Source organism: Dreissena polymorpha, chromosome 2 (assembly GCF_020536995.1).
Source record: "Dreissena polymorpha isolate Duluth1 chromosome 2, UMN_Dpol_1.0, whole genome shotgun sequence".
Taxonomy (NCBI): Eukaryota; Metazoa; Mollusca; class Bivalvia; order Myida; family Dreissenidae; genus Dreissena; species Dreissena polymorpha.
Window position 1 is genome coordinate 94,987,317 of NC_068356.1, and position 144,179 is coordinate 95,131,495.

General features: G+C 36.7%; 2 protein-coding genes and 1 long non-coding RNA gene across 7 annotated transcripts; 1 reads left to right on the forward strand and 2 right to left on the reverse strand.

The window, feature by feature from the left end:
- Positions 1-1,132: 1,132 nt before the first annotated feature.
- LOC127870367 (uncharacterized) lies at positions 1,133-15,556 on the reverse strand. The gene is made up of 2 exons (XR_008044779.1): positions 15,503-15,556; positions 1,133-1,987 (listed from the first exon to the last, which is right to left on the reverse strand). It is a non-coding gene; the product is annotated as an uncharacterized LOC127870367 (long non-coding RNA).
- A 2,403-nt stretch (positions 15,557-17,959) lies between these two features.
- Positions 17,960-114,759, forward strand: LOC127868123 (4-aminobutyrate aminotransferase, mitochondrial-like). 5 transcript variants are annotated; one of them, XM_052409741.1, is made up of 14 exons: positions 17,966-18,339; positions 22,865-22,995; positions 37,708-37,825; positions 39,559-39,608; positions 41,912-41,992; positions 46,446-46,538; positions 47,560-47,686; positions 48,128-48,276; positions 50,206-50,343; positions 50,802-50,969; positions 53,221-53,367; positions 54,642-54,753; positions 55,747-55,902; positions 62,308-62,324. In XM_052409741.1, exons 1-13 carry the CDS (start codon positions 18,279-18,281, stop codon positions 55,869-55,871), a joined length of 1,500 nt encoding a protein of 499 aa, XP_052265701.1. In that variant the 5' UTR covers positions 17,966-18,278; the 3' UTR covers positions 55,872-55,902; positions 62,308-62,324. The 5 variants fall into 5 exon arrangements, with proteins under 5 accessions (XP_052265703.1, XP_052265702.1, XP_052265701.1 ...); XM_052409740.1 differs by lacking the exon at positions 62,308-62,324 and adding an exon at positions 56,184-56,633; XM_052409743.1 differs by lacking the exons at positions 55,747-55,902; positions 62,308-62,324 and adding an exon at positions 114,620-114,759 and having other exon boundaries at positions 17,960-18,339.
- LOC127868125 (transcription intermediary factor 1-beta-like) lies at positions 93,564-107,789 on the reverse strand. The gene is made up of 5 exons (XM_052409744.1): positions 107,647-107,789; positions 107,413-107,473; positions 100,230-100,861; positions 98,562-99,551; positions 93,564-93,636 (listed from the first exon to the last, which is right to left on the reverse strand). Exons 3-4 carry the CDS (start codon positions 100,559-100,561, stop codon positions 98,585-98,587), a joined length of 1,299 nt encoding a protein of 432 aa, XP_052265704.1. The 5' UTR covers positions 100,562-100,861; positions 107,413-107,473; positions 107,647-107,789; the 3' UTR covers positions 93,564-93,636; positions 98,562-98,584.
- Positions 114,760-144,179: the final 29,420 nt, after the last annotated feature.

Sequence of the window (144,179 nt, forward strand, 5' to 3'; positions counted from 1 at the left end):
AGGTAGAGCCTGTTTAAATAGCTCTCATAAGAAAAAAGAAGGGGATTTGCATGTAAACATGCAATTATATAGCATTATAACAAACAATTGAAATTGGTAATGCAATATAGTTCTAAATTATATTTAGTATTAAAATTAGCATGTATTTGTAAGTGTGACACAATGTTGAACACTTGCAGACAGGGAATATAGCCATGATGCTCCGACCTAAGACCCTGTCTGCATGGAACTTATAGAGGATTGGGCTATGAAGGAAGGACGTCCCCCCAGAGTGGCGTTAAGACAATATTTAAAAGAAATTTAATGATAATATTTATATATTTAAAGGTAATAACTTGCGTGTCTCCAAACGGTTACCTCTTTAGGGCCACATAAAAATCAAAGGTAAAACAATGTACTTTACAGTTAAAAAATAGACAAAACAAACAATGTTTATACATAAAAGCAGATTATGTACAGAATGTACAATATTATATGCACTTATTGATAGGTAAAAAACAAGTTGCCACCCTGGGGGGTCAAAAGAAGGAGTTTGGAAGTGTAGGCAAGGGTGGTGGGGTGGGGGGTTTCCAGCAGGGGCAAATCAACTTGGGTTTGTGTAGGGGAGATCTATTGTCTACACAAGGTTTTTCTATTATTTGACCTAGTGACCTAGTTTTTGACCCCAGATGACCCAAATACAATTCCAACCCAGATTTCATCAAGATAAACATTCTGACAAAATTTCATAAAGATTGGATGAAAACTGTGACCTCTATTGTCTATACAAGGTTTTTTCTATTATTTGACCTAGTGACCTAGTTTTTGACCTAGTGACCTAGTTTTTGACCTAGTGAACTAGTTTTTGACACCAGATGACCCAAATACAATCCCAACCCAGATTTTATCAAGATAAACATTCTGACCAAATTTCATAAAGATTGGATGAAAACTGTGACCTCTACTGTCTTCACAAACAAATTGTTGACGGTTGTTCTATTATTTGACCTAGTTACCTAGTTTTTGACCTCAGATGACCCAAATACAATCCCAACCCAGATTTCATCAAGATAAACATTCTTACCAAATTTCATAAAGATTGGATGAAAACTGCGACCTCTATTGTCTACACAAGGTTTTTCTATTATTTGACCTATTATGTGACCTAGTTTTTGACCTAGTTTTTTACCCCGGATGACCAAAATACAATCCCAAGCCAGATTTTATCAAGATAAACATTTTGACCAAATTTCATAAAGATTGGATGAAAACTGTGACCTCTACTGTCTACACAAACAAATTGTTGACGGACGCACGCACACACGCACATACGGACGCCGGACATCACACGGTCACATAAGCTCACCATGTCACTTCGTCACAGGTGAGCTAAAAACATATAGCAATTTCAATACTGACATAGGAAGAGAACTTATTCCTTTATTACATTTAGCAAACATATTTCCTAAAAAGTACTAATCTAAAGGGAACCACATAAGAATCTTACTGCAAATACTAAAGTGTTAAAGCACTTGTAGGCTATTCTGGTAGGATAAATTCAGTTTGATAATTCTATAAACTTGTATACAAGACATATGATTGGATTTCCTGGTGCTAATTAAATGGCACTTGTATCAATTTACACATATTCTAAACCAAAAACAATAGGATGGTATAGCTTATTTATAAAATCTTTAAAAGGCCATAGCTTCACCAAAAATCACTGAACCGTAAAATCCTGACAATATGCACAACTAGGTCTGGTACTGATCATTCCTGTGGTTTTGAAGAAATCTGAGGAGTTGTCTGGACAAGTTTGTGAGGAATGGACGGACGGACAGATGGATCTGTAGAAGGCGAAACTAAAATCAATCATCACTATCATCTTGTATATCCTCCTGTTGTTTCTTTTTGCCACCATCTCTGTCTTTCGCATACCTTAACCACTCCTTCACCACAATTTCAGTTTCATTATTGGATTGTTGCGGAAAATTGCGCCGCACAGCTCCTGTATTAACAAAAAGAAGTATAGCTCTTTCAAGAGCAGATGGAACTGGATGTATAGAAATTCCATAACAATCAAATTAATTTACAGGCCAACAAGAGCTATCAGTAAAACAGCCCGCTGGACTGTTATTAGTGCTTGATAGTATAAGAAGTATTTAGTCCAAAAAGGGGCATAATTTCTACAAATGACTGACAGAGTTATCTTCTCTTGTCTGGTGGTTGAGGTCATGATGATAAACAAGTGGGCTTAGTTTCAAGGCAATAGGTCAATGGACTTCTGAAATATTTGAGGTGGTTTGCAAACTAAAAAAAATTCAAGCATACAAGTAAAACAATTACAAATATGGTGTTATAAAAAATGAATGGAACAAGAAATGCATGTAGCAAATGATGTTAAAGAATAAGGAATTGAACAAGAAATACATGTTGAAACTGACGTTAAAGAACAAGGAATGGTTGCAAATGCGAAACCTATTCACAATAGTTCATGTTAAAACATTAACCGTTAGATTGCGTTTACAAACGTTTACAGTACGTTGCAAGAAAAGCATGCATAGGTTCAAGCTTAAATTAACATAAAACTGACGTCAACAAAAATATGCATGCATGTTTTCAGTACATTGACAAACAATAAAAACAGATAATTACCCGATTCTTCTTCCAAGGTGCTTAGAGAAGCGTTAATTTGAATTAAAAAATGAAATTTAGCTTTGTTTGGAACACGCTTGTCTTCCTGGTTTTGTCTTGTCTTGTCGTGGATTTTCCTCCCTTTGGCATGGGAGCACTCCCCTGTAGAGAATGGGTTTTTCCATTCATTCACACATAATTTTCAGCTTTTTCAACGTTAACTTTTGTGTGTAACCAGACTAATATTTACAAAATACAACGAAACGCGGTCGGCCATCAATGTAGTTAACCAGGTCTAGTACATAGTATCGAAAAACGAAACGCGAGAGGAACATTATAATTATGTTATATTATTCAAAGGGATATTATTTACCGTTTGGATACCCATTATTTGCTACTTATTATTTGAGCTCTGTGCGTGACGAGTCTTTCGCAGTAGGCTTGGGACCATCTTTCTATGTCTGTCTCTTGCTCTCGTGACAATATGACGTGATCCTTTAGCGATGAGTGGGTACAGTCAAGAATAATCTGAATAAGCATACCAGAATCTTGTGTGATAGTTGTGAATATGTTGTCATCGGATAGGATTTCTTTCAATCGTGTTAAGTTTTCTTCTCTGATTTGGCTAAGAGCCGAGCAGCTCCCCAGTAGGTGTTCCCTTGTTTCATCATCTGATCCACACAGTTTGCAGGTTGCTGACACTTCGCTCTTGTTGTACTTCATAGCATTAGTTTGAAGGATGAAGGTACCAGTGATTAGCCGAGCTTTAATTTCAGAACGTTGTACTTCATGTTGCTTTGGGCGAGTGGACTTCCACAGGTTGTGTGGATTGTCAACCACTGGGTGTTGAACCTGTAAGTACTTCATAGTGGATTGGGTGGCCAGTTCTTGTCGCCAAGTGTTTTACCAGTAGTCATTTGAAGCTTTTTTGAACATTTTCTTCCATTTATCTTTTGTTGGAACCTCCTCTAAAAGCTATTCGGGAGTTGGTAAGTTGTATTTTTCCAATATTTTTCTAGCGTTTGATGCGAGTGTTTTACTATCTTGTTCTGCCATGAGCAGCTGTCGTCTGAGGATTTTATATTCAACAGATTCCGGTAGACGTGCAATATTCATAAACAGAGCAAAATAATTCTTGACTAGTAGGAGTTCAATTGGTTTTCAACCTATGAGTGTGTATAAAGCTGATGTTGATGTTCGTTCTGGTAGACCTTGTATTTGTTTTTAGACTTTCTTCTGATAACGCTCTAGCTTTAGGAGGTTTGTGTGAGTAAAGTTTTGGCCTTCAATCCCATATAGGAATTTTGGAGTTACGAAGGTATTCCAAATCTTGTGTGCAACAATAGGTGAAAACCCCCTTCTTGCATGCAGACCCGGACCTAATAGAGAATAGATAGTTCTCTGTGCAGTTCTTAAACTTTCTTCTATGTTTACAGTATTTTTTCCATTTCTATCAATACCAAGATGTTTAACATTTGACACATTAGGGATTTCCTGGCCATTCAAAGTTGCTTTTACAGTATTTTTATATTTGACAGTAAGAATTTCTGATTTGTCCGGGTTGATTTTGACTAGGTCACGAGATGTATTGAATTCAACGAGGTCCAACATAGCTTGCAGTTCATGTGGTGAGTTTGCGAGCAGAGCAGTATCATCTGCACAAGTTGGAGTCGAGACGTTAATATTTCCAATGGAGGCTCCAACACCACTTTGACTAACAGACTTCAAAAGATCGTTGTGATAGATTTTATATAGCGTCGTTGACAGTTGTGCTCCTTGTTTTGTTCCTTGTTTAAGTTCAAATTCATTGGATAATTGACCTTCCCATTTGACTTTAACCGTAGATTGTCGATATAAGTTTCGAAGAAGTAACCAGAATGGACCCTGTACACCAATGTGGTAGAGTTTGTTAAAAAGTATTTCATGATTTACGCGATCAAACGCTTTCTGAGCGTCCAGCGTTTCAGGAATAGAGGCTTGTTTAATTTTATATGGTGCTCCATAGCCTCGGAGATAATGAAGGTTGCATTCATAGACGATGTCTTTTCTGTAAACCCTCTCTGTAACTGGTGTTGAGTAGTGTAAAATATCTTGTCAAGTCTGTTTTTGAGGATTATTTCTAAAATTTTAGCAAATGTATCTGATATGACGATTCCTGGGTAGTTATCTGTGAGAAATGTATCCTTTCCTTTTTATGTATTGGGTTTAGAATACCACATTCATGGGGTTTGGTACATCAAGATTTTTGAAAATGTCATTCACAATGTCAACAAGTATGGGCGTTAATTCACCTTTGGCGTATCTAAGTGTTCACTGGAAATTCCATTCTCATCTGCTGCCTTTCCAATATTCAATGATTCGATTGCTTTCTGTACCTCAGATTTGTCGGTGTGTTCTAAAGTTTCTTGACCATTCTTGATTCTATTCTCAATAATATTGTTCTGTTCAAGTGCTAGTGTTACTTTGTCATTTCCTGAAATTCTCTATCTTTTGGGGTTGCTAGTATCTGAAAGTGATATTTCCAAGCTTCTAATAAGTTTTCTGTTCCATTTACTTCTGTTCCATTTACTTTTAAGGTTTGGATGTTCTCATTTACAGTTTACCTCTGTTTATTAATGAGAGTATACAATAGTTTGTCATTTGAGTCAGCTGATTCCATTATATCATTAACATGCTTATATTTTGTCTAGCATATGCCTGTCGTTGGTGTTGGCGCAATAGCTTCTTTTTCTGTTTTAGTTCTAGTTTGGTAGCACTACGTGTTCTATTAGAATTTTTACATTTATTAAACGTAATCTTTGCTTCTTTGGAGGATCTCCCTATTTGCGGATTCCATATTCCCCGTCCTGTCCTTTTCAGTCTTTTAAGTTTCATATAATTTGGTATCGAATGTTTGGCAGCTGTGTGTAGGGCGTCTATGACATATTTCACTTTGTCTCTGACCGTAGACTGTTTTCCTAAGTTGTAGAAATCATTCGTTTTACGCTTTATCTCCTTCCTGTACGTGCTAACATCACATTTCTCCCATTTTGTTTTTGCAGTATAGTGGCTCTTTTTAGTTTTCCTATGATTTCTTGTAATATTAGTTTTCAGAGTAATAGTAATTAGCGTATGATCAGAACAATTCAAACAATTCATTTCGTGTACATGGATGTTTCAATATTTAAGCCGTTTGTGTCTTGGACAAAGAAATAATCAATTTTTGAGGTGAATTTCCAATTATGATGAAAGCAGGTATTAGCTTCACATTGTTTTTCGGTCATTTTTAGTTGTGTTTCCTTGATAAAGTTCTGTAGCAAATGGTCTCTCCGTGTAGCTCGTTGCATTAAAGCATTCATATCTCCACAGAGGATTACTTCATGAGAGTCTTTGTAAATTTCAAGAAATTCTTCAAGCTCGATCAGTATCTCTTTGTATTCTTCGTCCGAGTTTTTTTTAGGTTGAGGGCATGTAAACGTTTATCAAGCATATTGGTTAATTTTCCGTCGCAATTTCAGCTATGATTGTCCTGTCATTACCTTGACTGCTTATCTTTACACTAAAGTTAAGACTTTTCCTCCAGAATATACAGACTCCACCATAACCACGAATCAATTTGTAATCTAATCTAGGATTTTTGTCGTCAACACATTTTGCTAACACTTCAAATTCTGGATCAATGTCATTCAATTATTCTTTTTCATAGTTCATTAGCCAATGCTCTTAGCAGCACAGAATATCATGATCTTTTAAGACTTCTTTAAGATACACCTGGTTACTTTTCACATTTTGAATGTTAATAGAACCCAATTTTAATGCTGTGTCCGTTCCATACGAGTTGAGGCGCGGCCTCTCTCTAAAAAAGAAAATATTGCGTCTTGATTATTGAGATTGCTTTCTTGATCGTCTAAGTAATTTACAGATTGATTCTGTTAAGTTCTGAGGATGTAATCTTCTCGAGGTGTTGGTGTTATTTCAATAATACTTGGATCATCCATCGGAGGCTGTTGATATGTGTGAGATGCTGCTTCATGAGGCGATGCTACTTCGTCATTTCGGTCCATTACATCTGGGCTCAGGTTTGTATGATCAGGCGTGTGTTGTATGGTCTTCTCATTAACTGCTATCTGGGGATTTGGCTGGTTTGTTGCGGGGTTGTGATTGTTGACTGTTCCCACTGTTTGGTTACAAGACGCAGTATGCATGTTTCGATTCAGCTGTGATGACTGAGATGTTTGAGTTTGTGTCTGTACAGGATTCACATGATGACCTGGTGAAAAGAATGATGTGGTGAGCGTGTTTGGACCATGCACAATATGTAGACGGTGGGGTATATTATGTATACCTCTTGGCATCCATGGAGGATTCGTAGCTCTCATCATTGGTGTGTGGGTCCCTTGAAAATGTGATCCAAGTTGTGCTGTTGTTCCTGTTATTACTGGACCAAAGTGCGTCTGAGAAACATAGTGTGCTAAAGGTCTTGTAGTCACATAAGGTGAAGGTGGCATAACACAAGCATTCTGTATTGTTGGGGGTACAAGCGTCATTGGTGGTACCTGATTGTTTGCCGATCCATACTGCATGGTTGGTCTGTATAGCTCATACGGTGTTTGATATGCCGGTGGTAGAAAAGCCTCTGTCGTTGTATAGGGTACTCCGTATTGCTGAGGTACCTGTTGTCCATATGGTGCACTTGGTATCTGGATTCCTGCTTGGGTGGGCCGTGGATCCTGATGCATTCTGTTTCTAAATTTGGAATCTTCCAATTCTTTCTGTAATTCTAATATTTTAATTTAAAATTTCAGGTTTTGACATTCAAATTCATGTTTCATTTTTATCTCTTGTATGTCAAGCCTATGAATTATGTTCAAGTAAATGTTAGACATTTTTTCTGAATTTTTCTCTTCGAATACAGAGTTACTCATTTTTAATTCGGCGTTTTCTAAATTCTCAATTGGGTTCTGTTGCGTAGCGGCTTTTTCATTTTTCTGATTGTATCTTAGTAATGTCACTGTGTTTTGAAAATCACGATTTTCGGCTTCCAACATTTCTATCGTGGCCTTACAGTCAGCAAGTTGTTGTTCAAGAGCTGATTTTGGGTTTTGCTTTTTAGTTTTCTGATTTTTTGGTATCGCATTTTCTTCTCGAGTATTCACATTGGAGGTAGAATTTAACATCTTGTTATTCTTATTTGCAGTTTTTGATATCTTGACGGATTCTATTTGTTCAGTTTCTGGTCTTATAGAAATGACGTTCATTTGTTCATGTGTATGTGGAGACTTACTTGCTACGGTTTGTTCACCTGCATCACCTATGTTACGTTGATCTTTACTGTCTGGAATTTGACTGTGTGATCTGGTCTCTGATCGTCTAAGGATTAGAGGAAGTGCAGTTTTCTGACCATCTACTACATGGATAGAAAATTGAGCGTTCAGACATTCCTTTTCATCATTTGAATTGTCATGGTTATGGGGAGTTATTGACCTAAGAGAGTCATGATTTATAGCACTAGTATTCAGATTGATATTATCAACTATCTTCACTTCAGTGTGTGGGCTAACAGATCTAGCTTCTGTTTCATCAGATATGTCTTCAGTGATTAGAACTTGCTGAAGTTTGTTATGTATTTCATGTTCATTTTCATCGAACAGCACATGTAAGCTACAATCAGCATTGTCATATGTAGGTGAATGGTTGTTTCTTATTTCAGGCTCTTCATCATCAAGGCATTTACACAATATGCATGTATAGTCATTTTCACAATGTTCATAGTTAAAGCTTTTTTCATGGCACACTCTATGGATCCATTTTCAACATAACATACACTCTATGCTGGTCTTTCCTTCTGTACCTTCACTACAGACCGTGCAAGGGAAATCTTTATCGTCTTCCTCTGTACAACGCCCAGTTGAGTCATCCAAATTCATCATACCAGTAACATCCTCCTCCGGTGCCTCATGATATTTCAGCTGAGGTATGTGTAATGTTCTTGACCTATGTTTGTAAAAGCAAGCAATCCTGATCTGGCTATCATCTGCTATTTGTTGTTTCTCTTTAATCTGTAATGACACTTTCGAGGCACATGTTTCATTTTGCTGGTCAAAAAAATGCAGAGCAAACATCATAGATCATACAATTAAGTTGTTCTATAAAGTCATATTTTTCCAATATTTGCTGATCTTTGGAAAGTCATCTGTGATAAAAATCTTGTACATATGTCCATTTACATCTATTTTATTTGTAGTGTTGAAGAAATTAACACGGAAAAGTTGCCTGCCACATGATTTCAATTTTATACAAACAGCCTCTTCTACAATTATTTCAGACTCAATCCATTTAGCAGTTGAGGCCCTTCTCTTTATTTCACATTGTTTGTCCTCGCAATTTGCATAATATTCAAATGTTTGTGATTTTAGCACCTCATATGCAGCAGACGATAGGTTTTCTATGACAAAGGTACCATGCTTGTCACTTACATCCGTCTTCTTCTGCGGTATAGTTGCACCAAGTACCTTTTTCTGTATGGCCTTTTTGGGGTTAACCTTGTAGTTTAGTTTCTCAGTTTTAGTGTCTTGAGTAGGAGTGTAGATGTTCCTGGGGACTCGCAGCCTTTGGGTCCTCTCGGAGCCTGTGTTTTTCACCAGTTACATCGTGACTGTCTGGATCTTGAGTGTCTTTAAAGTGCTATGTACCAAAGAACGGATAAGTAGCAAATAAATGGGTAGAGCCAAAAGTGACCTAGTTAAAGTTTTATAATTACTAGTATGTTAACTGTACTTTGACACTGATTAATAATTTATAGAACTTTTTCATATAGCAGTGTTATTATGAAAGGTTCGCAAACACAGCCTGCAAAGAATCACAAGTATATAAACAATATAATGCCAGCTCGTTCAAAATAATGTGATCCGGCCTCGCGATTTGAGAATTGATAATTGTTTATGTCACAGAACTGACAGTACACTGGTACGCACACAAGCAACGGTACACTGCAAAGAACCACAAGTATATAAACAAAAGACAATATGGTAACAGTTTGTTCAGAATGATGTATTCTGGCCACGCGATTTCAATATTGATAATTGTCTAAGTCACAGGATATACAGTACACTGGCAGGCGTTCTTCTATTTCAACTTGTCTCTATGAAGGGAAGTACACATACCATCATGCAACATTCCTATGGTTTTTCTTCAAAACGTTAAAAGCCGTTACGATCATGTCTTAAAAATAAGGGATGCAAGGTTAAATGTTCAAGGTTCAGACCGCTGTATTGGACTACGAACCACTCTCTTCCACCGTCCTTCAATGCCACGTTACCGAAGTACAGCTACTCATGCATAATTATTTTATCTGTTAAAAAATAAAACCTAAAACCTTTTCGCACGACATCAATGTTCATAAAAACGGGATAAAAACAAGTTAAAACATTATTGGTCCTCTTAAAACTCTGACTATTTAAATAAAAAACAAGATGGCCGACATTGGGAGCGCGTGTTTTTCAACACTCAACCCATGAAAAGACAGTCTTTTCTCCTTTCAGACGCTTCAAACCGGACAGCAACGTGAAAATATACAGTTCCTCAACACAATATGTTAGTTAAAAACTATTTCAAACAACGTTAAAACACTAAAACTTGTTAAAAATGTGTGCACAAAATTTTGCGTCCGCTCTCTTCAAATCCTCATCGTCCACCTTGTTATCAACTGGTCGTTAGACGTTTGTATCAAGCGTTTTTGATATCAGGCAAGACAACACTGAATTTCCCGCGTGCATTTGGTTTGACTTGTGCTTTCAAAATTCAGATTTGTTTGAATCGAATTTGTTTTTAGCAATCATATAGATACGCAAATAATGTATGGTGTTTTATAATGGGTAAAAATAAACTTTTTTTGCTGATAAGATAACCATAGTAATGATTAATATATTCACTGCATTTTAGAGACATCGGTCCGATATGGGACCGATGTTAATTCTGATTTTGTTTAAAATACATACAAAACTGATTATATCCAAGTGTTTGGGAAATTTCAATAAAAGACTCAATTGGTGGGGTAATGATTTTTCATCGGACAGACGTCGGCCCTTCGTCGGACCTATCTGCCGATATTCCGACCATTTTCCGATATCTATCCGATATGGGCTTGCTCACTGGGTACTTATGCACTTCATTGATTGTAAACAATGACGGTTGAAATCTGTGCGTGGGAATTTTTCTGGTAACCAAGAGCGAAATCAACGTTCATGACAGACCTGTTTATATGACATTTTTCATTTATTTTTTCCAACTTGATTGAAAATTATGTTTTATGATATTTTAATACATGTAGTAGAAGTAGTTGTTTTCTCAACAAGGAGTACAATAGTTGTACTCAATGCCCCAGATAATTATTTGGGAAATAGGGTTTTCACCCATCGATTTTGAAAAATAGGGTGATTTCATTCTTGAAATAGGGTGAAATGATTTATAAAAATGCATACCTTAAAATCACAGCTGCTTTACTTTTGTTGAAGCTGCACACCTGTATTGATTCAATAAAACTGTAAACTATCATAATTAACTGAAGTTTCATAACATCTTTAATCCTTGAAACTCTCCTTAATATAAACTTTAAACTTAAAAAAATCGATAACACGAATTATTCTGCACTTATTGGCTCTTGCTTTCTTGGTTCGAAAAAGTTTGCAATCGACTGATATTTTGGCGCAACAATCGCGGACGTCTTTCAACCTCTCTTAAACATTTTGATTTCACATCCTAACAGAAACTGAAAGTACATACGCTTTATAAATACATGCACAATGAGCGACGCATTATGTCAGATTGAAAACGCATGTATGCCTTCGTCAATTATTTGGTCAGACGCTTTATTTAACTGTGAAATCTAGTCCGCAGAGCGTTTTAATAATTTTGACTGCTCCGTTATCCGTGCGCCTGTTGAATGAAAGCGTCGCCGTGTTACGATAATAATTCCAAAGTTAAGAGAAAATTCCGACTAGGGATGGGCCACACTTCCAACACATCAGCCCCGTTATGTCCTGAATAAAATACATGTATAATTTCTTGAGTGCCAATTGCATCTTACAAATATCAAAAACATTCACGGCAGTAAATTCATTGTGTAGGCCTACTGGTCTTCGTGGCAATTATAAACGTATTTAGTTAAATGGAGATTATATAACAAAGGGAACTAATTCAGCTTATTTTACTAGTCAAAATGATTCGGATGTTTTCGCTTTTTTCACGAAAAGTAATTTATTCAACATACGGAAAATAAACGCGCGCCACCTGTTGTCATAATTTAGTAACTTGCATTCTGCTTAGTTGCATTCTGCTTACTGCCTGTTGCTAACTGCCGTTGTTAATGACGCTTAGTGGCAAAACCGATTATGACTGGTTTCAGGAATAATGAACACACAAACATTGGATAGTCACCAAGCATCAAGTATAACCGATAAAGAACACGCATGTTGGAACTGTCATGAAGCATGTTAGAATAAACATTACGCATAATGTAAATATTCATCATGAATGATGTAATGTTGCAGCAATCATCAAGTATAAACGAATAGACAACAAGCATGTTGGAATTGTCATAAAGCATATTAGAATATGCATCAGTCATAATTTAAATATTCATCACGAATGATGTAATTTTTACCTAAATACCCTTCCATATTAAACAATTGGACAATTTGTCAATTGGACCATTTGTGTGATCAAACCCTCTGTCTCATCCGCTACTAACCACAGAGCAAGAATTTCACTTTGCCCATGTCCATTTTCAACATGCATAATGTATAGGGGCATGCTGAGAAAATTAACCTTATATGTCGCGTCAATACATACAAATTCGGGATATGCTTCGAATGTTTTTCTCGTCCTTGCGTCCTGATAAAACAAACGGCGCAGTTCATTATCTTCATTTAAAATCACCATGACAAACGCACCGGGATTTGCATTCATGTGCTCTACTGCGCGTTGTAACACTGTTAACTCTGAATCATTGTTTTTTGACGCAGTCTTTATGTTGTGGATAAATTGCAATTTCATTAAATAATGTATTATCTCATTTTTATTTTTAACTTATTTAATAATTTAATTAATCCCCACTAACATAGTTTTAATTAATTTTAATAAACAAAATTTAAATAGTTATTGTATTATTTTATAAACGCTTAATTTTATGTAAGTAATTGTGCAGTTTATTTCTGATAACAATCTATATCAAATTGATAGCAGTTTTACGCACTTGCGTTAAGCCCCGTTTTCCCATAGCACCGCTCATTTTTGTAAGCACATTTTCCATTTTGAAGTTCACACCATGCATTTATTTGTTTATGTTATATAAATATTTAATACATAAACAGATAATAAATATTTATGTTGTTTTGATTTATTAAACAGTTGTTCTGATATTATTTCAGAGAATAAAATGGGCTGTTTTACGTCGACTAAGTTATTTAGGTCTATCATGCGTCAGAGAGTAATAGCGCTTAGCGCTCACTGAACTAGAACAATTGTAGAAATAATATTCGTAAATTAAGGAATATGATATTAAGACAGATAATCGAAGGACGGATAGAGCTATTAATTAATAAGAATTTAATAATTTGTCATACGACAATTTATGAAGATCCCGTTACACACAACATAAAATGGATCAAACGGAAAATCCAATTGCGCACGAAAATATAGGAAAATAACTCTGGGAGTTTAATACTATAAGCTGGTATGTACTCATATTGCACTCAATTTAAAGACATTATCGGTCCTAATGAAGACAATTACAATGTTCACACTTAGCTTAAATTGTTTGAAAAAGTAACTTCCATAAACTAACACGTGGAAAACAGACATTGTTTCAGTTCGGTAGATTTTCACAGTTTGACACGCTAAGAGCATGCACGTGCACACGACCGAAGTTTTAAGGTCTTACCTTGTAATGTTTGCCTTTGTAATTTTTAATATCTTGAAGTTCTAAAGAATCAGAAATTAATACAAACAAGAAATATCTTTAAAAAGATATACGGCGTTGATTGTGGTTGGATTTGGTGAAAGGTAAAGAGTTCAATGAATGAAATCAAAGATAGCGAATGTCTTTTTCTGTGCAGTTCTTAGCTGCATCACACGCAGTACGGGATGTTACGCTGAGTTTTCGCGGCTTATTTTACATTATTACATAATGCTGGTCATAAACCTATAGATACAAAACAGAAAACCAAAAGGAGAATGGAAGTGAAATTAAAACATTAAGTCAACCGGCCACACGCTAAGTATCCGTACATATTTTAAATATTCATACGCGCGTTCTTCGAACAAACCTGTTTTAGTGGTTTGTCGATTATTAACATTATCGAGAACCATCGCGCTCATGCTTAATACATTAGTCAATATGGTGGAATAATTCTTGTTAAATTAATCAAAAATATTATATATCATGATATTGTTGAAAACACATTAAGAATCTAGTATTGACATACCATAATTATATCGCTGAATATTTTCATTTAACATATTTCTGGTCTAAAGAAAATTCCACAGTCCAGGGTATATGCCAGATTCTTGAGTCAGATAGACTTCAGCCCTTATCAGCAATACAATAATGGTCTGTAGCTGTTAATGAGATAACATGCTGAGATTGACCCTTTGAGAAGGTTAACCCGAGAAAGTGATTTATTGCTGCTGACCACAAGTCTTCCAGATAACCCAAACACTTCACCTAGTTCACGCGATAGCGTCTATATTATATAACGATTATTTCACTGGCCGCGATTTGACCCTGATACTGGCGCTGGCAATCCTCTGAAAATAAAAGGTGCACGCGCAAACTGCGTTGATGTCGAGTGTTGAGTGTAAAACTGTTCTATCTATCAAGCCTTTTCATTAGAGATACAACTGTTTCATGCAGTAAGACAGTGTTACAAAGACACGTCCATGTTTCCGATGTTCTGGTTGTATGTTAAAATCAGCCAATTGAATAAATGAAGTGTATTCATTCGTATCTAGCCGCGGGAAATTTTATTTGAATTTTATTGGACACTTACAAAGGTCAGGTAAGGTGAAAAGCTGGCTTATACAGCTACGCCGAAAAACTAAAGTTTCTCCCATCCGTGAGACGACAACGCTTTCACTACAGTAGCAGTAATAGATTATACTATACTATATACGATAACCGGTGTTCCTCGTTTATTATCGCTGATCTGAACCATGTAAACACATGAGTCCCGCCAAGCGGATAAATTGCATTTGATTTAAAATTAAGGTAAATACTTTGTTGTTATTGATCTTACATAAGTGTGGAACAATTTAACTATGTAAAAAGGCAAATGTGACAAGAGATTGCTAAGCAATATTGTCCCTACCGTTGAAACTCCACCATTGTCAGTAAAAAAAAAAAAAAATATTTGTTACCAAAGCAACCATAATTCTTGACGTAGGAACGAAATGAAATGACCTGCATACTCGCCATATTGCCATCTATCCATGTTTCAAGTTTCATGAAAAAATATGAAGAACTTTTAAAGTTATCGCAGGCTCCAGAAAAGTTTGACGGACTGACTGACTGACAGACTGACAGACACGGAGCGCAAACCATAAGTACCCTCCGGTTTCACCGGCAGGGGACAAAAACGGGAGGTCCTTACCTGTAGCAGAACCCTAGTGATTTGGCTTGAGGTACGGATCCGTACCTCTAGAACCAAATTATAGAGGAACGGATCCATACCTGTAGCAAAGTTTTTCCGTCTTCCCACAGCTTTGGGATAAAAGCTTGTCACTGTCTTCTACGTTTTCGCTCGTTTTGCGGGTCTTGCATTTTTTACGGCGCCTAGCGTAAAATTCACAAGTCCCGATCCGGAACTTACAGATTTTACGGGTTTTGCATATTTTATTTATTTATTTACCGTACCAGTGGATTAATGTTTCCCGCCATCTGTCAAAGTCTCATGTAGTCTCTAACCTTCAAGCAAAAGAGTGAATTTCTGTTAAACATCAATGTTTTTCCTACCACATGCACAAAGAAACATTCTAAAATAAAGTCATGGCAAGTGCCCATACAGAGAATTGTGTCTTCTTATAAATGATGTTCATGTTTTTAGAGAGTATAGCATGCACTTCAAAAAGATTTAGTATATTTAGTATATTATAACCTAAAATGCAGCGAAAAGAGAATCAATGTGCAAAAAGAGGGATACATCAGAATCGCATAGTTCGACTTAAAAAACGGGCGACAGTGAGTCTAAAGTAAAAACATTTAGATATTGTCTGTGATTAGTGGGAAATGTTGTGTACGAAAAGAAGAAACATGAGTTTCAATAGGTGATTTAGATCTTAAGTATGAAACATCAAATGAGTTAACTTTACTTTGGCGATTTTAGGGGGGGGGGGGGGGGGGGGGTACGCCGCGTCCGCCCCCTTTTGGATCCGCCTATGACGACCGATGACCTCCCGACCTTTTGGTGACCTCCCAGTCATTCATCAAACATAAAAAAATCTCATTCATCGGCGTCGGTCCGCTTCATGTTTTACGGGTGACTGGTCGGTAAAACGTCGTTTACTTAATTTTAATTTGGTGCACGTAAATGGACAGGCATTCAATTACAACGTTACAGTTTAAGTTTATCTTGTATCACCTAAAATATTTTGGTGTTTTCATATGTTGCGCGTTTCTGTTTTTGGCAAAGCTGGCTAAGATGGGATTGGACCTAAATATCTTGCTATAATTATATGCATCAGCAACACTGTAAGACATACCCTGCCGAAATATACCAGGCTTCGTTAGATCACAATTTTTAGCTCACATTGACATATGGCATCGTTCTGTGCTGTTACTTTTATCCCACTTTAATATATAAACGTATAACATTCTTAGTTCTGTTAGCGACATTTCAGAATGTACCTACTTTTTCATCAAGCTGTTCATATATAGTCTTCCTAAAAAGATTGTCAATCGTTATTGTCAAGCCATCCTGAGTCTTATCTTTATTATCTTTATTAGCATTCCGACCAATTTCCACAATAACAGAGCAGCGCATAGCCATGGGCGATCATTTAAATCCAAACTGTTTCAACTTGCACTGCACACAACACTAGAAACCCAACACTTTGCTCGACCGACACTCATAATTATCTTTCAAGTGAGCCATATGATAATTATTATATTATACCGGATTAATGACTGTTGGAGTTCAAGGATAGAACAACATTCTGCAAATTTGCGACGGTTTATATACGCAAAATATAACTTAAAAGTATTATAAATACAGTGTCGGTCAATTTCATGATCAATGATATAATTAATCTTTCCTTACTTTGCTATTCCACAAAACTAGTCGGCATTTTTTTTTAAGTCAGAATTTATATAAATACAATCGACAACTTTAATGTGTGAATGTATACGCGTCTAGTGGTCCCAACACTCAATCAAAAGATTTAATAAAACGTATATGAATAATAGATATCAGGGGCGTAGCTAGCATTTTTTTAGCTGTAGGCCTTGATATGATACATAAAAACAGGGGGTCCGGGAATCCTCTCCCTGAAAATGTTAAAATCCCGTAACGCCTGTGATGAGATTTAAAGCATATCTAGACAAATAATAAGATAAGAAAATATAAGACTGGAATGTGTTGTTTTTTTTTATTTTACTGTTTATCTCAATGTCAGAGAACTAATTTTTGTTTTTCATCATCATCATCATCATCATCCAGTGTAAGGGTTGAAATCCATATTGGAGGGTCGGAAACCCTGTGTAAAACTCTGTGCTTGCATGATAAAAAAGTTGTATCGATACAAGTTGTTCGGCATCAAGGGACCGAACCGACCCCAATTCAGTCAATGGATCGGGATACGGTGACAAGTGCTCCATTGTAAATGTCCGCGGTAATAAACATCATTCGGAATGTTTCTTAACGATAATCGATTACAACTTACTGTAGTGTTGAAAGGGAGACAAATATATCTACATGTAGATCAATGTAAACTTGTAACAGCAAGTTACATGAAAAGAAGCGAGATAGAATCTATGCACATAGAAAGAAGTTGAGTTGATAATTGGAAGATATGTCCTTTGGTCACGACCAGAATCCATGGTCTGAGGATTACGTCAATATGAAATGCAGATTTCTTACACCTCACTCTCCTCAGGGCCAACATTTTAATGCGTTTTCGAAGTTGAACTTGAAGCATTTTTTTTTTCATGTTTCAAAAAAAATGTAGGCCCGGGCCAGCTGTGCCTTATAGCAGCTACGCCCCTGGATATAATTCGTTGTTATGAAATGGGTAGATTTCATAATCGAAGGTTTTTGGTTGAATTCATAATTTATATGAACACTTCATCGCTAGATTTAATTATCTTATCCGATACACAACCGGTGTGACGTTGTTGACTTGGCTAACTTGTTATCATAGTATTTATCCGTTATGTTACACCAGAAATTTAACGCGGATCAAAATCAACGGCGCCATCAGTGTCTAATCAATACTAGCGATGGGCATTTTCATGCAATACAATTTTCATTGCCGTGTAAGTCAGATAGCACTCGCTGTACATGCCACTGTATTATGCTGTATACGAGATAAACTATCAGTGAACACTGCCAGCTCGATCCGGTGTGTTACGTGCTATTTATTTTGTTGTGTACTCGATTAGTACAGTATAAACAATACCATTAACCAAATTAAGAATGACATCGCGAGGATTATTGTTAAAATCCTTTAGGAAAGTGAACACACAACACAAGACATGTGAGTAGTTGAATGTTTTGTACAAGGTTGATGGTGACATTATTGCTTTAAACTTGTAATCCACATACACACAGTGGTTACATTGGTTAACTTTCACAATCAACTGATGGTATTTACTAACAGCTGATGATACGCTGTGTAAACACCGGTCTTTACTGTAATACAGCGGTGACGTTACCTTCTATTTATAGCATAGCTCGTCTTATAAACATGCATGTTATTGTATTTTTCAAACACTGAATAGGTCGGAACGTCGTCGATTGGAGTCTAAGTTATCGATTTTGTGCAGCACAATAAGCGCTTGTTTCAATTTAAAGGCGAGTTAATTTATACAATAAAAATGTATGCTCAAATTACACTACCCAGCAAACAAAAGACGTCTTTAAAAAGACGAAGAACAACGTCTTAACAACCATAAAAAGACGTCTTTTGTTTGCTGGTAACTGCATCGTACATAATTATTAATCAAAGCGCTGAAGTCACTGAAGATGTTCGCTATTGCATAATTTAACACGCAATTCATTTTTCAAAATCAATCGCAAGTTTGAAATGAACACACGCCATTCAACTTAAAAAAGTGTGTGTCATAGCGCACGGGTCGAGTTTTGTGTGCACTTTTTATCATCCTTATTATTTCATAGAAATAACTAAGACAAAATAAAAACAGCATGCTTTTTTGGAAGTTCTGAAAGCAAAGAAAGTATGATGAAAATGGTAATGAGAACTTAATATAAAGAAAATTTGCAGTCACCATCATATTAAAGGAATATTTTTTCTAATATCAAATGACTATCTCACCAAGAATATAAATTCATAATGAAAGTTCCGTGTACAAAACTTTTGATTTTTGACACCATATACAAATTCAAAATATACAATAATCTTCGTATCTTGTATATGGAGGAATAAAAGTATATAAACATTGCTGTTTATGCTTTACTTGTTACCCGAGCAGTTCACACGGTGTCAACAACGCTAACATAAACATAGGTATAGAGCACTAATGCGCTTTTAGGCGAAGCTGTTTCAGTTTTCATCTTAGTGACTTTAACATAACGCCAACAGACACGCATGAATATTTTCGAATATTTAATAAGCTGATTCGAGATACAACCTCTGAATTTTTGCTACATCACTGCGTATGTGCTCAATTCAAAGGATGTAGCACTGTTCAGTGTAAGAAATTCCGGACTACTCTCTGTATGCTCAAACGACACAAATTGTGGCCCTGTTACAATTACGCGTTACAATCCATCTCGCAGAATTTCAATTTCGCCTCCAAGATGAGAAAACAATCATTAGCGAAATAGTATAGTGTCACGATAAGAGAAAATCGTTTAATTATCATACCACAATGTTTGCCGTACTTGGTCAGCACGTCTGGAAATCATTCCTTAATGCGTCGATAGGCTGCCATTATTAACAAGTTTGCTATTTTGAATTCAATTTTGTATCAAAAAGCATTGTTTTTAAATGTGGGATTTTCAATTCGCAATGAGATTTGTAATGACCCTCGTCATGCGAAAATGGGTCTTATTCCATATGCGCCCTTCATATAAATAGCCCACTCAGCTATCCCTCCTTCTGGTAAGGAGAAACATAACATATTGAGTGATTTTAAAGCGAACAGCGTCGCCTATGGCCTGACTGCGCAAGAGCACATGTTGGGTTTAACAAACGCTTGCCGAAACGCATAAGACCCATTTTCGCATGACGGCGCTATTGACGTGTGATTTAAATGTGACGAAAGAAAACTGCGTTTAAATCAAATATAAACATACGATATATTTCGATAATGAAGAAAGATACTCATAACAAGGCATATGAGGACACATATGAAGTGCTCTCCCCTAGTATATTTTTTATTTACTCACACTTATGTGTGGTTTGACAATGCTAACACACATTTCATGCGGTGAATATGCAGCTTACACGTGAAAAACACAACACAATAGTTTAACTTTTGTTTAATTGTATTCAATTATTTAGAAAAGTAAATTGCTAACTTTATTTCAAAGTCGGCGTATACGCCGACTACATTTTTAAAAGACATGTATTGTTATAAATATATTTAATATAATATATTTAGTTGTTTTCGGTTTTAGCGATTATAAAGCATTTTCGAGGTTGCCTATAGTATGCCTGAGTAATTGATGAACTCATATCCAACTGTCAATGTATTGAGAACTGTGAATATAAACAAGCTTACCCTTCTACTAAGCTTCTACTATTGCGTTGCTAGCACCCGTAAATACAAAATATCGCCGCTATGTGTTGAGAACCAAGAACGCTTTCCAGAAATACCCGATGTAGTAGCTTCAACGAGGTTATGAAACAGGTCATTCGTATTATTATTATAAATTATTTGTTATATTCGGGTTAAGCGATTATGATTTTTTTAGTCTATCGTATCGCTGAAGTTATTGTTGAACTTATGTTCAACGTTTTATAAATTGAGAATATAAATAAGCGTCAACTTTTTCCCAAATCTCTCAATTTACGACCTGTACTACGTCATTGAGTTGTATGTGAGAGCGTAACCTATTGCGTTGTTATCGCCCGTAAACTTTCCTTTGTTTATCGACAGGCGCATCTATTAATAGCCTCATATCATGAATGCCAAAACACCCGCGTAAAAGAACCACGTGACCAAATAGGACGCTAAACGCAAATACCATGCGACTACGACTTTAATTATGTAAGAACGCTCCGCAATTCCTCTGAAGCCGGGGCCTTGTGATTGCTTTTACGTAAAGAATTGACCTCTAACTGAAGTAAGCAAAGGAAACGCAGCACCTAATTGACCCATTCCTTCTTTGTGCGAAGGCAGATTGAATTTTACTAATGTATGGTTTGCCTATCATAACACACATTATAATGCGGTAAATATGCGACTAAAAGTAAAAAACACTATAATTAAACTTTTGTTTTTAATTAAGTTATTTAGAAACCAAAATTCCAAACCTTTTTTCAAAACAGCAAGACTACATTTTTTAGAGAATATTCTTGTTATATTTAAATGTTTTTTAACAGTTTCAGCGATAATGAATCATTTTTATGTTGTCTATCGTATCCCGGTAATAATTGTTGAACTCGTGGTCAACGTGTTATTAATTGAGACCTGTGAATATAAACAAGCGTAACCTTATACTAGTGCGTAATTCTCACCCGAACTCCCCTTTGTTTATCGCCAGCCTCAGATTTATGAATGAGATGAGCGAAAATACTACGTCACGCAGACGCAGCAGAAAGTGGACTATTTTAATCATTCATAAACAATCTCCTCCGCGACACGTGCAATACGATCATTGTTTTTTTTATTCTTTTCTATAAAACACCATTCGAAACTATTGCATTTAACACGATATTAATATAATGTTTCCATTTGTGAATAAACATAATTGGAGAACTCAAACCTCTTGCATAAATTATACAACTCTTTCTTCGCGCGTAGTGTAAGCGGGAATTGGGCTAATCATACCCAGGCCGTATCGACCTGAATTTTACATCAAGCACATTAGACGGTCGCTAAAGCGACCATCTAAAAAGCATATCAGTCAAATAAATTAGAAGTTTAACGCGAAGTTAGACTTGCAGTATCCCTCGTACGTAACCAATAAAACAAGTGGCTGATTATTCCCCAGGGGTCAAACTTGTTTCCCTAAGAGCAAAAATACAATGCGCTTATATGAATAAGTAATTAAATAGTAAATGTTCATAATAAGAAGTATATGCCCATATCAATAAATTATTGTTTATAATTGTACATTAAGTGCACTGGAAATGCATGCAGAAGTATATGATAAATTTAAGGAAATTAAACCCTTATCAATTTGTATTAAACCCTTAATCAATGCATATTAAACCCTTAACAGGTGTGTATTAAATCCTTAATCGACGTGTATGAAGCCCCTAATAAATATTTATCAAACCCCTTATCAACGCGCATGTAACCCCTTATACATGTGCAATTACCAGTAATGTGCGGACTGCACAGGCTAATCCACACAGAAAGACACTACACACATGCATTAAGCCCCGTTTTCCCATAGCTTGGCTCATATTTTGATTGCGAGATGCAAGGCCTTTCTTGGGTAAATCCCTTGATACTAAGACCTTGTTACGAGTAAATAACTCTGGAAACACGTAAGTTCATAAGTCACAATGCACATCCCCTCGTTACTCGACAATATGGTCACATGAGGATTACGTGTCTTAATTTGGTATCTGCGAATAATGACTAAATGTCTCATAATTATTACTTGAAAAGAAAATGGCATTATCTTGTTCCTATGAGAAAAAAAATCCAATAGACAACTTTTGTATCTCTGACTTTAGCCAGTTTAGGGATAAGGCAAAATAGACTGTTGAACTTGGAGTTGCACGCATCTTTATAATTTACAGTGGACTGCAGTTGTTTGGAGAGTTCATGTAAACTTTGTAGGTAAGAAGGTATATCCATTTACACATTTTCTCTTCTTACCTCTCAACAGTTCATTTATCTCGAACGGCGGTTATTTTTCAGGTATTGGTTGCTTAGCGACCACGCCTTCAAGGCATGTCCAGACGGGACCCGAACCCGCGACCCCTAGGATCGTGACCGAAATACCCGGCCCCAAATCCAGGCAGCTTATTAAGGAACTCGGTAAAATACAGGTCAGCTGATATAGTATCTAGAAATTGTTACATATTTGTTGTTTTTCAGAGATGTGAGACACAACCGTAAAATGTACCCTTGCATTATTTTTTCTTTTGTACAATTCCCTTTTTAATAAATGCGAGACGGTTCTTGAACGTGGAAATATCGACATTGCCCAATCAAAATAGCTTACATTCCAATGCGAAAGAGTCTAAATACTAAGACTTTTTTTTATATAGCGACTGTCACGTAATCGGATGTACTTTAGTGAAGATAAAACAAGTCTCTGATGTCTAAAATATTTCTTTTATTTTACTCTATTCCCTAACACCAAAATTGTACTATAATAATTTCAAAGTCAAAGTAAATAACATAACGTGAATAATTCCTAAGAGAAAGCGAGGTCCCGTCTGCCTATTTTGAGGGTTATTTATACTGGTCCCGTTGTGTATTCGCTTAATTCGTGACCCACGCCTGTCAACAAGTAATGGACGTCAACGTGTGTATCTTGACGTATATAGACAGATGATGTATGATCCCTACAGATTTTACACCGCCTGTAATCGCGGGCCCCTATGTAATTTGACAAGCCAATTTGTGTTCACAGGTGTATTCACACCTGGAACACGCATCGGAACGTCAGTCCTCCCGCTTAACGTATTTACCAACCATTTATATGCATTTTACGAGTCACGAATCTTGCTTAATGTATTTACTAATTGCTTATATGCATTTTGCGAGTCACGACCCCCATGTTTTCTGTTAGTTACATCTCGCTGAAATATTTCTATTGACTTTTCATAAAGTAATATATTCATTACAACCCATTACATTACACATCTACATAATCAATTTTCAAATTTCATTACAACCTACCCGAAGGTTCTATTTCCTAAATTAGTTTGTTTATACAACAATAACACGACAATAACAACACAATAATGTACAATGAGATAAATTCTATTATTATATATATTATATGTATACCCTACCCGAAAGTTCTATGACGTTACACAACTCACTCTTCCAAATGATTTTTCTATTATTATATATATTATATGTACATTACGTTACACAACTCACTCTTGTACTTTATTAGCTAATTCTTGAAATATCGATCCCGCCCCAGACGCACCGAATGGCATAACGTTAAAGTGAAATAGACCCCTAAACCCTGAAGCAAAAGCCGTTTTTTCTCTGTCTTCTTCTTTTATAGGTATTTGCCAATAACCCGATATTAAATCTAAACTGGTGAAATATTTACTTTTCCCTAATAACGCCAATATATCATCAATTAATGGTAATGGATATGCAATTGGTTTTGTAATTTTGTTAAGCTGTCTGAAATCGACGCAAAATCTTTTCTCTTCTTTATGATCTTTATTTGAATCAAGGTTATTTTTCTTTTTGTCTACTAAAACAATAGGGAAACTCCACGGACTTCTCGATGGGCTTATTATGTTTGCCGTTAACATTTCGTCAATAGCTTTATCTATGAATACCTTATTGTTTAATGGTGTTCGATACGGTCTTAATTTAATGGGAGGATGGTCCCCTGTATCGATGTTAAATTCCACTGCTGTAGTTTGTGTTAGTTCTAAATTATTTCTTGCGAAGAGAGTTCTGTGTTTTAAGAGTATTGGAAGAATATTTTCTTTTTGATCTCCAGCGACATGTAAATCTGATAGAATCTCATCTTTAGACAAACCTGATTTGGGTGTATTGTTTTTGATAACGCTTTCGATAGAACATATTTCATTATCTTGGATAGATTGAAGTTGGCCTATGGGACAATTACGTCTTAGTCTAATCGTTTTATGGGTATTGTTTATAATTAGAATAGGGAATTTACGATCACGCGTTGTCTTGACTACTGAGTTAACGATTGTTAAACCGGGTTCGTTATCAAAGAAAGAATTACTTATTCCAGTAAAGTCATAATTTTGATTTGAGCGTAAGCTGTTTCTTTTCGTCCTGGCAAGGAGTCTATATGCGGTTTGTGGTTTAAGAACGGTATGCCTAGTTAGCCTCGCTATTACCGAAAGGTGTACATCTTCTTCCAGAGGTACATAACAATCTTTTATTCTTAAACATCCTAGGTCAAAGTATACACGGACACCGTTGTCTTGTAAGAAATCTCTCCCTAGTATTACGTTCCTATTAATGTTTTCAACGACAAAAAATGTATGTTCAATATATATACTCCCTATTTTAAATTTTAATTTTACATTCCCGCGAATGTATAGCGAGTTACCATCGACCGCTTTTAGATTAATTTTTGTCATTTTAAGTGGTGGTTTGTGTTTTAATAGATCATAAGCTCTTTTACTAATTACAGAAAGTTCTGCACCAGAATCTATCAAGCTCCTAAATTTACAATTTCCTATTGAAATGAGGCAAGAATTTGGGTTTCCACACAAAGCAATATTATACGTCTTTACGTTTCCGTCGTTACCATAGACCCCTTTTTGGTACGACGTTCCTAGTTTTTTTGATTAAGGTATGGTTTTCTTTGAGTACATTCTCTACTGAAGTGTCCCAATTTTCCACAATTCCGACAGTCTATTTTGTCTTTCCAATTTTTGTCATATTCGTTCTTACGTGCGTAATTGTTTTGACCTACCGCGTATGCATTTATTTCGTTTTTCCTACGTCTACAGTCTTGTATAACATGACCCTGTCTCTTGCAATACCTGCAAGTGTTTGATGGTCTCAAATGATCGATTTCCATGGGAACAGGTCTATTAAGTGGTGTTTGAACTTGATTATGACTCAAATGTGACCTTAATTCGAATCTTGCTCTTACATTTTGTTCGGCTAATGCGGAATTGACTGCTAACGCTAAAGTAGTTGGATTTTCTCGCATTAATTTAAGGCGTAAATAATCATGTCTCAGGCCGTCAATGAAAGTTCCAATTAACTGACTTTCGATCATCTCGAGGTTATCCTCAACATTTTCATACGCTTCACTAGATAAAGACAGAAGTCGTTCCGCGAATAATTGGACATTTTCGTCGGGTTTTTGTTTGAGTGTTTTTAAGAGAGCGAGAGCATAATGAGGGTCCTGGATTTCTGCGAATCTTATCTTAAGTTCATTTTTTAAGGTTGCCCATGACTCATCAGGAAAATCAGTCAAATACCTCTGAATGTAATCGCTAACAAGTCCCCTACTAGATTGGTAAGCTACTAACTTCAATTGATCCCCCGCCAAACGTGAAAGTACCCCATATTTCTCTATGTTTTTGATCCAATTTTTGTATTCTTTAGGATTTCCGTCATAAGTTTGAATTACTTGTGAGACGCTTTGAGTTCCGATAGCATTTGTTACTCCTCTAATTTGTTCGCTTAAATTTTGAAAGAATTGTGGAATCGCTTGATCTGCCATCTTAGATAATTAACCATAGGAAAATAAGTCAGTCACTCACCGAATATTTGCCCGTTCGTTGTGGAGGTCCGGCACGTCTTCTTCCCTCTGGCCCGTGAAAGAAGTGGTACTTCTGGTTGATCCTGTCACCGCGCACCAGTTAAACACGTGTCACGTAATCGGATGTACTTTAGTGAAGATAAAACAAGTCTCTGATGTCTAAAATATTTCTTTTATTTTACTCTATTCCCTAACACCAAAATTGTACTATAATAATTTCAAAGTCAAAGTAAATAACATAACGTGAATAATTCCTAAGAGAAAGCGAGGTCCCGTCTGCCTATTTTGAGGGTTATTTATACTGATCCCGTTGTGTATTCGCTTAATTCGTGACCCACGCCTGTCAACAAGTAATGGACGTCAACGTGTGTATCTTGACGTATATAGACAGATGATGTATGATCCCTACAGATTTTACACCGCCTGTAATCGCGGGCCCCTATGTAATTTGACAAGCCAATTTGTGTTCACAGGTGTATTCACACCTGGAACACGCATCGGAACGTCAGTCCTCCCGCTTAACGTATTTACCAACCATTTATATGCATTTTACGAGTCACGAATCTTGCTTAATGTATTTACTAATTGCTTATATGCATTTTGCGAGTCACGACCCCCATGTTTTCTGTTAGTTACATCTCGCTGAAATATTTCTATTGACTTTTCATAAAGTAACATATTCATTACAACCCATTACATTACACATCTACATAATCAATTTTCAAATTTCATTACACCCTACCCGAAGGTTCTATTTCCTAAATTAGTTTGTTTATACAACAATAACACGACAATAACAACACAATAATGTACAATGAGATAAATTCTATTATTATATATATTATATGTATACCCTACCCGAAAGTTCTATGACGTTACACAACTCACTCTTCCAAATGATTTTTCTATTATTATATATATTATATGTACATTACGTTACACGACAAATCTTTCATGACTTGTAATATAAATAAATTAAGGAAAGTAGATATGGAAATGGCATCTGTTTTAGGGCGACTTCGATGATAATCAAGAAACTTTCTACAGTTTAAGTGAAAATGGCCGTATGTCAACAATGTACATTGTTTATTGTTCCATTTATGCCTAGTGGACTCTCCCATCCTTCTAAATTGGATCAATTTATTTCCAAAATTAGGGATGTCTAGTATATTTATTTCTATATTTAGAAAATTTCTTACAGATATTTCTTTAAGCAAACAGCGCAGATCCTGATGAGACGCCGCATCATGCGGCGTCTCATCTGGGTTTACACTGTTTGCCAAGGCCTTTTTCTAGACGCTAGGCATAAATGGGTTAAACGGACCTTTTCACAGATTTTGGCATGTATTGAAGTTTGTCATTAAATGCTAAATATATTGATAAATGTAAACATTGGATCTAAAAAGCTCCAGTAAAAAATAAGAATAAAGTTAAAAACAGAAAATAAGTAACCCTCACCTGGGCTCGAACTACTGACCCCTGGAGTAAAAGTCCATCGCTTAGACCACTCGACCATCCATGCTCATACAATGACAACAACTGAACTCTCCAAATTATCAAATCGTTTCCCGTTGCAACGCTTTATAATTTTCAGGGTTTTAAATCGTCAAAAGATGCATATAATGGATATTTTAGAGCATTGTAAATGTTCATTATTACTGTTTCTTCACAAATATCATAACTACAACGAAAATTTGCGATTCTGAAACATTTTTTTTTTATGTCCCCCACTATAGTAGTGGGGGACATATTGTTTTTGCCCTGTCTGTTGGTCTGTTGGTCTGTTGGTCTGTCTGTTTGCGCCAACTTTAACATTTTGCAATAACTTTTGCTATATTGAAGATAGCAACTTCATATTTGGCAAGCATGTGTATCTCATGAAGCTGCACATTTTGAGTGGTGAAAGGTCAAGGTCAAGGTCATCCTTCAAGGTCAGAGGTCAAATATATGTGGCCAAAATCGCCCATTTTATGAATACTTTTGCAATATTGATGAAAGCAACTTGATATTTGGCATGCATGTGTATCTCATGGAGCTGCACATTTTGAGTGGTGAAAGGTCAAGGTCATCCTTCAAGGTCAGAGGTCAAATAAATGTGGCCCTAATCGCTTATTTTATAAATACTTTTGCAATATTGAAGATAGCAACTTGATGTTTGGCATGCATGTGCATGTCATGGAGCTGCACATTTTGAGTGGTGAAAGGTCAAGGTCAAGGTCATCCTTCAAGGTCAGAGATCAAATATATGTGGCCCAAATCGCTTATTTTATGAAAAGTTGCAATATTGAAGATAGCAACTTGATATTTGGCATGCATGTGTATCTCATGGAGCTGCACATTTTGAGTGGTGAAAGGTCAAGGTCAAGGTCATCCTTCACAATGTCAAGGTCATCCTACAAGGTCAAACATCATATAGGGGGACATTGTGTTTCACAAACACATCTTGTTTTAATTTTGTCAATTTAACAAAACGTGAAAAGGCCCCTTTAAGACCGAGGTTTTTCAAGTGCATCTTTCATAACTGCCTATCAAACATAAGAAATAGTAAACACGACCGATGACCTCTCGACCCTTTGGTGACCTTCCAGCCATTCATCAAACGTATAAAAAAAATCTCATTCATCGGCGTCGGCTCGCTTCACGTTTTATGGGTGACTGGTCGGTAAATCTTTGGTTCGGTCGTTAACTTTTTAAGTTGGTGCACTTGAATGGACAGACATTCGTTTATAAAATACAACAATTTATATATACAGAAATTTATTTAAGCAAACAGCGCAGACCCTGATGAGAAGCCGCATCATGCGGCGTCTCATTTGGGTCTACGCTGTTTGTCAAGGCCTTTTTCTAGACGCTAGGCATGAATGGGTTAAGGAAAAGTTATCATCATATTGAAATTATTGTGAACGTTATAAGGCCGGTCATTCACACAGCTTAAGTTCATGGACATGTTATCTTTCGAGAGGTTTGGAGTTTACGAAATTGATACAACAGAGTGGATAACCTTCAAAACTGATAAATGGTCTGTCCTAATTTTCTACCGCAGGCAGTTTGCAAAGTGAAACAGCTGTTATCGCCAAACCGCTGTGGGAAAATGCTTAAAGAAATATTTTCTATGGAAACTGTTACTCCAGAATGTCGTCAGTATCTTGGATTGAAATGAAACTTATCTATTATTTAGTTAAAGAAGAATAGCACGGAAGAGGGTCCCCTTCCATTTTATTTCACACCCAGTTAAAAAGTGGCCCCTTCGATCCATTGTATTCCCCACCCCGTTCAAAAATGGCTCATTCCATTTCATTCCCCACCCCGTTAAAAAGTGCCCCCTTCCATTGTGTTCCCCATCCAGTTAAAAAGTAGCCCATTCCATTTATGCCGGATCCTATTGTTTGCATTTTTGTTTGTCCATTTGCTGTTACATACAGATACACCGGTACTTTTATTGACTTTTACAATTTTATAGAATAACACTACCTTTTTCAACCCTTTCTCTTCTATGGACTTTCAATTGCTCTAACAGCTATTGATCCCTTTAACCTTCTTCAATTGTATTATCTTCACTCCGTTCTGAATTGTATTTTTGATAATTGTCGCTAGTTATTAAATTTACTCTTATTAACACACTTCCGATATGTCAAAACGCTTATCCAACCATAATTTCATTTAATTTGTCTAGTTGAGTCTTGAATGAAATTACGGTATCACGTGTCACAATGGCTTGAGGTAAATTGTTCCAAACTGAGATTGCGCTTTGTCCAAAAGAATGGAGGCGAACTGACATATGTGCTTTCGGTTTTGCAAGTTTTAAACAATGGCCTCTTGTCCCACTATTTTCAGCATTATTGAAAAAAGTTCCAGCATCAATATCATCAATTCAGGTACTAATCTCCTGGCCATACGCTGTGCGTTTTCAATCATTTGTTTACATTTCTAAGTGTTAGGATAAAAGACCCAAGTTTCCATATTCCACATAGTGTCAATGAATATCAGTGTTTTTTTTCACCTATAGGGGAATGGTGGCGGGGCCCGTCCAAAGGGGAAAAACGCGTCGTTTTTTAGATAAAGGGGAAAATAAAAAATTCACTATTTTATATGTAATGATATTTATTATATGAATACACATAAATGTATGAATGTAATATTCACAGCTGAATGTCTCTGTCCTTTTCCTTAAATATATATCAATGAACATTAGTTTCAGACAGTCTCAGTTTTCCAAGCCAATTTGAGTCTAATTGAGATTTTTTTAAATTGATAAAATGGCAAATTTGAGCATTTTTTATCAATAAAATGGACCAAATTGGAATGTTTTTATCAACAAATATTGACACAATAAACATACATCAGACAGTTCCCTGGCCATTTTGGGAAAAAAGCAATTCATGTGAAAAGTCCACTGATTTGGGAAAACTAATTGAATATTTTATAACTCTTTATAATAATAAAAATCATATTAATTATAGTTATATACTTTGTTAGTTGTTTATGAAATAAATTTGAGATATATTTATAATTAGACAGTTGTTTCTAAAAATAAAAAAATATTATTTTTTTTTTTTACTTTTGGAGGGGATTTTTTCTACAAAATTGGGGAAAAATATATACTATTTTTTTAGGGGAATGGGGCCGAATATCGGCCCCGAAATTGCCAAAAAAAAACACTGAATATAAACATCAAATTCTACTTGACAAACAACATACCTCATGGATTTATGCTGCTTACAATTCAAACAGTTTACCATCCAACACATTTTCACAAAGGAGGTCACCCAGGCTCCTCTGCCACTTCTTAAATCTGGCTAAACTCCCTCATACCCATTACTGTAGTGTTTTACACTAAAGTTTAGGACTTTGTTAAGATAGGACATATTCATGGTTTCCTGTGATATATTTTAAGCTACTATAATGTTTTTCTCTAAAATGTTTTTTTTAATAGAATCGGTTAAGATGCACTCGGTTGTTTTGTTTTTTTTAATACTTGCTGTCCTATTGAATTTTGACTTCGCATTCGCAGCACGAGAATTCCATTAATCAGTGCTAAATTACGATTTGGGATATTAACCCATTTATGCCTAGTGGACTCTCCTATCCTTCTAAATTGGATCAATTATTTCCAAAATTAGGGATTTCTTGTATACTTATTTCTATATTTAAAATATTTCTTACAGAAATTCCTTTAAGCAAACAGCGCAGACCCAGATGATACGCCATATCACGCGGCGTCTCATCTGGGTCTACGCTGTTTGCCAAGGCCTTTTTCTTGACGCTAGGCATAAATGGGTTAAGAACCTTCTATAGCCCACCTGAGGTCAACGTGCACATGGTGAGCTTTTGTGGTCAACGTTTATCCCTCTTGCGTCGTCAACATTTCCCTTGAGATTATTTTAGAAGCCACATTTATACCCCAATGTTCATGAAAACTTTTAAGAAAATTGTTATCACAGAAATCTTTGACAAGTTCGAAACTGTGTCATGCGGTGTTTAAAACTAGGTTGTTATGTCTAATTTCGGGAAAAAAATGTGGCCACATTTATTGCTCAATCTTGATAAAGTCGGATCAGAAAAGTTTCCCGACCGTGTTTTGAACTGGGTCATGTAGGGTTAAAACTAGGTCGCATGGTCGAATTGAAAAGAAAGCTTGTGAAAAATCTATTGCGGTCACATGTTTATCCCAAATCTTTATGTGTTTTATTCAAAATTATTCAATATTTATCGTAATAATTTTCGCCAGAATTCGAAACCGAATCACATGGATTGTAAAAAAAGCTGGCGATGTCAAATTAAATAAAAAAAACTTCTTAACACTGCAGATGCGACATGTATGGCCCAATTTTCTTGAAACTTAGTCAGAACATTTGTCCCTAGAAAATCTTGGCTGTTGTCGAAACTTGGTAATCTGAAGTTAAAACTGTGTCATGCGGCCACATTAAAGAAAATGGCCAGTAGTTCACGGGTACGATGTCCGCTGTGGGAGCGTTCTTATGATCTCCCTCAAAGAAACTAAGTACTGGTTCTACTCAGGAAACGGGCTCGATATCTGTTCAATAAACCTAAGGCTATCGATGCAATCGAATTAAAATACATAAGTTAAAACGAAAGTCAAATAAGGAATATGCTCTTGAACTTTAAAGGTCATATTTACTGCAAAGTTTTCACGCAACGTGTTGCCTGTCGTCACACGACTCGCTAGACACACGACAATAAAAGTGACGAATGGCACGATACTCAAATATTTAATACGATATGCGACACTTAAAGACAAGGCGCGACATTAGTTTTGAACATTTTCTCGTCGCATCGTCGCACTTTTATTATCACCCAATTCCCTATGTTTGGGTATATATGCAATTGCAGACACATCCTTTGAGAACCACCCGGACGTAAATTTTGATTGCAATTTAATAACAACTGCAACTACATAAACCAATCTGTACAACTTTTTTTATTTCAAGTTATTACAGTATAGCTTTACATATACACTAACAATACTCATGCAATTGCACGTACACTACATGCACTACAGCAATAAACAAACGTTCATTTCAGCTAACAAAGTTATTTCGAATGTCAGTGATCATAATTAAACATAATCAGAGCGCTGACATCTTCGTCCAAGCTGAAGATCGTCGTGACTGCAAATGCACCGTGCTTGTCTTGCGCACCGTCAGTGTCGTTTGCATCTTTTCCACGTGCTATATCGCCATCACCTTGCGGTTCGTTTGCAACGCGCAGTGTGCCATTTTCGTCAGCCGTTGTAACGCCGTGCTTTGCATGTTGGGAAACTGCCCTCTTGGCGTCCTTCCTTGCGCATCGATGAAGTCGCCTTTTGCGATCAGCCTCTTTAACCCTTAGACGTTTCTCTTCCTTCACCATTCTCTCCTTTTCACGCTGTTCGATTTTGGCCTTAATTTTGACCGGGTCATGCTCGACATCGTTGTCGTCTGTTTTTCGCCTCACGAGAATCCCACCCCTGTATATTCTAATTTTCTTCCCCATATTGCGCTTTAAATACGGACATGCGTCTCAAACAAACTGTTAAAGTTGTTGTTATGGTTGCAGTGTTGTGACGTCATAAATAAGAACGCGTCAAATGTGACGTCTTAAAACGTGTACAATCTTTGACGTTCATTTCAATGTCAGCATGTTCAAAGACAAATTAAAATATCGGGATTCATCGTGGAAAACACTCAAAAATAGTCAATGAAAGCTAAACTTACAGGAGCTAACGATACATATATAATTAGGCAGAACTAGGAAGACTGGGAAGACTAATATTTTAAGTTCGTTAAATAAAAAAAAAGCTTTGATTGACCAAGCCCAGTACAATAGGGCACGATATATATTAACAAAAGAATATTGCGTATTACATATTATAGAAAAAGTGCCACCACAATTCCACGAAATAGAATTTTCAACGTTTTACTTATCAATATACTTTAATTTAATCAAACCAAGCTAGGTTTGTATTTAGGCTACTATCGAAGAAAATTTCATCACCATTCCCCTTCAAAAATCAAGAAATTGAGTAAAGAAATCTTTTTTACTAAAAATGACTTTGGCCTTGCCCCGACAGAACGTGGCGTCTCATCAGGATCCAAACTGTTTGCTATTCTGATAGTATTCTTTGAAAAAAATCGAAGAAAATGCTAATTTTAGAAATTCAGCAGACGACATTTTAGCAGAAGACAAATTTCCCAGCATGCAAAGGGTTAATGGCTCCATTCAAACTCAATTTATTGAGCGGATACACTTCTAGCCCCAAAGATAGTCCGACCCAAGGTCTACGTGAAAGCTCTCTATATCCGAAGTTTCATTAAGATTGATCCAAACGGACGATATCGTCAAGAAACCCAACTGTTTGTCGATTTTCTATTTTTAGTAACAGTGACCCCGACCTTGACCCGAATGGCGTAGAATGAAATGCGACATATGTGTGCACGTCAGCTACCTGGGCACGTGATTTCAGTGCAATCGCTACCACCAAACGCAAATACATTTCCAAGCTAGATGCCCATGCAAGCTTGCAAAAAAATGTTGTCAAGAGTGACCAATGCAAACTTAACCCATTTATGCCTAGCGTATAGAAAAAAGGCCTTGGCAAAGAGCGTAGACCCAGATTAGACGCCGCATAATGCGGCGTTTCATCAGGGTCTGCACTGTTTGCTTCAAGGAATTTCTGTAAGAAATATTTTAAATATAGAAATAAATATACTAGACATCCCTAATTTTGGAAATAAATTGATCTAATTTAGAAGGATGGGAGAGCCCACTAGGCATAAATGAGTTAAGTTATTGACCGCAAACAACCAATTTGACGCCGCAAGCCCGATCTCCCGTCCGCCTATACTCCAATCTAATAACACAGATTGTAAATCTGCTTGACGAGCACTCGCTATAGTGGCAAATCGTAACATAATAAAGGTTAATATACTTACTCTGGTATGTATGGAGGCTGATTTTGTCATATTGTTCTAGCGTGTGGACAGGTTTAAAGTAGGTCGCAATTACACCAAAAACAAAAGAACGAAACAAACCCAGAACGACAAAACACATGAAAAAAGGCGACAGTACGAGAATAATGACATTTGTCACCCCTCTAGTCTTTCTTACGACTGCTTTTGTTGTTTTAGCGAGTTTGCGACCTTTAAATCCGCCTGTTTGTCAACACGAATAAAAACGGCGGATAATTCTTCGGTAAACATATGTTCGCTGACTTCAAACGTAATATCTTATTATTTCTTTTATGATCAGTAAAATCAGTGTAATCAAAGGGAAGTGTGCTGATTTATTGGCTGATGTATTTTATACATAATTCTGCATCACATGCCAACATATTGTTGCGAGGATGTTGTATTATGTATATATACATAAAATACCCTTATACTCTGTGAAAGAAATACGCTTAAACATAGGATTATCGATGCCGAATGCTTATCATCTGACAATATTTCACATACACGTAATTATTCGTTCGCGTTCTTCGAACACCCATCGTAAAGTGTATTTTATGTGAATCATTGTGATAATGCTCGATACAATTGTTAAGTGTATGTAATAACTCATTAAAATTACCAAAATATTATATGGATCATGTTGATGTTAAAAACACTTTAAAATCTTGTAGAGTGTCCTATAAAACATAGATACGTTGTATAATGGTTTGTCGGAAGCATAAACTTGTATTAATTTTAGCACGTTAAAGGATTTGTTTACAAGTACATGTAAACATATGTATGTTTGAACTTTATTTATCTTCCTGGGTGTACGATAATTTATGAACAACCTGACTAGAGTTCAGTTAGGGACAGGGTCAGTCCGTTGCACTAATTTGTATCTCACGATCGACGGATATTATCGCGTGACCTATTTTGATAATAAGTCAAGTCCTGTTTATTTTACTGTTGAGTTGATAGTAATGTACTCATTCAATGTATTTATTGACAGATGTTCGGGCATAACTTTATGGGCTTTATAACACAACTATAGAATAAAAAGGGGGGGGGGGGGGCGGTGAGAGCAGAAAGGTAAAGTTCGGAATTGTTTCTAACCGTTACGTGGACTCCCATGTGAGGGTCTCGTCCGTATTGTTTATCTGGCTAGAATGTCTTACGAGTTGTGTGCGTCTTTTTAATGAAATATGTATCATTATTTACAAACATGAATCACTTACATCTTGATCGTACATGTCTACCATATGCCCGTATGAAAAACAAAACAATTTCTTGATTGTTCTAAGTTCTTAATTCTTATTATCCCCACGCTTTTTGAAAAAAAGGTGGGGATATTGTGGTTATCTCCGCCGTCCGTCCGTCTGTCTGTCCGTCCGTCCTGGCCACTATCTCCTCCTACACTAAAAGGACTAGAACCTTGAAACTTACACACATGGTAGCTATGAGCATATGTGCGACCCTGCACTATTTGGAATTTTGATCTGACCCCTGGGTCAAAAGTTATAGCGGTTGGGGTGGGGCCGCGTCAGAAATTATCACTCATTTTTTTAGGTTATTTTACATTTACTTCTTTATTTCTACACCGATTCACTTCAAATTGATACTGGACCTCTCTTATGACAATACGGTCAATCTCAACCATGCATGGCCCCATTCCCAACCCTGGGGCGCCCCGCCCACATAGGCCACACCCACCAAAAATTTCTATTTACTATAATTTTTTCATTTCTACACGGATTCACTTCAAATTGATACTGAACTTTTGTTATGACATTAGGGTCAATCTCAACTATGCATGGCCCCAATCCCAACCCTGGGGCGCCCGCCCACATAGGCCACACCCACCAAAAAATTCCATTTACTATAATTTTTTCATTTCTACACGGATTCACTTCAAATTGATACTGAACTTCTCTTATGACATTAGGGTCAATCTCAACTATGCATGACCCCATAACCAACCCTGGGGCCCCGCCCACATAGACAACACCCACCCAAAATTGCCTTTACTATAATTTCTTCATTTCTACACCGATTCACTTCAAATTGACATTGAACTTCTCTTATGACAATACAGTCAATCTCAACTATGCATGGCCCCATTACCAACCCTGGGGCGCCCCGCCCACATAGACCACACCCACCCAAAATTGCCTTTTACTATAATTTCTTCATTTCTACACCGATTCACTTCAAATTGATACTGAACCTCTCTTATGACAATACGGTCAATCTCAACTATGCATGGCCCCATTACCAACCCTGGGGCACACCTAGGTCAAACATTCGGCGTGGGGATACGCGTCGGCCTCTGCCGCGCCATTTCTAGTATTTGTATTATAATTAACGCATTCCTTGCCATGCATTTTATTTTATCTGTTAATAAAAATAATCATAAAAATAATATAAATACTTGATAATCAATCAAAAGACGATTTGTGTTGCCGTTTTAACTAACTTGATACGCGTTTAACCGTAAATGATTTTAGGCATAAGCAAATTTTATTCAAGCCCTTTGCGGTCGACACCCGACAATCAAAGCAACAAACGAAATTGTACAATCACAAGCGACAATTCAAGAAGACACTGCATTTTCATTGCAACATTTTCTTGTCATATGGCGCGACGATGCGACAATCACATGTTTGAATGGCGTGAATCGTTTTTAATTGATGCTTGTTGTTTTAAATTGACGAGTATCGTTTCGTGCGTCGCTTTGATTCGTGATTGTTGTATTTCTATCTCAAAGGTCGACGTGCGACATGCAGTATTCCCCGGATTCCGTTTAATACACATCAGTCGACCAATACATTGTTTGAGTATCATATTCATATTTTTTCGACGATTGCTAATTGCAGAATGTAGGAGCGGTCCACTTCTTCTGCGACTATGACGTCAGTTGCGGTAACTACCTCGTCGACGTTGACGGGAACGTCATGTTGGACTTGTTCACGCAGATTTCGTCACTTCCGCTCGGTAATATTGTACTATTAATGTTGTCAGTATTATACTTCCTGATTTGTTGATTCAAGTAGTGATCACTTAACATGTGACCGTTGAAATATGTATATGATAACTGCAACAATTTGTTGTAGTCAATAGGTGTACGACGTGGGTTGAGGGCATCCCACTTCACGCCGTACAGAGTTTACAGGCAATATATGTGCATATTACAACACATTTTATACATGTTATAACTTAAACTTTACAATATAAACATTTGCTTACGAAATTTTTGACATTACATGACTTATTATGTCTCTTTTCACAACTACTGAAAAAGTGGTGACACTAGTTACCATTCATTACTTTACCTCAAATAATAATAAAAAAGTTAATTTCATCTAGTACATGGCAATGTAAGATTTTGCTGCTTTAAGAGTGGGTCGAGTTTGGTTCATTTTATTACTTTAAATATACATTTGATCAAAATAAATATAAGGCTTAAGAGTCCATTTTTATCTGCATGTCCCAGTAAAAAAGAAGGCATATTAGTCATTTCGAAAAATGGTTACAGCTAGAAAACCATTCTGCTATTAATCGAGTGACATGCTTAAAGTCGCAATATAAAAGTTGAATAGCTTCACATTCGGTTTTGTTACGTGTCGAGAAAGAGTAGCTCGTCAAACGTAAATTTTATGGGTGATCTTTTATATCATGCACTTTATCAATTTTAAATTATAAACGGGGACCATATATGTTGCTTTATTTCGGTAATAGTTTTATTAATAGTGTTTATGTAGTCGATATTTGAGACTAATATTATTCTTCCATAGACCGTCGCCATCGTTAAAGTAAGTAAATTTTAAAGACAAAATTACATTTGAGTGATCGTATTAGAAGATTTGTAGAATATTTACATCGAGAAATGCTGGAAATAAGGGCGGTTATACAAGAAAAAAAAAATCGAGCCTAGTATTTTGTTTGGGGCTTGTTCGTCTCCATGTGTATCGTTTCAAAAAAGGATATTTAACTCTGAAAGGGTCGGAAAGAATGCGTTCTTCGATATGCCTGAAGACCGTTTGTCTTGAATTTTTATTATTCACATTTGTGTAGATATCACAATCTAATCTAATACCAAATAAAAATCCCCTTAAATCAAGAAAGAAGCTTTACCGAACGTATCGATTTCCGCGATTATTACCTTTTTAACGTTACATGAAGTCCGATTTAAATGATGGCGCTGAATGTGGAACATGCAATCAAAGACACGTACATGAATGCATGTGCATTACTTTAACACATTTATGCCTAGTGGACTCTCCCATCCTTCTAAATTGGATCAATTTATTTCCAAAATTAGGGATGTCAAGTATATTTATTTCGATATTTAGAATATTTTATTAAGAAATTCCTTTAAGCAAACAGCGTAGACCCAGATGAGACGCCGCATAATATAAGCAAACAGCGCAGACCCAGATGAGACGCCGCATTATGCGGCGTCTCATCTGGGTCTACGCTGTTTGCAATGTCCTTTTTTCAGGACGCTAGGCATGAATGGGTTAACTGACATAAACTTTATTCATTGCTATGTCTTAAAGAAAATAAGAACACGAAATTGATTTAAGATAAGTAAGTTAACGCCGAGAAAACATTATAAACCGTTGGTTATAAGTTTTGTTCTTTCTTGTGCATGGATGACACCAAATGTGTAATGTTTCTCCTCATAGTGAAAAGTTAAATATGGCTGTCCTTATCATGTGTTTCAGGTTACAACCACCCAGCGATGATCAAAGCCGTTACAGATCCGAGTAATCTGGTATGAACAATATTAAACGAGCATAAGGTTAATATGAGCCGCGTCATGCAAAAATCGGTCTTATGCCATTTGCCACCATCGTAGCTCCAGACCAGCCTGCGTATACTCGCGCAGTCTGGTCAGAGGCTACACTGTCCTCTAATGAGACCACAAAACCTTGTGTGAATATCAAGCGGACAGGCAGAAGACCTGAAGCTACGCTGGTCACATATGGTATAAGACACATTTTTGCATGACGAAGATAATATAGTTATGACAATACTGTACTACACATGTTTGTTTCGGAACACATGCATATGAATAATGCAACGTGATAATTGTTTAATATTAATTTTCATACAGAAACTTCAGATAAGTAAATAAGAATATGTGCACTCATAAATAATTCAGTGCGGTAATCGTAACGCACACCATGTTTATCAATTTGAATGCTACTCATAAAACTTTACTGCAAAGCACGCATACCGGTCGTCGTTTATCACAATTAAAATTTATTACCATTAAAATATGCATTTGTGTGCATGAGATTGCATAATCAATATTAAAATACAGGTGCTTCAACGAGTTCTGACTGACTCGTGACGTTGAAATTGCCATCAATATTGGGAATTATGTTATCCATGTAAATGCATGCACTTTACGATTTGAGGTTTAAGGGTAAGTTAGACCATTTTCAATTCACAAAGGGAACCCGTCCTACCATTAAAACGGACACGAACATTCGAAGAAACCGTAGGCTTTCTACGTAATCGTTTTCTATGACGATTCGGTCGATAGCGAAAATTTATCTTTTACTATTTTCAGAGGAGGTAATCACGTGATAGTCAAGATTGCGATGTGGCAGATATGTTTCTCCGTTTTATACCGTTTGTTACTTTTGCTAATTTTTCAAATGCCGCTCATCTTCAAGCCATATCAGCAAGAAAGCTACTAGCGTTATTTCGTATTAACTTTCGCTCTATATCTCGAATTCGAAAATCTTTGCGAAATGTCTTAGCGGGATGACCTAATAACAGCTCCACTAAGAACATTTGTGGGGAGTAAAGTCGAGATATAAAGCGAATTTAATACGAAATAAACACCCTTTTTTGCTGATATTGCTGGAAAGTGAGCGTTATTTAAAAATTAAACAAAAGTTATAAAGGGTATAAAACAGCGAAAAATAACTGTCTCGGCATGGACGTCGCCATCTTGATTATCACGTGATTACCTCCTCTGATTTTATGCTTTGTCAGACGTACGCGTTACTCTTGTCAACATGCTGGTTCTTATTTAAACCTGTCTATTTAAGAACAATTAAATCGAAAGTCAAGGTTCACAACAAAATCACATTTTAATAACTATTATTTACATTGAAAATATATTAATCATGTTTTATTTGTGAAACAGCAGCATGCAATAATATCTGTACACGCACATTTTTGTAACAATAAATGTGTCAAACGGCTAACATGTTAGATTAACACGCATACAACACTGATATTTACGTCTATGAAAAAACGAAAACAATTTATATTTACAAAAAAAGTCTTTGATTGGTACACACAGCCAATCAACATGAGAAAATATAGTGAACTAGTATAGTTCATACGGGAAAACTAATCAAATATCGTGGTTGTAATGGAAACAAAAAAACACAGCGTAGTTCATATGTTTATTATTATTTCAAAACGAGTTGATAATATAAACGGGAACAAATGTAAGCAGATGCGAGAGATATTTTTTTATACACCTGCTTTTTATTGTACAAGCAAAATATTTTGCAATTGACATACAGTAATTTCTGAATTGTTATGTACTGGTCTAAATTAATACTTAAATCGGCTGCTCATGTGACATATATGCAACAAATTAGATGATATTCTTCGAGACACCGTAATTAAACCCATATGTTCAATTAGAACTGAACAGTTATTTATATACTTGTTTTCATTTATTCCTCAATAGTTAGACACACGAGAAAAATACATGGCCTATAATAAATAAAGATAATGGTTGCTATGTAAACAAAAACACTGTACTGTTTTTTTTTGTTCGTAATTAAAATACCGAATATGTCAGCAGTATTGGATGTATGCAGAATTTCACATATTCGACGTAGTGTGCAGACACAATAAAAATGTATTTATTTCGATTTCTTAACATACTTAAACATGCGTATTACCTATTGATCACAGACTGATACAAACACAAGGTGCACATCTATGCCGTTATGTACTACAAATTCAGGCATACAAAATCAGCCACATTGATTAACTTATTTTGTATCTGTTACGCCATGATTGTGACCTCTTTTGTTACAGTCAACGTTCGTCAATCGTCCTGCCCTCGGGATTTACCCGCCTGCCGACTGGGTGGGTCGCCTGCAAGCCGCTCTGTTATCGGTGAGTATTTGTGCATTTGGTAGTTTATGAGGTCCTTCCGCGCCTGAGGCTGCATTATGTGCGGACCCAGAGTGTGTCTCATTACTCCGACCTCATTTACTATTCCACTCACGAAAATTGGGACGCATTTTGAACTCTAGCTGCTTTTTCCAAACATCTGTTCTTTTACTGAAATACATTTTTCATGTCTGTGTGTTCTTGTGTTGGGGGGGGGGGGCTATTTAACATGTGGAAACCATGCCTGTCCGTTATGGTGATCACAAACCAAACTCGCATGCTTCCGGGAACGAGAATTGAACTCGGGTCTTCTAGGTGAGAAGCGCGTGTACCAACCAATGCGCTAACCGGACAGCCGATCGGTAAGTGAAACAGTCACCTCTTATTGTAATAGTCAAACATAGTCTTTGAGGGGATTTTTTGGAATAACTTTGTCGGTAGGTCCGTCCGAATACAAGGTTGTGGAGCGAACTACATTTCTCGAGCGATGAAATTAAAACTTTGAAAATGAAGATTTGCAACACATTTTTCACATGAATTGATCCACTTATTCTTGAGTTATTAGTTCTTGAACTCATACACGAGCAATTGGCATACCATGCCTGCGGCAAAGAGGCGTGTTGATTTTGGTCTCGTTTTAGTTCTAATATAATACTTCACCAAAGATAAAAAAAAAATACGTTTTAAAAATACGTTAATAAACAACATGTAACCCACGAACAGCACAGTATCGTGTTATTTTCAAAATTCCGTCAGAAGCGCTATACTACAAAATTGTACTAATAAAAGACCAAACTAAGGTCTGTTTCTCTAGATAATGTTCATCGGCACAAAAGCGCTCAAAACCACTATTTACGGACAAAGCTGTACACGGCAAATGTTGATCCGTCTTCATCATATTGATTAAATAGTCTTCAAGCATGTTCGAAACAGCAAACAAAGACATTTCGATCATCCATTATTGATTGTTACAATAATGCAACGTTAGTATCATACATGCGAAGTACACTATATTCAACGTAAATTTAACCATTGCATTGGTAAGATAATCATAACGAGGTAAGTTATTATCAATTATTCGAATGCGATGGTGCTTGCCACTACCAACGAGAATGATGCAAATTTCCAGAACACCATTCTAATGTTAAAGTCTTTGTTTTATGTTCATTTTTCTGCAGATTATTCTTTAAATAAAATAAACAAACAAGAACGATTTTAGGTGCAGTATAGGTAACTTCGTATGAGGTTTACGTCATAGTTCGATAACTTTTATGATAGGGAAACAGAAAATGCTGGTAGCTGACGGCTTTGTGTGTTTGAATGTTGAATAAATAATGAATTGGTGGCAGAAATCGATAGGTATATAATAAAACATAATGCACCGTAGAACTGATGATACTGGTAATTAAATGGAATTGTAGTTGTATTTAAATAAATTTGGTGTTCCGAAAATTAATACCATTCATACACCAATTTGGTAAAAGTTCTTGGCTGCCTGATATAGCACTCAATCTTGTAATGAGTGTCTTCTTGAAGTGTCAATCTGGTAATGAGGCGAGTTTCAAGTGTTACTGGTGAATGACAGACTAAATTTATCAACGGAAGCCGCTTGTAATGATCCGATGAAGCGGAACAGCGCGGAATGATTTTTAGTTGGTCGCGTTAGCGGCCGACTAAATTTACAGAGCATGTTTTGCAAATCAGTATGTGCTTAGCTATGCTAAGGACGGTAACTCACTAAGCTAGGAACGATTACCGCTGCTTGTTTATGCTTCACTGCAGCAGACAGCCTATAATTATGTAAAAAAAAAGGTTTAAGAGCTTGTGGGACATATTGGCCAGTCTAGAGTTTATAACAGCTTGTGCGACGACATTGGTAAGTTTATAATTGAAATCTGTACATATTGGCTGCTTTCAGGGAAAACGGGGCTTAATGCTGCATTAAAAGTCTTTTATGTGGGCAAAATTGTTTCTCAATAATTTAAAGAAAATAGATTAAGTATTAGATACACATATCACAACATGTACTTGATTATAGGCTTGTTATTCTTTAGCAAGGCAACCAAAATTCTAAAGCCAATACAGCAACCAATTGTAAAAAAGACATAGTGTTGTTATTTTGTCTAAGTTATCTCTATAACATAAATATGAGGATAAACAGCCACACACATCTCGACCTGTGCTTTAAGACACACTCTTTAAAATTTGAATGGGGTGTGTTCATTTCAAACTTGCGATATAAAAGCTATATCATAAATTTGAAAACTGAGTTGCTTCTGAGATTATGCAATAGCGAACAACTTCAGTGCCTTCAGAGCTTTGATTATGTGTGCTAGAGACTGTTAGCAACATTTCAAACAATTAAAGGCATGACGAATCATGGCATGGTATTTACATTTACCCGTATTTTTACGGATTGCAACACTACTGTAAACAACAGTTATTCAACCCAGACAATACCACCGCACTTTTTATTATTGCATGCCGTGAAAGAGTTTCCGTCAAGTTGTCAAATGGAGTATTTCGCACGCCCATTTGCTGTTACTATTGAACACATACATTTGCGGTTATTATTTCGGAAACACATTTGCAGTTATGCTTTTTCATAATTGCGTATGCTCGACACTGGCGGACCGTGTAACCTGTTTGTCAGGTTGGTTTCTTCGCTTTTATAGAAGGCAACGTGTTTGGCGAGGGATACATAGGATGTTAGTTACCTGCCACTGTCACTTTCAACAATCTCCTAAAATATAGTTTAATGTTATGCGATTATACTGGTTGTGTACGTAATTCCGGCCAGTACGTAAAAAATCGGCCACCTGTGTTTAATCATTTTCATGATCTTAGCATACACATTTTGCTGATTTTTATTAATATCAACTTGAAAACCAACCCTTTTCTCAATATTTTGCAAATTAAAGAAGCATACCACTGTGAACTTTAATATCAAGATGTCACAATTGTAGGACGATGTTTTTGTCATGTGGGAAAAGTGACATCATCGATATTTGTATTACTAAAATTAATATAAGAAACAAATATATTTGTTAAAATTGTTATTATTTTTATCTAATAAACTTTAACTAAGGTATTTTCAATTAATTGTATAAAAACATATATCAAATCATAAAAATTAGGACCTAATATATACTTTTTTAATATTTGAATTACCTCCCTTGATTAGAATAATTATAGGTTATTTGTTGTAAAATTAAATACAAGCGTTTACTAAAAATCGACAATGAAGTCAACTTTTTATAAAAAATGTGTTTAATTTCTTAGCTTTATTAACTTTTTTTTATATTAAACATATTAAAAGAAATATTTTTTAGGAATTTGCAGTTGCCAATTGACAGTGCTTGTTTACTATATTTATTAAGATAGGTAGGGGGAGTAACTGGTATATAATGTCGCATATATTTTAAGTTTCAAGTGAAAAAAACTTGTTTGTGTAAAGCTATATTAATACTCCTAAAATGAGGACATTTGTCAAAAGATATTGCTTTGTAATTTTACCTGCAGATTAAACTAAAAGGTGGCCGATTTTTTAGGTACAATTGCCCTATGAAAATTGATAGTTTATATGTTATTAATTTCTGTTCATAAAAGTAACATACACTGTTCTAATTCTATTGAAATTTTCATGCTAGATGAGTTTTGAACCCAGGATTATATATGTGAAGTTTAGTTTCAACCAGTTGCCTAAAACAAAAGATTTTGTTAAAATAGTCCCAAAAGTGGCCGGAATTACGTACACGACCAGTATATAATAGTTTATATTACACTTCATGCTGTCCATTTTTAGATATACTAACGAAGACATAAGTTGTTTTGTTTTTTAAAGCATCGACCTCTTTGTTGTGTTCGCGAACTTGGGCGACAACTCTGCTGAACCTTTGTACCAACATTTCCCCAGTCGTTCCCCCTTTTAATTTGAATATGGACATAACAATACGTATAAATTGCGTTCAATGTTTGAGTGACCAGTTATTTAAAAATGTTATGTGACAGTCTTAATAGAAATCATATTGTTGCATTTCATCAAATCTTTTCTGTAAATATTTTTTTTCAAGCATCAGCGCACAAACCCGCAAGGCCGAGCGTGGTGCACTGTCAGCTTGAGCCTCATTCTGGGAAGTCTAGATTTAATGCATGTGCATACAGCGTCATACCAGATTAGCCTGTGATGCCCGCACAGGCTTATCAAGGACGACGCTTTCCGCCTATACTTGATTTTCCCTAAGAAGAGTCTTCATTTGAACAAAGAATGCCATAAAAGGGGCAACTGTTGTCCCTGATTAGCCTGTGCGGACTGCACATGCTTTAAGTCCAGATTTCCTTGAACGGGTCTCAATTTATGTTTTCTGTATCGCTTTATAGTTTATGCACATCCTTGGAAAAACAGCACAGCGTTCTATGTTTGTCGTCTGGTTAATTGTTTGCTTTTACAACGTAGGTGGCGCCGCCAAAAATGCATCACGTGCAGACGATGGCTTGTGGCGCGTGCTCAGTGGAACACGGGATGAAAGCTATGTTCATCAAATTCATGGTAACCAGGACCTTGTTTTATTAAAAATATTAATACAAACTTAAGATACGATTGCATTTTAGAACAATACACATAGTCATAGAAAGATATAGATAGCATTAAGCATGTAATTATTAGCATTTCGTTTCGTCAAAAATTGCAACGTTTAAAGGGGCTTTTTCATAGATTTTGGCATGTTTTGAAGTTTGTCATTAAATGCTTTATATTGATAAATGTAAACATTGGATATAAAAAGCTCCAGTAAAAAATCAAGAATGAAATTTAAAAGAGAAAAAAGAATAACCCTCAGCAGGGCTCGAACCACTAACCCCTGGGGTCCTGGAGTAAAAATTCTACCACTTAGACCACTCGGCCATCCTTCCGGATACAATGCGCTATGTATTTTATACTTTATATAAGCAATCCTCGTAGTTAAACAAAATATAACGACAACAACAGAACTCTCCAAATTATTAATTCGTTTCGCGTTGCAACGCTTTATAATTTTCGGGTTTTTCAGTCGTCAAAAGATGCATATAATGGCTATTTTATAGCATGGTAATTAATCAGTATTACTGTTTCCTCACAAATATCATAACTAAAACGAAAATTTGCGAAACTGAAACAACTTTTTGCTTTTTTTTCAATTTACCCAAACGTGAAAAGGCCCCTTTAAGAACATGATGGATAATTTGTTAAAATTCACGTTTTGGCGTAAACTCGAAAATACAATATTTATTTCGCTTTTATGCAACCCGGGTTTAAAACGAACATTAAGCTTCTTCTGTACAGACGGCATAATTATGAATGTTGTTATTTTGCAACCTCTTTTTTTCTGTGCAGAAAACATAATTATGAGTATTAGTTGCCTGCACCTTCGTTCTTACTGAACATATGACATAATTATGACTTTTCGGTAGCACGCCCGCGTTCTTGCTATGCAGAAAACATATGAGCATCCTCATCAAATCTATTGACCCACGAAACTTGTTCAGGGCTTATGAGCCTCTGGTCATGTTCACCCATGCATGTCTGTTTCTAGACTGAGCGGCGTGGTAGCGCCACTTTGACTCCCGAGGAGATGTCGAGCGCCAAGGAAGGCCAACCCCCGGGCTGCCCCAACCTCGCCGTCCTCTCGTTCAACAATTCCTTCCACGGCAGGACAATGGGTACGGGATTTTTACGCTTGTGTCAAGTATGTGTCTTTTAGTCTTTCAGATGCGAGGAGTATATTAATGCATGGCAATATCTAAGAATTTAAAACATTTTTAGGCATTTCATTTTTATATGTACTGCTTGGAAAATTACGACTTATTTCATTTTCGTCGAATGGCATGTCGTTGACGATCGCGCTTAACTATGACGTCATTTCGATAATGACGAATGAAAAACATCGTCGCGCAAAATATTGACTTCCAACTTGTTTATAAAAGAAGTTGTACAGTCACAAATATTAACGTTTAAATTTGCAAGGGTGGGTTGATTAGGAAATGACAATCATGCCACTATATCGGATTATCCTATCGGAATGCAGTGTTTAATCATATTCGTGAACATAATAAGCGTGCTTCGCTGCGTATTTGTTTGAGTCTACTTACTCTTACGCGCAGGTTGTCTCGGGATCACCCACTCCAAGTACATCCACAAGCTGGACCTTCCCGTTCCGGACTGGCCCGTGGCGCGGTTTCCGGAACTCAAGTATCCGCTCGATGACCATGTGCGCGAGAACCAGGAGGAGGAACGACGCTGTCTGGCAATGGTATAGTTGTTTGTTTGGATTTTCACTGTTTTAACGGTATTTTAGTTCACACTTTGTATTTGAGCATGATTGCATCGAAAGCCTCAGGCTTATTGAAACGTTCTCGAGTTCGTTTCCTTAGACTAGAACCAGTACTTGTTGACTATTGGGGAGATCTTAAGAATGCTCCCACATTGGGTATCGAACCCGTGACCTCCCGTTCAATAGGCGAACACCATATCCTCAGTATTTAAGTTTCGGCACACCGCGGCGGCAAGTTCAGTTAACCGAAGCACGCTTTTTTCTGGAAAGACTTAACCTGTCTTAGCGGTTTACGCGTGTTGAGAACCATACTTAAGCTAGTAACTGATATTTTTCCTGCTAATATCATGGTCCGTTTTCACCAACCTATTTAAGACGTAAGAATAAAGAATAGACTAAGAACAAAGAAAAAATATGTTAAGCGTTTTAATGTTTTAGGTTTAAGGTTTTATTTCGGAGTACATAAGGCTTTAAGCCCATGAGTACACATACATATAATACACAATTTGGTCAACAGTAATGTATGCAGGCTATCACTGGCAATTATGTCATAAACAAAATTATCTGCGTGAAGAATGATAAGGTTGATGGTGGTTAATTCCAAGTTTGACACAAAATCAAAGCCATCATTGAACATTCAAAGACAACAAATATTCTTAACAATTATTGTTTGGTGCATACGGACCAAGAGACAGAAAGCTACTGGCCGTAGAAATTATTTTATGATTAATGATAACAATCAATAATTGTCCCGGTTGGGGCTCGAAATAACTGTCTTTGGATTCGTACTCCAGTGCTCGCACAGGATAGCTTGTCGCCCATACCTGGGGTGGTATTCCAGAAGAATCTTAAGTTAAATTTTATTTTTATCCTTAAATTGGGAATTTTTATTAAGTGTTTCATTTCATACTGCAATAGTGAGGCATCGAAAATTACATCAAAATAACATCATTATGTCAGTGTTATTTGAGGAATACCAAAACAACATGCATGTCTTTATTTAGTAAAGAAATACAAAACACCGTAATTTTGAACTAAAGTGAAAAAAATTAAGAAATGACTTAAGATAATTCTGGAATACGACCCCTGTATTATTTATTTAAATATATTTTTTCGTCTTCTTCAGACCCTAATCTAATGCATATGAGCCGCTTTCGCAGAACTCGGAGCCTAATAAATGTGGGTATAGGGTGGTTTCAGATTTGCCTGTGTCGTCAACACAGGCTAATCAGGGAAGAACCTTTTCGATTGTATGCAATTTTCCTTTTTAACAAAGTGTCTTGTTATGGAAAATCCAGTTTAGACGTAACTTGTCGTCCCTTGTCAGCCTTCGCGGATTACGAAGCTAATCTTTGACGATACTTTACGCACTTGTATTAAGCCTTTCCCACTCAGAAACAGGATTACAGGGGGAAATTGGCTATGTGCAAACAACATAAAACCAGAACAGCCTGCGAGTAACTCGCAGTCTGTTCAGGCTTTATGCTGTTTGTTGCTCATCACTATCTTAGGGTTGGAAATTGAGGCTTAAGAACTTGAATACAGAAAGAGAAGGTCTTTAATTTTATTGAACTTTCTAAGGGACTACAAATGCGTAAAAATACGTTTCTAAGTGGTGACGGGTTAAGCCCTGTTTTACGAGAGCAAGGCTCAGTTTTTTAACCCTTTGCATGCTGGGAAATTTGTAGTCTGCTAAAATGTCGTCTGCTGAATTTCTAAAATCAGCATTTTGTTCGATTTTTTTCAAAGAATACTATCAAAATAGCATCTCATCTGGATCCAAACTGTTTGCAAAGGCCTTCAAAATTCGGTTCCAGCACTGAAAGAGTTAATTAAACTGAAGGATCTATTTGCAATCAGATCGCATTTATCATGCTCAGTTTGACAAAATATATCTGACGCCTTCAGGTTGAGGAACTGATCGACACATGGAACCGGAAGGGGCTGCCGGTTGCGGCCGTGGCGGTGGAGCCCATACAGGGTGAGGGCGGGGACAACATGGCGTCTAGGGACTTCTTCCAAGGGCTTCGAGATATCACTAACAAGGTGACACCATTTTGGCCCTTGGGGATTTTCTGAGGGTGAATTTTAATATGCATGATATAGTATTGATAATTATTGCATGATTTTACGACTAGCCTAACAGAGTTGTGTCAGGTTCACAAGTTTTTTTTATTGCATATGTTGCATACGTTCTGTACTATGCAATTTTATTGCGGGTTAAGATCATTTCACTTAAAAACTTAGGTACACTTCCGAATTGAAGTACCTATTATTAAAAAATAGCAACATTTATTTAAAAAAACTAGTGTGGAAGAGTTTAATTTATTTATATAACACAAAGTACTATACTTTTGATATTTAAAGATTTAACAATCTAATATTTAACGCAATGTATACTCTATCATTAAAATTAGATGAATTAACCAATTCTATCAGTCAACGTTCTCTGAATGTCGACGCTATTTGCGCTGACCGTCTTTTCCCCCCACATGTTTCCACAGTGCGGTATTGGCTTGTTGGTGGACGAGGTCCAGACCGGATGCGGCGCCACGGGTCTCTTTTGGGCACACGAGCACTTCCGGTTGAGCGACACACCGGATGTGGTGACCTTTAGCAAGAAGATGCTCACCGGAGGTTTCTTCAGCAAAGAGTCTTTCGTACCAAAAGATGTGAGTAAAATTTGAAAAAAAGATGCTTGAAAATTATCAGGCAAAAAATATCAGTTGTTTCTTTTTACACGACGTAGCGGAATACATATACAACCGAAATACCGACCGGTATACAACATTAATACCAGAAACGCCTCGTATTTGTCGCTCTTGTTTTTTTGTTTTAACCATTAATACGTTAAACAAAAGTGCACACTATATGGCGAATTTCAACTAGTGCATAAAAGAAAGTTTGTGTGCGGCTTATGGCAATGTGAAAAACGTCAGTATTGCTTAAATAAGAAAGCCTGTGTTCTTGGCCAAACATTCGATGTTTACAACATTATATACACGGTTATGCTGCACGCAACGTGAAATTCTGGCACCGATTTCAGACGTATTCAATAATATATTCTTAAATCTTAAGATATCGGCACAAACTGCAAGAAAAACTGTCTTTTATGCACTAAATATTTTTGCAAACATGTTTCAATAACTTAAGATATTTGCAAACATAAAGTTCAAAACAAAGTGTGTTTTCATTCTGTCAAGCCCGTGAGTAATCATCTGTAAACCCCGTTGATCCTGCACCCTGAATACGTGCTGAACTTTTAGATTCTAAGGCTTGCGTCGTTTTGACATAACTGATTGTAATATTTTTTCGCGAATATTTAAGAGTATGTACATGGTTTAGGCAATCGTTAGCAGAAGCAAATGACTTTTAACACTTGTGATGTGCTGAAACAACCACAGCATGCATTTCAGTCGACGAACTTAAACCACAACACCATCTTACTGACTCACAAAAAGTCAATCGAAATGCTGGATCAATTGAAATATTTCATAAACAACGAAAACGAATTTTGCATGTAGGTCAACAAACTTGCTCTGATAATGTGCTTAAACGACAATAACTGAACACTTTAAATAATACGGTCAATAAAATGATCGATGCATGAAATAAAAACAATGATAAGGATGGGCTGTTTTGAAAATCGTTTCAATATCTTCTTTTTTAATTCAGAACTCGCATATATTAATTGCAGGTGTGTCAGAAACATGGGTAAGCGGTGTTATACACTAATAATATAATGGCAATTCTTATTTCTGGAGATAATCAGCTGAAAGTGCAGCTTCTGATCGATGTACCGAATTTCTTTTTGCATTCCATGTTTTATAATCTGGAGTCGTTGTCTCATATAGTAACCCTACAATTTAAAACAAGTTGTATTATCATTTTCATTGTGCACACACGTATTGGACAAATGTGCATTTCCTGATTTGAACTGTCAAATCTCCGCCCAGTATTTCTAATTCTCGTTACTACCTGCAACAAAAAGCACCAACCCCCAACGAGGGTTCCCTCGTGCGAGTCTAGCCTTCAAATAACAAATGAAACAATTATTCGGTTGCTATGATTGATTTAAAATAAAAATTTGGCCATATTTCAACGATGTATAAAAAACTGGGTCGGAGCCGATTGTCTGATTTTATATTGCTATATAAAAAGAGTTCATTATTGTGTTTTATTTGCTTGAATATGTCGTTTTTCGCTGCAACGTGCGTTGTTAGTAAAATGTTAAGATTGGTGGAGTGGAACAATCTATTTTTTATCTCTTGTTTCTTTCTTTCATTTCTTATTATTTATACAATACTTCTTTCTCGGTTATCTTTTATATGATGTATTGTTGCCTTTTCTAATATTAATTGAAGTACAACATGTTTATAACAATTCACAAGTATGCGTATTATCCTACATGTACAATATTCAAATGCTTACCTTTTTAAATTCCTCAAAACCAGTCCGGAAATGTTAGGAAAGGTCGTCATCTAATGTTTTAAAACTTGCGGCCCAAACCTTTTCTCGAAAACCTTCACAACTACTGTAACTATGCCAATCTCACTATATTTTACATCTTTTCAAATGTATGCATTTATGTATATACTTACATTTATATAAAAAAAACACTGAAATAGTAAACATACAAACAATTTTAAGGCGTAGTTTAAGGTGTGTATAGTCATTCTATTGCGTATTTCACACATTGTATTTTAAGCAACATGAATATCTTAATCTCTAAACTTTTCTTACTGCTGACCTCAATGGTTTATTTTACTGTGTGCTCAGCATGCGTGGGTACAGTTTGATCACCGCTGAGAGGAGCGCTGCACTTTCACAATGCGCAAAAGATTGCCGGTAGACCTGTACACGTGGTCGCTTAGCAACGAAATTTGAAATTGAATTATATTTCACCAGAATGTCTGTTGCTAGGGTTTCCGCGTCTTCAACACGTGGGTGGGCGACCCTTCGAAGGCCGCGCTCCTTGAGGCCGTGGTCAATGTCATCAAGGGAGATAACCTCCTTGACAGGGTCAAGGTCACGGGCCAGCACCTGCTGAATGGTCTCAAACAAATGCAGGTACCGGCATTTCACAAAATGTTACTGGTTTCATATATGACTTTGTGTCGTAAGGTACATGTATCCGTTTCATTGTCATAATTTAACCCTTTGCATACTGGGTAATTTGTCATCTGCTAAAATGTCGTCTGCTGAATTAAAAAAAAATTGCATTTTCTTCATTTTTTTAAAGAATGCTATCAGAATAGCAAATAGTTTGGATCCTGTGGCGTCTCATCTGGATCCAAACTGTTTGCAAAGGCCTTCAAAATTCGGTTCCAGCACTGAAAGAGTTGAGCCTTTTTTAGCGTATAGAGGGTATTCAATATAGACTTGTAGTTAAAATTGTATTTTAAATTGATAGAAGAATATCTGTGTTTTATGCCCGCCGATACAAAGAAAATGGGTTATACTGGAATCACGATAGACGTCTGACTTTATGTCTGTCTGTCGGTCCGTCCGTAGAAACCAAACTTGTTGGGAGGCGTTCTCCTTAACTTTTCAACGTAAACCATTTACACATGTAGGTATATTTAAAATGATTTTTAAAATGTGCATTTGCGATTTTGTCATCCTACTTTATACATTTCAACAGTTATTCCATGACTACATGATTATAATAAACTATTAGCAATCTAAATTCTCTGAAAACACTAGGGTTCACTACTATTATAATTCGAATGTAACATCGCATGGTATTCATCTACAGAGTTGTGTTACGTTTTGACACTGGGGTTAACACTGAAACACAACTTAAACAATATTTTCCGTAAAGACGAAAAACAGCAAGACCCATATGGTTAATATTTAGTATGCAATATCGCATGGTAGTTCTCTATACATTCTTTTTCAAAACCTCTCTAGGGTCAAAACTTACCTAATCCCTGTGCTCACTTGATGTGTATATACTTATCGGTACATATCAAGATGAATTAGCACAACCAGTTGGGGGCATTGTTATGTTTGTATATTGAATTGTTTAGTGGTCAACTACATTTTTTACCAAGTCTCTGTCGTCAAACTGGCCACGCCCCGGAAATTACTTGTTTGTGTCAACTTGCTACATACAGGAGCAGTATTCGGTTTGTATTAAGACATTCTTCGCGTCGGGGTGGGGGGGGGGGGTATTCTTCGTCACTTCTTTGACAAGCTCTAGTGATATTTGGATCTGTATAGTTCGGTTTGTCGGGTATATGTAAGCGGAGCATTATTTTTTATAAACTACGGTTATTACGTTTGATGAATATTCATAAAACAGTTGCTGAATAATACATCAAAGTTTCAATTTATTCTAGGGTAAATACCCGGGTTTGATAAGCAAGGCCCGTGGGCTGGGGACACACTGCGCTATCGACTTCAAAGACGCTGCTAGTCGTGATAAGACAATCGCCAAGCTGAGAGAAAGGGGTAAGGATAAAAAAACTAAGTAAGATCATGTGTTCACGTATCAATCGTTTTGAAACTAAGGAAATAAAAACTCAGTGCGGACAGTGTTTTTTTTTAGGAAAGATGCACTTAATTGTGAACAAATACATTTGTCAATTTACTTCCTAATAACTCTATATAACAATGAGTGCTATTGTAATGAAACTTCATACATTAAATACCTCATATTGATAACTCTTTAGGGTCGTCACGTGGTGTTCGTGGGGCTCGATTGGTCATTGTCGGATCGGGTGCTACGTAAATGTTCCATGGGTACTCTTAAGTATACTTTAATGTACCCCGGATATAGAAAATATAATAAAACGTACCCGGAAATTGAATCGCTCAATTGGTCTTTGTTTGCTTTTTTCAAATTAAGTTAATTAACCCATTTATGACTAGCATCTTAAAAACGGCCTAAGCAAACAGCGTAGACCCAGATGAGACGCCGCATGATGCGACGTCTCATGAGGGTCTGCGCTGTTTGCTAAGAGGAATTTCTGTAAGAAATATTCTAAATATAGAAATAAATATACCAGACAACCCTTATTTTGGAAATAAATTGATCCAATTTAGAAGGATGGGAGAGTCCACTAGGCATAAATGGGTTAATGATGATCATATTTATGTCGGTATTTTGTACAATTGCCTCTGTAGTAGCTCTGTAGTAATTGTTACAATAAAAAAGAGCCACGGTTTTGATAGTGGCACGAGAAATTTCAATGACATCCATATAAAGATGTTTTATTTCGAGACTTCACTTGGGATTCCATATAGTTGCGCTGATTATCAAATACAGCCTCCAAAACAGTTCGTCCGTGGAAATACCACAGTCCTTGTTTATTTTACCTATTTACAGGCGTCCACCGCTGTTGAGATTTCATACAGGTGGGCGTTAAATCAAAATGCAATGTTCATGACACTTAGTTTTCGTGGTAATGTCACATTTCTCATTTGACCTTGACATTTTTTCAGGCGTCCACACGGGCTCTTGCGGTGCCGCCACGTTGCGACTCCGTCCCGCGTTGATCCTTGAAAACAAGCACGTGGACATATTCATGGAGAGTTTCGACCGTGTGCTCGCAAATATGAATAAATGAAAATGCCGAAGAACTGATTTCATTGTAGCCGGTATCAGGTTTCTTCTGATACTTTGATAAGATTGGCAGTAAATGACTAATTGTACACTTATATGACCATGGTTTCAAGCCCTTGTGGCCGGTTGTTTAAGATTTGCACATTACAAACAATTATGTTATTATGTTTTGATGCTGCGTCAGTATTTTAAGTTTCAAGTGTATTAACCCATTTATGCATAGTGGACTCTCCCATCCTTCTAAATAGAATCAATTTATTTCCAAAATTAGTCATGTCTAGTATATTTATTTCTATATTTAGAATATTTCTTTCAGAAATTCCTTTAAGCAAACAGCGCATCATGCGGCGTCTCATCTGGGTCTACGCTGTTTGCCAAGGCCTTTTTTCTATACGCTAGGCATAAATGGGTTAAACAGTACATATAGAAGGCCATAAGCCCAAGTGGACAAAGTTGGAAAACAGTGTTTACAAAGTAAATAGTTATGAGTAGAATTAGTATTGGAGTTCTGTATTAATAACAATCAATTATCTATAATTAAATATGTGTATTTTCGTCAAATTGTGATTAAGCGAATTAAGTACAACACTATATCAAATATAGTGTATTCATGGTTTAGGTCCAAATACGAACAATTGTAACAATAATAATACTTCGTATTGTTTAATGCCTAGAATTGTATGTATTTGATTACGTTGTCTTTGTATATTGTCTTCTGCTCCGAACTATTTGTTACAGCATTAATTGTTTATTACGGCAAACTTTATATTTGTGTTCCCTGCTATTTGTATTTTTGTTCTTGTAAGTGCCTTGCGAATTGAAATTTCATCGATGGATATTATTGTTGAAATTGTGATATGTTACCAGCGCTATTTCTTTAAACGTATGTGGTTATAAAGCCGTATCAACGAAACGATATAATAATGATATGCATATAACCCTATTATTTTCTACGGTCAAATGTGCGTATAAATGCTAATCTAAAAATAGTTTTAAATTATTAAATTACACAAAGAATGCCGCTTTAAGTACTGGTTTATAACAACATTGCACACTCACGTTTGGTGGCATTTACACGAGGTCTGTCCCAGAATATCGTAGAAAAAAGCCCGAGAGTGAGATCTGTTAACATTTGATTATCGCTCTGAGAAAACCGGGCTAAACGCATGTGCGCAAAATGCCGTCTCAGATCAGCCAGTGCAGTCCATACAGGCTAATCGGGCACGACACTTTCCGCTTTTATGGAAGTTTGAAGGAAATTTCTTAACAAAAATCCAGTTTAGGCTGAAAGTGTCGCCCCTTATTAGCCTGTGCGAACTGCACAGGCTAATCTGAGACGACACTTTTTTGCAACATGCATCAGGCTCCGTTTTCCCCAAAGCGCGGCTCATTTATTCGATGACGTTTGGACGGTTTAATGTTCAGACATTTTGTAGATCGTGCGCACAAAGTCAAAAAATTAGTTCCAATAATAAATGTACACATTACTTTTGAATAAGATCACTAGATATTAACTGGCGCACGCCAATGTAATTTCACACTTCACATGTCAGCGGCATCACGCTATGTTTGACATCGGTTTGCGTAGTACGAGCCCGACAGCAGTGTTATGTACCGAACGAGCTATGACTGATGGGTATCCATGTTCATAACGACGCCATTAGTTTTTGATAACTTTCGGCAGTTTGATATCTGTTTGTTAGTCCATACGTTTGTAAATCGTTGATTCCGCTTATTCAAGTACCAATTGCACGTGTTTATCGTTTTACTTTTATTTAATTTAACACTTTTTCATGTAAATGCGTCTCTTTGGAATCTACCTTATCTCAATAATTTTCATCTGCGCCTCTCATTTCGCTAACGTAGCTGTTTTGCATTTTTGACTTAAATCGTTTCCGCATAAGCACGTTAGAAGTGTTTAAACGCGCTTTTGTTCGAAGTGCCTTTTTAAATTTTTATCACGTTTCACAGCATGCCGTTACTGTATGTGATATAAATGTCAAGCAGTTTTAGCGTTCTCGCATTTTTTCACCAACATAGTTAACCTATACTGAAAATCAATCAATAATTTAACGTGCGCCGGTAAAGCATACTACGGAATTCTATAATAGACAGCCTACTGTCTACCGCCAACTGCTTACTGTCAACTGTCTACTGCTGACTTCCATTTTTTCACCAACAAAGTTAACCTATACTGAAAATCAATCAATAATTGTACGTGCGCCGGTACATCATACCGCATTGACTAACCGTCTTGCATTTCGAACAAACTAATTGTTCTATTTAATATTCCTACTTCATATGCGAACATTATTTATTAATATTTAAATTCAAATTCTTTAAAAATCATGCGCACAGAAATAGACATATGTACTTTGTCTACGATATTCTGTGCCAGCCCTCGTTCATGCATATATGAACCACAATCGTTAATGGACACCATTTAGCATATTTTACCATTTTTGTCTTCTTTCGATAATAAATTGTGCATGAACCCTGGTTACTTTCTATTTTAATTCAGTATTGATGCATTATATACCTTACATCATTAAACATTTTATTTGAATGTATTTACGATCAACTTATGTTTATGTTTAGTGATAAAAAGTGTTTGAGCGGGAACATAAAGGAATAGTAAAGACCACATAGTGCGTCCTCTTATAATGGTAACCCCACCCACAGTTAGCCCAAAAACTTGTCCATATGAACGGACTCCCAAAGCCTTTCATAATTTGTGTTGTTACGGCTCTTTGGGTTATAAATCTGAGAATGGAATTGTTTCAACAACCCCAAAACGTTAACGTAACTACAGCAACAGGCGTCGGTCCCATCAAAGATTTCTGGCTGACTGGTCGGTCACTTTAATACGAAGAGGTCATTAGTTTCTGTACTATTTCTTCGATAGTGTTCACGTCATTAAAGTATGGAATGGTACTAAAATTGACTTAGATAAGTTTGAATACTTATTTTGTAAAGAAAAATAAACACAACCAATCTTTTAAGCCTTTTGGTAAAATAACGGAAACGCATTTTATATGAAACGGATAATGTGAAACTAAGGTTTACCGATTTTAACATTCTTTCGACACTCAATACGACGCGCGACAATCATGTGACAATCAATATTTGAGTGTCGCATATCGCGCTGGGTTTTAGAAGAAAAAAATCGCAGAAAATCTTGACTGTCGACTGATTTGTCGCGCGTCGTATTGAGCGTCGAGAGAATGTCGCTTTAATGTCGCGAGAATGTCGTGTGTCGACCTTCGAGCGCGACACTCGACATTCTCGCGACATTCTCTCGACGCACGACAAATCAGTCGACAGTCAATATGATATATCGCGATAATGTCGCCTGTCGACTTAAAAATCACACGACATTCTCTCGACGCACGACATTCTCTCGACGCTCAATACGATATATCGAGCCAATATCGCGCAATTGTCGCTTGTCGACCTAAAAACCCCTAGGTCGACACACGACATTCGCTCGACGCTCAATACGACGCGCGAAAATCATGCGACAATCAATATTTGAGTGTCGAATATCGCTCTGGGTTTTAGAAAAAAAAATTCGCAGAAAATATTGACTGTCAACTGATTTGTCGCGCGTCGTATTGAGCGTCGAGAGAATGTCGCTTGAATGTCGCGAAAATGTCGTGTGTCGACCTTCGAGCGCGACACTCGACATTCTCGCGACATTCTCTCGACGCACGACAAATCAGTCGACAGTCAATATGATATATCGCGAAAATGTCGCCTGTCGACCTAAAAATCACTAGGTCGACACACGACATTCTCTCGACGCACGACATTCTCTCGACGCTCAATACGATATATCGAGCCAATATCGCACAAGTGTCGTATGTCGACCGGTGTGGGAGTAATTTTTTCATCTGCAAGCAAGGTGTTATAGTAACTTTTTCAGCTTAAGTAAAAATAGCGGCATCTAGAAGCAGCAATAACAGCAGCAGCAGCAGCAACAGCAACAGTAGCAGCAGAAGAAGCAGCAGCAGAAGCAGCAGTAACAGCAGTAGCAGCAGTAGCAGCAGCTGCAGCAGTAGTAGCAGTAGCAGCAGTAGCAGTAGTAACAGTATTAGTAGTTGTAGTAGTAGTAGTAGTAGTAGCATTAGTAGAAGCAGTAGCAGCAGCATCAGTAGCAGAAGCATCAGTAGCAGCAGCAGCAGCAGCAGTAGCAGCAACATCAGTAGCAGCAGTAGCAACAGTAGTAGCAGTAGCAGCAGTAGTAGGAGTAACTGCAGTAGCAGCAGAAGAAGGAGTAGCAGCAGTAGCAGTAGTAGCAGAAGTAGCTGCAGTAGTAGTAGTAGTAGTAGCAGCATTAGTAGTAGTAGCAGTAGTAGAAGTAGTAGTAGTAGTAGTAGTAGAAGTAGTAGAAGAAGTAGTAGTAGCTGTTGTAGAAGTAGTAGTAGTAGTAGCAGTAGTAGTAGTAGTAGTAGTAGTAGTAGTAGTAGTAGTAGTAGTAGTAGTAGTAGTAGTAGTAGTAGTAGTAGTAGTAGCGGTAGTGGTTGTGAGACTGGTAGTAGTGGTAGTGGTAGTGGGACTGGTGGTAGTGGTAGTAGTAGTTGTAGTAGTAGCAGGATCAGGAGTAGTAATAGTAGCAGTAGCAGTGTAGTAGCAGTTGCAGCACCACCAACAGTAGCAGTAGTTGTAGTTGTTGTAATAGTAATAGTAGCTGCAGTAGAAGCAGTAGCAGCAGCAGCAGTAGCAGCAGTAGCGGCAGCAGGAGTAGCAGCAGCAGCAGTAGCAGCAGCAGCAGCAGCAGTAGTAGCTGTTGCAGCAGTAGTAGCAGCAGCAGCAGTAGCAGCAGCAGCAGCAGTAGAAGCAGTAGTAGCAGTAGTAGTAGTAGTAGTAGTAGTAGTAGTAGTAGTAGTAGAAGTAGTAGTAGAAGTAGTAGTAGTAGTAGTAGTAGTAGTAGTAGTAGTAGTAGTAGTAGTAGTAGTAGTAGTAGTAGCGGTAGTGGTAGTGAGACTGGTAGTAGTGGTTGTGGTAGTGGGACTGGTGGAAGTGGTAGTAGTAGTTGTAGTAGAAGCAGGATCAGGAGTAGTTATAGTAGCAGTAGCAGTGTAGAAGCAGTTGCAGCACCACCAACAGTAGCAGAAGTTGTAGTTGTTGTAATAGTTATAGTAGCTGCAGTAGAAGTAGTAGCAACAGCAGCAGTAGCAGCAGTAGCAGCAGGAGTAGCAGCAGCAGTAGCAGCAGCAGCAGTAGCAGCTGTAGTAGCAGTAGTAGAAGTAGTAATAGTAGTTGTAGTAGTAGTAGTAGTAGTAGTAGTAGTAGTTGTAGTAGTAATAGTAGTAGTAGTAGTAGTAGCGGTAGTGGTAGTAAGACTGGTAGTAGTGGTTGTGGTAGTGGGACTGGTGGTAGTGGTAGTAGTAGTTGTAGTAGTAGCAGAATCAGGAGTAGTAATAGTAGCAGTAGCAGTGTAGTAGAAGTACCAGCACCATCAGCAGTAGCGGTAGTAGTAGTTGTTATAGTAGTAGTAGTAACTGCAGTAGAAGCAGTAGCAGCAGCAGCAGCAGTAGCAGTATCAGCAGTAGCGGTAGTAGCAGCAGCAGTAGCAGTATTAGTAGTTGTGGTAGTAGTAGTAGTAGCTGCAGTAGAAGCAGAAGCAGCAGTAGCAGCAGTAGCAGCAGCATCAGTAGCAGCAGTAGCGGCAGCAGCAGTAGCAGTAGTAGTAGTTGTTGTAGTAGTAGCAGTAGCTGCAGTACAAGCAGTAGCAGTAGCAGCAGTAGCGGCAGTAGCAGCAGCAGAAACAGTGTTAGTAGTTGTAGTAGTAGTAGAAGTAGCTGCAGTAGAAACAGCAGTAGCAGCAGCATCAGTAGCAGCAGCATCAGTAGCAGCAGTAGCGGCAGCAGCGGTAGCAGTAGTAGTAGTTGTTGTAGTAGTAGTAGTAGCTGCAGTACAAGCAGTATCAGTAGCAGCAGTAGCGGCAGTAGCAGCAGCAGTAGCAGTATTAGTAGTAGCAGTAGTATTAGTAGTAGTAGTAGTAGTATTAGTAGTAGTGCGGTGCCGCCACGTTGCGACTCCGTCCCGCGTTGATCCTTTAAAACAAGCACGTGGACATATTCATGGAGAGTTTCGACCGTGTGCTCGCAAATATGAATAAATGAAAATGCCGAAGAACTGATTTCATTGTAGCCGGTATCAGGTTTCTTCTGATACTTTGATAAGATTGGCAGTAAATGACTAATTGTACACTTATATGACCATGGTTTCAAGCCCTTGTGGCCGGTTGTTTAAGATTTGCACATTACAAACAATTATGTTATTATGTTTTGATGCTGCGTCAGTATTATAAGTTTCAAGTGTATTAACCCAATTATGCATAGTGGACTCTCCCATCCTTCTAAATACAATCAATTTATTTCCAAAATTAGTCATGTCTAGTATATTTATTTCTATATTTAGAATATTTCTTTCAGAAATTCCTTTAAGCAAACAGCGCATCATGCGGCGTCTCATCTGGGTCTACGCTGTTTGCCAAGGCCTTTTTTCTATACGCTAGGCATAAATGGGTTAAACAGGCCATAAGCCCAAGTGGACAAAGTTGGAAAACAGTGTTTACAAAGTAAATAGTTATGAGTAGAATTAGTATTGGAATTCTGTATTAATAACAATCAATTATCTATAATTAAATATGTGTATTTTCGTCAAATTGTGATTAAGCGAATTAAGTACAACACTATATCAAATATAGTGTATTTATGGTTTAGGTCCAAATACGAACAATTGTAACAATAATAATACTTCGTATTGTTTAATGCCTAGAATTGTATGTATTTGATTACGTTGTCTTTGTATATTGTCTTCTGCTCCGAACTATTTGTTACAGCATTAATTGTTTATTACGGCAAACTTTATATTTGTGTTCCCTGCTATTTGTATTTTTGTTCTTGTAAGTGCCTTGCGAATTGAAATTTCATCGATGGATATTATTGTTCAAATTGCGATATGTTACCAGCGCTATTTCTTTAAACGTATGTGGTTATCAAGCCGTATCAACGAACTGATATAATAATGATATGCACATTACCCTATTATTTTCTACGGTCAAAAGTGCGTATGAATGCTAATCTACAAATAGTTTTAAATTATTAAATTACACAAAAAATGCCGCTTTAAGTACTGGTTTATAACAATAATGCACACTCACGTTTGGTGGCACTTACACGAGGTCTGTCCCAGAATATCGTAGAAAAAAGGCCCGAGAGTGAGATCTGTTAACATTTGAGGATTGCTCTGAGAAAACCGGGCTAAACGCATGTGCGCAAAATGCCGTCTCAGATCAGCCAGTGCAGTCCATACAGGCTAATCGGGTACGACACTTTCCGCTTTTACTGAAGTTTGAAGGAAAATTCTTCTAAACGAAATTCCAGTTGAGGCGGAAAGTGTCGCCCCTTATTAGCCTGTGCGGACTGCACAGGCTAATCTGAGACGACACTTTTTTGCAACATGCATCAGGCTCCGTTTTCCCCAAAGCGCGGCTCATTTATTCGATGACGTTTGGACGGTTTAATGTTCAGACATTTTGTAGATCGTGCGCACAAAGTCAAAAAATTAGTTCCAATAATAAATGTACACATTACTTTTGAATAAGATCACTAGATATTAACTGGCGCACGCCAATGTAATTTCACACTTCACATGTCAGCGGCATCACGCTATGTTTGACATCGGTTTGCGTAGTACGAGCCCGACAGCAGTGTTATGTACCGAACGAGCTATGACTGATGGGTATCCATGTTCATAACGACGCCATTAGTTTTTGATAACTTTCGGCAGTTTGATATCTGTTTGTTAGTCCATACGTTTGTAAATCGTTGATTCCGCTTATTCAAGTACCAATTGCACGTGTTTATCGTTTTACTTTTATTTAATTTAACACTTTTTCATGTAAATGCGTCTCTTTGGAATCTACCTTATCTCAATAATTTTCATCTGCGCCTCTCATTTCGCTAACGTAGCTGTTTTGCATTTTTGACTTAAATCGTTTCCGCATAAGCACTTTAGACGTGTTTAAACGCGCTTTTGTTCGAAGTGCCTTTTTAAATTTTTATCACGTTTCACAGCATGCCGTTACTGTATGTGATATAAATGTCAAGCAGTTTTAGCGTTCTCGCATTTTTTCACCAACATAGTTAACCTATACTGAAAATCAATCAATAATTTTACGTGCGCCGGTAAAGCATACTACGGAATTCTATAATAGACAGCCTACTGTCTACCGCCAACTGCTTACTGTCAACTGTCTACTGCTGACTTCCATTTTTTCACCAACATAGTTAACCTATACTGAAAATCAATCAATAATTGTACGTGCGCCGGTACATCATACCGCATTGACTAACCGTCTTGCATTTCTAACAAACTAATTGTTCTATTTAATATTCCTACTTCATATGCGAACATTATTTATTAATATTTCAATTCAAATTCTTTAAAAATCATGCGCACAGAAATAGACATATGTACTTTGTCTACGATATTCTGTGCCAGCCCTCGTTCATGCATATATAAACCACAATCGTTAATGGACACCATTTAGCATATTTTACCATTTTTGTTTTCTTTCGATAATAAATTTTGCATGAACCCTGGTTAGTTTCTATTTTAATTCAGTATTGATGCATTATATACCTTACATCATTAAACATTTTATTTGAATGTATTTACGATCAACGATCAACTTATGTTTATGTTTAGTGATAAAAAGTGTTTGAGCGGGAACATAAAGGAATAGTAAAGACCACATAGTGCGTCCTCTTATAATGGTGACCCCACCCACAGTTAGCCCAAAAACTTGTCCATATGAACGGACTCCCAGAGCCTTTCATAATTTGTGTTGTTACGGCTCTTTGGGTTATAAATCTTAGAATGGAATTGTTTCAACAACCCCAAAACGCTAACGTAAATACAGCAACTGGCGTCGGTCTCATCAAAGATTTCTGGCTGACTGGTCGGTCACTTTAATACGAAGAGGTCATTAGTTTCTGTACTATTTCTTCGATAGTGTTCACGTCATTAAAGTATGGAATGGTACTAAAATTGACTTAGATAAGTTTGAATACTTTTTTTGTAAAGAAAAATAAACACAACCAATCTTATATATATATATATATATATATATATATATATATATATATATATATATATATATATATATATATATATATATATCTGTATTCAAGAAGTGTACTATATTTAAAATGAACCGTCTTACACATATAGAATTTGTTGCAGTTGTTATATCGAAACATTGTGTTTTTGTGAAGCAAAATCGGTAAACCTTAGTTTCACATTATCCGTTCCATATAAAATGCGTTTCCGTTATTTTACCAAAAGGCTTATAACTAATGGCAAACTTTTGTCCGTCGTTCGTCGTCAGTCGTCCGTCGCCAACATTTGCCTTTAAACACTACAGAGGCTAGATGTAAAGCTCATTGAGGAAATAGATTTATGCCCACGTAACTACCAATGCTCTAAGCCCTTATCTTATTAACAGCACTCATGGTAGAGCGATTATGACCAGTTCGTCTGCTTGGATACTCTTGGCGTATCGTGTCTTTTCATTTGTTTTCCGTGGTTAAATGTTTAGATTCGTCAGCTTTCTATTTATATCAGTAAAAATGTCACTGCTGTACCACTGCTAAATACCGTAGACACACGATTCTCCCATATTTTTTGGTTTTAGGGACAGTTGAATTAAGAGCAGCTACAAATTAAGATACAAATTATGTGAACAAGTAATTGGTCATGTTATGTTATGCAATTATTCAAATTAAAATATAATACAAACAGGATCAATCAAGTGCAATATCATGAAAGCAAATTAGTGTTTGTGACCAATCTAGTGAGATATAGTTATTAATATTGATTCACTTCGAATAAGCAATGAAAGGTGTCAACTAAGCTACATGTACTATACGATGGACAGCCCAAATAACTCATTTACTCCTTTAACCTGTCTTTTGAGAGTTATTTTATTTATAGTCAATACTCTCTATGATGCCTGTTGAAATGTTGCCTGTAATCTTAACAGAAATACATTAGCCATAACATAATTGTAAAACTATCGAAATTGTAGTGTAAATCACAGAGCTTCAATGTTTGTCCGTCACCACCAACCATGCACCTGACCAGCATTAGCTCATACAGAAATGCAACATCAGCCTATTAGTTCGTGTGCTGTTGAACAATCTTTCTCCTTGATAATCGGCAAGTTCGAAACAGGGTCACGTGTGGTAAAAAACTAGGTCATAATAAAAGAATTTATAACCACTCTTATGATTACGCCATATTTAAGAAAAAGCTTGTTAACACTTATTTTTGCACAGTCATCGTAAAATTTATAAAACAGCGATATCTAGACATAGTTTGAAACTCGGTCACGTAGGGTCAAACTACATTACTACGTCAAATTAAAGAAAATGCTTTCGAAAAGTCAAGAGGCGATCATTCTTCATGAAACGAAGAACATTTGCCTGATTCAAACGATATCCCGGCCGATTTTCAAAATAGGTCACAACGGGTAAACAACGAGGTCACTAGGTCAAGTTTTAGAAAATAATGTGAAACTCTTGAAGGTCACATGTTTGCTGAATCTCCATGAAACTTGGTCAGGACTATGATAACTCAGCGGATGTCGAAGATAGGTAACGTTGGGTCAAAAACTAGGTAGATAGGTCAAATAAAAGCAAAAGCAGGTGAAAACTTTATAAAGGGATAAATCTTTATGGAACTTTGTCAGAATAATAAATTTTGTCGCAATAATATATCGACCTAGATTAAAACTGGGTCAATGCAGGGTCAAAAATAGTACAAAAGTGTAGTATGTAATATACCTTAATATTGCACTATTCACTTAATATTTTATGAAATAAACGAGCCTGTAGTTTATTGTATAGTATCAACAAATCGAACAACAAAAAAGACACACATTTTAGATATTTAGGGGTATTACGAGTCGACAAATCTAAATGTTTGGCAATTTGTTGTAAATGTCAAACATACAAGACAGATATATACGGAATCCGGATAGGGCCAAGTTGAGTGTCGCGTGTCGACCTTCGAGGTCGACACACGACATTCAAGCGACATTCTCTCGACGCTCAATACGACGCGCGACAATCATGCGACAATCAATATTTGAGTGTCGCATATCGCGCTGGGTTTTAGAAAAAAATAGCAGAAAATCTTGACTGTCGACTGAATTGTCGCGCGTCGTATTGAGCGTCTAGAGAATGTCGCGAGAATGTCGTGTGTCGACCTTCGAGCGCGACACTCGACATTCTCTCGACGCACGATACGACGCGCGACATTTAATATGATATATCGCGAGAATGTCGCCTGTCGACCTAAAAATCACACGACATTCTCTCGACGCACGACATTCTCTCGACGCTCAATACGATATATCGAGCCAATATCGCGCAATTGTCGCTTGTCTACCTAAAAACCCCTAGGTCGACACACGACATTCTCTCGACACTCAATTCGACGCGCAACAATCATGCGACAATCAATATTTGAGTGTCGCATATCGCGCTGGGTTTTAGAAAAAAAAAATCGCAGAAAATCTTGACTGTCGACTGATTTGTCGCGCGTCGTATTGAGCGTCGAGAGAATGTCGCTTGAATGTCGCGAGAATTTCGTGTGTAGACCTTCGAGCGCGACACTCGACATTCTCGCGACATTCTCACGACGCACGACAAATCTGTCGACAGTCAATATGATATATCGCGAGAATGTCGCCTGTCGACCTAAAAATCACACGACATTCTCTCGACGCACGACATTCTCTCGACGCTCAATACGATATATCGAGCCAATATCGCGCAATTGTCGCTTGTCGACATAAAAACCCCTAGGTCGACACACGACATTCTCTCGACGCTCAATACGACGCGCGACAATCATGCGACAATCAATATTGAAGTGTCGCACATCGCGCTGGGTTTTAGAAAAAAAAATTCGCAGAAAATCTTGACTGTCGACTGATTTGTCGCGCGTCGTATTGAGCGTCGAAAGAATGTCGCTTGAATGTCGCGAGAATGTCGTGTGTCGACCTTCGAGCGCGACACTCGACATTCTCTCGACGCACGACAACTCAGTCGACAGTCAATATGATATATCGCGAAAATGTCGCCTGTCGACCTAAAAATCACTAGGTCGACACACGACATTCTCTCGACGCATGACATTCTTTCGACGCTCAATACGATATATCGAGCCAATATCGCGCAAGTGTCGTATGTCGACCGGTGTGGGAGTAATTTTTTCATCTGCAAGCAAGGTGTTATAGTAACTTTTTCAGCTTAAGTAAAAAAAGCGGCATCTAGTAGCAGCAATAACAGCAGCAGCAGCAACAGTAGCAGCAGTGGCAGTAGCAGCAGTTGCAGCAGTAGTAGCAGTAGCAGCAGTAGTAACAGTATTAGTAGTTGTTGTAGTAGTAGTAGTAGTTGTAGTAGAAGCAGTAGCAGCAGCAGCAGTAGCAGTAGCAGCAACATCAGTAGCAGCAATTGCAACAGTAGTAGCAGTAGCAGCAATAGTAGGAGTAACAGCAGTAGCAGCAGTAGAAGGAGTAGCAGCAGTAGCAGTAGTAGCAGAAGTAGTTGCAGTAGTAGAAGTAGTAGTAGCAGTAGTAGTAGTAGCAGTAGTAGAAGAAGTAGTAGTAGTAGAAGTAGTAGTAGTAGTAGTTGTAGTAGTAGTAGTAGTAGTAGTAGTAGTAGTAGTAGTAGTAGAAGTAGTAAAAGTAGTAGTAGTAGTAGTAGTAGTAGTAGTAGTAGTAGTAGTAGTAGTAGTAGTAGTAGTAGTAGTAGTAGTAGTAGTAGCGGTAGTGGTAGTAAGACTGGTAGTAGTGGTAGTGGGACTGGTGGTAGTGGTAGTAGTTGTTGTAGTAGTAGCAGGATCAGGAGTAGTAATAGTAGCAGTAGCAGTGTAGAAGCAGTTGCAGCACCAACAACAGTAGCATTAGTTGTAGTTGTTGTAATAGTAATAGTAGCTGCAGTAGAAGCAGTAGCAGCAGCGGCAGTAGCAGTAGCGGCAGCAGGAGTAGCAGCAGCAGCAGCAGCAACTGTTGCAGCAGTAGTAGAAGCAGCAGCAGTAGGAGCAGCAGTTGTAGCAGTAGTAGTAGTAGTGTAGTAGTCGCAGTAGTAGTAGTAGTAGTAGTAGTAGTTGTAGTAGTAGTAGTAGCGGTAGTGGTAGTGAGACTGGTAGTAGTGGTTGTGGTAGTGGGACTGGTGGTAGTGGTAGTTGTAGTAGTAGCAGAATCAGGAGTAGTAATAGTAGCAGTAGCAGTGTAGTAGCAGTACCAGCACCACCAGCAGTAGCGTTAGTAGTAGTTGTTGTAGTAGTAGCAGTAACTGCAGTAGAAGCAGTAGCAGCAGCAGCAGTATCAGCAGTAGCGGCAGTAGCAGCAGCAGTAGCAGTATTAGTAGTTGAAGTAGTAGTAGCTGCAATTGAAGCAGAAGCAGCAGCACCAGTAGCAGCAGCATCAGTAGCAGCAGTAGCGGCAGCAGCAGTAGCAGTAGTTGTTGTAGTAGTAGAAGTAGCTGCAGTACAAGAAGTAGCAGTAGCAGCAGTAGCAGCAGCAGTATTAGTAGTTGTAGTAGTAGTTGCTGCAGTAGAAGCAGAAGCAGCAGTAGCAGCAGCATCAGTAGCAGCAGCATCAGTAGCAGCAGTAGCGGCAGCAGCAGTAGCAGTAGTAGTAGTTGTAGTAGTAGTAGTAGCTGCAGTACAAGCAGTATCAGTAGCAGCAGTAGCGGTAGTAGCAGCAGCAGTAGCAGTAGTAGTAGTAGTAGTAGTATTAGTAGTAGTAGTAAAAGTAGTAGTAGTAGTAGTAGTAGTAGTAGTAGTAACGGTAAGGTTAGTGAGAGTGGTAGTAGTGGTAGTGGGACTGGTGGTAGTGGTAGTAGTAGTTCTAGTAGAGAAGAATCAGGAGTAGTAATAGTAGCAGTAGCAGTGTAGTAACAGTTGCAGCACCACCAACAGTAGCAGTAGTTGTAGTTCTTGTAATAGTAGTAGTAGCTGCAGTAGAAGCTGTAGCAGCAGCAGCAGCAGTAGCAGAAGTAGCGGCAGCAGGAGTAGCAGCAGCAGCAGAAGCAGCAGTAGCAGCAATAGTAGCAATAGCAGCAGTAGCAGGAGTAACAGCAGTAGAAGGAGTAGCAGCAATAGCAGTGCCAGCAGTAGCGGCAGCAGGAGTAGCAGCAGTAGTAGCAGCAGTAACAGCAGCAGCAATAGCAGCAGCAACAGCAGTAGCAGAAGAAGCAGCAGTAGCAGGAGTAACCGCAGTAGCAGCAGTAGAAGGATTAGCCGCAGTAGCAGAAGTAGCTGCAGTAGTAGTAGTAGAAGTAGCAGTAGTAGCAGAAGTAGTAGTAGTTGTAGTAGTAGTAGTAGTAGTAGTAGTAGTAGTAGTAGTAGTAGTAGTAGTAGTAGTAGTAGTAGTTGTAGTAGTAGCAGCAGTAGTAGTAGTAGTAGTAGTAGTAGTAGTAGTAGTAGTAGTAGTAGTAGTAGTAGTAGTAGTAGTAGTAGTAGTAGTAGTAGAAGTAGCGGTAGTGGTAGTGAGACTGGTAGTAGTGGTAGTGAGACTGGTGGTAGTGGTAGTCGTAGTTGTAGTAGTAACAGAATCAGGAGTAGTAAAAGTAGCAGTAGCAGTGTAGTAGCAGTACCAACACCACCAGCAGTAGCAGTAGTACTAGTTGTTGTAGTAGTAGTATTAGCTGCAGTAGAAGCAGTAGCAGCAGCAGTAGCAGTATTATTATTATTATTATTATTATTAGTAGTAGTAGTAGTAGTAGTAGTAGTAGCAGCAGCAGTAGTAGCAGTAGCAGGAGTTACAGCGGTAGCAGCAGTAGCAGGAGTAGCAGTAGTAGCAGACGTAGCAGCAGTAGTAGTAGTAATAGAAGTAATAGTTGTAGTAGTAGCAGTAGTAGTAGTAGCAGTAGTAGTAGTAGTAGTAGTAGCAGTAGTAGTAGTAGTAGTAGTAGTAGTAGTAGTAGTAATAGTCGTAGCAGTAGTAGTAGTAGTAGTAGTAGTAGAAGTAGTAGTAGTAGTAGTAGCGGTAGTGTTAGTGATACTGGTAGTAGTGGTAGTGGTAATGGAACTGGTGGTAGTGGTAGTAGTAGTAGTAGCAGAATCAGGAGTAGTAATAGTAGCAGTAGCAGTGAAGTAGCAGTTGCAGCACCACCAACAGTAGCAGTAGAAGTAGTTGTTGTACTAGTAGTAGTAACTGCAGTAGGAGCAGAAGCAGCAGTAGCAGCAGCAGCAGTAGCAGCAGCTGCAGCATTAGTAGCAGTAGCAGTAGTAACAGTATAAGTAGTTGTTGTAGTAGTAGTAGTAGCTGCAGAAGAAGCAGTAGCAGCAGCAGCAGCAGCAGTAGCAGCAACAGCAGTAGCAACAGTAGTAGCAGTAGCAGGAGTAACAGCAGTTGCAGCAGTAGAATGAGTAGCAGCAGAAGTAGTAGTAGCAGAAGTAGCTGCAGTAGTAGTAGTAGTAGTAGCAGTAGTATTAGTAGCAGTAGTAAAAATAGTAGTAGTAGTTGTAGTAGTAGTAGTAGTAGTAGTAGTAGTAGTAGTAGCTGCAGTAGAAGCAGTAACAGCAGCATCAGTAGCAGTATCAGCAGTAGCGGCAGTAGCAGCAGTAGTAGCAGTAGTAGTAGTAGTAGTAGTAGTAGTAGTAGTAATAGTTGTTGTAGTAGTGGCAGCAATAACAGCAGCAGTAGCAGTAGTAGCAGCAGCAGTAGCAGCAGCAGCAGTAACAGCAGTAGCAGTAGTAGAAGTAGTAGCAGCAGTAGCAAGAGTAGCTGCAGTAGCAGTAGTAGTAGCAGCAGTAGTAGTAGTAGTAGCAGCAGCAGTAGCAAATAACTGCATAAACATTGCATGCTATGCATTTTCCAGATATTTCATCAAGAGTCAATAACATGAACTGGAATTGTTATCTCTTTTAGGTATTATCTGCCTATGGCAATGTTGAGTGCGAGCTGCACATCATAATTATGATATTGGTTCTTATTCCATGAACATTGAGATCAAAGCACAATGCTCTATAATCTGTAGATTATGTAACTTTTTCAATTGTTTATCAGTCTATTAATAACCATTTATTGTAATAGCCTTACATATAGATGATACAAGTGTTGTTTATTCATAGATAAATAATTGATGGAACTTGGAAATAATTTGATCTGGACAATTTTTGAAAATTGGGAACCTTGATTCTGAATTTTGTCAAACATAGTTTTGTTCCTAGAATATAGGGTATCATGTTTTGCGTTCATTATGTTATGGATTTTGTTGTTCTTCTGGTTTAAAATATATAAATAAATCACGTGAAGAAAAGAGAAGCTAGTTGTTAAAATTGTATTTATTATTATATAATTATATAACACAGCAAAACATAACTGCAAGAATGTTGAGTGGACACATTATTAAAATAAAAGTATCGTTCAACCCAGTACAATAAAATATGCATCATTTAAAATGGACAAATCATAAATTATTACATGTAACTGTGTCATGAATCAAAAGTAAAGAGCATTTAGACGGCTATAATCTAATTAATGCATGCGCCTAAATTGTTTTACAAGATTGCATGTTCAGTCCACACTAATCAGGGAGACACTTTCCGCTTTTGTCGTATTTTTCTATGAGCGAAAATCCAGTTATGGCAGAAAGTATCGCACCTGATAAGCCTGTGCGGACTACACAGCCTAATCTGGGACAACACTATGTACATGCATTAAAATCTCTTTTTACAGAGCGAGCCTCAAGTATTTATTAAATGAGTCTTCTTACATGATTTTTTTAAGAAACACTCAGAAATCTCTCAGTAAAACATGATTTATTTGATAGCAGGCGCAGAAAAATTAATTGAACTTAAAGTAAAATTATTCAGGAAATGTACATGAAGTTCCAAGCTTAACTAAACAGCACTGTCATTTTAAGCAATATATCGAATAAATGTCTTGTAACGCGATAGTGTGCACGAAAATCGTCGATATTTTCTGGTATTCCCATGTAATTTGGTACTGTATGATGTTCTTGTTTTGAGAGAGTATACTCAAAATAGTTAGTATACTGTATTCTTAAATAACCCATCCAAACTAAAGCGCATTCCATCACTTACCTTACCAAACATGCGTATTACAACTTCCGTTTCCAGACTAAAGTGAGCGATCGAAGTCGACCTAGTTTACAGTAAAGATGGTATAGTTTTACGGAAAACGAAGTTAAACTCCTGGTCTCTATTATAGATAGTAGCATATAAAAAATAACAAAAATATGGGCTTCCATCCTGAGCTTAGAACCAGCAGAAAACATGTGTTTATTGCATGGAATTTCAGCCGAATAAACATCTTAATGTGACTTGAACACTTACACGTGGGTGTAAAATAGCGTGAACCCAAACGACCATACTCGCAACAATCACGCACCAATGACTGAATTTTGACTACTACTCTAGTAGTGCTATTATTACTGCTGCAGCTACTACAACTACAACAACTACTTCTACTGCCAATGTTGGTGGTGCTGGTGCTGCTAATGCAATGCTACTGCTACTATTACTTCTACTACTACCACTACTACCAGTCCCACTACCACTACCACAATAACCAGTCTCACCGCTACTACCATCACTACTACTACTACTACTACTGCTACTACTACTACTACTACTGCTACTACTACTACTACTACTACGACTACTACTACTACTACTACTACTACTGCTGCTACTTCTGCTACTACTGCTTGTCCTGCTGCTGCTGTTACTCCTGCTACTACTACTGCTGCTGCTACTGCTGTTGCTACTGCTGCTGCTGCTGCTGCTACTTCTACTACTACTACTACTACTACTACTAATAATAATAATAATGTGTCGCGCTCGAAGGTCGACACACGACATTCTCGCGACATTCAAGCGACATTCTCTCGACGCTCAATACGACGCGCGATAAATCAATCGACAGTCAAGATTTTATGCGAAATTTTTTCTCTAAAACCCTGCGCGATATGCGACACTCAAATATTGATTGTCGCGCGTCGTATTGCGCGTCGAGAGGTCGACACGCGACACTCAACTTGGCCCTATCCGGATTCCGTAGATATATACATTGAAAGCAGTTAATTATATACAAAAAGCTCGAAATCTCATTACAGCAAAGACAAACACATCAGCATAAAATATAGATACAGAAATTAAAAGGTCGCCATGAATTGTTTTTCAACAATCATTTTATATATAATAACAAGAAAATATACAAAATACATGTACAATTTTACTCTTTTTTTCAACAAATATTGATAGAAACTTAACAAAAGATAATTTAATAATCATTTAAAAGAAAGAGACACTAATTTTCATGTTTAGATCAATAATTCGAATATTTATAATGAAAATATATTTTTTTTATTTTCACTTGCAATACTTAATTGCCCTAGCCACCAATGGCACAAAACACACACCATAAGATATACAATGTATACTTTTTCTATTAAAAAAATGACAAAACATATTTTCTCTCCATAATTGCTCAAGAGTATAAATCATATTAACATATTAATCAGAATACATAATTAATCAACAACAAAAATAAATATCAATAATTACTTAAAGCAATACATATATAGCCGTACATAAATGATAAAATTTGTTTTGTGGCAAATAACCTCAAGACAAAAGAACGAATCAGAATTAATATAGAAAGTTTTCATATGCGCTTGTATGAAATGGTACAATCTTATGTGTATCAAAACAACTTTTTAAACATAAGGTTATTTGTTAAAAATGAGAATTTACATTTATAACTGTGTTTATATCTATGTTTTTTCTATTAAATGAGCTATTGCAATTCCATTACAATGATGTTATTGTTATTAGATAGTCCCACAATTATCTGTTGAATGCTGGTGTTGCAGCAGACAGACACTGGATAGATTAACTCATATTTCTGTGAAGCCAGAGTTGCCAGTTTCTTACTCCCCTCTTGATCCACCTGTATGACATTATTGGAGTTACATGCACAGACAAGGACTTGTCCTGCAGGTGTGACATGTACACCAAATGGATGTATCAGTTCAGGGTCCATGAAGATGGATATCACGGTGCCATCTGCGGCCAGAGTGAGCAGCTTGTCCTTGGCGCCAATGACATATATACGGTCACCAGCAAGACTCACTGCACACTTGAACACTGTAAAGTTTAAAACAAGTTATATGTAAACACATCAGAATTAAAGACATTGACACTTTATTAAAAAATAAATAATCGCATATAAGTTCATTCGTGATGTAAATATACCAAGAAGTAATTATATTCTATGTTTAAATAATGAAATACACATGTATTGACAATTTGTTCAATGTTTTCATTATTCATATATATTAACCATCCATTTACCTGTATATTCATATTCTATATTCTCATAAAGTTTTTTTATGAGTGTCCCAGTAAGTGTGTAGTGGTAGAGAGCATTGCCAGAGGTGACATACAATGCTCCCTTATGGTGGGCAATACCTATAGCTTCATGGGGCACCTTAAACTCCCTCCCTTTCAATAGCTGCCCTTTTTTCACAGATATAAACTGGACATATCCAGAACAAAGAGACACAGCTACCTCACTCGATGTGATTTTGCAAATGTCCCTTGCAGCAGCAGACATTTCACAGTGACTAGACACATTGTAATGCTGGTCCAAAAGTTTCACGTTCTCATTAAGCCTATCTGCAAGAATGACATGACCACTAGGAAGGCTGCACATGCCAACGAAAAAGCAAGTATGACTTGTGTCACTTGATATTTTCAAATTATACTCGGACTTTCCCTTCACAGTCAACACCTGGTCTGAATTCATCTTGATTGTCCTGCCTAGACAAGACTGTTTAGTCAGGTACTGCACAATGTCAGTGTTTGCCTGGAATATTATTTGACTCTGAACCTTCACTGGGTTCTCCTTCAGATATGACTCAAACTCGTGTATCTTGTCCAAGCATTTCCTGCTGGCTATAAACTCAAGGTCTTTCTTGCTCTTATCACAAAGGCTCTGTACAGCTTCACTGAGGTGTTGCAGTTTATCCTTCAGTAGTCTGCAGTTTTCAATATCTTTCTTGAGAGAGGTTTGCAAAGCGGTCCTTATTTCATCTAGTTCTTTCAAAGTGGAATTTTCCAGTCCATCCAAATCGGCATTTAATTTCTTACGCAGTTCTCTGATTTCTTGCAGTTTTTCGTTATATGATTCCTCCACGAAATTGATGTTGACCTCCTGTGTAGTCTTATACATATTTAATTCAGCAAGAGTTGTTTGAATTTTGTTTGACAACTGCTTCATATCCGCTGACATCTTTTTGACAGATTCAGAAATAAGAGCTAAATTGGTACATTGTCTGAAATAGCAACATGAATCATAATTATCCATTATTAATTTGACATGAAAAACATTAGGTGAAATAAAACATATAAAAGGAGTAAAATGATAATATTGCAATGCAGGTATTGGATATACAAACATATGTCACATCATGTCATCTAGATTTCTGGAAAAAATGATCAAATATTAGAATTTAAGTATTTAATTTTTTAGAATAATTCTTATAATGTTTCAAACAACTGAACTACATGTATGAAACTGTTTACATTATTTTTTAAGTTGATTGATGCAAGTGATACCAACCTACTTTTTACGAAGTTGGTCATTTCTAACTACTTTTAAGTTAATGATAGTGTCACCTACCTGTGATGCAGTAAAACACAATCAGAGCAGCACAGCTGACTGTGGTCCTGGCAGAACATTTTCAGTTTTTGGTTGTTGTGAACATCACATTTAAGTAGCAAATCCTCCATCGTCTTTATTAAAGGCCATTTATTTTGATCTTCTCTACCAAGTGTTGAATGGTTTACAAACATTTGATCATGGTGATAAAGGCAATTTTGACAAAAACACTTCAAACATGTTTCACAAAAAATATCAGCACTTGTTTCGATATGTTTACTTTCGCAAACAAAACAGGAAAAGTCCTTCACAAAATCAGAGCTTTCATTTACTGAATCTGCAGAAGTTGCCATTTTCAATAGATATTGTGACTGTCCCCTGATTAAAAACTTGTGATTTGTCTATTAGTTTGACTAGTAGTTTTATGAAATACGAGTGTAATCAAAACTAAAAAGTGTTGCATGTCGACACACAGAGTTTTATGTTAGTATAATAACCAATGTACTTCACTTCAAACTGGTAATCATGGCAGAATTATGTTGCCTGGTTAAGCAGAAAATCCACTTAAAGTCACAATGAAGTATAAAGCCCATTAAAACTTGATACAAGTTTTCAGTTAAAAGGACATGTTCACAGATTTTCAAAAATGAAAAAAAAATATTTTGTTTTAACAAAGATCCAATATTTGGAGTAGTACTAGATAACTATAAAAGCAAGAAAAAAGGGTGAACAATTGCCTTGCCCAGAATGCTTATCTTGATTTTTTGAAAGCTTAATCCAACGTGCTACCACTACTCCACTGAGGCTTTAATACGTTTATGAAACATTCAAACAATAAATTAGCCATACACACACTTTAAAAATGTTAAATGAAAAAGCGCTTTATCATTTTACTGATTTTGATTGATGATCATCCATAAATCAAATATTTTTCAAAGACTGAGTGTTATTTTTCTCAAAACAACTCACAATTCTTTTCAGAAATTCATTGGCAAACCTGCAAACATCAACATAATGTAAGACAAAAATGTCTACTTCTGAGTAAACCCTGTAAATATTTCTGAAGTCATTTCACACAATGGAGTAAGATCTAGATCTAAGTAAACACCATTGAATACTCATCAGCACCTCAGATATAGAAATCAACATCAAATCAATTAAGAAATGAGAAACAAATCCAATAAGTATTTCCTTAATTATACCGAAAGCCAAATTTGCCATACAAAATGAACATGTTTTTGGTAGATATAGGTACTGATAATTCTAAAAACATGCACATAATATAAATCCTAATGGCGGTAGTCAATGGTTAACAGTTATCTTTTTAATATTTGCGAATAAAATTGTTAAAAAACCAAATTCCGCAAACTGGTATAAATAGCAATTCCTTTTCACTTTTTTTTTTAAGTATTAACAATAAATATCTTAAAATAAGATTATGGGTGTTGATGTTGGTTAGTGTTGAAAGATAATCAGTAACATCAATGAGATCAAATGCCCTAGATGGTTTTATCCACGCAGTTCTTAGTTGCATCGCACCCACATCAATAACATATAATAATTAAAGTTTAGCGCCAGTTTTGGTGACTTATTTATCATAATTAGATACTTTTGATAATGTATCTAAAGATACATCACATAAATACTTTTTGAAAATGACATAAAACACAAAGAGTAACCAGTAAAACCAGTAAAACGTGAATAATGCATACACTTTTAAATATTAAACGCGCGTTCTTTATTAGGCCTCTTTTAGTTGTTTAACGCACATTGCTATTTGAGTATATCGCGTTGTGAATTATCAAGATCATGCTAAATATGTTAGCAAATCTTATTGAATTCATCTTAATAAATCAAACATTGTATATATCCTGTCCTAGTTTTGCAAAACACACATTAGAAATCTATTATTAACCTGCCATGTTTGCATGAATATCATCTTTTAAAGTATTTCTGGTCTCAAGATAATTCTTGTTTGGCCATAGAAATGCAATAGCTTAAATACAAAACAGTATCCAGACTGATCTAACACAATCCTTGTGAAATGGAATGTACCTACGCCATTGAAAGAGAGAGGTCCTTATTGCACTGCTGCACCAACGGCTTTTGTAAAAGCCAATTCTTTAACGTGTTTAAAGGTCAATTATGAAAACAACAAATAACTATCTATTGGAAAAAAACATAAGGATAGGCAACAACAAAAATAATTCTTCATTTGATATAAACTACATTAGTGCAAAGAATGCAATATGAATAATTAAATATGAAAATATAGCCTTTAAGTGTACAACGGTTGTAACCACTTAGGCTTTCCGCTGGAAAACATAGTTACATTCTTTCAAAACCAAACCTGCATGTTTGTCAAATTAGCGGATGCAGAATGAGAATTTTGTTTACGCTATACTACAAAATGGTCTATTAAATTATGTTATCTGTGTAATTGTAACTAAGTAAACATTTTGAAGATTGCACATTTTCTATTTCACACATTTTTTTCCCAAAGCATGAAATTCCATTTATTCATTTTGGCCAATGGCAATCATTCACTAACAGAAGAGAGAGTGATAGCTCGTTCACTCTGCATTAATCAATAAAGTTTTCTATAAATAAATTAAGTGTCAAATTAAGATCGTCAATTGTAACTGAATTTTTCAGCGCATAAGAAAATTAACATGGGGAAATAATTTTTACTTTTACCTTGCAATTCCTCTAAAAAGACCTTTATAAATAAACAAAGTTTATTTTGAATCCCACCAATGCCGTCTGAATAATGCTCTGTTGAAGAAAGTTGCAGTTTTCAGTAATTTTCTGCACACATTAAAATAAGCAAATAGAAATTTCCCTCAAAATACAAGAACAGATCTTATCTATCTTGTACATTGTAATTCCTGTAGATGTTTTATATTGATCTTTCCACTACTTAAGTTATGAACTTATGATTTATACACACAAAATGAAGGGCTATTACTAGGTAAATACTGAAGAAAGATTTACTGTCCATTAATTTACACTGCATTTTCACTAAAAGCCATTCATCAGTAGGGGTCCTATATGAAGAATCATTTGAATACCTTCTTATTTTGATAAGAGTGTTGTTGCTCTTGTACTATAGACTTCCTGTAAATGTCCTCTATCAATGTACAAAGTTTTATTTTAAATACTTTCGATACTAAGCGAGGTATGCTTTGCACAAGAAAATTAACTTAAGGGCAATACCTCTTAAGAAAGTTTTAGTTTTTGTATAACACATTGCCTCTGAATGCCTTCTTTTAGTTTATAAAGTTTCATTTGAATTCCCAGTTATGCTCTGCACAAGAAGCAGGACAGACTGACGGTCGAATGAACAGAAAAATGATGGACATGCAATGCTAGTACTATATGCCTCCCGTCATGGCGTACACAAAAGTATTTATTAAAAGGGACATTTTCATCGATTTTTGCATGTATCGAAGTTTGTCATTAAATGCTTTAACTGATAAATATAAAGATTGGAACTAAATAGTTCCAATAAAAAACAAGAATACAATTAAAGAAAGCAAACAAGTAATCCTCATCTGGGCTCGAACCACTGAACCATGGAGTAAACATCTAGCATTTAAACGACTCTGCCATCCGTGTTCATACAGTGAGTATTGTATTTTATACTTTATCTAATAAATCCTCGAAGTGTCAAAAAATATTACGATTACAACAAAACTCTCCAAAGTATTCCATCGTTTCGTGTTTGTAACGCTATATAATTTTCAGGTTTTTAAAACGTCAAAAGATGCATATAATGGATATTTTAGAGCATGGCAAATGTTCAGTATTACTGTTTCCTTGAAAATACCATAACTGCAACCAACATTTGCGAACCTGAACTTTTTTCAATTTACCAAACCCTGAAAAGGTCTATTTTAATCAAATATGCCACTCTAAGTCGATAACTCTTCATTAAGCAAGGCTGGAACCTGATAAACCGTGCATGATTACTCAAGATACTACATGATACTAGCAAGCATCAACTAAATGTTGCTATTATAAGGCAATGTGAATGTTGTCTTATTTTCAGGATGTTCTTCATCAAATCTCATAGACAAGTACTGACAAATGTCCATACCCACAATTTAACAACGAAAAGACATGATTGCCAGAGGTACTGTTCTTAACATTTTCCCACAAACCCCAGTTATCTAGGGAAAATGGCCAACATGCAGCAGTTCAATCAAACAAAATTAATTAGAGCTTTTTCAAAATCATTTCCAATCCCCCCCCCCCCCCACACACACACCGCTTTGTAAGCTTCATTGAAGGGCAGATAACTTGGAAGTATGTACAACACTGGTGTAAATTATAATAAAGTGTCTTGCACATCTTCACTTCATTGCGATGATTCGTGTGTGACCTGTTCTAAGATTCGGAAAAATGGTATAAATTGAGTTCTTCAAATTCTGAGAGGCCTTCATGTACGTCGAACACTGACAAATGCTTATTTTTGCAATATTTCTTTATTTAAGGTAAATGGCGAATTTGCGAATGCCTATTAAAATACAAAAATGACAATTGTTGCTTTATTACCATGTAATTTGTTTAATCATACCTAGTAATGATACACAATTCAAGTGTAATTTCAATTATGATTTCCTGTGATTATTTGCTCTGATTTAGTTTGAAGCACGTTAAAGTCAGATGAAACAAGTTATATTTAAGATTAACAAATTTAACAACATTGAACCATCTGATTTAAAAACTATAACAATGTATGTTTCTTCAAATATAATAAGTGATTGTAACCATGTATCCGTATGTTTGAGTAGAACTGAAACCACAGCAACCAATGTCCATACACAAACAGGTTTGTTTAAAAAATGTAAAAATACATTATTATTTTAACTAAAACTTAAAAGCAATAATACACATTGTAATTCAATAGTGCATTTTTCAATCGCTTAGCAATTTGGATATAAAAATTATGATTTAAGCAAGTCAGATATAATAATGCCGTAGTTAAATGATAATCTATATTTATGAAGAATTCAAAACCAATCCTATAATTTAGTGCATACATAGACAATTATATTTTTTCCTGGTTTTTATGTTAAATTTTCCTTTAAACTTTTAATTTATGGTACATAAAGCTCTCATAAAACCTTTTAAAATACATTAAATTTCTGAATAATCAATCTTAAAGAGTACGTTAAATGATGATACATGAAAATCATCAAAACGTTGTGGTTACCAAGGTACCCATTTAAAAATGGGGAAAACGATGCAATTATTTAAAGTCGTTATTGTAGCTATGAAATACAAGTTTAGTTTATTTTTTTAGTTTAAACCTATTTATTTTAGCTCGATTGCATCGAAAGCCTAAGGCTTATATAAACGCTCTCGAGTCAGTTTCCTGGGCCTAGATACCAGTACTTGGTCTCTTTGGGTGAGATCTAAAGAACGCTCCCACGATGGTGATCGAACCCGTGACCTCCCTGTCGCTAGGCGGACACCATATCCATTACAAGTTATTTACAAATACAAAATAAAATGAGTGTCTTATTAATTCTCGCACATTGCGTCAATCTGAAGTATTAACTCTTAAATTCATCACTGTCATTTCACAGTATCATGGCCAAACTCCACAAAATCTGTTCCAGCTAAGAGCTATTATAATTATTAGTCACATATTGTAGGCATTGTTAGATCTGTAAGTGATTCAATTCGTCAGCTTATACCACTTGAGCAATTAGGCGAAGTGTTCCATTCGGTTTGGTGTACAATACGTTATTTAATTTTCTTCTAAAGAAGGTCACATATTCCCAAGTTCCTGTTTATCAAAAAAAAAAAAAAATGAAAAAAAAAACGCTCAAATCATAGAAAATGATGGCCAACTAAATATTTAAGCACATATCATGCGATGTTTTTTCAGATGATGTTTTCTAATAATTATGACCAGAAATCTCAGAACACGCCACATACACGAATTTGAAATTTGAAAATAATAGCTTTAAAAATGTGGAAGAAGTGCATTTCACAAACGTATGACCTAGAATTTGGACTGACCCACAGACAAACAGTGACTCCAATATACCTCACTCAATCAATGGTTGTCGCTAATAAACTATATACTTGATCTCCCAGCTCCACTAGTTGCCGGTGTCTGTTTCTTGATTCCCGGTTGGCACTTTGTATCTAAAGAATTGAGGAGCGTTCATGGCATCAACAACCAGTTGAAACCGCAGACTGTTCTACGTGTTCTAGGCTCGTATTCACAAAACTCCTTGACCCATTTATGCCTAGTGGACTCTTCCATCCTTCTAAATTGGATCAATTTATTTCGAAAATTAGGGATGTCTAGTATATTTATTTCTATATTTAGAATATTTCTTACAGAAATTCCTTTCAGCAAACAGCGCAGACCCAGATGAGACGCCGCATCGTGCGGCGTCTCATCTGGGTCTACGCTGTTTGCCAAGGCCTTTTTTCTAGACGCTAGGCATAAATGGGTTAAGGAAAACTTGAGGAAATGTTTCCATTAATAAAATTTCGTTTAGTCGGTCTATGTCTTTTTCATGCTTAGGGGTTTCCATTTGTAAAAATACATTAAGCAATTAAGTTTTACTGAAATTATTAATAGTGTAATTTTGTGTTCGCATAAAAACAATGGAATTAACATGATCTGAATAGTTCGCATAAGTTCATCTATGGCGCTTTGTGAATACAGCCCAAGGCAGAGACCCGTCAATGAATACCTAAAGTGGCATCTTTTAAAATCACTTTTCTAGGTAAAAAGCAATTATTTTTAGGATTGTGATATCTTGACAGCGTATTATTCTAGCATATTATTTATGTGGGATTAACAACATAACTTAATATAACAACACATATCACGCGTATTTCAAAGGCATCACGTTAAAAAAAGGTTAACATTCTCGGGGCGAAAACGAAATAAGGGCCTATGTCCCGTATACTACATAATATGAACAGTTCGAGTGGTATGGTGATTTTAACAATAACCCGTTAGCAAACTGTGCAGCGTTTAAAGCAACGCACATTGTTCAGTCGGTAGAACGATTTGATTAGACAATACGTCGTGTTTATTTTTTCTAAGTAAACTGCGCCAATACAAATACTACTCTATACCGTATATTTTAACAACTATGGCGTATATTTTAGACTGTTGGCAGTATGCCAACAGACTATTGAGTTTATCAGAAATACGTCTCTCAGGCATGTGATATTTTTGCAGTTAGAAAAATGCCCGGATGTCATCAAACGCACGCAGATATTACATTTTTTGTAATTGGCTGGACGTTTATTTGCGTCTTTTTTAATATTTGTAAAAATTAGTTCCCTATAGATCTGTCCGTAATTTATTTATTGAAAAGATGTATTAAATTATTTGAAAAATATTGAAGTGAGCATTCCCTGTATCTTGCGAATGCCAACAGTCTTTCAATATCGTCGGCGCTTTGATTGCAATATGCTGACAACTGTTCGGGCAGGAGAAGGTCAATAGCAATATCGCAAACACTCGAGCAAATGCGGCACTCATCCGCGTACACTATGTAGTGCAGCCTTCCTTTACCCATGTTTACAGTGTTCACACGGGGAAGTATCCCGGATGAGATTTCAAAAGAAGTAATACAGCACATCTGGATTACCCTCCCTTGGCATGATTAATTGAGGATAAACCTCAATTTTGAAAGGATATATCCGAAATCCAATCTTCTCTGGCCGGGTTTGTGATATGCCGCCCTTCCACTGTATTTTTGACACGAATATTCCTTAGCCCATGTATAATTGAGATACTATATTTGGTCGTATTTATAAAGAAGTCAAAATAATTATTTGAGCATTTTTTGCAATGGCGACCATTGTTTATAAATCGCGTTACGAACAATTTGTTTGGTCATATGTGTACTCGGGAGCCTAAACCGCTGGCCCTAGAAAGCTTTCTAAAAAGCATTGTTGTCAATTTTATATTCAAACACTTCTGTTTGTCTCAGACACAATCCAACATTCAAAAGATTAAAAGAAATGTATCTGATGTAATTGTCTTAATACAAGTAGATGACTGACGTTTAGGGGAAATACATAGTAAATTCCAAAAACACAAGAATGGCCGATCTAAAAGCATGGCTAAAACTATAATTTAAGAAGGATATTTGCCGGACCGAGCGTTGACCTTACACTGGCAGTATATGGATGTCGAAACAGTTTGCTTACCTATTGTGTTATGTATCTCTCTATAATACTCGAAATAGCGGCTGGCAGTAAACAGAGATAGATAGATCTGGACACTTAAATGGCTGAATAAATTTGAACATTTTCGGTCATCTGACGGTCAGTATGGGACGAAAAGGATATAGTTTGAAATAATGATGAAGAGAAGTGGTTAAAACAAATTAAACTTAACATTCTCAATAAAACTGATTAAATAGACAGAACTATTTTGTTTTCTTACCTTCAATTTCAAAAGGCAAATTTATTAGCACCAACATGCCATCCACGTGTACATTTGCATCCATCTCGTCCGTCCATTTGATTCTGATTCAGTGGATATTATCGTGATTGATGGCAATCTTGAAAGTATTAAACATCAGTTTACATGTAACATGATATTTCCGTTTCAGGTTGATTATGGGTTCTTTTTCAGACAAACAGGCTGACCGCGAACTGACTTTGATACATTTCGGCTTTGCGTCGTAGTAAATTCAAAATGATTATAACAGTATATTTGCTACAGTGATTTAAACCCTTATGAAAATTTCAACAGCATGCGAACTTCCACAGTTCCATACTGCTACCTCTACAACAAATTTGCAACGATGTAAACTTAGTGTTCAGCACGAAACTACTTGATCAGTCTGATCTATATTAAAAAGGAATAATGTAAACAACAGTTTCACAAACAAAACACAACTCTATGTATGTAGAATTAAAAACTTAGTAAAATGAAGTTTTCACGTATTAATTGCATTGAAATTAAGGCAATAAAAATTAAATGCGGACAGGAAAATGGAGAGATGCACTTCATTGTGAAAACATACATTTGCCAGTTTACTTCTTAATAACTCTATAACAATGTGTGTTATTGTTGTGAAACTATATGCGTAAAGTACCTCATTTTGATAACTATTTAGGTTTGTCACGTGGTGTAAGTGGGATTAAAGGGCAATTCTACAAAAAATATTAAAATCGACCTTTGTTAAAGAAAATTAATTCTACGCGCATATACATGACCGATGAGACTTATCTATGTATTGCTTATAAGGTAAGTTTGGTCAATATCATTGATTGATTACAGAAAAAAGCGTCAAAGCTTTGATAGTGGCATAAGAAATTTCAATGACATCCATATAAAGATGTTTTATTTCGAAACTTCACTTGGGATTCCATATAGTTGGGCTGATAATCAAATACAGCCTCGAACACATTTCGTCCTTGGAAATACCACATTCCTTTTTTATTTTACCTAATTACCGGCGTCCGCCGCTGTTGAGATTCCATACAGGTGGGTGGTGAATCAAATACTATCTTCACAACATTTCGTTTGCGTTAAAATGCCACATTTCTAATTTGACCTTGACCTATTTTCAGGCGTCCACACGGGCTCTTGCGGTGCCGCCACGTTGCGACTCCGTCCCGCGTTGATCCTTGAAAACAAGCACGTGGACATATTCATGGAGAGTTTCGACCGTGTGCTCGCAAATTTGAATAAATGAATAGGCCGAAAAAACTGATTTCTTTGTAGCTGGCATCAGGTTTCTTTTGATACTATGATAAGATCGACAAGAAATAACTAAATGTACACTTATATGGACAAGACTTGAAGCGCTTGTTGCCGGTTGCTTAAGATTTGCACATTGAAAACAAATATTTTATTACGTTTTGATGATGCGTCAGTATTTTAAGTTTCACGTGTATTAAACAGTACATATAGAAGGCCATAGGCCCAAGTGGACAAAGTTGGTAAACAGTGTTTACAAAGTAAATAGTTATGAGTATAATTAGTAATAATACGTTTCATTGCAAAAAGTCATGCATGTACCATCAAATATTGGAATTCTGCATTAAAAACTATCAATAGTGTATCTATAATTAAATATGTGTACTTGTGTCAAATTGTGATTAAGCGAATTAATTACAACAATATATCAAATATATTGTATTTACATGCACTAGGTCTAAATACGAACAATTGTTACAATAATAATGCTTTGTATTTCTTAATTCCTAGAATTGAATGTAGTGGTCTAAGTTGTCTTTGTAAATTGTCTTGTGTTCCGAACTATCGGTTACAGCATTAATTGTTTATTACAACAAACTTTATATTTGTGTTCAAATGCTATTTGTATTCTTATGCCCCCGGTAGGGTGGCATATAGCAGTTGAACTGTCCGTCAGTCCGTCTGTCCGTCCGTCTGTCCGAAAACTTTAACATTGGCCATAACTTTTGCAATATTGAAGATAGCAACTTGATATTTGGCATGCATGTATATCCAATGAAGCTGCACATTTTGAGTGGTGAAAGGTCCAGGTCAGGGAGATAATTTCTAAACCTGTCAAATGATATATTGAAATTTTATTTCAAAGCGGCGCAATAGGGGGCATTGTGTTTCTGACAAACACATCTCTTGTTGTTCTTGTAAGTGCCTTGCAAATTGAAATTTAATCGGTGAATATTATTGTTCAAATTGTTCTATGTTATCAGCGCTATTTCTTTAAACGTATGTTGTTATTAAACCATACCAACGAAACCTATATAATAATGATATGCTTATTACTCTATTATTTTCTACGTTCAAAAGTATGTATGCATGCTAATCTCAATTTTTTTTTTAAATTATTAAATTACAAAAAGAATACCGCTTTAAATTCTGGTTCATAACTACATTGCACACTCACGTTTGGTGGCATATGCACGAGGCCTGTCCAAGAATATCGTAGAAAAAAGCCCGAGAGTGAGATCTCGTTCTATGAAAACCGGGCTAAACGCATGTGCGCAGTGCAGTCCATACAGGCTAATCGGGCACGACACTTTCCGCTTTTATAGTAGTTTGAAGGAAATCTCTTCTTAAGTAAGGCCCTGATTATCCTGTGCGGACTGCACAGGCTAATCTGAGACGACACTTTGCCACATGCCTCATGCTCCGTTTTCCCAGAGCGTGGCTCATTAATTCGACGAAGTTTGGACGGTTTAATGTTCAGACACTTTGTAGATCGTGTGCATAATGTCAAAAAAAGTTCCAATAATAAATGAACACATTACATTTGAAATAGATCACTTCACATTAACTGGCGCTCGTCAACATAAATTCACACTTTATATGACAGCGGCATCGCGCTATGTTTGAAGAATTTAAAAACGTTTATGAATACATGTCTGTTGGTATGTTACCACTTGTTTGCAATGTACTTATCATAAAATCAAGCCACTGAACATGAAACGAATATTCGATTTGCGTAGCCCGAACCCGACAGCAGTGTTTATTTACCTAACGAGCTATCAATGATGGGCATCTATGTTCACAACGACGCCATTAGGGTTTTTTCATTTTCAGCAGTTTGATATCTGTTTGTTAGTTTATACGTTTGTAAATTGTTGATTCCGCTTATTCAAGTACCAATTATGCGTGCTTATCGTTTTACTTTTATTTAATTTAACACTTGTTCATGTATATGCGTCTCTTTGGAATCTACCTGATCTCAATGATTTTCATTTGCGCCTCCCTACGTAGCTTTTTTGTGTTTGTTGACTAAAATCGTTTCCGTATAAGCACTTAAGACGTGTTTTAACGCGCTTTAGTTCGAAGTGCCTTTTTAAAATTTATATCACGTTTCACAGCATGCCGTTACTGTAGGTGATATTAGTTTTAAGCAGTTTTAGCGTTCTAGCATCTTTAAACCAACATAGTTAACCTATACTGAAAATCAATCAATAATTTTTAAGTGCGCCGGTCAATCATTCCCACATTGACTAATGGTCTAGTATTTATTAAAAAAACTCACAGTTCATAGTTTATATTCCTACTTCACATGCGAATATTATTTATAAATATTTCAACCAAAATTGCTTTAAAATCATTCTCCCAGAAATAGACATATGTACTTTGTCTAATATGTTCTGTGCCAGCCCTCGTCAATGCATTTATGTACCACAATCGTTAATGGACACCATTTAGCATATTTTAACATATTTGTCTTTTTTGAATAATACATTTTGCACGAACCCTAGTTATTTTCTATTCTAATTCAGTATTTATGCATTATATACCTTACATCATTAAACATTTTATTTGAATGTATTTAAGATCAACATCTGTTTATGTTAAGTGATAAAAAGTGTTTGAGCGGGAACATAAAGGAAAAAAACCACTAAGGGCCTTCTCTCATGATAGTGACCTCTTAGTCAGCCCAACAACGTTAACGTAACTTCAGCCTCAGGCTTCGGTCCCATCAAAGATTTCGGGCTGACTGGTCGGCCACTTAAATACGAGGAGGTCATTAGTTCCTGTACTATTTCTTCGATAGTGTTCACGTCATTATAAGGTATGGAATCTTACTAATATTGATTTAGATAAGTTTTCATACTTATTTTATAAAGAAAAATAAACACAACCAATATATGTATATATCAGTATGCAAGAAATATACTATATTGAAAACGAACTGTCTTACACATATAGAATTTGTTGTATTTGTTATACCAAACAATTGTGTTTTTGTGAAGCAAAATTGGTAAACCTTAGTTTCACATTATCCGTTTCATATAAAATGTGTTTCCATAATTTTACCAAAAGGCTTATAACTAATGCCAAACTTTTGTCCGTCGTTCGTCGTCAGTAGTCCGTCGCCAACGTTTGCCTTTTAACACTCTAGAGGCCAGATTGATAGCTCATTGAGGAATTAGATTTATGCCCACCTAACTACCAACGCTCTAAGTCCTTATCTTATTAACAACACATTCATGGTAGAGCGATTATGACCAGTGCGTCAGCTTCAAAAATCTTGGCTTATCGTATCTTTTCATTTGTTTTCCGTTGTTGAATGTTTATATTCGTTAGCTTTCTATTTATATCATTAAAAATGTCACTGCTGTACCACCACTAAATACCGTAGACACGCGATTCTGCGATATTTTTCGGTTTTAGGGACTGTTACCGTCACAGTTGAATTAAGAGCAGCTACAAATTAAGATAAAAATTGTGTGAACAAGTAATTGATCATGTTATGTTATGCAATTATTCAAATTAAATTATAATACAAACAGGATCAATCAAGTGCAATATCATGAAAGCAAATTGGTGTATGTGACCAATCTAGTGAGATAAATGTTTTAATATTTATTCACTCCGAATAAGTAATGAAAGGTGTAAACTTAGCTACATGTACTATACGATGGACAGCCCAAATAGCTCATTTACTCCAGCCCAAATAGCTCATTTACTCCAGCCCAAATAGCTCATTTACTCCTTTTACCTGTCTTTTGGGAGTTATTTTATTTATAGTCAATACTCTCTATGATGCCTGTTGAAATGTTGCCTGTAAGCTTAACACAAATGCATGTACCATAACATAATTTTAGGTTGTAAAACTATCGAAATTGTAGTGTAAATCACAGAGCTTCAATGTTTGTCTGACACCACCAACCGTGAACCTGACAAGCATTAGTTCATACAGAAATTTGCAACATCAGCCTTTGAGTTCTTGTGCTGTTGACCAATCTTCGCGAAACTTGGTCAAAACTTTTTTTTCCTTGGCAATCGTTAAGTTCGAAACTGAGTCACGTGGGGAAAAACTAGGTCATATAAAAGAACATATTAACACGCTATGATTGCGTCACATTAATGAAAAAGCGTGATAACACTTAGCTTTGCACAGTCTTTGTTAAACTTAAAAACAGTGATATCTAGGCGCAGTTTGAAACTGTGTCACGTTGGGTCAAAAACTACATAACCACGCCAAATTAAAGAAAATGCTTTCGAAATGTCTAGAGACAACATTTATTGACCATTCTCTATAAAACTAAGAGCATTTGCCTGATTCCAAACGATATCTCTGCCGATGTTCAAAATCGTTCACATTGAGTCAACAACGAGGTCACTAGGTCAAATTTTAGAAAATAATGTGAAACTTTTGAAGGTCACATGTTTGCTCAATCCCCATGAAACTTGGTCAAAGCTATGATAACTCAGCGGAGATCGAAAATAAGTGACGTTGGGTCAAAAACAAGGTCGATAGGTCAAATTTTAGAAAAAGCAGGTAAAAACTTTATAAAGTGATAAATCTTTATGAAATTTGGTCAAAATATTAAATTTTGTCGCAATGATATATCGACCTAGATTTAAACTGGGTCAATGCAGGGTCAAAAATAGTACAAAAGTGTAGTATGTAATATACCTTAATATTTCACCATTCGCTTAATATTTAATGAAATAAACGAGCCTTTAGTTTATTGTATCCTATCAACAAATCGAGCAACAAAAAGGACACACATAATAGGTATTTAGGGGTATTAAGAGTCGACAAATCTAAATGTTTGGCAATTTGTTGTAAATGTCAAACATACAAGACAGATATATACTTTGAAAGCAGTTTATTATATACAAAAGAGCTCGTAATCTCATAACAGCAAAGACAAACACATCAGCATAAAATATAGATACAGAAATTGAAAGGTCACCATGAATCTTTTTTCAACAATCATTTAATATATTTAATTAAAAGAAAATATACAAAATACATGTACAATTTTACTCTATTTGTTCAACAAATATTGATAGAAACTTAACAAAAGAAAATTTAATAATCATTTAAAAGAAAGAGACAATAATTTTCATGTTTAAACAAGAATATCAGTGAAACTGATGGATGCTCCCCGATGATGCGCTTTGTCAATCTGTGTTAATAACCACCTAAAATCTATTATGAGCCTCGGTGACCTTGACCCCAGTGACCTCAAACCTCATTAAACAGTAGAGGTCCATGCAAGGTACCTACATGCAAAATATGAAAGAGATCGGTAAAGAATTGAAGGTGCTATGAGAAACTGTAACAAAAGTGACGGAAAAATCTATTATTAGCCTCGGTGACATTGACCATGACCCCGGTGACCTCATCAAAAGGTAGAGGTCCATGCAAGGTAACTACATGCAAAATATGAAATAGATCGGTAAAGAATCGAAGGTGCTATGAGAAACTGTAACAAAAGTGTGACGGAAGGAAGTAAGGACAAACTGGCAACTATATGCTCCACCGAAAATATTTCGGGGAGCATACAAATCATCCGACGAGAACCGGCTGATAATATGCACATCTCCTCTCGGTAGTGAAGCTTCACATAAAGTTTCATTGAATTTTAGTCATTAGTTGCTGAGAAATCGCCCGGACAAGAATTGCACTATATGTACAGTTAATGGAAAATTTCAAAGGGCCATAAGTCTGTGAAAAATCATCGGACCATAACTGGCTGATAATATGCACATTTCCTTTTGGTAGTGAAGCTTCCCATAAAGTTTCATTGAATTCCGGTCATTAGTTGCTGAGAAATAGCCCGGACAAGAATTACACTATATGTACAGTTAATGGAAAATTTCAAAGGGTGATAGCTCGGTAAAAAATCATCTGACTAGAACCCGCTGATAATATGCACATGTCCTCTTGGTAGTGAAGCTTCCCATAAAGATTGATTGAATTCCGGTCATTAGCTGCTAAGAAATAGCCCAGACAAGAATTGCACTATATGTACAGTTAATGGAAAATTTCAAAGGGCCATAACTCTGTGAAAAATCATCCGACCAGAACCGGCTGATAATATGCACATCTCCTCTTGGTAGTGAAGCTTCCCACAAAGTTTAATTGAATTCCGGTCATTAATTGCTGAGAAATAGCTCGGACAAAAATTGTGCACGGACGGACGGACACACGCACGGACAGACGAAGCGGCGTCTATATGCTCCCCCCAAAAAATTTGGGGGAGCATAATAAATAATTTGAATATTTATAATAATGATATATTTTTTGGTTTTCACTTGCAATAATTTATTGCCCTAGTCACCAATTGCACAGAAACACACACTATAAGATATACAATGTATAATTTTAATATTTAACAAGAAATGTGTTTGTCAGAAACACTATGTCCCCTTCTGCGCCGCTTTGATTTAGTTCTTTGACCTTTGACATTGAAGGGTGACCTTGACCTTTTACCACTCAAAATGTGCAGCTCCATGAGATACACATGCATGACAAATATGAAGTTGCTATCTTCAATATAGCAAAAGTTATTGCAAAATGTTAAAGTTTGCGCAAACAAACCAACAGACAGACCAACAGACAGGGCAAGAACAATATGTCCCCCACTATAGTGGCGGGGGACATAACACATAATGACAAAACATAGTTTCTATCAATAATTGCTCAAGAGTATAAAACATATCAAACTTATTAATCAGAATACATAAATAACTTAAAAAGAATATAAATCCCAATAATTATTTAAAGCAATACATATATAACCGTACATAAATTATAATATTTATTTTTTGGCAAATAACCGCTGACATGAAGCCAGACAAAAGAACGAATCAGAATTAGCATTGAAAGTTTTCATATGTGCTTGTATGAAATGGTACAATCTTATATGTATTAATACAACTTTTTTTAACATGATGTTATTTGTTAAAACATTAGATTGCACATTTATGACCGTGTTTATATCTATGTTGTTTTCTATTGAATTAGCTATTGCAATTCCATGACAATAATTTTATTGCTGTCACGTAATCCCACAATTATCTGTTGAATGCTGGTGTTGCAGCAGACAGACACTGGTTTGATTAACCCATCTTTCTGTGAAGCAATAGTTGCCATTTTCTTGTTCCCGTCACGATTCACCTGTATGACCGTATTGGACTCGGTTGCACAGACTATGACTTGCCCTGCATGTGTGATGTGTACACCAAATGGATTATGTAGTTCAGGGTCAGTGAAGCTGTATAGTGTAAGGAGCTTGTTCTTGGCGCCGGTGACATATATGCGGTCACCAGCAAGACTCACTGCACATTTGACCACTATAATGTGTAAAACATGTTATATATAAACATATCAGAATTAAAGACATTAACACTTTATACAAATCAAAGAACTGACAGTACTGGTGTGACGATGCTTTTGAGAGGATGGATATAAAAGCATCAAGTTAAGTTTATCTACATCACCACAATCACCACAATTGTGTATGTTGGTACGAATAAAAAAATTGTAACAAAAATTTTGCGAAAAAAATTTGGGTATGAAAACAAATTTGGGTACGAAAAAATATTTGGGAACAAAAAAATTGGGACCGAAAAAAATTTGGGTACGAACAAAAAATTGGGGATGAAAAAAAAAATTGGGTACGAAAAAAAAATTGGGTACGAAAAATTTTAGGTACGGAAACAAAATTGGGGGAACGGGAAAGTAGTAACTGTGGGGAACTTGACCCACACTCGCACATTTTCGGCTCTTTCCGTCAAACATCAGATAAGTTCCTCGAAGGCAATAGTATGAATACACATTTCGGAAGCGGTAATGCGGTCCTACCTACACGCGTCAAAATGTAAGCGAAATATGTACACAAGTCTGTCAGGAATGATTGAATTAACGAAGAAAATCGTGTATTGATGTTAGTTTTTTTAAGAAATGTGCAGACAATATATTAAACAAGAGCTGTGTTTGTGAAACACAAGGCCCCCTGCTGCGCAGCTTTGGAGCCATATATTTTACCTTTGACCTTGAAGGATGACCTTGACCTTTCACCACTCAAAATGTGCAGCTCCATGACATACACATGCATGCCGAATATGGAGTTGCTATCTTCAATATTGCAAAATTTGACCTTTGACATTGACCTTGAAGGATGACCTTGACCTTTCACAAATCAATATGTGCAGCTCTATGAGATACGCATGCACGCCAATATTGACAAAGTTAAGGCCAATGTTAAAGTTTTTGGACAGACAGACGCTTTATATTTGACATTTGACCTTGAAGGATGACCTTCACCTTTCACAACTGAAAATGTGCAGCTCCATGAGATGCACATGTATGCCAAATATCAAGTTGCTATGTTCAATATTAAAAAGTTATGGCCATTAAGTTTTCGGACGGACGGACAGACTGACACACTGACTGACTGACATTTCAACTGATATAGGCCACCCTACCGGGGGCATAAAAAGCAATGGCGATATTTTTCTCAGCCACATAATTGTTAATAGTTTGATATCACAAAATGAAAGTGAAAGTAGAACTGTCAAAAATGACAACCTGTCAACGTGCTGTTTTTGCTGGCACGAGAGGGCGATTACACTCAATGTGTTCACATTTTGACCATAGGCTTTGTCAATGACCTTTATAGTATGGGTAGCTTTGATGTTATTTATTGCTATCATGTAACTGCATGATTGTGTATATGTTTACAATTCACAAAGCATAAGTAATGATATAAATATACTGATTGAGCTTATAATAATCTGAGAACTATAGCCAGGTCAATTAAGGACTTAAAATACAATTGTGTGTCCTGATTTCATGAAGAAATGACCATGCATGTCCTAGATTTCAAATTCAAGGCCCTGGTGTGACACATTGGTAGCATTACCGTTAAACTGTTACCAGGCTTATGAAATTAGTTTTTATTGAACTATATAAGAAAATCTAAATCAGGCACTGATTTTTCTTGTTTTAATACAGTCATAGATCAGTTGTGGCCTCTGGGTAATGACCATTGTTGCTTAATTGTCACACAGTTAAAACTTTCCACACGTCTATAATAGCAAATCTGGATTTAGGTGATCTTCAATGGTACATTTAAACTTTAGCTCTGTTACAAGAGTGTTGGTGAAGTCCAGTCACATATTTAAATCTAGGCCATGTCAAATTCAAAGTGTCAAAGACAAATGAAAGATGCGTTCATTAATTATTGTCCAGTTGTTTACTACTGCTGTAAGTTTTTTATATAATATGACTGATGAACATCATGTGAGAGAAAATTCACATTATCATTGTATATCAGGTTTAGCAGCCTTTTAGATAACAAAGTATGCTAGTTTTCAATATGGCTTCTGGGGATCAAACCCGTAGGGCTTTTAGGAAGATTCTGAAATTTTCGATCCCTCAAGAGCAACCAAACCAAAAATTAAGTCAAATATTGCCGACTCGGTTTTTTGAGTCGGTTCATGAGGGATAATGGAGCTCGATTGGTCATTGTCGGCTCTGGTACTACTTACATGTACCCCGGGTACTCTTAAGTATACTTACATGTACCCTGGGTACTCTTAGTATACTTACATGTACCCCAGGTACGGTAAATAAACGTAATTGTACTCGGTCCATATTAGACTGTACCCGAGTTGTATTCGCGCCCAAAATCCGATGTCGAAAAACGCGCAACCGATTATCTTAAACACACTTCTCTTCAAAAAGCACTGCATCAACATGCTTTTTGAGTATGTGTTCCGATAATATAGAGGCAATTCTACAGAAAATTGACATAACTGTGCAGGGCTTAACACTAAGGCACGTCCGAACGACATTCACTGCCTGTACCTTGGTCCGGGCTAGCCAATGTCCCAGGAACATGCCCGACCGGTCGTGTCTATTTTGGGCGGAATTATATGTTCTATATCAATAAACTGCGTTTTAAATAAGCTTTTCAAAGATGCAAAAATCTTAATACAGTACGATCAGATGACAATTAAATCCCAGAGTGAGTTCGGAGACAACAAACGGATCGTATCTCGAAATAGATTCGGAACCCCCTGATTGCAATCAAAAAGAGGCCGACAATTCAGAAAATCCCCGGCGGTTTTCCTGGTAAAACACGTCAGTACCTATTTTTAAACGGAATGCCGCTAGACATGGTTTTTGATTGGTTTCCTCGAAGTGACGTGTTTTCTCAATGAAAATACGTTTGAAACTAAAAGCCGGGATCGCCCAGGATCGTCCGGAATGATGAATGTATAAAACTCGACATTAACACAAAGTAACTATAAAACTAATAGTTATTTATCAATTTGAAATAATTTTAATTTGTTGTCATTATGGAAAAGTTATTCCATCCTTTAGACGATTAATAAATCCATTTAGAGGAAGATAGAGACTTTATTTAGATTAGAAGTGTTTTGACAATATTTTTTACGCAATTCAATTAGCAAAACTAATATTAATGGTCGATCCGGGCTTTTAGTAGAGAGTTAACCCTGTTCAATTGTTACAACTACCGTAACACGTTATTTTGCTAAGATTCACTTACCATTTCTTGTAAGACGGTAACCCGGCAATCTATGTAAAAAAGGTTTTAACGTTCATGTCGTTGTTTAAGTTTAGCTTAACGGGTGGGGATGGGGGTTCCTCGGATACGAAAAGAAAAGGGAAGGAGGAAAGTAAGAGAAAGTATAAGGAAATAAAAAAAACAAGAAAATTTCTCCAGAAATGGCGTGAAGATTACAAATATATGTCTTAAATAGATGAATATTGAATTCAATAGCATTAGTAATGCAAGCTAATAAGAATGATTTAATCATAATTGCGCATCTCCAAGCACAAGAAAATACAAGTTGAATGATAAATATAAAGGTTTTTATAATACTTGGGTCAGGGCACATGAAAGATTGGTCAGGGCTAGTAGGTTCTGCATTTACTAGCCCGAACGGGCTAGTTGAAAAAAAAAGTTAGTTTTAAGCCCTGAATGTGTATATATAATTATTACAAAAAAATTGTCAACAACGACTGATTTAGGGTTAAATTTCCCGGGTACATTTTAGTATATTTACTGTACCCGGGATACATGTATGTATACTTAAGAGTAACCGGGGTACATGTACGTAGTACCCGAGCCGACAATGAACAATCGAGCGATACTGGAAGGTGCAACATCTCTCACGCCCCCTAGCATTGCCTTTAGCAGTATTCAATTCTCAACAGGAAAGTGCTGGAGTCATTGATCCCGAGGGACAAGAAAAACAATTGATTAATGTTCGAAATAAATAATTTGATTAATGACAATCCTATTATTTGAGCCAGGTCACAGGAAAAGCGCAGTCAAATCAGTATCCAATTAAATTATTTGTTATTGTCAGAAAAACGCTTTTAAGCAAACAGCTTTCAAGCGACTGCAGGCTGATCTAGATCCAAACTGGCCACAATCGCCTTAATGTCTTTTTTACTGTGACACAGTTCATTTAACTTTAAAATGAAAAAAAGTACTAACACTAAGAAAGAGTATACAAACCAGGAAAGAGTTTGAAATCAATGTTGAATTTCAGGACAGCTTGGTGATCTGCAAATCCCCGATGAAATGTTGATATCGGGTATCATAGTCATTCAATAAGTCGCAAAATGCTCGAATACAATTTATAAAGCACGATGTGACTTATATTGATAACTAAAAATACCAGTAAGCCAGTTTTGCCGTGTCAAGCTGTTACGATCCAGAAAGTCCTTCATTCACATCGAGTATATATCCTTCGAATTCCAACTATTGTTGTCATAAGCGGAGATTTAGTGAATAAATAATTCATATATCCTAAATGACAGCTTCTAAATAGCGAAACAAGCCAATTTATGCAGTAAGAAAGTTTTGAATCGAGACTCTCATGGTGGCGGCCATTGTTGAATGTTGAAACACGAACGACAACTCTGCTAGGAGAATGTTATCAATGACGAGCAATCTCCTACGCAGTGGCGAATGCAAAAGGGAAGTAACTGAAAAATCGAGTTATCTCAATCGGACTGGCTCGGTCTTTTACATAGGTCGCCATTGTGAAAAAAAAATGATGGTTATGATACCTAGGACGATGCTGTTCGCATCGTCAAAAAAATAATCGCATAAAGTTCATTCGTGATTTAAATATACAAATAAGAGATTATATTCTATGTTTAAATAATTGAATATACATGTATTTACATTTTGTTCAATGTTTTCATTATTCATATATATTAACCATTCATTTACCTGTAAATTCATATTCTGTATTCTCATAAAGCTTTTTTATGCGTGTCCCTGTAAGTGCGTAGTGCGTAGAGAGCATTGCCAGAGGTGACATACAATGCTCCCTGGTGGTGGGCAATACCTGCAGCGCCATGTGGCAACTCTAACTCCCGCCGTTTCACCAGCTGCCCATTGCTCACAGATATAAACTGCACAACACCAATATTTTGAGACACAGCCACCTCACTTGATGTGATTTGGCAAATGTCCGTTGGTTTGCCAGCAATATCACAGTGACTTGAAACATTGTAATGCTGATCCAACAGTTTCACTTTCTCATTTTTGAGATCTGCAACAATGACTTGACCACAAGGAATGCTGCAAATGCCGATTACATAGCAAGTCTGACTTGTGTCACTTGATATTTTCACATTATACTCAGACTTTCTCTTCACAGTCAACACCTGGTCTGGATTCAACTTGATTGTGAGAATCCTTCCTAGACAAGACTGTTTAGTCAGGTACTGCACAAGGTCAATGTTTGTCTGGAATATCATTTGACTCTGAACCTTTACTGGGTTCTCCTTCAGATATGACTCAAACTCGTGTATCTTGTCAAAGCATTTCCTGCTGGCTATGAACTCAATGTTTTTTCTGCTCTTATCACAAAGGTCCTCTACAGCTTCTCTGAGGTGTTGCAGTTCATCCTTCAGTCGTCTGCAGTTGGCAATATCTTTCTTGAGAGTGGTTTGCAAAGCGGTCTTGATTTCATCTAGTTCTTGCAAAGTGGAATTTTCCAGTCGGTCCAAATCGGCATTTAATTTCTTACCCAGCTCTCTGATTTCTTGCAGTTTTTCGTTACACGATTCCTCCACGAAATTAATGCTGATCTCTTGTGTTCTCTTGTACATATTTAATTCAGCAAGAGTTGCTTGAATTTTGTTTGACAACTGCTTCATATCCACTGACAGCTTGTTGACTGATTCAGAAATTAGAGCCAAGTTGGTACATTGTCTGAAATAGCAACATGAATCATAACTATCCATTATTAATTTGACATGAAAAACATGTAGGTAAAATAAAACATATACAAGAGTACCGCAAAACGGGTGCCAACTCTCGGCTGCGGCTGCAATTTTGAATAAATGAAAGCTTGTCAGAATTTATTAATTTTTTATTTTCTTTTAGAGGTCACAGTGACCTTGACCTTTGACCTAGTGACCCAAAAACGGGTATGGCGTGTAGAACTCATCAAGGTGCATCTACATAAAAAGTTTCAAAGTTGTAGGTGGAAGCACTTTGATTTTAGAGCCAATGTTCAAAAGGTTAACGAAATGTTAAGGTTTTAGCACGATGACGGCGGACGGCGGACGAGCTGGCTATGACAATACCTCGGGTTTTCTACGAAAACAGCTGAGCTAAAAATGAGTAAAATGATAATATTGCAATGCCGGTAGTGAATGTACAAACATATGCCACATCATGTTATCAAGATTCCTGAAAAAATGATCAAATATTAAAATTTAAGCATTTAATTTTTTAGAGTAATTCTTATAATGCTTCAAACAACTGAACTACATGTATGAAACTGTTCACATTCTTTTTAAAGTTGATTGATGCAAGTGATATCAACCTACTTTTACGAAGTTGGTCATTTTTTACTACCTTTAAGTTAATGATAGTGTCGCCTACCTGTGATTCAGTAAAACACAATCAGAGCAGCACAGCTGACTGTGGTCCTGGCAGAACATTTTCAGTTTTTTGTTGTTGTGAACATCACATTTTAATAGCGAATCCTCCATTGTCTTTATTAAAGGCCATTTATTTTGTTCTACTCTGCCATGTGTTGAGTGGTTTACAAACATTTGATCATGGTGATAAAGGCAATTTTGACAAAAACACTTCAAACATGTTTCACAAAAAATATCAGCACTTGTTTCGATATTTTTACTTGCGCAAACAAAACAGGAAAAGTCCTTCACAAAATCAGAGCTTTCATAAACTGAATGTGCAGAAGTTGCCATTTGCAATATATAATGTGACTGTTCCCTGATTAAAAAATTGTGATTCGACTATTTTCGACTACTTTTTTTAAATACGAGTATAATCAAAACCAAAAAGTGTTGAATGTCGACACACACAGTTTTATGATAGTATAATAACCAATGTACTTCACTTTCAATTGGTAATAGCTGAATTATGTGTAATACTAGCAGCTCCAAAATGTGGGGCAGAATCCCAACAAAGGCACTGACAGTTACAACTTTATTTAGTGGATATATAAGAAGTATGAGATTGTCGTAACTGATCTGTAACTGACCGCCCTGAAAATATACAAATTATCAATACGCATATTTAATAATAAGGTTACAAGTTATAGGTGGTTACCATGGTAACCATACTCAATAATTATACATACAAATCAAACTAATAGTCATCTTTAAAACATAATGGTGTGCTGTGTGGTGGTTCCAATTAACATATTTTTAAAACATAAAAATGGCATAGTAAGATAACCTAACTTAAAAGGGTGATGGACGTTTTGTGCCACTACCAGTTCGTGCCACTTATATTTGTGTAGGAGGGCATTGGACGTTTCCTCCCACTGATGATATATATTGGCAGATAGGTGTGAATACTAACGTATAGGTGTGAATCATAACGGGAAACTTTCACACCTTTGATTGTAACATCTTTTCAATGTTAAAACATCATTGTTTTATTTTAATATTATTTATTCAGTTTAAAAGTATTCTGCGATTTCAAGATTTATTTTTAATATAATACAGGAACAAAATGCAGTATAAGATTCAATGTACATGCTTCATATAATATATTAACAATATCGAGAATCATTTCATAAATATATTCAAACATTTTCAATAAATTGACATTATATTAATTACAAGAAAAAAAACAAGAGCTGACAGAAGACAGCGCGCTCGACTTTTCGAATGCTTGACAGTATAACGTAAGCCATCATGGGGAAATTGTTCATATTCAATAAGGTCAAGGTAATATATAGTCATATTCTAACTGGAAGAGGACCATAATTGAAACATCTTGATCGCTTATGTTTTAAAGAAGTGGCACATTATAGACGATTCTGAGTTCAGGTATATTTTCCACAATCTATTGAACATTTGTAAAGACATAAAACAAATTAAAAAGATTATATTTTAAGTTTGATAGCAATAGCTTGGGTGGGATGGTTGGACGGTCTTTCAAAAATAAAATAATAATAAGAGCACCGCATAACGGTGCCAACGCTCGGCTGCGGGTGCAGTTTTGAATAAATGAAAGCTTGTCAGCATTTATTTTTTTTAGAGGTCAGTGACCTTAACCTTAGACCTAGTGACCCAAAAATGGGTGTGGTATGTCGAACTCATCACGGTGCAGCTACATATGAAGCTTCAATGTTGTTAATGGAAGCACTTTCATTTTAGAACCAATGTTCAAAAGGTTAACAAAATGTTAAAGTTTAAGCACGACGCGGACGGCGGACGACACGACACGACGAGCTGGCTATGACAATACCTTCGGGTTTTCTCCGAAAACAGCCGAGCTAAAAATAAATATTGGTGGTTTTTTGTTACCATGTTTCAAAAAAAGATAATTTCTTTTTGAGTGTGGGGTGGGGTGGAGAGGGGGAATAATGTGGGGTGTGGTCATTTATAAGATGATTTTTCAAAAATAAGAAAGAAAAAAAGGGGCAAAAAAAACATTTTTTTTTGGGGGGGGGATTCTGAGGTGGGCGTTGGGGATGGTTTGGGTGGAGTCCATGGTGGTATGTCAGGTAAGTGTTGTTATGTCAATGTATGAATCAAATCTGTTCCTAAATAAACAAATTATGGCCATTTAAGCAAAATTTATTAATTTGACCTTGAGATTCAAGGTCATTCAAAGGTCAAGGTAAAATTCAACTTGCCAGGTACAGTACCCTCATGACAGTAAGAAAGTATTTGAAGTTTGAAAGCAATAGCCTTGATACTTTAGAAGTAAAGTGCATCTAAACAAAATTTAACAAAATAATCAAAGTTACTAAGTCAAAAAAGGGCCAGAATTCCGTCAAAATGCCAACCAGAGTTATGCAACTAGTCCTGTACAGTCCACTTATGAGAGTTAGCGAGTGTTCTGAGTCTGAAAGCAATAGCTATGATACTTTAGGAGTAAAATGGACCAAACACAAAACTTAACCAAATTTTCAATTTTCTAGTATAAAAGGGGTCATAATTCTGTCAAAATGCCAGTCAGAGTTACATAACTTTGCCTTTCAGTCCTCTTATGATAGTTAGTAAGTGTTACAAGCATGAAAGCAATAGCTTTGATACTTAAGGAATAAAGTGGACCTAAACACAAACCTTAACCAAATTTTCAATTTTCTAAGATTAGGAAGGGACATAACTCTAGAAATAATGCTGACAGAGTTATGCACCTTGACCTACACAATTGTCTTGTTGCCATAAAAAGTATGCCAAGTTTGAGTTATTTATCTTCGATAGTGTTAAAGTTATTAGACTTTATAAAAAACGTTAACCAACGGCGACGGCAACGCTTCGGCGAATAGTATAGCTCTCATTTTTCTTCAAAAAGTCGAGCTAAAAACGAAATAGATGTATTTCCTTACAAGATTTACTTTACCTTTTTTTATATTATACATCAAAAATATATACACATAAACAAAAGTACACAAATATATATAAACACGAGGGCCAAGATGGCCCTAGTTCGCGCACCTTTTTTTACAAGGCCGTGTTCATTGCTTAGTTGAAAATTCAGTACTGACTGACTGACTGTACTCTAGAGCATATTAGATTGGTTCTCTGCTGTTTACTTTTGCAGTGTGAGCATATGATTAATTATGATTGAGTACTGCCCATTTGCATGGGTTTTTTTTGCATGCAAACATTTGCAAGTAATGCTAATTCTACATGTGTTTACAAGGTTTTTGTAAGATTTGGACCTCGTGACGAAGATTTTGACCCCACATGACCCAATGTCAAACTTTGCCTAGATATCATCAAGAAAAACATCCTGGTCAAGTATCATCATTATTGGACCAAAACTATGGCCTCTAACGTGTTTACAAGGTTTTTGTAAGATTAGACCCTATGACCTAGATTTTGTCCCCACATTCCCAAACGTCAAGCTTGACCTAGATATTGTCCAGAAAACATCCTGGTCATTATTAAACCAAAACTCTGGCGTATGGAGTGATTACGAGTTTTTTGTAAGATTTGACCTGGTGACCTATATTTTGACCCCTCATGACCAAACATCGAATTTTGCTTACAGAAATAAATAGTATGACCAAGATTCATAAAATCTGAAACAAAAGTGTGACCTCTAGAGTGTTTACAAGGATTTTGTATAATATCATGACAATTTTGACAATATAAGGGCAAAATAATTCTGGCATTTATTATGCGATTTTGCTCATGATCAAACTTGACTGAGATCTTGTGGACATATATCTTCTCAGCAACTTTGATAGAGAATGCTTGAGAAATGTGAATGCTAGAGTGTTACAAACCAAATGTGGACGGACGGACGACGGACAAAGACAAATCCTAAAACTTACCTGAGCAATCAGGTGAGCTAAAGTGTTTTTTTTCACCGATCTGAGCCATTTTCCAACTTGTCCGAGATATCAATAAAACCAATGTCTCGACTAAGTTTAACGATGATTAGGCAAACAAGAGCTGTCTCAATCGGAAGACATATGCCCCTGAAAAACGCTTTTCGAAACCTTAACGCAGATTTCGAAACCTAAACGCGAACCCTAAGTTCAAGGTCAAGGTCAAAGGGGTCAAAATTTGCGCGTATGGAAAGGCCTTGTCCATATACACATGCTTACCAAATATGAAGGTTACATCTGAAGCGACAAAGAAGTTATGAGCATTTTTTGAAACCTAAACGCAAAGCTTTGACGGACATACGGACAGACAGACAGACGGACAGTGCGATCACTATATGCCCTCCTTCAGGGGCATAAAAATGTGACTTCTATAGTGTTCACAAGTTTTCTCTATAGGTTTCACCAAGTTTCATGATGATTGGGCAAAAAATGTGACTTCTAGAGTGCTCACAAGCTTTTTTTACTATACAAATATAAGGAAAATGCGCACCCCCCCTGGAAGCCATGTTTTTTAACGGACCGGAACCATTTTCAAACTCAACTCTCGTATCTAGAAAACAAATATTCTGACCAAATATCGTTGTGACTTCTAGAGTGTTCACAAGGTTTCTCTATAGCCAAATAAGGAAAACTGCCCCGCCCACTGGCGGCCATGTTTTTCAACGGACCGGAACCACTTTTGAACTCAACGAACATATCATTAAGACAAACATTTTGACAAAGTTACATGAAGATTGTGCATGAAATGTGACTTCTCCAGTGTTTACAAAGTTTTTCTTTCTTTTGACCTAGTGACCTAGTTTTTGACCCAGCATAACCCAGTTTCGAACTCGATCGAGGTATCATTGTGAAAAATCTTCTGACCAAGTTTCATTAGATCTGACAAGAAATATGGCATCTAGAGTGTTTACAAGGTTTCTCTATTGCCAAATAAGGAAAACTGCCCCGCCCACTGGCGGCCATGTTTTTCAACGGGCCGGAACCACTTTTAACTCAACCAACATATCATTAAGATAAAAAAAACAAGAAGATTTGGCATGAAATGTGACTTCTACAGTGTTTACAAGGTTTTTCTTTTTTTGACCTAGTTTTTGACCCAGCATGACCCAGTTTCAAACTCGATCAAGGTATCATTAGGACAAATCTTCTGACCAAGTTTCATGAAGATCTAACAAAAAATTTGCCCTCAAGAGTGTTTACGAGGTTTCTCTATAGCCAAATAAGGATAACTGCAACGCCCACTGGCGGCCATGTTTTTCAACAAACTGGAACCACTTTTGAACTGAACCAACATATCAATAAGACAACCATTTTGACAAAGTTACATTAAGACTGGGCATGAAATGTGACTTCTACTGTGTTTACAAGGTTTTTCTTTTTTTTTACCTAGTGACCTAGTTTTTGACCCGGCATGACCCAGTTTCAAACTCGACCGAGATATCATTGGGACAAAGCTTCTGACCAAGTTTCATGAAGATATGACAAGAAATGTGGCTTCTATAGTGTTTTACGAACAAATGTGGACGGACGGACAGACGACAGAAAAAGACCAATCACAAAAGCTCATCTGAGCAAACAGGTGAGCTAACAAATGCAACAGCATACTATACTAAACATACACAAATCAGATATATTGCATTGCAGAATATATACAAAAAATACAACAGCATACTATACTATACATACACAAATCAGATATATTGCATTGCAGAATATATACAAAACATACAACAGCATTTTATGCTATACATACACAAATCAGATATATTGCATTGCAGAATTCTTCATTGTGGATGTTGCCATGGGTTGTGCCTGGTCCCTGTCCGGTTATATTACTGCATGCTCTCAGCAGTTGAGTTGTTGTCATCTCGTCATCTTCATATTTCTCCCAGATATTGAAGAGTCGCCCGTGCACTTCTTTGCATTTTTTCCGGTGTACTCGAGTCAGGGCATGTTCCGACACTAGGCGGATTGTCAGGTCCACTGTATCTGCCTCACGGAGCAACAGGGGGATGAGCATGTAAAACCCTAGGTTGGGACGCCCTGCTCCAGTGTTGATTCTTCAATGCCACCCTAGAAAAAAGAAATATGTTGTGAACTATGATATATATTAGTTTTTTTATAATAATATTTAAATTATAACTATCAATTGAAAATAATATATTGCTATGTTATTCTATATATCTAAATAAATACCTTCAACTTCTTTGTTTGTCCTTACTGTCTGGCGATATACGCTCCAATTGTCCGGTTGCCACATTCAGTATAGGACCTCCGACCTAAATGATGGTTTATTGTTATTAACTAGTAACAACATTAGGTACACCATTTGTTAACGTATATCGGAATAAGTTAAGCGATAATTTCGTATAATAAATACATTTATAATCAACATTATACATACCTCTTCAGCCTGCAGCTTCAACTGTTCGAACGTGGAAACGATGTGCTCACACGGCAAATACGACAAGGACATCAGTTTCCTCAAGAAGAGGAATTTGTCGCCCTTTGCCGCATATGTCGTGGCGGAGCACTCATGCATCACCTTCCGGTACCCGCACTGGTTCCAATGAAACACACATCCTTTCAAAGTGGCCTTGGGTAGATCTGGGTACTAACTGGTTACTAAAAGGCCATTAAAGGCCCGTGTCGGTACATTAAAGGCCCGTGTCGGTACATTAAAGGCCCGTGTCGGTAATTAATTGTTTGCTTATTACATAAAGGCACATATCGCTTATTGATAGTTTGTGAGTCAATAGTAAAGCATAAGCTTTTTCTAAAAGTAAAAGACCAACTTCATTCTATTAGTTCTTTATTGAATAAATTGTATTATTGTGCATTCATGTTATAATATTATGTATGTATAAAGTACATACACATGATGCATAAGAATAACAGCACTTCATGCTTTATATTTATTAAACATAATGAACAATGCACAGATGTTTTTATATTTACAATAAATCATTTAGTTGTATTATATATAATTATAATTGTTCACACTTTTGTAATTTACTTCATTACTATCAGTCACACATATACTGGCTTTATTCACAACTATCTGCCTATATATTATAAGTGGGACAAAATGTCTACCCCTTTTCAACACAAATATCAGTGGTAGTGGCACGAAACATCCATAATTTAATTAAAACATAGGTATCCAGAAAACAACACAGTGACAATAACAATAGTGTGTATACGTCGTTACTTTGACAAAATGCACATGTTACTTACGGAGTATGAGCTACTCTCGACATAGTCTCTCTCAGCCTTGGGGTGGTTAGCGCTGTGACTGCTGTAATATTAATATTTCAAGGTGAAACTGAAAGTGATGCGCAACAACCAATGCAAAAGTTATTGACAACCCAAGAATTTTATCAACAAGGAAAGAAGAAAATAGGAGCGAGTCGGGCAATAAATGCAGGAAATACACAGGGACAGATTACATTTAAACAAAGATGACCATACCTGACACTAAGATGTTAGATTATATACAAGATTCAAATCGACATTCTAGCCTTCAATCTCTAAACGTAAAACCCAGGGGAAAACCCAGCATCATAAACCGTTGTTTGGTCCCCTGCCTCTTTTACTGCGCTACGTAGTGAAAGGGGAAGGAACCCAGACTAAACAGAATTAACCGGAACTTCTGTGTGTATAACTAGTCACAACCGATACACCACCCTACATACAAGAAATTGGTTACACAACACTAATTTTATATACTTGTTACATATATTGCCTGGTAAAGCAGAAACTCCACTTAAAAAAACAAATGAAGTACACAGCCCATTTAAAAATAATAATAAGATATTGTTCATAAAGTGTTTAACACTTTGCTGATAACAATGGTAATTACAATTTTCTGAGAATGGATACAATTTTTTCAGTTAAAGGGACTTGTTCACAGATTTAAAACAAAAGAATATTTTGTTTTAACACAGATCCAATATTTGGAGTAGTACTAGATAACTATAAAAACAAGAAAAAAGGGGTGAAAACAAATGCCTTGTCCAGAATGCTTATCTTGAACTTTTAAAAGCCAAATCAAACGTGCTTCCACTACACCACTGAGGCTTTAAAGATTTTATGAAACATTCAAACAATAAATTAGTTATACACACACTCTCCAAATGTTAAATGAAAAACGCTTAATAATTTGACTGATTTTGATTGGTGATCATCCATACATGATTCAAATATTTTTTCTAAGTACTGAGTGTTATTTTTCTTGTTTTGAAATAATTAATAGATATTGTGTTTAATCTTTTTCTTGAATCACTTGCATTTTTACCAACTCAAAATTCTCTTCAGAAGTAAATTGACAAACCTGCAAACATCAACATAATGTAGGACAAAAATGTCCACTTCTGAGTAAATCCTGTAAATATTTATGAAGTCAATTCACACAATTGAGTTAGATCTAGATCTAAGTACACCACATTGAATACTCACCTGCATTTCAGATTTAGAAATCAACATCAAAATCAGTTGAGAAATAAGAAAAACAACACAATTAAGTGTTTTATTAATTATACCGAAAGCCATACTAAATGAACAATATGTGGTAGATTAAGGTACTGATAATACTAAAAACATGCACATAATATAAAGCCTAATGCCGACAGTCAATAATTAATAAATATATATTTAATATTTGCGTATAAAATTGTTTAACCAACATATTCCGCAAACTGGTATAAATAGCAGTGCCTTTTCAAATACAGTCAAACTAGTATTTAAGTCTAAACGAGCAATATCATAAAAAAAAACAAGATTAAGGGCTTTGATGTTGGTTAGTGTTGAATGATAATCAGTTACATCAATGAGATAAAAATATGTTTTTTATTCACGCAGGTCTAAGCTGCATCGCACCCACATCAATTACATACATTTTCGCCAGTTGTGGTTACTTATTTATCATAATAAGATTCATTTTGATAATGCTTCTTTACATTCAACACATAAATACTTTTTAAAAATGAAATAAAAACACAAAAAGGTAATCAGTTAAACGTGAATTATCAATACACTTTTCAAACATTTATACGCGCTTTCTTCATAAGGTCTGCTTTACTTGTTTTCCGCATATTGCTATTTGACTCAATTATCTATCGCGTTGTGAATTATCAGGATCATGCTAAATATGTCAGCCAATCTTATTGAATTCTTCTTATTAAATCAATCACAATGGTATATATCATGTTATTGCAAAACACACATTAGGAATCTATTACTTACCCGCCAAGTGTTTACGAATATCATCTTTTAAAGGGGCCTTTTCACGTTTTGGTAAATTGACCAAATTAAAAAAAAATGCTGTTTCAGATTCGCAAATTTTCGTTTAAGTTATGATATTTGTGATGAAACAGTAATACTGAGCATTTACTATGCTCTAAAATAGCAATTATATGCATCTTTCGACGATTTAAAAACCTGAAAATTATAATGCGTTGCAACGGGAAACGATTGAATACTTTGGAGTTTTGTTGCTGTCGTTATATTTTTCTGAAACTACGAGGATTGCTTATATAAAGTACAAAATACATACTTTATTGCATGAGAACGGATGGCCGAGTGGTCTTATTGGTTAACTTTTACTCCAGGACTCCAGGGGTCAGTGGTTCGAGCCCTGTTGAGGGTTACTTTTTTCTTTTTTTTTAAAATTGTATTCTTGATTTTTTACTAGAGCTTTTTAGATCCAATGTTTACATTTATCAATATAAAGCATTTAATGACAAACTTCAAAACATGAAAAATTCTGTGAAAAGGCCCCTTTAAAACCTTTATAACGCTCAAAATCAACGAAAATTTCGTAAAGTATTTTGTAAAATTAAGTTAACACCTAAACAATCAGTGTTCCTTATAGCAACAGCCACAATTTCAACGCTATAGATGTAGTATGATTACATAGATTTTTGTAGATACAAAATGCTCGTTTTTATTTATTTGTGACACAATTAATTCCATTTAAATTTCCCGCGAATATATCTATTCATACGACACACGAACACTAAAATGGTACCATGTTATTGTTCATGTGTCGTATGAATAGATATCGCTGCGGGAAATGAAAATGGAATTAAATATGCGAAACAATAATGAAAACGAGCATTTTGTATCTACAAACATCTATGTTACCAGACCACATCTGGCGTTGAAATTTCGGCTATTGTCATAAGGAACACTGATTTTTAATTGTTTAACTTTATTTTACGAAATATTGTATGAAAATTTCGTTGATTTTGAGTAGTAATGGGGCTTTAAATTCAACATAATTCTTGTTTGACCATAGTAAATACTATAGCTTTGAAAAATTAACAAAATCCAGACAGGCTAACCTAACACAAACCTTTAAACCGTGTGAGATGGAGTGTACATAAGCCATTAAAAGAGAGGTCATTATTGCACTGCCAGAACAACAGCTTTTGTAAAATCCCATGCTTTAACATGTTTAAAGGTTAATTATTCAAACAACAAACAACTATCTATTGGAAAAATACATATGGATAGGCAACACAAAATATTCTTTTATTTAATATTAACTATATTAATGCAAAGAATGCAATATGAATAATTAAATATGAAAATATACCCTTTAGGTATTAACGGCCTTGTGCTGGAAATGTGAAAAATGTAAAGAGGCACACACACAATGTATTGTCGTTTTCCAAGAATAGATTGAACAACTGTTGTAACCACTTACTCTTTCCGCTGGCGATAAAATAGTTTCACTCAATTTACATTGTTGCAAAACCAATCCTGCATTCATATACTTGTCACATTAGCGGATGCAGAATGAGAATTTTGTTTACGCTGCACTACAAAAATAGTTTATTACTTTTTATGTTATTGGTTATTGTAATTGGGTAAACATTTTGAAGATTGCACATTTCCTATTTCACAAATTATTTTCCCACAAAACATGAAATTCCTTTTATTCATTCTGGCCACTGGCGGTGATCATTCACAAATTTGAAGAATTGCAAAGGTCGAGAAAGGTCAAAACCTACGCCAAAAATGTTTTCACTGACACAGTCCTCGAATTCAAAGAAGCCACCTTTCATGCATTTAAATTGGAATATTAATAACGAAACTATAATATAGTGACAACAATACATTAAGAATTTGGAATAGTGGCCTTAATTTTACTGTTATCAGTATGCTTCTAGGTTGCATTCACAAACATTTATACACAAAGAGATCAGTGTAATCTTATGCTGTCACATTGCTCTTTTGTTCATGTATACATTATCCCAAAAATGTGATCCAAAGTTGCAAAATTAGTCTTGTGAGCCAAAATTTTAATTCTTTAAAGTCCCTATAACGCTCAAAATCAACGAACATTTCGTAAAGTATTTCGTAAAATAAAGTTAACACCTAAACAATCGGTGTTTCTTATAGCAAAAGCCACAATTTCAACGCTAGATGTGGTATGATTACATAGATTTTTGTAGATACAAAATGCTCGTTTTTATTTTTTTGTGACACAATTAATTCCATTTTAATTTTCCGCGAATATATCTATTCATACGACATACGAACACTAAAATGGTACCAAGTTAGTGTTATATGCAAAACAATGATAAAAACGAGCATTTTGTATCTATAAACATCTATTTTACCAGACAACATCTGGCGTTGAAATTTCGGCAATTGCCATAAGGAACACTGATTTTTAATTGTTTAACTTTATTTTACGAAATATTGTACGAAATTTTCGTTGATTTTGAGCGTTATAGAGGCTTTAAACCTTGCATAGTAATTTTATATTTCAAAATTTTGACAATGATATACATCTGCACAGAAACATTTATCATTAATAGGGCCTCCAGAATGTTCACAAAGCAAATGTTTTTTCATATATGACAGACGAAGCACGATTAGGGACTTTAAGATGACCAGAAAAGCTAAACATAAGCTTCGTGTGTCCATGTGAGCTAAAACATAAATCTGAACGTCCTCGTTTAATGTATAAATTGTCACTACAATAAAATTTATATTAATAGTTATGCTTTACGGAAGAAAATTCGCAAGATAATTAAAGAATGGGCAAACACTCTAGACACATTCAAAAGATAGTTATGGTTCTTGTGCTCGGCACTTCCTCTCAAAGTGTTATATAATTTGAATCCTTTTTGAGATATGATTTGTGCAATAAAGTTACACCATGTAATTGGGCAATGCACACAGAAGAGAGAGTGTTAGTTCGTTCAATCTGCATTAGTCAATAATGTTCTCTATAAATATATTCAGTTTCAAATTAAGATCGTCAATAGTAATTGAATTTTACAGCGCATAAGAAAACTTACATGGAGAAATAACTCTTACTTTGAAACTGCCATTCCTCTAAAAAGACCTTTAGTTTCATGTGAATCACACCAATGCCTTCTGAGTAATGCACTGTTGAGGAAATTTACAGTATGCAGTAATTTTCTGCATACATTAAAATAAGCAAATGGAAATAACCCTCAAAATACTATAACAGGTCTTATCTATCTTGTGCACTGTAATTCATGTCGATGTCCGTTAATAATATATCATGTTTTATATTGATCTTTCCACTACATAAGTTATGAACTTATGATTTAGACATGCAAAATAAAGGGCTATTACAAGGTAAATACTGAAGAAAGATTTACTGTCCATTGACACTGCATTTTCTCTAAAAGCCATTCATCAGTTAATGAAGGTTCATTTAAATACATTCTTAACTTGATAAGAGTGTTGTTTCTCTGGTATTCTGCACTTCCTGTAATTGTCCTCTATCAATGTACAAAGTTTTATTTTAAATATTTTCGATACTCAGTGAGGTATGCTTTGCACAAGAAAATTAACTTAAGGGCAATACCCCTTAAGAAAATTTTAGTTTGTGTACAACGCATTGTCTCTGAATGCCTTCTTTTAGTATAAAAAGTTTCATTTGAATTCCTTTCCCAGTTATGCTCTGCACAAGAAGCAGGACAGACGGACGGTCGAATGAACAGGAAAATGAAGGACATGCAATGCTAGTACTATATGCCTCCCGTTGTGGAGTACACAAAAGTATTTATTAAAAGGGACATTTTCACAGATTTGTGTATGTATAGAAGTTTGTCATTAAATGCTTTAAACTGATAAATATAAACATTGGAACTAACTAGTTCCAGTAAAAAACAATACAATTGAAGAAAACAAACAAGTAATCCTTAACTGGGCTCAAACCACTGACCCTTTGAGTAAACATCTAGCATTTAAACGACTCTGCCATCCGTGTTCATACAGTGAGTATTGTATTTTATACTTTATATCAGCAATCCAAGAAGTGTCACAAAATATAAAGATAACAACAGAACTCTCCAAAGTATTCAATCGTTTCGTGTTTGTAACGCTATATAATTTCACGTTTTTAAAACGTCTCAAGATCCATATAATTAATATTTTAGAGCATGGTAAATGTTCAGTAATTCTGTTTCCTCGCAAATATCATAGTTACCAAAACAATTGCGAATCTGAAACATTTTTTTTTATTTTGTCAATTTACGAAACCGTGAAAAGGTCAATTTAAATCAAATATGCCGCTCAAAGTCGATAACTCTTCATTAAGGAAGGCTGGAACCAGATATACCGGGCATGATTACACAAGATACTACATGATACTAGTAAGCATCAACTAAACGTTGCTATTATAAGGCAATAGGTATGTCATTTTATTTAAAGGATGTTCTTCACCAACCCTCATAGAAAAGTACAGTTAATGCCCATACCCATAATTTGACAACGAAAGGACATGATTGCCAGAGGTACTCTTCTATACATTTTCCCCCAAATCCCAGTTCTCTAGAGAAAATGGCCAACATACAGTTCAATAAAACAAAATTAATTAGAGATTTTTCAAAAACATTTCCAATCTCCCCCTCCCCCCACACCGCTTTGTATTTTCATTGAAGGGCAGATAACTTGGAAGTATATGCAACACTGGAGTAAATTATAATTAAGTGTCTTGCACATCTTCACTTCATTGCGATGACCTGTGTGTGACCTGTTCTAAGATTCGGAAAAAATGGTATAAATTGAGTTTTTCAAATTCTCAGAGGCCTCCATGTACGTCGATCACTGGCAAAGGTATAAGGTAAGTTGGGTCAATATCATTCGTTGATTATAGAAAAAAAAGAGTCAAAGCTTTGCAAGTGGCATGAGAAATTTCAATGACATCCATATAAAGATGTTTTATTTCGAGACTTCACTTGGGATTCCATATAGTTGGGCTGATTATCAAATACAGCCTCCAAAACAATTCATTTCCGTGAAAATACCACCATCCTTGTTTTTTTCACCTATGTATATGCGCCAACCGCTATTGAGATTTCATACAGGTGGGCGGCGAATCAAATACAATCTTCAAAAAATCACGTTTTCGTGAAAATACCACATTTCTTATTTGACCATTACCTATTTTCAGGCGTCCACACGGGCTCTTGTGGTGCCGCCACGTTACGACTCCGTCCCGCGTTGATCCTTGAAAACAAGCACGTGGACATATTCATTGAGAGTTTCGACCGTGTGCTCGCAAATATGAATAAATGAATAGGCCGAACGAACTAATTTCATTGTAGCCGGCATTAGATTTATTATGATACTATGAAAAAAATTACGAGAAATAACTAAATGGACAAGACTTCAAGCGCTTGTTGCAGGTTGCTTAAGATTTGAACATTACAAACAATTATATGTTATTACGTTTTGATGCTGCGTCAGTATTATAAGTTTCAAGTGTATTTAACAGTACATCTAGAATGTTGTGTTTGTGGGTTAACAATAAATAGAGAACACGCAGTACGTTTGGTGGCTATTTTAATACTACATCGTATGATCAGTTGCAAGCAGCCAATTTGTTGTGTATGTGGGTTAACAATAAATAGAGAACACGCAGTACGTTTGGTGGCTATTTTAATACTACATCGTATGATCAGTTGCGAGCATGCCGAAGTACGTAGAGGCTATGATACACATTATTGAACATTAACCAATCAGACGCATGATAAATACATAACATAGAAGGCCATAAACCCAAGTGGACAAAGTTGGCAAACAGTGTTTACAAAGTAAATTGTTATGAGTAGAATAAGTAATAATACGTTTCATTGCAAAATCCCATGCATGTACTATCAAGTATTGAAATTCTGTATTAAAAACTATCAATATATCAACTATCACTATCTATAATTAAATATGTGTACTCGCGTCAACTTGTGATTAAGCGAATTAATTACAACACTATATCAAATATAGTGTATTTATGTATTAGGTCTAAATACGAACAATTGTAACAATAATAATACTTTGTATTTTTTAATTCCTAGAATTGTATATTGTATGTCTTTGTTAACGTTGTCTTTGTATATTGTCTTGTGTTCCGAACTATTGGTTACAGCATTAATTGTTTATTACGACAAACTTTGTATTTGTGTTCAAATGCTATTTGTATTTTTGTTCTTGTAAGTGCCTTGCAAATTTAAATTTCATCGATGAACATTATTATTCAAATTGTAAGATGTTACCAGTGCTTTTCTTTTAACGTATGTGGTTTCTAAACCATACCAACGAACCTATATAATAATAATATGCGTATTACCCTATTATTTTCTACGATCAAAAGTGCGTATGCACGCAAACCCAAAAATAGTTTTAAATTATTAAATAACACAACGAATGCCGCTTTTAAACAAGCGTTTTGTTTTATTCTTTTTTATATAATGTTTGATATTGAAACATTTGGTGTTATTGTTGTGTATATAATCTTTCGATATTGAATTGTTTGTGTTTTATTAGTGTGTATATAATGTTGCGGAATTGAAACATTTGTGTTTTATTGTTGAAATACCTATATTTTGTTTATAATCATTTTTCACAAGATACTGTTATTTTCATACAACAGATCTTAATGTTTCTCTTACAAAACATGCGTTTACTTTGGCTTCTTGTCAATATCGATACAAACTATAATTTTCATGTTAAAATGAAAAAATATATTGTTGTCAAATAAGATCCGTAAAACCTACAAAAACAATTGCATATATTATCCAAATTTTGTCAAAATTAAATATTTTAACCAAGTGTTATCAAGGTTGAGTCATAAATGAGGCTTCTATATGAAAACAGGTTTTTCTAGGGTTTGATCTGGTGACACATATATCCAATAAACGCCGTACATATTGTTAAGGGAAACTCTAATGTTTTATCAACATTGACTCATAAATGTGCCATATACATGGGTAACACGTTTTTATATATAATTTTGACCTTGCGACCAGGTTATTTCACTCACGTTAACCTGTTTCAAACTATGCCTAGCATTTTGACTTTAAACATTATTCCAAATTTTAATTGTTATTGAGACTTAAACGTAGCCGCTATAATAATAATACTGTTTTTAAGATTTAATGTTGTGACCCAGTTTTGGGTTGCACTTGAACCATCTTCACATTCAGAATAGATATTATACGCATACACATTCAAAACAACGTTTAATCGAGTCACAAATACGGCCTCTACAGTAGAAGCAAGATTTTGCTTTTACACATGATATAACAGTGCGACCATTTTGACGTACGCGACTCAGATTCAAACTGGGCCTTGATCTTGTCAAGATAAATATTATGATCAATTTTGATAGAGATTAAATCATAGATGAGGCTTCTAGAATGGTAACAATGTTTTGTTTTAAGATTAAAGCTGGATTTGAAGTAGTGTTTGAACGCACGTGATGTAGATTTAAAATCACCCTATACATGGTCAAGATGAAGATTCTGACTAATCTATGTTTCATCAATATTGGATAGAATTGTGACGACGACGAACGCCGGACACAGACTGACCCTAATAGCTCGCCACGAGCACTTCGTTGTGAGCTAAAACATAAAAAGAAATTATACAATACTTTACCATACCATCTTCAAAAACTGCATACTCGAGTATAGTTTCGCGCGCATCAAACTCGAATCGCACACCGTCATGACAAGCTTTGGCCATATTTCATTCAATTCAAGTGTGACGTTTCATTTTTCTTCTGGTCAGCGTTATCAAATTATGGCGGAAACTGTGTTCAAAGTTCGCTAAAATGTGTATTTGTTATTTTTAGAGAACGAAAGATCTTGCAATTTTCACATACGTAAACGAGGAAAGAAGAGCAGTAAATAGTATGATGCATACATTGTGTGGTATGATATTAAATAGTTCAATGTTGGTGATATGTTATTTCCTTTTTCACGCGTAAAGTCAATAACATTTTAAACTCGAACGTAGAAATTACCAACGCAATAAATGAAATAATTAATGAATGAAAGAAAGCACAGATTTACCGAAAAGTAAAGCACATACACGAATTAATGAATGAATAAAATAAATTATAATTGATGATTAAATCGATACAAAAAATATCGATATAAAATAAATAAATACAATAGCAAAAATATAAATAAATAAAAACTAATAATTAACTAATAACTAATAATCTTGTAATATTGAGCATCGTGACAACGAGCATTGGTCCTTAAGCGGAGGTACAGCCGTTGCGGGAAAACCCAGATGTACAATTAACGTTAATGAATTGCGCTGCAAGGAAAATGGACGTCACAGACAAGTGTCATTAGGCGCGCTAAACCCGTCAACTTTCGTACCTGCCAAATATTTTGATAATAAACATAAATATAAACAAGCCAGTTAAACGTATCGGGGTTCGTTGATATTTCTAGGAAATTTTGACATATCATTAAATGAAGAAACAATGTAACAAAACTTAAAACAATAGTAGCATTAATTTCGTTCTTTTTTTGTGTAAAAAATCCATTCAATAAATTTCCACCGCATTTTATCACCTTTAAAAATATGGTCTAACAAAAACATTATTATGATTTATTTTTTATCTTGATTTGTTTGAATGTGTTCATCACCAACATGCCAGAGGTAAGCTGCAATAACAAACTAGTATGTAAGCAAAATTTTATAAGCGTTTAACTAGTTGCACTATGGAGAAAAAAATATATATTTCAATAAGTTAAAATTAAGTTATGTTTTTATTAATATGGAACTTGAAATTTTCACTTTAATTCATATCAGGCTAAGACAAATTATTGTGAATATGAGTTTTTTAATACACAATGTTATTTTCGCCATGCATAGTTCATAATTTAATTTTCCAAAACTATTTATTTTGCGTGTGAAAATTATTATTTCGGTAACTTTTTCAAATAAAAAAATAATAATTTAATGGTATTATTTTAACATTTATTTTACAACGACGTTGTATTGTTTTAAGTCAATCAGAACAAGTGTTCATTGGTGCTTTTCAGTCAATACAAATAAAATACAGATATAAAGTAACAGTTTAATTGTATGTAGAATGAAATGCCCTTAAATGACATTAAGTAAAATATTACACAAAAAATCCACTGTTATTTTGCACACACATTAAACGTTTATCATCGATTAAAATATGCGCAAAACATACCTATTTCTCAGCAATAGCATTTAATAACAGCAACGCACGAACTAAAACAACGTATGAAAAATTCGCTTGATTATCTCGATAACAGATAATAATGACAATAAATCACAAAACGATCAATGACACTTGCAAAAACGTTCATCCCGCTATCATATGGTGATTAATGTATACCGAAGATTGATTTCTGTTGAAACCTAGGCAACCGTCTGTAACCTTCCATAACGTTACACAAATACAAAATTAATCATGCAATCCGTGGCTATTTGTCTAAAAACCCATTTTAGGCGAATTGATCATATCATTCCATCACCGTTGTAAGTGGCAAAAAAAAAGAAATCGTGTTATCCGCCAAACAATTATAAGCCTTAATCCTGACAATACATAAATAATACACTAAAAATGGTGATATTAAAACGTACTTTAATATTGAGTCAGACTTGTATTTCACACATCCTATGGCATAAGCCGTAATTTGGAGCAATATATGTTTCAGTCAGTTTCAGTTTATTGGCAATCAGCAAAGCATATGCCTTTGGCCATTTACAAACACACAAAAAACTTATGGCGCAGACCATCACAAACATCAAATAAGTAAGACAGATATTTCAGAACATAACATAGATATACATATATATATATATATATATATATATATATATATATATATATATATATATATATATATATATATATATATATATATATATAAGCGATCAGAAGACAGGTAAACTTTGTCGTATACGTAATGCTTCTTTAACATATTTTGTAAGATTATACATACATTTTTTACTCGAAGTTGACATTAACGAATTAAATTTTTGTACTGTAGGCCATGTACATTGACCTAAGAATTTTGATCTTATACAACTGTATCGTGAGCAACATAACATAAAGTGATATTCAGACTCTACTGCATTTTGGTTACATAATTTACACAATCTATTATTTCTTTCTATATTGTTATACCTTCCAAGTTCTATATCTAAACTATGAGAACATAATCTTAAACAAGTTAATTGATGTCTAAGTTTATCATTTGATATAAAATCCAAATACTTTTCAAAGCAAAATTCAGTTTTATATTTACAATAACTATCTAACTTTGACATTGAATTTACATTATTACTGCAATCTTAAACAAATTGATCTCTAATTCTTGATTTTAATGAATTATAATAATTCACACTGGGATCAAAAAACAATCTAATATCCCGTAAACATAAATGGTCTATGATAGAATTTATTCTACTAGCCCAACAAGAAATAGTTATATTGCTACATAGGTCATTATACATTCTATATATAGGTGATTCATTATTTTTCATGATTTTCAACCAAAATTTCATTGCTCTTTCCTTACAAATGACTGACAAAGGTACTCGACCGAGTTCACCATATACAGCATATGTAGGAGTTTGTTTCTTTACACCTAGTATATATTTACAAAACTTAATATGTAATTTATCAACATGTTTATAATTATACACACCCCATACTTCACAACCATATGTCAGTATAGGAATGACACGAACTAGATAGCGAGAATACAATTTGACACTGAAATCGTATATACTCGCTTTAAAAAGAAGTTAAACCCATCAACAAAACAACATAATTACATGTGCATCATCATCATCATCATCTTCTTCTTCTTCATCATCATCATCATCATCACCATAAATATCATCATAAACATCATCATCTACGTCATAATACAAAATTATCAATGGAATGCTCACGATAATAATCACAATCTGCTCCAAACACGTGCTTGAAATATCACGGACAAGCGCTTTTGATCCATGTCAATATCGACAAAAACAAAATAGACAAAATCGTACCTGTCCTTACAATACAATACACTAAAGGAAATAAAATGTGTTGATGATTTGCGTCAAAGTAATGAATGGGAACTTGTGTTACCTCTTTTTCAGCAGACTAGTTGTGACCAAAGAAGTCATGTAGTTATCAAATATCTGTTTGGCAAATATTGTTTGCGGTGTGATATGTAAAATCTAATATTGCTAAAATGTATAAATATGCGTTGTAATATGCATATATTGTTCGTAAACTCTTTATGGCGTGGAGTTGGATGCCCTCGACATACACACCTATTCACGATGAAAATAAAATATACTGAACGGACACAAAATCGTCAAAAAGTCTGATTACTGTGAAATTGCTTATTAACATAATCTACATTAGACTGCACAGGCTAATCTGGAATGACACTTTACGCACATGCATTAAACCCCCTTTTCACAGAGCACGGCTAAATTATGTAAATACTTATGATCACTACCATCGTTAAAAATGGACATGCGAAGTATTTTGGTTTTGACAATTCAAATAATAGAAAGACGATGCTGATATTCCAAAGGAAAACACTTTGTAAATATTGATTACACTATGAAATTTAATACCAAAGTTAGGAAGACATTTCTAGATGGAATAATAGAACGTGCAGAACGTATTTACTGTTGGACACGGATGCTTGGTTGACAGTTTTATTTTTTTATTTTTTAGGACTTGATGTTTTCATATTTGTTTTTATTCGTTTGCTAGTCCTCTTGAAAGCACGATCAATATTCAAATATTCATTTTTCATGAAGTGACGGACGTTCAAGCGTCAAACTGAAGGGATTATTCAATTATCGACCATGTATTTGTATATCAAACAAGAATTAAAATGGTAAGTGGTTGTGGTTAGTGAAGATTGCTAGTTACTATCAGTAACTAGTAGTAGTCTATCTACACACGGATTTTTAATATTTTACTAAACCATGCCTGTCCTGTTAGACACAACTTAAAAGACGATTATCGTGTTTATTGCTGGGTTTATCGTTATCGTATTCTTTATAATATAATTGTATTACATTCTGATGTGTGCTTATTTGTGAAGCTTTTTTTTCAATGACTAATAGTATTTATACTTATAAATATACTAGCATATTTTAACTTTCAAACTTGCAAAACGATTATAGGCTCTTTTTGTGTGAGCATATTTTTATACTTATGATATATGAAACATTCTCAATCACTATATGCTTGTACAATTCAAGCTACTGCATTACTTAAGATGAATTTGTTTAAAATTTTAAGAATCGATGTGTTGATTAGATACGTATACGCTTGGATGTTTACTTAATCATATAAAGGCTATGTAGTACCCCATGTAGTTGTTTTAATTAAGAAAATAACCCACATTTAAGATTCAGTTTATGCTTTATGTATATTACATTACTTGAAAAAAGTTGTTAAGTTATCATATTTTCAGTATTTTCGGTAATAAATTTTACTGGGTACAGGTACCAGGTAACTACCAGTTAACTATAAATAAAGCAAGTAGATTGATCATCATCGTCACGTGGTAAACCCAGGAATGCAAATTGCGCATGCGTAGTGAATTGTATATATTTAATATAAAAAAATGATCAATCTACGTGCGTTATTTATAGTGTGTATATCGTTATGTCACCCATTTTCGCGACGTACTTTCGATTTCACATCGCGAAATTTTATTACCGAATATTCTGAAAATATGAACTTTTTTCAAGTAATGTAATATATCAGTCGTGATATTAGTATAAACTAATAATTGGAAAAAAATACGGTATTTTAGAACTTTTCTTTTTACGTCATTCGTGGTTGACGGTCCCTTTAAAAAGAAAGCACAAGCGTGTACGTGGTCTCGCTGTTAATATAGTTCATACTAGTGAAGGTTCATCAACGCCTCGTCGGGGTGTTATGGGGAAAAATAAAATAATTTAGCCATGCTTTGTAAAAAGGGTGTTTAATGCATGTGCGTAAAGTGTCGTCCCAAATTAGCCTGTGCAGTCAATCAGGGACGACACTTTCCACCTTAACTCCATCTTTGCTAAGAAGAGACTTTCTTAAACGAAAAATATCATACACGCGGAAAGTGTCGTCCCTGATAAGCCTATGCGGACTGCATCGGCTTATCTGGGACGGCACTTTTCTTACATGCATTAAACCCCTTTTTCACAGAGCATGGTGCATATATATACAAGAGTATTATTACGCTGACGTGTCTTTTGCTATTCGCCTGTGTGCATATGAGAAGTTTCAATGTGAACTGTTTTCCGAAAAGACCATCACATGCAACAAATAGTGAACTCATTATCTGTGATTTTCAACTGGGTTTCGTGAACACAGTAGTTTTAACAAGATACATGGGTATCTATGCTCATCTGAGTGTTCACATGACCATGATCTTATGGGTAAGGTCACGTTGGGTCAGATTCTGAACCTGAACATACAGTTGCAAAACAAACAATTAAGCTTAGACTTCGTTCAATTTTTTTCAAACAAGATTTTGTTGTCGGACATCCGTTTTTAAATCGAATGTTAAAATCAACGTTGTATATAACGCCGACTGAAATGTTGTTAATGTTTTAAGTTATTATTATAACAGCAAATCTACGGCAAATATATAGTAGGCAATTTTAAATTGGGTTTGCTTGTTTGTTTGTTTTTGATGTTTTTGCTTGTTTGTTTGTTTTGTTTGTTATTTTATGTTTTGTTTTTTGCTTTTTTTGCGGGGAGGGGGTCGGTTTACCCAGTGTATATTAAAACGATATCCTACTGCCTCCACTATATAATAACAGTAAAATACGCATACGCCTTTTTAATAAATAGATGGCATCACACAATATAACGAAACTGATATGCAGACAAACAAGAGCTCGGAAGGACATTTGCAGTTTTGCATATCTGCAGAATAATGAGGTGACCTGCATTGGTTAACAGGAAGTGTCCTGACAGTTACAAAAAATGCAGCAAAAAAAATCAAAGGGAAAACTTTAAATTTTTTTGTGTTTATTTACCTGTTTGCACGCCGTACGCAAATAGTTTCCTTGTTGTCAATTACCAAATTTACGAATGAGGACACTAATTGTATATTGTCTTCCTATATGAAACAAATGGGCGTTCCAGCCAGCTATTTAATCTCGCCAGGTCATCTGGTACTTGTACAATTCGACAATGACACATGCCTTTTCGTTTCCTTCTTGTCAGCAAAGTTTTATTCCTAAGGATTGAGTGTCTGATACAATTTCTTCCTAACGCCGTAAATTGATAAATTTGAATGCATTTTGTGTCCTGGTAGAAACCTGAAGAAGGAAGCTACGTGTGATGTAATTCGGTGAATGGATACAAATTATTTGCCTTTTTTTCTAAAAACGTAGCTTTGTTGTAAAAAAATCCTTGCTGATCATTTTATTGACAAAAACCAAATGATCGTTATTACAATCAACGTAGAAACAAGTTACGAATATTACGGCAGCTTAGTAAATGAAGAGTCGATTCTATTGCTTAACAAATTGTTCAGATTATGTAGAAATACAAATTCGATAAATAAAAAACACACATTCTTCGTCATTCTGATGCACTTCTGTTTTTTTTAATGCATTAGAACGTCACACTGTATTCTGTCAACTGACATATCTATTAAAAGATGGAAATACAAAAAGCTTTTTTTCGGGAAACCGTACAAAAAAGTAAAACCAAATTGTAAGCATGAATTATTTCAAACACTCACCATTACATAGCAATTAAATTTTACAAAATACTGTCTAATTACTAACAACTAGAAACTTTGGGACATGTAAAGGTTATGCGTGGCGTCAACCTAAACTGCTGTCTTTATTTATCAAGCGACAAAACAATAAATCATATAACCCAAATAGGATGTGAGGTTATCTAAAGATATAGGCAACTAGCATTTTTGGGGGTAAGAGAGCCACTTTACATAGAAGAGGGTTATTATTCTAGTATTACGCACATGCAATGCAGTTAATTTTGAATCATACATTCTTATAGCAAAAGTAAACCAAAAATGTGAAAATGACATTCAGAAAGTAGGCATAAGAGGTAAAATATTAAAGGGACTTGTTCATAGATTTTGTATTTATGACAATGTCATATTTATTTACAAATCTTTATTATTTTGAATAGTCTTATCTTATTATAATAGTTTTGGCACCTTCAAGAGCACTTGAGCAAATCGTCATTTGAAAGTGATATTATGGGCATTTTTCACTGTTGAATTGAGCTGAAAAGAATTAAAGTTATATTATGGGCATTTTTCACTGTTCAATTGAGCTGAAAAGAATAAACAGTTCAAACGAGTTAGTTTAACCCATTTATGCCTAGAGTCTAAAAAAAAGGCATTGTCTAACAGCGGAAACCCAGATAAGACGCCGCATGCTGCGGCGTCTCATCAGGGTCTGCGCTGTTTGCTTAAAGGAATTTCTGTAAGAAATATTCGAAATATAGAAATAAATATACAAGACATCCCTAATTTTGGAAATAAATTGATCCAATTTAGAATTATGGGAAAGTCCACTAGGCATAAATGGGTTAAATGTGGTAACTTACCAATTATCTGCAATTCATCTTGCTACCAATTTTTTATAAAAAATATATATTATATTCGATAATTTACATGACTGTCCCAGTCCTCTAAGCCGAGCGGAACTGTCTTTTTATTAGGATCGGAGTTAGTGTTCGTGTGTCGTATGAATAGATATCGTTGCATGAAATTAAAATGATCCGTAAAACAAAATTGTGTCTTTGTGTCGTATGAAAGAATCTGCACTTAAACTAAATTTATATTCCCATCGTACATCGAATCTTTCTGTCGTCAGTTGTCAAAACGAAAGTACGGTTGATATTCAAATGCATTATTTTTCTCTTTCCAGGATATTGTTTTAGTATGTTGATGCTGCATTAACAAATATAAGTGTATATGAAGTGAAAACACCAAAAATAAACAACGGTTGCGATAGACACATATAAACAAAGCATATACTGTTAGATGCGTCTAATGTCACTTAACCAGGTCAAAAGAGTTAGTTAAATGTGCTAACTGACCAATTATCTGCAACTCATCTTGCTACCAGTTGTTTATAAAAAATATATATTATATTCGATATTTTACATGACTTTCCAAGTCCTCTAAGCCGAGCGGAACTGTCTTTTTATTAGGATCGGAGTTAGTGTTCGTGTGTCGTATGAATAGATATCGTTGCAGGAAATTAAAATGATCCGTAAAACAAAATTGTGTCTTTGTGTCGTATGAAAGAATCTGCACTAAAACAAAATTTATATTCACAATCGTACATCGAATCATTTCTGTCGTCAGTTGTCAAAACGAAAGTACGGTTGATATTCAAATGCATTATTTTTCTCTTTCCGGGATATTGTTTTAGTATGTTGATGCTGCATATATTTAACACATGTTCACGTACCAAGTTAGTGTTCGTGTGTCGTATGAATAGATGTCGGTGCTGGAAATTAAAATGGAATATATTGTGCCACAAAAAATACGAGCATTATGTATCTCGTTTTATCTATGTTACCATACCACATCTAGCATTGAAATTTTGGCTTTTGCTATAAGAAACACTGAATTTGTTATGGGTAAACGTTATTTTACGAAATATTTTGCGAATATTCGTTAATTTTTGAGTATATATGTTACTTTAAAGTTTCATCATAATTAAGCAAAAGCTACAATCTGACAAAACACCTCACGACGACGTTCGACGCACAACGGGTGATAACAATAGCTTGTCTTGATTACTTCGTGTGAGCTAAATTTGGTTCAGTTCCAGCAATTGTGTAATACATACAAGTTAAAAAGAATGTACTTGTTCGTCAATAATATTGCAATGTGGTTTTATGAAGAGAACATATAATATATAATTCAACCGTTTTTTCCTATTAAGATAACTCTTTGTAATCATGTCAAATATGTTTGTGTTGTAAATAAACTTTTAATAACTTAAACAAAAAACGGAAATCTATGAACATTTTCCCTTCATTAAAAAATCACGATTATGATATGTTGGGATTTCTATGTTGTAACTCCAGAAACAAGAGTATGTCTGTTTCTTTCTTGTGCTCTTTTTCCTCTAAAAGAAACGATGTACCTTCGTTGTGCCAATACCAAGGTGCAGAATCAACGGGGTTTTCAGGTGCTTACACACGGGCTGGACAGAATGTAAACACACCGTTAAGAACATTATTTTGCAAATATCTCAAGTTATTGAAATACATTTGCAAAATCTTAAGTGCATACAAGACAGTTTTTCTTGAAGTTTGTGCCGATATCTTAAGGTATAGGAATAAATCATTGAATACGCCTGAAATCGGTGACAAAATTTCACGTTGCGTGAAGCACAACCGTATACATGAATGTAGTAAAGTTATAATTTTTGAACAAGAACACATGCTTATTAGATAAAGTACTTCTGATGTATTTCACATTGCCATGAGCAGCATAAACATCTGTCTTTAATGCACTAGTTGAAATTCTTATGAAAAATTGTTTTAAAATGTTTTTTGAAAAAAAGCACAACTTACCGGTGTGTTTACATCCATTAAAGTTTAATTTGGAACCCCACAATGTCACGTAATCCTACACCCTGATACTTGAAGCAAGACAAAAATGAACTCCAACTAGAAATTAAAAAAGTTAAAAATAATAAGAATACGGATGAACTGACACGGTCGCAACTGAAGTAATGGCACGTGGATTATAATAATTGCAACCTTTTAATTTGAAACGTTAAAATATACTCTATGTTGTCTCAATGGCGGACATTCTATCAAAACCACCGTCTGTAGTCAGATTAAACTCTGTTGGTGACGACAGTATCTAAACTAACTTCTAATTTCTCGAAATTTAAACTATTATTGGACGGTCGTAAAGTTCATGTTTATTATCGAGAACAGCACTATATTTTGTATTAAAATCCTATCGTGCATTCTGTAGTGGAAACCATCTTAACCGGACATTTCCCATATACTATAGTGTATATTCAAAACCAAATTGCATGCACGCGATTCCATGACAACACACCTTTAAGCAATCAGAAGGATGCAATTAAAGTGCCACGTCGCCTCGTATCGGATTAAATACAGTTGAAATGGCATGTCATGTTAGATTAGCTAAAACATATGCATTCAACTGCGCAGTTTGTAATTTGCATTACAATTAAAGACTAAAACGAGCTCAAGAATGTAGATACAAAAACACTTTATCTGATTAAATCACAATTTGTAAACGGAAAATCTGAATTTCTGTTGCAAACAAAGTTATAATTATCAATATGTTAGATTTAAATTTCGTCATTAATTTTTGAAATTCCTAAATATTTGAATACTTTGGAATAACTCCGTTGATCATGTTTATACATTTTTTAAAACGCTTCTCTTAATTGCGTGATCGACCAGTTAGTGATTTCACACTTAAAAAGGTTAATGCTGGCTTCGATGTTAGGCTTGCAAAGCAACTACAGTAAATAGTTAACTGTTCGACAACTCATGTATATGCAAAATACTTTAACGTAAAACGTGTCCGGAAAATTAAAATACACGCCTTTTAGATTTTTGTTTGAATATCAACGTTTTGTCGCCATGCTCTGCATTCATATTGCGGGAAGATGTTGGCTCCAGACGGAAAGAGAGAAACAGTAATGTGTGACAAATGCTCACTTCGATTAAAATTTACAGTATCATTAAAATAAGCAAATGGCTCATACTCAAAAGATCTCATCTTGAACAAATATTCAGTTTTCCCTTGCATGCGAGTTTCAAACCAACGCTCTCCTGTGTTAGCGCTCAACACAAAGATGGCGCTTACGTGCAATTGAGAGATTAATGTTCAAGATATGCTGTCGATCAATGGGAAAATGGGGTTACTCGCTTCAGTCGGGGGCTCATAAAACATGACGTGATTATTGAACATGTAAGTGGCAGACTATTTGCTTGCGTTGGATCACAAATTGTAAAAAACAGTATGACTTTTATGAACGTCGTACAAAATATTTAGAATGCCACAAAAAATGAAACTAAGATTTTAACATATTTAAGTTGCAGTATTTACAACTATGTACGTTTTCATGTTTGGAATTTTGACTGATACTGTAAAGGTAATAAGTCATTGAATTAGTAATCGTGAGGAATATTGCAACATTTGCAAGAAATAGCCGAAATGATAAATTTATTTATATATTGAAGACTATATCTGTCCATATCCTACATTTGTTAACACATTTGGAAACTTGTTTAACACATTGAAGTTTACAAAAACAGAACCTAGAGATTGATCATTTTCACAGAAATAAACAAAGTAATGTAAATGTGGCGAGTTAGTAGGACCCGACTATGTTTAGGTCCGACACTATAAAGCTTCTAGGACGAGCACTGCAATTCACACGTCACGTTTCAATTTTCATTTTATCCACATAAACAATGCCGCCAACCTGAACAAACACTTCGTCGACAATGACGTCTACGACGGTTATGGCAATGATGACATATGCGAAGATGATACGTTAACTGACTTTGTTACGATTTACTATGTGATGTTCACAAATAGATCCAATGTGTTATCTGTAATTAACAATACGAATAAAAAGTATAATAAACAAACGACAATATTTAATGCAGGATCTAAATACATGTGCGTAATAATAACAAATGATATTATTAAAATCACAGAACATCTAGTATTTCAACTGACACAAATAACACGTAATTGAAAGGAAAACTAAATTCCATTAACAAATGACTGTGTGTCTTTCTTTTACCCTAATTACAGAGTTGTTAATCAGACTTAAATATTCACTCAAACTTAATGTATCAATTAATTTACCAAAGAAGCACTTTTAGAAAAAAAGCAAACATATCAATAAATAAAATAACAATAGAATAACCATATCAACTTACTATACAATGCCTTCTTATATCCCCAAAAATGTATACTTCGATAATTTGAGACCATGACAAACTTGTTTGAGAGACTTTATGTGTTCGGAGGGCTTCTAGCGTCGTTGAAATCGGATGAAAAATAATTATAAATACAACCATGAAAATGACATCATTTTGACCAATCGAATTATGGTATAAGCCCCAGCATCAAGTTCCAAATATACCCCTTACCAAATTTGGAGACTTCCGAGAACGCCATCACCATATTTGGAAACTGCTTGTACACAGAACGATATAAAACACATGTTTCCCTATCGAAACCTCAAAGAATGGCTATTGTTTATATGAGACATTACAATAAAGATATACGAGCTTCTCTCCCAACTTATCAAGCCTAGATTCTTAATACAAGGCGATCTGGTAAACTCTCTGTCAACATCCCAAATCATGAAACAACATTATATCAACATGCTGATAGTCTGAAACAATGATGCTAGTTTTCAACAGTAATATACATATAAATATACCTATAAATAATTAACATGACTGTTTTTTCTTACGGTGTGCATAATTGCATAGATTTGTGTCAAGATGGTGGATTCCGTAAAACACCTGACAAATTAAACTATGATATTGGCTCGCATAAGTAGGGATCGGGCACAGTATACGACTGAAAGTCTGGAGTAGGAAACTTGATCGGGATTAAGTTAGAAATACACATGTGTACACTTTCCATGTTAACAGAACTACGGAACCGCCAGTTCATGATTGCAGGAAGAATATGTGTGGGTCATCAAAATCCATGAAAGCGACTGTTGAGTTCATCAATGTAGTGGAGAAATAAAAAAAATGTCAAAGTGTCTGTGTTTATCCTGGATGATGATGATACCACCAAAGTCACTCGAATGAATGAGGATCGCCATTCGACGTGAAGCGACATAAATCATACGAAACAATAAAATGAAAAATTCTTATTTATACTCTTCAAAATGAACATAAACAAACCTGTACTAAGGATTTTCAGATATGCTTGAATTATTGAATTATGATGTAGCACAAAAGACACATTGAACTGAATAAACATAAACTTTTATTTAACGTAGTTGTGTGGTTAAATGCATGTTTAAATGTTCATAGTAGTTGTTTTTTTCTCGCTGATCGAACATTCTGAGATGTGAAGCCTGTGAGATAATAGCCCTCATGATGTAGATCAGTAAAAACAATTTGATTATTCCGTCGTTTTCATTTCCAATACTGTTATTTTTATAAATATACTTGTTATACAGCAGTTGAAGGTAAGTGTCCCAGAAAAAATCAGACAAAAAAGGCGTCGATATAAAATTAGAATAGGTCGAGCGACCAGAAACATAACTATTATTTCTTTACCTAACCTTTACTTATACATACTAATTTATCTTAATTGTATCTAGTTTTATAAGTAAATCAAAGTAAAATGACCGGAATATGTATATCAAATATATGTGATGCCACATTATGCAGTGCGAATTATCTGAATTAACTGGTCGCTTAATGTGTGTCTCATATATAACGTATAGGAGTATTCTTGATTTTGTATTTGTATAAAAATCTAATTTGTCCAAATAAGATTTATCTTTGCTGAGATGCCCTTCGACTAGTAATGATAAATTACTTTGAAAACAACCCATCGATTACAGTGTGATGATTATTGATATTGACTTAAAATGATGATTATCTTCAACATCTCATAGGTTACGTATTTTTTTTATTTGTGAGTGAATTAAGTTGGTCACCCATTTTTGCATGTAAGTGTATTCAGTAGACATTTGTATAGGATAAATACACAATCCAAAGAATTCTAGAATAAGATTTTCATAAATTGACATATTTGTATGAAATCTTTTACTTTTTCACAACCTCGCTGCTATAATTGTAGTTTTGTTGCAAGATTTCATCAAAAACACAGCTTCCAAATAATTAAATAGGATACATTAAGTTATTGAAGTAACAGCTGAAACTATTGTCTTCCTTAACACGGATAGAGTAATTAATATACTAGCAATACAAATTGATATTGTATTTGTCAAGTCTGGTTAAAAACTGTCACGTAGACCTATGTATGAAATATGTTTATATCTCATAAAAGAAATTATGTAACCCCCATTTTCTTTTATATTTGGATTTCTCTCACTTTGTTATATAAAATAAAAAAAGAAAATAAGTCTATTGAACGGAAAAAACTCTAGAAATAGTTTTAACGGTCTTTAATGCGTTGAACACAAACTCAATGCACTCTGCCTTCAGAAAGAGTTTCCAGTAATTTAAAAGTGCAAAGAATGCTTCGCATTTAGTCATTACCATTTCGGGCAAGCCATGCAAATGATCAATTCGTATTCAGTAGGAAGAAATTTGATACAAATATTGCACGTATATCCTCATTACTGTACATTCCTTTATCGAATTTCCAAAGTAGCCAGCTATAATCGCCATTTTTTCTTGACATACTTCCTGAATGAGGGATTCAAGAACAAAAAAAACGATTGTAAGGGTTCAACCTTTGTGTACATTCCCCATACTGGACACTTTCAGAGGTCAGTTTACCACCACGGTTAATGCTGTCTCTCCCTTCACTTTTCGTATTCTCTTCATTTGATACAGACGTCCTTATTTGTTTTCTTTTTCCACCAACATCATCTTTATCACTATAAATCAAATCCTCGCATTCTTTTTGTGGTATAGTGTTATCGTGTCTGCCTAAACTCATATCTGTACATTTCAAAGATTAAACTAAAAACCGACAGTCTTTCTTAGTTTGTCCTGATTGTTTTAATATAAAATCATATACACGTTCCGATATTAATGGCAACTTTTTTACCGTTGATGAGGTAAAAATGCGCCAAAATAACGGGTTTGGTCAATATAACAGTTTAAACCTGTACGTTGTCAAACGCACGTCTGCGGGTAATCAGGGAAATCTAAAAGAGAAACAGCCTGTTGCACTATCAAAGAGGCAAGTGTTTTTTAACAACAAGAAGGTAACACATCCCGAATTATACTTTATTAGCTTATTATGTCTGGATATGGAAAATATATAAGCAGATTTGTTTTCTCATAAAAAGTGAGATCATGATATTGTGTGTTCAAGCATATAATTAATTAAGCCATATGTAAGGGATCAACCTGAGAACGCTTATTAAATCCACATAACTGTCAACTTCGATGCTGTCGTTAATTTAAAACACAACTTTGTGTCGTAAGAAAGTAAACTAGACATACTGAAATTGTTTCTGTAATGTTTGACGATAATTGCTGTCATGTACGTCCCTTTTCAACAACATTACGGTCAACACGTACTGTTTTATTTACGGAATTGTGTGTTGATGTAGGTTAGCATCACCAACTAACCACACAAAAATACATGACCGTAGGCGATCGAATGCAAAACAATATGCAAACCGTATTATAAGGGAAAAGAACAAAATAAGACACTTGCTTTGGGTTCCATGCCAGAATGGAAGCTACTGTGCCAGGGGTTGAACGAACACAAGTGAAAACGACCGTTTATACCCAAAACGCAATAGTGAACACATGTATTGTACCGCACGTTCACGTTACAACACAATTGTAAGATTGTATAAGGTTTAAAAAAATATACGTTTGAACATGCTCACAACTGCGATGGGTTTTAATTGATTGTTACTTTGTTTAATGTATACATATGCAGCTTTAAAGTCGCTTTACGCCCGGATTTGTAATCAACGGAGATTAAATTCGTTAACTAAAATTCCGGAGAGGTACATCAGATTGGATAATTCGTTTTCGTGAATGTATCTAGCTCATTGGCGTGCGCGTCACGTTTTCTTTTTTTTTGTTAACAATTACGTATTATCGCTTTTCCATAAGCCTTTCAAAGCGTGAAAACTCCGCTGAAATGCTCTTTTTGTAGGCAGGGATTTCGGCGGTGTAACGCATTGGTGAAAACGTTTGCAAAAATTTGCTAGGTAGTTAAATGTGTTATATGCGGGGAAGATAACCCTTGCTTTATCAGATTTCAACTATTAAATCATATTAGATTATGTGTTTTGGTCTAAAAAAAAAATTTAACAATGTATTCAACCATGTGCATCACCTCATTTGTGTAATATCGAGTTTAATTGAGGTCGTATTAGGGTTACACAAATGATGATACAAGAAAGCTTTTAAAAGGACGCAGAAGCAAGCGCCAATAATCATAATATTCTGTATGTATTTATGATACAGTGCTATTGTTGTATTGTCACTAAATGTCATCTAAAACGATGACAAAAGATGATAAAAACGATGATCTTATAATCAGATTTCTCCTTATATTTCCAATGTGTTTAAATTCAACGATAAACGACTAAATTCAGTGCGAAAGTAACTCAACAATCCGTGGCCATAGAGCAAGAGGGATGATATAACATTAATATAAAATGTTCGTAAAGCAGTTTGTTAATATGTGTCGTCGTGTTGCTCACATTTGTCGATAACATGCCAATTGTACATGTAGGTTCATTTTATAAGCAGTTATTTTAATTATGCGCACATCTGTTATCGCGACATGAATAGAACTTGTGTGATTCTATTGTTAAAGGAGGGATGGTTTAACATTAATATAAAATGTTCGTAAAGCAGTTTTTGGCCAGGGGCTCAGCCCCAAGGCCATAGTAATGATACAAATTTCCTAGCCAGTCCGAATTGGCTGGCTGCCAAAAACCAAATTCCCAAAACTCCGATTTACCCCTTAATTCATGCGCAATAAAAGAAGTTCTTCGCTGATCTCAATAATCCTCCCTGTAAATACAGAACATCACTATATAACATGACCGTGTCATAAAAGTTGTAAAAAGTAAATTATTGAAGCAAATTGTTAAGCATTGGCTACGAGTTTTTATTGTTTGCATATTCATGCGAGAAATTTAATATGTTTAATAATGAACCGGGAGTCACCGGGAAGGACCGGCAACGACCGGCGCGGCACCGGGAACAACCGGGACGGCACCGGGAACAACCGGGACGGTACCGTAGCTTCACCGGGGCCCATACAGACCCCGGCAGAGCTACGGCAACGCCCCGGTGGAGCCTCGGTGAATGTCGTTAGAGTCCCGGTATTGCTACTGTACATAAGTAAACCGGCGCTCTGCCGGGACGCCACCGGCATTTACCGGGGCTCCGACGGGGCATTACCGGCGACGACAGGGGTGAAACCGGGGCGTTGCCGTAGCTCTGCCGGGGTCTGATGCCGGTTTAGCCCCGGTGAATGCCGGCGGTGTAACGGTATACCGGGGCTCTGCCGGGACGCTGACGGCTTTCACCGGGGCTCAGCCGAGGCACTACCGGCGACAACCGGGCCTATGCCTGGACGCTGCCGGCTTTCACCGGGGCTACACCGGGGCACTACCGGCGACAACCGGGGCTCTGCCGGGGCTTCACCGGGATAAACCGTAGCCATTCCAGGTTGACCGGGACTCTGCCGGGCTGTTGACCGGCTTCGACCGGGGCGGCACCGGGAAATAGTGTGACTGCGTTAAAAAGTTATACGATTCATCCCGGTCCTCACCGGTCGACCGGCGTTAGCAAAGCGGGATGGACCGGGGTTCTACCGGCAATAGTGAGACTTTGGCTTAAGTGACTTTTCTTTTGTATACACATTTCAAAGGAAGTATGAGTGTTTTCCTGATCTGTTAATTATGTAATAGAAAGCTATTTTAGGCTATTGAAAGTGATTTATTTGACGCCAACAATAACAGTTTATTGCGACCATGTTGTTGTTGTTGAATATCTTCACCGCCTATGTAGACGAACCTCTAGCAGATCTGTAGAGTTAAAAAAAATGGTTATCGTACCCACAACCAGTATCGTGCTGTCCTCCACCGTCTATGTACACTGTAGTATATACACAAATAGTGTCTTTTCTTACAGTCTCTGAGCTTCTGCACTCAACCGCTAGGGTCAATCCGTATACATTCGGACAAAGGGAGAAATTCGGACAATACATCCCAAATGCATTTTACCTCACACTAAATCTAGCCCAAGGCCTACAACGCCTACAGCGCTTTGATTTTAATAAGTGTCGTCGTGTTGCTCACATTTGTCGATAACAGGCCGATTGTACATGTATGTTCATTTTATACGCAGTTATTTTAATTATGCGCACATCCATTACAGCATTCGCCTCAGCTCGATATTCGGGACTAGTACCAAATGTCGATGCCAGAGCTGGCTCGACATTCGCCCCAGCTCAATATTCGGGACTAGTGCCGAATGTCGATGTCAGAGCTGGCTCGACATTCGCCCCAGCTCGATATTCGATACTTTTTTGGAATGTCGATGTCAGAGCTGGCTGGGTATTCGCCCCAGTTCGATATTCGGGACTTTTGCCGAATGTCGATGTCAGAGCTGGCTCGACATTTTCCCCAGCTCGATATTCGGGACTGGTGCCGAATGTCGATGTCAGAGCTGACTCGACATACACCCCAGCTCGATATTCGGGACTTTTGTCGAATGTCGATGTCAGAGCTGGCTCGACATTCGTCCCAGCTCGATATTCGAGACTAGTGACGAATGTCTATGTCAGAGCTGGCTCGATATTTGCCCCAACTCGATATTCGGGACTGGTGCCGAATGTCGATGTCAGAGCTGACTCGACATACACCCCAGCTCGATATTCGGAACTTTTGTCGAATGTCGATGTCAGAGCTGGCTCGACATTCGTCCCAGCTCGATATTCGAGACTTTTGCCGAATGTCTATGTCAGAGCTGGCTCGACTTTCCCCAGCTCGATATTCGGGACTGGTGCCGAATGTCGATGTCAGAGCTGGCTTGATTGTCGCCCCAGCTCGATATTCGGGACAAGTGCCGAATGTCCGTGTCAGAGCTGGCTTGACATTCAATAAAAATTGATATTCGGGACTTGCCGAATGTCGATGTCAGAGTTGGCACGACATTCGCCTAAGCTCGATAATCGGGACTAATGGAGAATGTCTATGTCAGAGCTGGCTCGATATTCGCCCAAGCTCGATATTCGGGCCTTTTGCTGAATGTCGATGTCAGAGCTCGCTCAACATTCGCTCCAGCTCGATTTTCGGGACCAGTGCCGAATGTCGATGTAAGAGCTGGCTCGACATTCGACCCAGCTCGATTTTCGGGACTAGTGCCGAATGTCGAAGTAAGAGCTGGCTCGACATTCGCCCCAGCTCGATATTCGGGATTAGTGCCGAATGTCGATGTCAGAACTGGCTCGACATTCGCCCCAACTCGATATTCGGGACAAGTTCCGAATGTCGATGTCAGAGCTTGCTCGACATTCGCCCCAGCTCGATATTCGGGACTTACCGAATGTCGATGTCAGAGCTGGCACGACATTCGCCTCAGCCCGATATTCGGGACTAGTGCCGAATGTCGATGTCAGAGCTGGCTCGACAGTCGCCCTAGCTCGATATTCGGGACTTGCCGAATGTCGATGTCAGAGCTGGCACGACATTCGCCTCAGCTCGATATTCGGGACCAGTGCCGAATGTCGATTTCAGAGCTGGCTTCACATTCGCCCCAATTTGATATTCGAGACTTTTGCCGAATGTCGATGTTAGAGTTGGCTCGACATTCGTCCCAGCTCGATATTCGAGACTTTTACCGAATGTCTATGTCAGGGCTGGCTCGACATTCGCCCCAGCTCGATATTGGGGACTGGTTCCGAATGTCGATGTCGGAGCTGGCTCGATTTTCGCCCCAGCTCGATATTCGGGACTAGTGCCGAATGTCGGTGTCAGAGCTGGCTCGACATTCGATCCAGATTGATATTCGAGTCTTGCCAAGTGTCGATATCACAGCTGGCACGACATTCGCTTCAGCTCGATATTCGGGACAAATACCGAATGTATATGTCTGAGCTGGCTCAACATTCGCCCCAACTCGATATTCGGGACTTTTGACGAATATCTATTCAAGAGCTGGCTCATTATTCGCACCAGCTTAATTTTCGGGACTAGTGCCGAATGTCGATGTAAGAGCTTGCTCGACATTCGACCCAGCTCGATATTCGGGACTAGTGACGAATGTCGATGCCAGAGCTGGCTCGACATTCGCCCCAGCTTGATATTCGGGACTAGTGCCGAATGTCGATGTCAGAGCTGGCTCGACATTCGCCCCAGCTCGATATTCGATACTTTTTTCGAATGTCGATGTCAGAGCTGGCTGGGTATTCGCCCCAGTTCGATATTCGGGACTTTTGCCGAATGTCGATGTCAGAGCATTTTCCCCAGCTCGATATTCGGGACTGTTGCCGAATGTCGATGTCAGAGCTGACTCGACATACACCCCAGCTCGATATTCGGGACTTTTGTCGAATGTCGATGTCAGAGCTGGCTCGACATTCGTCCCAGCTCGATATTCGAGACTAGTGCCGAATGTCTATGTCAGAGCTGGCTCGATATTTGCCCCAACTCGATATTCGGGACTGGTGCCGAATGTCGATGTCAGAGCTGACTCGACATACACCCCAGCTCGATATTCGGGACTTTTGTCGAATGTCGATGTCAGAGCTGGCTCGACATTCGCCCCAGCTCGATATTCGATACTTTTTTCGAATGTCGATGTCAGAGCTGGCTGGGTATTCGCCCCAGTTCGATATTCGGGACTTTTGCCGAATGTCGATGTCAGAGCATTTTCCCCAGCTCGATATTCGGGACTGTTGCCGAATGTCGATGTCAGAGCTGACTCGACATACACCCCAGCTCGATATTCGGGACTTTTGTCGAATGTCGATGTCAGAGCTGGCTCGACATTCGTCCCAGCTCGATATTCGAGACTAGTGCCGAATGTCTATGTCAGAGCTGGCTCGATATTTGCCCCAACTCGATATTCGGGACTGGTGCCGAATGTCGATGTCAGAGCTGACTCGACATACACCCCAGCTCGATATTCGGGACTTTTGTCGAATGTCGATGTCAGAGCTGGCTCGACATTCGTCCCAGCTCGATATTCGAGACTTTTGCCGAATGTCTATGTCAGAGCTGGCTCGACTTTCCCCAGCTCGATATTCGGGACTGGTGCCGAATGTCGATGTCAGAGCTGGCTTGATTGTCGCCCCAGCTCGATATTCGGGACAAGTGCCGAATGTCCGTGTCAGAGCTGGCTTGACATTCAATAAAGACTGATATTCGGGACTTGCCGAATGTCGATGTCAGAGTTGGCACGACATTCGCCTAAGCTCGATAATCGGGACTAATGGAGAATGTCTATGTCAGAGCTGGCTCGATATTCGCCCAAGCTCGATATTCGGGACTTTTGCTGAATGTCGATGTCAGAGCTCGCTCAACATTCGCTCCAGCTCGATTTTCGGGACCAGTGCCGAATGTTGATGTAAGAGCTGGCTCGACATTCGACCCAGCTCGATTTTCGGGACTAGTGCCGAATGTCGAAGTAAGAGCTGGCTCGACATTCGCCCCAGCTCGATATTCGGGATTAGTGCCGAATGTCGATGTAAGAGCTTGCTCGACATTCGACCCAGCTCGATATTCGGGACTAGTGACGAATGTCGATGCCAGAGCTGGCTCGACATTCGCCCCAGCTTGATATTCGGGACTAGTGCCGAATGTCGATGTCAGAGCTGGCTCGACATTCGCCCCAGCTCGATATTCGATACTTTTTTCGAATGTCGATGTCAGAGCTGGCTGGGTATTCGCCCCAGTTCGATATTCGGGACTTTTGCCGAATGTCGATGTCAGAGCATTTTCCCCAGCTCGATATTCGGGACTGTTGCCGAATGTCGATGTCAGAGCTGACTCGACATACACCCCAGCTCGATATTCGGGACTTTTGTCGAATGTCGATGTCAGAGCTGGCTCGACATTCGTCCCAGCTCGATATTCGAGACTAGTGCCGAATGTCTATGTCAGAGCTGGCTCGATATTTGCCCCAACTCGATATTCGGGACTGGTGCCGAATGTCGATGTCAGAGCTGACTCGACATACACCCCAGCTCGATATTCGGGACTTTTGTCGAATGTCGATGTCAGAGCTGGCTCGACATTCGTCCCAGCTCGATATTCGAGACTTTTGCCGAATGTCTATGTCAGAGCTGGCTCGACTTTCCCCAGCTCGATATTCGGGACTGGTGCCGAATGTCGATGTCAGAGCTGGCTTGATTGTCGCCCCAGCTCGATATTTGGGACAAGTGCCGAATGTCCGTGTCAGAGCTGGCTTGACATTCAATAAAGACTGATATTCGGGACTTGCCGAATGTCGATGTCAGAGTTGGCACGACATTCGCCTAAGCTCGATAATCGGGACTAATGGAGAATGTCTATGTCAGAGCTGGCTCGATATTCGCCCAAGCTCGATATTCGGGACTTTTGCTGAATGTCGATGTCAGAGCTCGCTCAACATTCGCTCCAGCTCGATTTTCGGGACCAGTGCCGAATGTTGATGTAAGAGCTGGCTCGACATTCGACCCAGCTCGATTTTCGGGACTAGTGCCGAATGTCGAAGTAAGAGCTGGCTCGACATTCGCCCCAGCTCGATATTCGGGATTAGTGCCGAATGTCGATGTCAGAACTGGCTCGACATTCGCCCCAACTCGATATTCGGGACAAGTTCCGAATGTCGATGTCAGAGCTTGCTCGACTTTCGCCCCAGCTCGATATTCGGGACTTACCGAATGTCGGTGTCAGAGCTGGCACGACATTCGCCTCAGCTCGATATTCGGGACTAGTGCCGAATATCGATGTCAGAGCTGGCTCGACAGTCGCCCTAGCTCGATATTAGGGACTTGCCGAATGTCGATGTCAGAGCTGGCACGACATTCGCCTCAGCTCGATATTCGGGACTAGTGCCGAATGTCGATTTCAGAGCTGGCTTCACATTCGCCCCAATTTGATATTCGAGACTTTTGCCGAATGTCGATGTTAGTCAGAGCTGGCTTCACATTCGCCCCAATTTGATATTCGAGACTTTTGCCAAATGTCGATGTTAGAGTTGGCTCGACATTCGTCCCAGCTCGATATTCGAGACTTTTACCGAATGTCTATGTAAGGGCTGGCTCGACATTCGCCCCAGCTCGATATTGGGGACTGGTTCCGAATGTCGATGTCGGAGCTGGCTCGATTTTCGCCCCAGCTCGATATTCGGGACTAGTGCCGAATGTCGGTGTCAGAGCTGGCTCGACATTCGATCCAGATTGATATTCGAGTCTTGCCGAGTGTCGATATCACAGCTGGCACGACATTCGCTTCAGCTCGATATTCGGGACAAATACCGAATGTATATGTCTGAGCTGGCTCAACATTCGCCCCAACTCGATATTCGGGACTTTTGACGAATATCTATTCAAGAGCTGGCTCAACATTCGCACCAGCTTAATTTTCGGGACTAGTGCCGAATGTCGATGTAAGAGCTGGCTCGACATTCGACCCAGCTCGATATTCGGGACTAGTGCCGAATGTCGATGAAAGAGCTGGCTCGACATTCGACCCAGCTCGATATTCGGGACTAGAGCCGAATGTCGATGTAAGAGCTGGATCTACATTCGCCCTAGATCGATATTTGGGACTAATGCCGAATGTCGATGTCAGAGCAGGTTCGATATTCACCTCAGCTCGATATTCGGAAGTTTTGTCGAATGTCCACGTCAGAGCTGGCTCGACATTCGTCCCAACTCGATTGTCGTCAGAGCTGGCTCGACATTCGATCCAGATTGATATTCGAGTCTTGCCGAGTGTCGATATCACAGCTGGCACGACATTCGCTTCAGCTCGATATTCGGGACAAATACCGAATGTATATGTCTGAGCTGGCTCAACATTCGCCCCAACTCGATATTCGGGACTTTTGACGAATATCTATTCAAGAGCTGGCTCAACATTCGCACCAGCTTAATTTTCGGGACTAGTGCCGAATGTCGATGTAAGAGCTTGCTCGACATTCGACCCAGCTCGATATTCGGGACAAGTGACGAATGTCGATGTAAGAGCTGGCTCGACATTCGACCCAGCTCGATATTCGGAACTAGAGCCGAATGTCGATGTAAGAGCTGGCTCTACATTCGCCCCAGATCGATATTTGGGACTAATGCCGAATGTCGATGTCAGAGCAGGCTCGATATTCACCTCAGCTCGATATTCGGAAGTTTTGTCGAATATCCACGTCAGAGCTGGCTCGACATTCGTCCCAACTCGATATTCGAGACTTTTGCCGAATGTCTTTGTCAGAGCTGGCTCGACATTTGCCCCAGCTGGATATTCGGGATTGTGCCGAATGTCGATGTCAGAGCTGGTTCGATTGTCGCCCCAGCTCGATATTCGGGACAAGTTCCGAATGTCGGTGTCAGAGCTGGCTCGAAATTCGATCCAGATTGATATTCGGGACTTGCCGAATGTCGATGTCAGAATTGGCTCGACAGTCGCCCCAGCTCGATATTCGGGACTTGCCGAATATCGATGTCAGAGCTGGCACGACATTCGCCTCAGCTCGATATTCGGGACTTTTGCCGAATGTCGATTTCAGAGCTGGCTCGACATTCGCGCCAATTTGATATTCGAGACTTTTGCCGAATGTCGATGTCAGAGTTAGCTCGACATTCGTCCCAGCTCGATATTCGAGATTTTTGCCGAATGTCTATGTCAGAGCTGGCTCGAAATTCGCCCCAGCTCGATATTGGGGACTGGTTCCGAATGTCGATGTCAGAGCTGGCTCGATTTTCGCCCCAGCTCGATATTCGAGACTAGTGCCGAATGTCGGTGTCAGAGCTGGCTCGACATTCGATCCAGATTGATATTCGAGTCTTGCCGAATGTCGATGTTAGAGTTGGCTCGACATTCGCCTCAGTTCGATATTCGGGACTAATTGCGATAATCCATGTCAGAGCTGGCTCGACATTCGCCCCAACTCGATATTCGAGACTTTTGCCGAATGTCGGTGTCAGTACTCGCTCAACATTCGCGTCAGCTCGATTTTCGGGACTAGTGCCGAATGTCGATTTAAGAGCTGGCTCGACATTCGATCCAGATCGATATTCGGGACTAGTGCCGAATGTCGATGTAAGAGCTGGCTCGACATTCGCCTCAGCTCGATATTCGGGATTAGTGCCGAATGAAGATGTCTGAGCTGGTTTGAATTTCACCACAGCTCGATATTCGGGACTAGTGCCGAATGTCGGGGTCAGAGCTGGCTCGAAATTCGATCAGTCTTGATATTCGGGACTTGCCGCATGTTAATGTCAGAGCTGGCTAAAATTTCGACCAGCTCGATATTCGAGATTAGTGCCGAATGTCGGTGTCCGAGCTGGCTCAACATTCGATCCAGCTTAATATTCGGAACTTGCCGAATGTCGAAGTCAGAGCTGGCTCGACATTTGCATCAGCTCAATATTTGGGACTAATGCCGAATGTCGATTTCAGAGCTGGCTCGACATTCGCCCAACTCGATATTCTGGACAAGTACCGAATGTCGATTTCATAGCTTGCTCGCCATTCGCTCAATCTCGATATTTGGGTTTTTTCCGAATGTCGTTGTAAGAGCTTGCTCGACATTCGCCCCAGCTCGATATTCGGGGCTTCTGTCGAATGTCGATGTCAGAGCTTGCTCGACATTCACCCCAGCTCGATATTCGGGGTTTATGCCGAATGTCGATGTCAGAGCTGGCTCCACATTCGTTCCAGCTCGATATTCGGGAAAAGTGCCGAATGTCGATGTCAGAGCTGGCTCGACGTTCGCCAAAGCTCGATATTTATGACTAGTGCCGAATGTCGAGGTCAGAGCTGGCTCGACATTTGCCCCAGCTCGATATTCGGGACTAGTGTCGAATGTTGATGTCAGAGCTGGCTCGACATTTGCCCCAGCTCGATATTCGGGACTTGCCGAATGTCGATGTCAGAGCTGGCACGACATTCGCACCAACTCGATATTCGGGACTAGTGCCGAATGTCGATTTCAGAGCTGGCCCGACATTCGCCTCAATTCGACTTGCCGAATGTCGATGTCAGAGCTGGCCCTACATTGCACCAGCTCGATATTCGGGACTAGTGCCGAATGTCGATTTCAGAACTGGCCCGACATTCGCCCCAATTCGATATTAGAGACGTTTGCCGAATGTCGATGTAAGAGCTGGCTCGTCATTCGTCCCAGCTCGGAATTTGAGACTTTTGCCGAATGGCTATTTCAGGGCTGGCTCGATATTCGCCCCAGCTCGATATTCGGCACTGGTTCCGAATGTCGATGTCAGAGCTAGCTCGATTTTCGCTCCAGCTCGATATTCGATCCAGATTGATATTCGGGACTTGCCGATTGTCGATGTCAGAGCTGGCACGACATTCGCCTCAGCTCGATTTTCGGGACTCATGCCAAATGTCTATGTCAAAGCTGGCTTGACATTCGCCCTAACTCGATATTCGGGACTTTTGCCGAATATCGATGTCAGAGCTGGCTCAACATTCGCACCAGCTTAATTTTCGGGACTAGTGCCGAATGTCGATGTAAGAGCTGGCTCGACATTCGACCCAGCTCGATATTTGGGACTAGTGCCGAATGTCGATGTCAGAGCTGGCTCGATATTCACCACAGCTCGATATTCGGGACTTTTGTGGAATGTCGATGTCAGAGCTGGCTTGCCATTCGTCATAGCACCATATTCGAGACTTTTGCCGAATGTCTTTATCAGAGCTGGCTCGACATTCGCCACAGCTCGATATTCGAGAATTTTTTCGAATGTTGATTTTAGAGCTGGCACGACGTTTGTCCATGCTCAATATTCGAGACTTTTGCCGAATGTTGATGTCACAGC

What these genes read in the sequence shown, in the direction of transcription:
- LOC127868123 (XM_052409743.1), top strand. Translation starts at nt 18,279, where the DNA reads ATGACATCGCGAGGATTATTGTTAAAATCCTTTAGGAAAGTGAACACA. An exon ending in TTACAGATCCGAGTAATCTG is followed by an intron (nt 39,609 to 41,911) that starts GTATGAACAATA and finishes CTTTTGTTACAG; the next exon opens with TCAACGTTCGTCAATCGTCC. An exon ending in CGCCAAGCTGAGAGAAAGGG is followed by an intron (nt 54,754 to 114,619) that starts GTAAGGATAAAA and finishes ACCTATTTTCAG; the next exon opens with GCGTCCACACGGGCTCTTGT.
- LOC127868125 (XM_052409744.1), bottom strand. Translation starts at nt 100,561, where the DNA reads ATGGCAACTTCTGCACATTCAGTTTATGAAAGCTCTGATTTTGTGAAG. An exon ending in TGTGTTTTACTGAATCACAG is followed by an intron (nt 99,552 to 100,229) that starts GTAGGCGACACT and finishes TTGCTATTTCAG; the next exon opens with ACAATGTACCAACTTGGCTC.